The 144,179-nt window shown below is 39.1% G+C and overlaps 2 long non-coding RNA genes across 2 annotated transcripts; one reads left to right on the top strand and one right to left on the bottom strand.

Moving 5' to 3' along the window:
• The first annotated feature begins 34,223 nt into the window (after positions 1-34,223).
• On the top strand, positions 34,224-126,935 carry LOC108493477. The gene is made up of 5 exons (XR_001873482.1): positions 34,224-34,301; positions 71,384-71,549; positions 115,683-115,866; positions 124,924-125,009; positions 126,880-126,935. It is a non-coding gene; the product is annotated as an uncharacterized LOC108493477 (long non-coding RNA).
• LOC108493478 lies at positions 106,281-111,432 on the bottom strand. The gene is made up of 3 exons (XR_001873483.1): positions 111,335-111,432; positions 110,631-110,736; positions 106,281-106,407 (listed from the first exon to the last, which is right to left on the bottom strand). It is a non-coding gene; the product is annotated as an uncharacterized LOC108493478 (long non-coding RNA).
• Positions 126,936-144,179: the final 17,244 nt, after the last annotated feature.

The following is a 144,179-nucleotide window of genomic DNA, read 5'->3' as shown; positions in this document are numbered from 1 at the left end:
GATGCTTCTGGTAAGTGCATTTAGGAACTGCGTTTTGGGATTATCACCAATTTTCTCTCCTCCACCCAGACACCTATTGCTACATGTTGGGGAGGTGGGAAAGACCATTCTACTTATTTAATTTTTAATGAGTAATTTTTAACCTGTGTAACCCAAGATAGAGAGTTTTGCTGGTGTTGTGGGCACTAAGCTTGAACACAACTGTGAATATTTTTAAGGAGATACTTAATCCCAAAGACCCAAAAAGTGATGGAGAATTCTTTGCCTACTTTCATGATTGTCTGGGTAGTACTATGTGGTTCTAGAAAACTTAGACAAACTTGAAAATTAAATTAGGTGCCAGTAAGCTTCCTTAGCCTGCCTTTGTGTACATCATCATTAAAAATGAATAACTCGATCAATAAGGCAATGTTTTTTTCCTACATTGTCTTCTCATTATTTACATCCAGAATTCACAGCTGTATTTCAGTCAGTCACAGTAACTCCTCAGAAGCTGTAAAACTGTCACTTCTTTCCCTGCTTTGTTACAGGACAGGTGGTGAAGTTCACATTGGTTTTATTTTGCTTTTTTTTTTCCTAGTGGAGCAAAAATCAGCATAGCTCTGTTTATTTCCTTTTTAATATCTCCAAATGATTACTGAAACCTTTAGGAATACCAGGAATAATGATAAAACATTTGCATTCGTTCCTGTGGTCATAGAGAAGGCATTATAGTTGATGTTAATTTGCTTGAGGTGGTATAAAACTTAAAATAACATGGTAACACACTTGGTTTAAGAAATAACTACTTGGAAAAAATTTCCAGTAAGTTCAAGTTTGAGTGATCTATTCAGCCAGTTGAAGAACTGCTCTTTAGAAAAGCTAATCTGATATTATTTGAAACAATTTATCATTCAATATCAAAGCAATATCCTGTTGGAACACCAGGAGGACATCAGTATCCATCTGTGAACAGAAGGATTCAAACAGTAATTTCTGCCACTGCCAGTTAGAGAAGCTTTAAAATAACAGTCACCAGGAATAATCTGCAGGTGAAGAAATTGCAACACATGTGTATTCTGACTGTAATTTGACCTGTGTGCAAGCATGTAAATCTCCTATTATTCCCAAACTGAATAATCCTTGGATAAAACCAAAGCCATCAAGCGGAAATAATAGTCAGAAGTATGTAGCACTGACAGTACACAGAGCTCACTCTTCTTCTCTGGCTTTTGTTGCACAGCTTGCTGAGCGAGGGGTGAAATAAAACAGTTCCATGAGAGTGTGTGAATCTTCAAGTACAACAGAATGATCTGTCTGGACTAAAAATACAGGGAAAGATGAAACAGAAGGAAGATTAGGGTGGATGTACAGGGTCTGAGACAACGCAGTGACAACACTTTTCTCCTGCTGAAGAGAAGTGTATGGGTTTGATCAGATGGGTTAAGCTCTGAACTGAAGGATTCCTAGTTCCTCCTCATGTCTGCCTTTGGAGACCAGGATATTCACAAAGCTATTTTGTTACAAAAGTAAAGCAGTGCCCTGGCAAACTCATGCCATACGTGACATGAAACAGATCCTCCCGAGTGGAACACAGCATACATTTTCCTTTCATATTTACCCAAAAAGAATTTTCATTGTTCCTAATAATTTAGTCCAGGTTCCCTCCTCTCTCTGCATGTTATTTACAGAAGTAGTTCAATGTACAAACTCATTTGTCTACTTTCTTTTGCTGTTAGAAAGTTTCAGCGAAATTATTGGAGAAAGTTAAGCATAATTATTGTTCAGATTTTGATCTGCCTCTTGAGACTGCCCTCTTTGGGAAAATTCTCATGACGATTTTTCAGATACCTCTCTATGAGGAGAGAGTCTACTGCTGTGCTTTTGTTGCCTGGCCAATACAGGCTCCTCATACAGTCAGTGGAGAGAGAAAAATTTTTCCAGAGGGGAAGATCAAAGCATCTTTATGATTGTTTATGATACTCCTCCTTTATATTGCCCTCTCTAGAGACTGGTCTCTTTTATTTATTATAGGTGGCATGTAAAACTTGTGTTGAAAAACGCAATGCCATATCCCTGGGAAATTTTTGCATAGCCACTGCAGTTTTAGGTTTACTCTCTTATAAGCTGATCTAGCTGCATCTTGCCAGCTCTAGCTGAGGTTATTTCTGGAAATGAGTGTAAGTAGTACAAAGAAACCACAGGGAGTTATGTCAGGTGGGGTTCCCTTTTGGAAATCTCCCATTAGGTGGTAAGGTGATGAGCCTTTAAAAAGGTCCCTGTGGCCTAACACAGTGAGGAACCCCTGGAACAGCTGCATCTCACGAGAAGCCAGTGATCCAAAGTTAGAGGTGTTTGGTCTGTATTTCTGTGGGGCTGTTCCGTGTTTGTGGGTGAAAGGAGGCCTGCTGACTGAAGGAGGTTCTGTTTAAAAATTGTGCCTAGTAGTCCTGCTGAAGGTACTAGCTCACCAAAAGTAAAAGCTTCAGGATGTGTCCTAAGGTAAGAGGAGGGCATTATTAATTTTGGTATTTTTAACAAGAAGGGGGCTGCTAGTTCCATGTTAGCAGATTCTGATTAAATCACTCAGCTGATTTTTGAGGCAACTGCAGCAGATGTCCGACTGTCACTGCAGTCGTGCTATTTCCCAAACTGTGATTCCACAGTAGGCAGAACTGTGGGTTGTGGTTACCTCAGCAGACTCCTGGGCTTGCAGTTGGAGGGTGTTGGAGGCAACCTGTGGCTATGTGGACCCTTGCCTTCCTATGCAGCCTCCTACGGAAGTTGTGTTTCAGCTGCCTGGATGCTCTGCCTGCTGTATCCAGCTTGAAATAGAGCCCTTGTGCCTGTGAAACCTGTATAACGAGCATTGTTCTGACTGACTGGCTTCTCCCAGTTCATTTCAAGCTTTCTGGTAAAGTCATTTTCCTCTCATCACGCTGATGCTGTCAGACCTACACCCTAATTGGAGCACCTTCCCATCATCCACTATGTCACCCGTATTACCAAAGCAATCCTCCATCTAGACTCTCTAGGCTTTCCAGCCAGCCCATTCTCTCTTCCTCTCCCTCTAAATCTCCTGTCTGTATGCATAGCTTAAAAATTTCTCCTCTTCTGTCACCAAAATTGAAGCAACCTTGTGTACCATTTTAAGATATAGGCAACAAATTCTTATAGAGAAGGGGATAATTTGTATACTTTTTCATGAGAAAATTCATGAGTACTGGGTTAGTCTGGGAAGTTTTACTGACAATAATGAATGTGTCAGTGGAATCTCATTGAGCATCTCATCTCACTCGAAATTCAGATTTCTCCTATGTGTATACCTGCTATTTTTCTGCTGTTTACAACCACCAGGTATTGAAATCAATAATGTTTGGTTTTCTAGAGGACAATTTCTTTTCATATTTAAAGCAGCATTTTAAAATCCATTGATAGAAACTTTGTTCTCTGACAAAGAGAACATTACAATGATGTTTAAAGTACCTTTCCTCTTGAAAATCAACAGTCTTTTCTCTTGACAGATACTATTCTGAATTATTCCTATTTCCTGTATTTTTCTTTCAGAGTTTTAGTTCAGAATCACCCACCAATCCTTTTTCTACAGATCACACAACTAGAACATTTAAATTAACTGCGGAATGCTCTTCAGTAGAACACAGTGTGCTGAGGTGTCTCTGCATTATCATAAACCGAGACCTTTTTGCAAGACTTATTTAAATTGTTTTGAGGAATGTTTCCCACTATTTGATCTGGTTTTGGTCAGTATCTGAGTCATGGATAAGTTCATTTTATTTTCTTTACACAGATGTTTTATCTGTCACATATAATGCCAGTCACATTAGGTAATTCCAGGTGATCTTGGCAGTTTGTTCTATATAAGTCTTTACAGGACCGGCAACCTGTATGGATGTAGCACAGGAAATTCATTTGTCTTCTGTTCATTGTCATGCTCGGCTGTCGCAGAAAATCATTTCTCACAATACCATATGTGCTAGACCCATTATTCTGCTTTATGCTATATCCCATTTATTTTATGTTGACTGATGCTTGGTTTTCACATTTTAGATCATGAGGAGTGACTCCATAACATGTTCTGAAGGTGTTTATCAAATCCACTGCTTTTGTCAGACTATGTCCCAAAGAAATGAAAATAAACACTGTTGGTGTGCAGTCTGAGACTGGGCATTACCATTTGATACAAGTATTACAAAAGTAGTTTGTTCATTTTAGGAGGAAGAGTAGATCTGTAAAGTATGAAACAAGCTCATCCTCTCTAGGTATTACGTCGACTGAACCTAATTCTTTGGAAAGTATGTTAGGAAGAGATATATCGCCTGCAGTTTGCCTTGATTTGACCTCCACATAGACTACATGTTTAAGGGCAGGACTTGACATGCTGCCTGTAGAAATGACAGTAAGATTATCTTTAAGTGTTAGCTTTTGCAGTGCATCACAAACAATTTCTAAAGTCCTCGAAAATGGCATTCAGCCAGCTCAGGTTCCTGCACAGGCCTTAATCTCAGTGGGTGACTCTTCTGTGAATAGACTCTTACTGATCATGTGATTCAATGTTAGAGTTGCAGAACCAGGCCCTAAGAGAGAAATGTTTTCAACTGATGCTTCAAATGGTTGTCCCTATGCTGTGTCGCTTCATCATTCGGGCATTTGTCATCTTCAAATCACATTTTAAATAGCCCCACTTGGTTCCTGAGAGCTGCTCAGGGCACAGGTAGCCAGAGTTCCTACTTGAATTTTGCTATGGCAACAGCAATTAAGGATAATTAAGAAAGGGGCGCGGTGGAAATCTTGGCCTCAGTGTGGTTTCTGTTTGAGATTTTTAACATTTGCGCTGAATGAACTACATGCCTTTGAAAGACGAGCTCTTTTTGCTTTAGCACAGCAGGACAGCAACCTCCATACCACTCTGTCTAGTGCTATATCTGCTTTCCACAAGCTTTTGTGCCCACATTCTCCTTTCTGTCCCTCATGCCCCTTTGCACCATTTACAACTACCCATGTGCACCTCCTCAATGAGATACCTCAGGAGTAGCTGATTTCAACCTTTAGTAAGTGCTATCTTCAAGTTAACCTGCACTTCTCGATACCTCTTGTCATAATGCATATAAAGGAAACCTGCTTTTGTTTTTGAGCTGGTTAGACCATAACAGGTTGCTGGAGGGATTTTTTGTCTATCCCCACTCCTGCTTCTTCTTGCTAAGGAGACTGGGAGGGAGTTTCTTCCTGCTGTATACAGAGATCTGAGCTCCCTGCAGGAATGTAGCTCTTCAAATTCTAGCAGCAGTTGGGCAGTGATAGAGACAGATGGATTTGATGATTTCTCAGTCCTTGTTTAAGGTAACAGCTTGCCCTCCTTTCCTCCTCCCTTCTCATGGGTGCAGTTACACTGGAGGTCTCGCTGCTGCGGGATGTTGTGTCTCCCTCTGGACTGGTTGCCCCTACATGGCCAAAAGAGAGACTCATAGAACTGTCTGCAAGGCTGTGCAAGACAAAGCACCCCTCTGGCTCGTAAATCCTTTGAAACACAGTATGAGGGAGGCTGAGAAAATATGCTGTGGATTATAGTTTTTTTATATGCATGTGTGTACCTGTATTGGTGTTGTGATTATGCTCTTCCTAAAGCATGTGCTATTGTCTCTTGTCAAAGAACTGCCTAAGGAGCTAGGATGGGCCTTGGTCTGAACTCAGCACAGCCTTACTTCTGTCCCTATGCATTACAGCAATGGACTGTGGGCAGACCGTGCTTCAAATATTCCTGAGACAAGGAGCAAAGAAGAAAAGGGATCAAGTTGCATGACAAAACCCATCAAGACCTGGTGTTTTAACAGATATTTTGCTACATTTTTTTACTTGCTCAAGTGTCCTGTCAGCCTGCAAGCTTGCAGAGGTGATCTGGGTGTTCTTGAGTCTCTCAGGAAACCACGCTTTTCTGCTCTTTTCCCCAGACATGACCCATTTCTGTTTAGGATGATCACTCCATTCTGCACCAGAACATAAAATTTTGGCTGCTGAGGTATATGTCAAACAGGACTGGTTGCTTAAAGCCAAGAATAAATCCAAGAATTTATACATATGTAAGGAGCCTCTCTGCATGGTCTGCTCAGCCCTAGCATTTTGATTAAGTTTCCAAACCTTTCTTTGAAAGAAGGAAGATCAGATTTTTTTCATTCCCTCCTCCTTCAAAAACAGTGTTCATTACAGCATGAAAAGCTGTCATGTGTAATGAAGGGCCAGGTGCATGCCATCAATGCTGGGTGGACTTAGACCAAGGAGAAGAAGAAAAAATACTGAGACCTGTTGTGACAGAATACACTAACTTCTTTCTTTTCTTTTTTTTCTTTGTCTTTTAGAGGAAAGATTCTAACAATTTATTTTCCAAGACCTGAACTCGCCAGCCTTACTGGCAAATACAAGTTTTATTGCCCAGTGTGGGAATGTTGGTATCATGTTATCAAACTGACCATGGCACATCTCTAGTAAAATAGCAAATGGTATAGATTACAGGAGACCTTGTGACTGGATATTGCTTAGCAACTACACATGTTTAGGTCACAAACTCGGTGACATAATTCATGCTGGGGATGAATAGGTAGTATCTGGCCACATAACACACATGATGTTCAAAACAATTAACCCTTTCACTACCTTCTGGCAGCACCCTTATCTTTCTCCATTCCTATCTTTATAAAGCAATGTTAAGGATGAGAAATGTAACTTTTTCATAATTTGGAGAATATCAAAGTTCCTTCTTCTACAAAAATATGTTCAGATGGAATTTCTGTTCTCTGTTGTCTGGCTAAAAATATACAGGACATGTCACAGTCAAGAGTCAGTGTTGCTGTAGAAATTTTAACTTTTACCTTTTATAGCATTTTAAGTCCCTTTTCATATTAATGGTTCAGACCTACCCATGTTACCCATATGTTATAATGATTGTACCTTTGCAATAGAAAGGCATGTTTGTGGCAAGTGTTTTCACGTGATGCATTTTTTTCTGTTAGTTTTTCAACTTTAGATAAGAATGTATTATATTACTTTACATTATGTAGAAGTCCTAAAGGAGTTGGCAGAGAATTTTTTCAGTGCTTTGTTGAAGACTATTGTAAGGATATAATCATATCCCAAGAACTGAGCATTGTGTATGTCTGCAGTGACTTCTGGAAGAAAATATTTGCCTAAGCACTGCTTTGGTCCCAGGATGAAGACGTGTGTGGTTTGTTCTTAAGAGAACAAACAAATAATATGAAATACACTTTACATCAGCACCAATTTGTTAGTTCTTTCAAAGCCTTCAGGTATTCTCCTCGCTCTTAGCAGAGAAGTAAAAATACATTTTTTTAAAAAAATTGCAACATTTTTTCCCTAACTAAGAAAAGTGTGATGTTACAGGGTCCCTCATCTCTTTTAATATACTTGATCTAAATATTTAGGAAGTGTGATGGGCATCTTTGGTGTCCTCTCTTTTGGAGCATTCTGCCTGAGTACCTCAAAACCGAGGTACTTAAGTGTGATGTTTATGACTTTCTTATGCACTGATTTCACTTGCAACTCAGGAACAGTCCTAATTAATAGGTCTTTCAGGACAGACAACCAAATTGTGTGTGGTAGGGATTGGCTGGATTTTGAACACCCTTTTTTCCCCTCTCCCCTCGCCCTCTTTGCTAGGAAACTGTTGAAAAGATTTTAATTGCATAGAATTTTACTATTAAGCACAGTTTTCATAGCCCTCATCCACAAAAGTGCACAGATGTGGTGAGTTGGTAAACCAATCATTTATTTATCTCACATAAGTAAAAAATCAGCATCAAGAGAGGTTTCACTCAGGCCGTGCTTCATAAAGGGATTCATCGGAAGTAGAAAATTGTAAACCAAATATAACATCTAAGTATCTTGGAAAGTCATAAAAGTCACATTTTATACCTGAAATTTGTAGCTTCATTTGGAATTTGTAACTTTATCAGCTAAAATATTTCTGATTACATATAGTGTGTGAAGCATTAACTAAATTAGCAGCTCACATTGGCATATATGTGAGGAAGCTGCGACTATGAAAACTCTCAGACCTGCTCACTGGGTCCAGGAGACATGGCCAGACTCCAGCACATTTTAACTCAGACAAAATTTTCAATGTCTTCAGTAGGTTTAATTAACATTCCTGATCTATGATGATCATGTTTAAAATATCTCACTTAGGAAACGCAGTGTGTGTGTGAGTTTGTGTGTGAGAAGCATCTGGAGTTGGGCTCATCTGCAACTGTTGAAAAAGCAGTATCTTGCTCTTCATATGTTGTCCATCATTTCAGGACCTTAATGTCTTCCCAAATGATCCTTTCACAGCCATCCTATGACACAACTGGGGAAATAAAGACAGAAAGAAGGGAGGTAATTTTTTCAGTATCCTGTAGGAAATGTGTTGGAATTGGAGCCCATTTCCCCCAAGTCTTGCTCCTTTGTCTTGATCAAAACATCGCTCTATCTCTCCATAGGCATCCAGTGTATGTTTTAGCTGACCCTCTATTCTTTGGGGCACCCTTTGTTTCAGACCTAAATTTGACTTCACACACAGCTTGACTTTTCTTGCTGCTGTTATCATAAATTACAAATCTGAAAGGCTGATTCACTCAGCAGTAAAACCCGTTATTTTTACAGCCTGGGAACACAATACTGTTTTAGAAACTGAGACTTGGGGTTTTTTTAATTCAGGAGAGCCTTAAACCTTTTTCTCTGTGATAAATCCCAGCATGTGACGGTCTGAACGGCTTTGCATAACTGCTGAAACAAATGACTGCTACCAAGCTGGCTTGGTATCTAGAGCTTGTGGAGTTGAGGTCATCTGAAATATAAAATGCAGCTAGATCCCAAGGGTTTTGTCATATTAGCATGATTTAAAATTTTGTTTTATTGATATTTTATAATCAAAAAGGTGAATTATTTAGGGGAAGAAGAAAAGCTTGCTCAAATCAATCTGGTTTGATTGCCTAGATGCCACCTGAACAAGTAAAGAGTTGAACTTATTCTCTACTTGCCCGTAAAAGTCTCTGCATCCTCCAAAGGGATCTCCAAACTGTTGCCTTAAGACACTGCAGAAAACAGGACTCTGAGCCAACTTAGTGTATAAGATAAGATAAAGAGAGTAGGTCCTTTAATTCTAGGCCTGAGGCCCACAGGAATACATATTGACGTGTTTCACAGGCGGTTTAAGGTTTTAACCCATCCAATCCCAGATCTATCTGCCCTCCAGCACCTCCCCCAGCACACCCCTTTGAAAATTGGTGCAGGGGGCTGTGAGACCCTCTCTTCCTCATCCTCTTCCTCATCACAGCATGTTCAGTCCTTGGAGTTCCTCCAAAGTTCTGGGCTTGATGGTCGCCTTGCCTGCATGATATCTTGTTGTCCAGGCCAGGGTGTCTGTTCTTAAACAGAATGTAGGCCTACCTTGAGGGAAGTCTAAACATGCTAATGGAATTTTGAGGGAGTGATATGGAATGGGGTAATAGTGTTAAGTAAATGTGTAAATTACTGTGCTGAGGGTAAGGGATATAATACAGCTATTTCTAAAACCTACGGAAAGCTAAAAATCCATAGGCATCAGTCCCCCCTTTTAGAGATTTGACAAGACCTCAATCTTGTCTAGCCTCTACCACTTATACTTAACATCATACTAGTAAGAAGACTAATACTTACAACACTAACCATACAAGAAGCTATTATGCAGATGTGCTTTCACATCACAGCAGAAATCCCTTCCCCCCTGTAAGCCAGAAACCACTCATAGAGCTGATCTAGTGGAGCAGAGCACCCACTGCAATTTGCACCCACTGTGTGGGTGCAGGGGCTGTGCCAACTCTCCGCTGTGCTGTTCCTGATTCAGCCCCTCGCCTCTATTGGCATGTAAACTGCACCTAAATGTGAAGGGTGGGTTGTTCAATGGCCATTGGCCTTCAAATCTCATCCATGAGAGCTTGTTCTTAGGAGGAATAAATAAGATCGTAACATCTCCTCCTTTTCATCAAGGCAATCCCATAGCCCTTTGCAAGGAGCCTGTCAGAGTTCCACAGGAGGTTTGCTAGCACAGCCTTGTCCTTGTCAATAGGCATTTTCAGGAGGAGTTCGGAGGCAAAGATTTTTCCGTAATATGGATTTGTTTGTCTTGCTAATGGAAGAATATTAGTGCTGCTGTCTATCCAGGAGATCTGCATGGAAATGTTGGAACAAATGTCCTGAGTGCTCGGCATGAATTTAGCGTGAAGATGTGACTACAGTGCTGTTGGCTGCTTTACTGTTGCACTGAGTTGCTTGGTGAGTCTTTGTTTGTTTCTGTTTCCTAGTTTGTGTTGCTTCCTTTACTGGTCCTTAACTTTACTATCTTTTGTCACAGGAAACTGTGTGTGTGTGTACGCTTTTAAATATAACTAACATTAAATGTGTCTCTAAGAAATACATATTTTTATATGCTACATATAAATGATACATTGAGGATGCAGGTGTCATCCCAGCCTAGGTCTTTTTAAATAATTCAGTGTTTGTACTGGTGTGGAGTGGCTGGGAGAGTTGTCTGTTTTTAAGTAAAAACAAACTGTTAAATTGTGAATCTGACAGAAAGCATTGTGCTAGAGACTGGTACCTAGTCATATCAGCCTTTTGGCTGGTGGATATGTCCCTCATTTGGAGGCCTTCTCTCTAGATGTCTTTCATAAAATGATAGTAGCAACACACTTTAATTTAAATTACTCTAAAAGATTAACTAATCTTTTCCAGAACGCTTTCTTGAAAAATCAGTTGACCTGTGGAAAGGGAGCCAACCAGAGACAGCTCTGAAAATGAATTTGATATGAATACCTACCTAATGCAAAGGTCAGACACAGACTCCATCTGATGCCATCTTTTGAATGAACCATTCCAATCCTGTTCCATGTCTATATACACTCCTGCAGGGAAAATACAGAGTTAAGTTCAAACCTGAAATTATTATCTTCTTCGAATATGAGTCCTAGATCATGATTTACCAGGAAGCACACTCTGCTAACTGTACCTAATATGTAAAAAGTTTCAGAAAATAGAAGGAAGGGAGAGAATGATTCCTTCATTGTGGGGTTTTGTTAATTTGATAAAAGGCAACTTGTCCATGTGCTGTATTAACAATAATTTTCAATTTGATTAAATAATTGGGGAAGGAATACATTGCCCCATTCACACAAAGGCTATTAGCAGTAAGGGGCAGCTACGTGCTTCCCCATAAGACATGGAGGTGTTCCTCATAATGTGACTACTGTAAATGGTACAAATGAGGATGGGTTTTCAGGTAGTGAGTGGTGTGATGGAGCAGGCAAAACAATCTGAATTAGTCTGTGGGAGGATCCTCCCCTTTTTTTGACCAAGGAGCACATGAAGTGTCTACTTAGTAGTGGTGCCAATTGAGATCAAAGCTTCAAAATGGCACCTGCAGTGGAGGCCAACTGGTTAAAAGATAAGTGCACAGAAGTAACAGAGGCATGGAAAGGATGATATCTTCTGAGGCTCACTAGGGAAGATGAAATGACAGGAGAACAAAGCAATTCCACCAAGTGGTCTAAATGACAAACTGTTTAGATTCTCAAAAACCCATTTGGCTGTCACCCAGCACTGAAGTGACACATAAAATCCATTGATGGTAATGTTGTCAAATGACCAAAAAAGCTGCTTGATATTGAGATTGCTGACCCATTTGGGGCCTTGCTTTCATCATCAAACCCACACAACCTCACAGTGCCCATTCACTGGGCTAACATCCATAGGCTCTCTCAGAAGACAAGTCAATGTGCAGGACCTAAATCCTAGGCTAATGGATTAAAACAGAGCACATACTCCTCCAGAGTGTATTAGAAAAGATCACAGGTCTTCCTCATTAATGAAAAGTGGGATTGTAATTCCAAGCTTCATATTCAAGGCTGTAAGTTTTTTAAATGCAACCTATCAAGACATATTTGTAAATTGCAAAGAGGAATGAGAAGTTAGAAGAGTTCAGTCTCCTCTGAACTCCCCGTTGGCTCCCTGTTCAGGGTGCTGGCTTTAGGCACCCATTTTTGGTTGCCTTACTCTCTCCACATTTCACGAGGAGGCATTATAACAAATATTAGAATACAAGGCCAAATCTGTCCTGTTGAGTACTTCAGTACTCACTTCCCCTTCCAGGATAAGCAGAGGGAGCGTTACTCCTTTCAGCTGTGATTTTTGCTCTTAACATCACTACTACAGCAGAAAGCAAGTGACCTGGTTGTAAATTAAGGTCAGAATTGCTGTGTGTGTACACGTGGTTTTTACTATCAGATAAATATGCAGATAAACATGTGTTAGCTATTTTAATTAATCATACCCTTGGAGAATTACCCACTGTGTTCCCAAGAACAGTGCACAAGATGCAGCACTCTAAAGAAATTCCACACTTTGCAGCAAGTGACCCCTTACCAAAATCATGGGTGAGAAAAAACTGTAATTTTGTTATTAGGATCACATGTCAGCACCTTGCCAGCTACATTCTTAAAATGCTCTTCAGCTCTTTTTTTGCACTGGTTGCCCACAAACACTGCACATAAAACCATCTACAGTGTGACTCACAGCATCATTCTGTGTCAAACCTATTTCTCTGAAAAGGCTATGCTGGAGTCATTTGATGCCATGTTTGCAACTGTCCTGGAGGCCTCCAGGCAATCCCCAAGTCAACTGAGTTCACATTACCAGGGAGAAGTAGTTGGCACTCAGACTGCACTCCTGTACAACTGTGACTTCTTTTCAGTCATAAAGTAATTTTCCAATTTATGTGGAAATCACACATTGCTCACGAAATATAGGGAAAAGGTTACGTTGCAGTCAATATTTTCCAGGTGTTCTGTGGCCAATTCTGATTGTGACTCATTCAGAAGTTCCCTTTGGCTTTGGTTCTTCCTTGCTATTGCAGCAAGCAGTGTTTGTGTTTGGCAGATAACCTTGTTACAAATGTGAGTAAACACTAATTATTTGCATGATAGATAATTGCTCAGGGGAGCAATTAATTCCTCTTTTCCCCCTTTTCTTCCTCTATCCCCTCAAAGTCTGGATTCCTGCCTTGTGAAAGAAGGTTTCTCAAAGAGTTAAAAGGTGGGAAACACTAAGAGAGTCTGGGAAGAAACAGTTTCTGGACAGCACCTTCAGGGATGCTTGTTTTCAAAACTTTGAGGACTATATTAAAGCTGTAACTTCGCAGAATAAGGTTTTTCCTTTTTTACCCTGGATTCAAGTTTACACAGCTCCCTTCCCTGCTTTTGGGAAGCATTGCTTCAGAGGAGCTCTAAACTGGAGAAACTCCCTTTTAGATGAGGGTTTGGGGTTCTCCAAAGTGTAGATCTCCAGCATGACTGCTGAAAAGAGGTAGCAAACTATCTAAATAACAAGCCTGTCTATTTATGCAGATCCTCTAATCTCAGCTCACTCTCAAATGATTAGCAGGGTGTCTGTTGTCAGAGGAAGCTGTAGTGCTCCCATACATGTAGTTGGCCTTGCCTGCACTTTCAAGGCATGATCCAGCAGGTTTTCCCGTGGACCCCAGAGGGCTGTGTGCTAGGCCTCCGCATGAGGAAGCAGAACAAGATCCTCCAAGGGAACGTGCTTGTCGGTTCTCACCCTGATGGAGATAAACTCATGCTATCCAGATGAACTCGCTCCTGCTATTGGCAACTCAACATTCCTTAATATTTAGATGAAACTGAAGCTGCGAAGTCAGCATTTAAACCATGAGTCTTTATCTCTGATTTTTTTAACTGATAATATTAGAAGATTTACAATTTTAGAATTCACACTGTGTGCAGTGACACATTGAAATTTCATTGGGGGTTAGAGTGGTCATATAGAGAGGCACTTTTTAGGAGTATGTTTGAAAATAGAAGGTGAAGAGCATTTTTAGACCCAGAAATTAGAGCTCAGCAGGTGGAAGGCTATGATTCCAGAAAACTAAGAATCTTCCTTGCAAAAGAAAAAAAAGTTTTAACTTTTCTCTGTTTGTGTTTAGATTTGAGGAAGAGTAAAGGCTGAGCATTATGATCTAGTCATATCTATTCAGAGCCAGATATATGAAGTTGCATAACTGGTCTCTATTGTCTGGGGGCTTTGCCAGCACATACAGTGGTCACCATTGTATTTTTGTGCCATTTCATTTGTGCACTCCAGCTGTCTTGTATGGACATGAGGCTGCTTTAGCTAAAGAGCTTCAGCTCTTTAGGCTGACATTAGGTTCTTTTTTTCAGAAAAAAAAGAAAAATGTCCTAGGGATGGAATAGGAAATCACAGCAGGAACACACCTTCAAGCTTGGAACCCACTCAGTACTGGAGCAGTTCAGGACATGGGAACACTGGAAAAGGGTGTCCTTTTGTATATAAACAGCCATACTTTGTATCCTGCATTTTACTGATTAAAAAAACCAACCAAACAAACCCCCAAAGAAACAAACAACAACAAAAAAAACCCCAACAACCAACCAAGCCCCATCAATGGAGCACAAAGAAGCTCTGCTATGCCAGCTAACCAGCTGGTTTGGTGCAGCATAAGGTGAAGGAAAGAAATGAATGTGGCTTGTTGTGACTGATTAAGAGGGGCAAGGAAGGAGCATGGAGAACAATGAGTGCATGCTGTGTGGAGTGTGCATAGTCCTGGAAAGCAAGAGAGTGAAATGCTGCTGAAATATTGCTAGGGTGGATAGGATCTGGAATGATTGACGGCATGTGTGTGTGTCTTGGCAAGTTTAATTGGATTTGTTGAGGTAGGGAGTGGAAGATTGTGTTGCATTTCCTTTTATGGGTTTCTTTCACTCTCTTGTTTCCTATAGAATTGACATTTAATGCATATACTTTTCATTGTCTGCATAGAAAACCTGCTCTTTATTCCTCTAAATTTTAAGGTTGAGGGAGCTGCATAAAGGGGATGAAAAGAGATGTAAAACAGCTTTCATTGCATTTTATTTACTACTTCTCTTCACTCTTCAGTGACTACAGTGGTGACTTGGAGGGGAAAGAAGAAAAAAGAACATATAATTGAAAGGTGGCTAAATGAATTTCGGTATTATGATGCCCATCATAACAGGAATTCCACCTTGAGGACTTGTTGTGTATATGCTCTACTAAGTATTGCTGTGCTTTTCTTTTTGGCTTATCATCAGTAACCGGATTCCTCCCATCTTGCCACAAGAAGGGAAACTGGGATTTAGGCACAAAGGCCTTAGGTTACACCAAAGTGATGAAGTCCAGATCCCTCAGAACGCTGATCAGCCCAATGCCTGTTCGGCCTCCTACTGGAACAAGTAGGTGTCCGTGGGGAGCCACCTCCGTTGCTTTGATGGTCAAAGCCAACAAATTTCCAGCCACAGTGTGTATGTGGGCTTTCTTCTGCAAGGCTGTCTTTTAGCCTTCCCATCTCCCTCCTGTCTTTCTGCCACGCAAGTATCCTGTGCTTTTAAGCAGGACTGTTGAAGCATCTGTTCTCTCCCCAAGTGTGACTTCTCATTCTGATGTAAATCAGGAGTTCCTCTGATGTCAAAACTAGAAAGCAGAAAATGACCCTGGATTGCTGATTGTTGTAAGGCTAAGGAGTTTATGGGTTTTGGTTTGTTTTCTGTTGGTTGTTTTTGGTTATGGTTTTTGGTGTTTTGTTGTTGTTGTTCTTGTTGTTTTTAATTTAATAAAAGGAACTACTAATATCAATTGTTTCTTCAATACTCACTTTGAACTTATAGTTGGTGAAAAGTCCCAGCATGAGGACTGCATGTAAAAGTTTTACCTGCACTGCTGGTCCTGTGTGGTGGGGTCGTGACCTGGAGGGACACATCCATAGTAAGGAGGGAGAAGTATTTTGGCCTCCTAGTTCTTAGCCTTTCACTGTTATAAGTTAAAAAGCATTCTAGTTATTTCACACAGGAATGTGGATCTGTAATAGACATCACATCTGCTGTCATAGATCAACTTCTCCAGCTCCATCTTAAAATTAGTTAAGTTCGTTGCTGTGACTCCAGTTACAAAGTTCCTTCTCTAACCTTTGTCCAGTTTCTGTTCAGGTCTTGTAGGTCAGAGAGGTGATGCTGAGGATGACAGCTTCCAAGATGTTTGAAAGAGAGAACCCAATTGCTGCTCGTGGGCTTAATGGGAGAGAACTTGCTTTCTGTGGAGGTATGAGTGAAGGAGCAGAGAAGTGAGAAAGGCTTCCCTTGTGGAGGAAGATTGAGAACTATTGATAGAAGACACTGCATCAAAGGGTAAAAATTTTCATTTCCTCCTGTTCTGAGTTCAGTGTGAGTCACTAGTCAAAGACTTGGTCATCCCTTTTCAAACTTGTGATCTTTCCAAGCCCTTGGGCATATACTTCAGAGCTTTTGCTTCTTCCCTTCTTTTTGTTCACTCTGCCCCACAAGCAAGCTTAGCAGTCTGTGAAAACTGATGGCTAGGTAGCTATAGGGAGGGGGGACTTAATGACATGTTCAGTCATCACTGAAGAGATGAAGCCAAACATGTGTCTGGTAGCAGGATATTTTTGGAGCTGTTTGTCTATTTTCAAATAATGAGTTTAGTGTAATAATGTCATTACACAGCTCTAAATTCAAGGATGTGTTTTCACTGAAACACAATAGAAGCTAAGCTATCAGTCAGATACCTCATTTTCACTGAAGTAACAGCAAGTTTTACTGGCAGAAGTATTTCTGAATTTTCCACTTTTACTTACTTAAGGCTGTTTTTGGCATGAGATAAATGTATCTTCCTGAGATTGATTTAAGACTTCTGGGGGGAAAAAGAGGTACAGTATAGGAGAATGTTCACAGTCTGTTTGTTGGATCTGATTTGTTTTTATTAGTGTGTATGTTAAATTCAATTTCTGAGTAAAATTATTGATGCAAGAAGCCACACATAATTTTTCTGCGCTGGATGTTGTACCTCCTTTCTTGTTGAAAAACCTGAATTTCAGGAAAAAAAAAAACAGCAGAGGTATCATTCATGAAGAATCAACCTATGCCTTTATTGTTCCACTGATCAACAACCCTTCATCTCTGCTTGCTGCAAATCTGCTCCCATTGCCCCAGATGTTAAGTCTTTAATCTTAGCACCCTCTGCTGTGAACAGTTATAACAACATCATATTGAATTATTCTTAGTTTATAACTTATGTATGTCTTTTTGTACCAAAAGATCTACAAATGCAACACAACTCGTTTCAATGGAGCTGCATGTATATGAAATGATATACATGATATATATATATACATGATATACATATAAATTCTTTTTCTTGTGTTAATCTGGAAGATAACTTTCTTTTCAAATGTTTACTGAAGAAAAGATGTGTAGAATACAGACAAAAGGTTTTAAATTGTTCTGGATCAGAGAGGATCCCAAACCAAAATCTTAATCAAGCATGCAACCTTGCTTGAGGCTGGAGATCACTTCCAGGTTGCACAGGCTATAAGAAGAAGTTTATATTTGCCACAAGCACTGATCATACCACATCTACCTCTGGTGATACCACTTCAAAAATGTAAAATTAGACAAGAAGTGAAGAGCAAGCATACATATCTGGGGTGAATTCAGCATAGCATTGTCAGCCAGTCGATGGAGAGGATTGTCCCGTTCTACTCTGAGATGGTGTGGTCTCATCTCAAGTCCTGTGAGGAGTTTTGGGCACTGCAATATAAAAAATATACTAAGCTTTTAGCATCCAAAGGAGGGCCGTGTGAGGGGCGGCTGAGGGCACTTGGTCTGTTCAGCCTGGAGGAGACTGAGGGGAGACCTCATTGCAGTTACAGCTCCCTTGGGAGGAGAAGAGGAGGGGCAGGCACTGATCTCTTCACTCCTGTGACCAGTGACAGGACTCAAGGAAATGGCCTGAAGTTGTGTCAGGGGAGTTTGGACATCAGGAAAAGGTTTCTCACCCAGAGGGTGGTTGGGCACTGGAACAGGCTCCACAGGGAAGTATTCACAGCACCAAGCCTGCCTGAGTTCAAGAAGTGTTTGGACAATGCTCTCAGGCACATGATGGGATTCTCGGGGTATCCTGTGCAGGACGACGGGTTGGATTTGATGATCTTGATGGGTTCCTTCCAACTCAGCATATTCTGTGATTTTATGATATTTGCCTAATTTATAAAGAAAATTTTGCAGAGATTATACTTTAAAAATCAAACTTTGTTATTGTATCTTTCCAGTAACCAGTTCCATTTTTTTTTTTTTAATCTCTCAGTGATAGTGAAGGAGTAGATTTGATTTTAGCAGAAATACAGTCTGAAAACTAAAGGAATAAACTGTTTTGAGAAGGTAAGTTAAGAATGGCAAATTCTTCCACCTTTGTTTACAGGTAGAAAATATCTTTTTCCTCCTTAATGAAGTCTTCTTGACATAGATCTTCAGATGGAAACACTGTTTCTAGTGACCTTTTCTTCTTCATCTCACATTTAGAACCTTTCTCCAGCTCTGATCAGGCTTCAAGGACAACCTGATGGCTTTCCCAAAAGGGTGCTTCTGAAAAATGTGGTAGTTTCAGACAACACATAAGTAGTTGTCTGTACTTTCAGTGTCTTCCTTTAAATGATTAAGTATTTGTTAGCAACACTCCCTTCATATTTTCTGCTTTCTAGAAAGCAGCCTGTGTAACAGCAATAAGAATATGAATCAGTCATTTCCCTTCTCACTCCTCCAACTCCATCTGCTGATCACTCATATGAGAGCTCTAACAGCAGAGCTGCTTCTGAGGATTGTTGAAGATGTGGAATAGTGAAAGCCTTCTTGTCAAGCCCCCAAGAGCAAATAGAAGCAGAGATGAGATTTTTGAATACATTGTTTAATAATACTGTGTTGATCTCAATACACTTTACAAACATTAATTAATGTTCACAACAACGAAGCAAGTTTGCATTAATGAAACCCATTTAGCAGATGAAGTGGAGGTAAACAAAGGGTAAGTGAAGTGACAGGGTCAAATGATGAGTGAAAGTCAGAGGAAGGTCTCCCGTTTTCTATTTATTCTGCCTTTTATGTGATCTCATTGAGAATTTTTGCAGTGAAGCTTGTAGCCATTTCAACTGGAAATGTTTGGGATGTGTCATCACAAGGTTGAGCATTTCTTACTAAAACCAAGCTGATATAAAAGCTCATAAAAGTAATAAACCTTTTTAGCCTCTCAGGTCCAGCTTTGATTGTCAAGAGGCCATTTCTTATAGCAGAGTGGGGCCAGCAGTGGCTATGGGGTTTTCTGTTCTGTGAGCCTTTCTTTTCTCATTTGTGTTGTTCTGGACATTCTAGCTGGATAGAAAAGTGCCTTAACCTGCAAAATGGGAGTTCACGTGAGCTTGACACTGATGTCATGCATCTGCCCCACCCTTCCTGTGGGAGGAGTAAAGCCTTCTCAAGGGATTGCTCTGCTCTGGTGCTTCCAGCCATTCTATGTGCAGCCTTGGGGTCTATTACAGAGTGGAATGACTTAGAGTCAGTGAAGCAACCCTGGATTAAAACCAATGTAACACAGTGGAGGATCAGGCACACAGTAAGTGAATCATGCAGAGCAGTGCTGACCCAAACAGAAGATGACAGCTTAGAACAAGTTCCTTGGAGACATTATCCTTGGAAAGGCAGGTCTCAAAGCCAAGACTTATACTTTCTTAATGGGTTTCATTAGGAAGAAAGGAAAGGAACTGGAAAAAAAGACGTAGCTTAAAAGGGAACAGCTTCGGCACAGCCTAAAACTTGTTCCATTTTTCAATAAAAGAAGCCAATGCTGCCTTGAAATTCATGTCCCTTCAAAGTTCAAGGAGGCCTGTATTGTTGGCCTGCTCAGTCAGAACACTCCAGCCACTTATTGTATGTGGAAGGCACTCCAGGGACTGACTGAAAAAATATGATTTAGTGAAAGCTTGTACCCAAAACACATCATTGGCCTCTGATCTCTGAACATTTAAATATTTCAAGCTTACAAGCGGACGCTGTCACGAGGACAGACCCTGATCCCTAGCTGATTCTAGAACATCTGTTGAGGCATTTACCAAGTTAATAGATTAGCTATGAGAATCAGGCAGGTGTTTTTCACCAAAGCCAGAAAACATCAAAATCAGATTGCCCTCCAAGTCTTTCAGCGCAGGCAATCGAGTTAGAATGACTCATAGAGTCTAACAGATAATAAAACACACATAACATTTGCTTTAAGGTACAGGTGGGGATATTTTGTACTGCACTTAGGAGAAAGAAAAACTAACTCTATTTGGGAATAGAGTAATTGAATACAGATGGGAGGAGGCAAATGAAAGAATTTAGCAAATATCTCAGTGGAATAGCTAATGGGAACGAGACAGAATAGGAAATTAAAAATTATTCGAAGCAGATGGACCATTCTTTGAGTTTTTTAAAATTTATTAGGGCTGTGAAAAAAATGTGTCTGTTTATTTTCCACGGCCATGAAATTAATGACTTGGTGAGTTGTGCTTGTGCAATTTTATGACTGCCATGTCATTTGTCATAATTTGGGTGCTGTTTGATATGGATTTATGAATATTTCCTCCCCCCCAACATGATTTATGGGTGTTGGTCATATGTGAATTAGACTGTCACCTTTAGTATGAAAAAGTACAAATGACAGATTATAAAAAAAAAAGTGCTCAAGTCCTTAGTGCTGGAAAGCAGAGTTCACAATTCCCTCCTCTGCTTCTTCATTGGAAGTTTTTGTTTGGAGATGACGATAAAATGTTTGGACTTCAGTCAAGCATATGGAAACTTTGAGAGGGATTGAATAGATCTGAACTCATCTGAACTTCACCTGTGAAACTCAGCTTGAGTCATCCTTTCCTTGCACTATGCATTTAAAAAAACCCACCTATATGCTACTTGCCATAAGAACAACTGATTTACTCTACCAGAACAGCATGTTGGCCTTGCAAATTTGCTGTCCTGCTTCCAGTAGTGGCTAGCTCTGGATGAAGCTTCCATGAAAAGTGGAAATAATCTTACACAGTATGTTCAGTTACGCAGCACTGCATAGCTGAAGAAGTAGAGTTAAAGGACATATGAAACAGGCTGGACTCCTGTAATAATAATAGTAACCTATGTTTAGATTCAAAGCACTAACTTTTATACTAGCTGTTATCACTTCCATGAAAACTACTAGTATTTGCAATTTGTTTTGCAATGTGTAGCAACAGCATGCGTCAGTTTTGGACAGGCGAAGAAGCACAATTGCTCCTGGGTTTGAGCCACCTGACTTCAAACATATTACTGTGGCACCTAAGTTAGTACCTAATCACCTAAGGCTGGATGCTGGAAAATGATATGCACCTCCAGAGGGTAATTCAGCCCATGTGTCTTCATCCATTGACTATGCAGGCAGAGAAAAACAGTACCCCTTCCTAATTTAGCTCCCTAGTTTGGTTTAGAAAGTCATGTGTACAGAATTAGAGCCCAGCATGGGATATAGCTTTAAAAAGAAGAAACAATACACCTCGCATGTCAGCAAAGCATTGCCAAGCATCTTGCATTCTGAGCTAGCAAATGTTTCCTTTACGGGCGATACAACTGGTTCATTCTACTGTTCTTAGACACCCGTATGCTGAAGCCCATTTCCTGAGGCCCAGACAGTATTGCTTTTCACAGAATCACAGCATATGCTGAATTGGAAGGGACCCACAAGGATCATTGAGTCCAGCTCTTAGCCCTACACAAGTTACATGCCTGGGAGTATCATCCAAATGCTTCTTGAACTCTGTCAGGCTTGGTGCTGTGACCACTTCCCTGGGGAGCCTGTTCCAGTGCCCAACAACCCCCTGGGTGAAGAACCTTTTTCTAATATCCAACCTAAATCTCCCCTGACACAATTTCAGGTCATTCCCTTGGTCCTGTCACTGGTCACCACAGAGAAGAGATCAGTGCCTGCCCCTCCTCTTCCTCTCATGAAGAAGTTGTAACTGCAATGAGGTCTCCCCTCAGTCTCCTCTTCTCCAGGCTGAACAGACCAAGTGACCTCAGCTGCTCCTCATACAGCTTCCCCTCAAGGCCCTGCACCATCTTTGTTGCACTCCTTTGGATGCTCTCTAAGATCATAATATTTTTCTTACATTTTGGTGCCCAAGACTGCCCCAGTATTCCAGGAGAGGCCGCACCAGTGCAGAGCAGAGCAGGACAATCCCCTCCCTCGACCGGCTGACGATGCTTTGCCTGATGCCCCCCAGGACAGGGTTGGCCCTCCTACCTGCCAGGGCACTGCTGACTCATTCAACTTGAGGTTGATAATTCTCAGTGGTAAACATCTCTGCACTTGTGCGGAAAGAATGGATCTTCCAGGGAGCCACTAGGGCAGTCTTTGCAAGTCTTGATAGCACCTATTACCCTCTAATGATAATTGATCTCCTTTTTTTGTTTGGTTTTTTTGTGGGTAGTCAAGCAAGAATCAGCAGCATGTCTGCTGTTGTGATGGTATCTGAGATGCTTTACAGTGGTGATATGCAGCTTCATAGAACTGGACTACCTTGCAAAATAAACCAGGATCGCCTGTACTGAATTAAAGAATGAAGTCCACTGAGCTTAGACTCATAGAATCATTTAGGTTGGAAAAGACCTTTAATATCATTAAGTTCAACCATTAGCTTACTTTACTGACTCATCAGGAAACCTTCACAGCTTTTAAAGAAAGCTTGACTCATCAGTTGCAGAATGTTGATATGTATCAGAAATATCCTATTGCTTTGACCAATGAAAGTTGTTTCCATCTAGCACGTTTAATCAATCTATTCCTAGGCTCCAGCTTCTTTTATTGTGTAAAATTTTTCAGAATTGAGAAAACTAAAAAAAATTCAATTTCAGTCAAGTAAAATACTTTGCTTAAATGAAAATTAAATGCTTTGCTTGGGATTTACCTATGTTTAATAAGTTTTTTCCTTACTTGAAAAATGTTTCTGAAGAAGCTCCTTTTGAATTTTTTCAGAAATAGTTTTTTAAAATTACCGAAAGTGTATAATATCAGTCCTTTTCAAATATTTTGAGGGTTTTTTCCCTTTATGGAAATGAGTGAAAATGAAGCAAGTTTGCAGAACTTTTTGTTTCACCAAGCCTACATTCATTCCCCAAAATGTTTTTGTTAAAGCATTGAGCCTAGATTAATTCTGTGAGTTACTTTTCTATTTTTTCATTTACTGGATGGATCGCCATGTAAATTTTGCATTATGTTTTGCCATATTTTGAAATCAGTTTTCTATAAAAACACTTATACTAGGTTTGGGGTGGAGAGAGAGGAGAATATGAGCTGTTGGATAAGAATAGTGTTCTCACTGAGCTTCGATTGAAGCTGTTTTGACTGTATCTGGCATTTAAAAGGCCAACCTGCTCATACCCTGTTACCATAAAGAAATTTGCCAGGAAGGCAGGTGTCTAACTATACAGGCAATCAGATTACAGAGCAAAGTAATCATGATTTCCGATTTTCAGCATAGGTTGCCACATTAGCACATGTATTTTGGAAGAGAGGGAAAAGTAATCAGAGAAAGATAAGGACAAGGATAGAGATCATTTGAACCAGTATGGTTCTAATAGGGTAGTAAATTTTATATAGTGTTTATTAAACTATTTTGTTTCTTTTATATTAAAAATAGGTCAAATCTATCTCAAAATGAGAAAATCCCTGAGTTTGCTTTCATTTGTTTTTAAGAGTTACTGAAATGTAGCATTGTGTTTCTTGCAAGACACCGTTTGCACATGTCTGCAACTCTGAGTGAGTCACAGCTGCAGAGTTTCTTTAAGGCATGCATGCTTGGCTTTGACATGCTGAGATTTATGGTGAGATTTAAGTTCTTGTACCAATGGTGACGTTTCCTGAATAGTTTTCATCCAGATGGTCTCTGAGAGGATAAGGTTTAACAAGATTTATTCACTGAGAGGGGGCAATGTGAATTAAAATTACAAGGGGTACAATATATATACTAATTTTTTGCCATTCACTGCCTCATGAAATGTAGAAAATTCTTGCTCTCCATTTCCCCCCCAAACAAAGTTAAATGGAGTTGCTTCTTTCAAAATATCGTTCCACTCTGAGCAGATTAGGGCTCTGGCAAACAAATGCTATCAATTTTGTTGGGGTGGAGGAAGGGGTTACTGCCCTTAGTGTCTACCCTGCCACTTTACCCCAGTCTTCCACCCTACTAGTGGAGGCAGCAGATGTAAGCAAGTGCCAGTTTATCAACTATTACAGTTTTCAGACCACTGGCAGTAAAAATTAACGTGCTGGCTCAGAGCTCTGTGGATGAGGGCTGGACCATGTCGCTTTCTGATGGCTCTGTTTCAGCTACTGGTGGGAGACTGCTGCAGACAGCTGGGAGAGGTAACCTCTTAAGCCATTATCACTAAATCCAGCACAACCTCTCTGACTGAGTTCCAAGTCTTGAGCCTTTGAGAGCCATTTGGACTAACAGCACTATTTGGGGTCCTCAGGCTGCATCTTCAATGGGTTGTAGGCTCAGTTAAAGTCAGTGGAGCACCAGCAGTTTGTGTAGGCTGAGGATCTAGGCATGGTAATTCAGATTGTGATTGCTGAACCTAGATTTTCTGGAAAATGCATGTGTTTTGCAAACAGAAGAACTGATGTTATTTCATATAAAGACCTTGTCGGTTTTTATAAGGTTATTGGCTCACAGTGAAACGATTAAGCATGTGCTTAACTGCTGCGAGATAAGTATCTTCACCAAAGAAAACTAAATGGTATTGTTCCAATGCTTAAACACTTTGTAAGCATTTTGTTGGACAGAGTGAGAAGATTCATTGTTTTCCAGGTTTGTCTACTTAAAATACCAATAAGTCACTATGGAAGCTCTAGATCTAGTGACTTATTCAAGTTCTACTTAAAAAAAAAATGTTGAGAGGTTTTATCCATTTATTGCTTTCCTCACTTGCAGGAAGTATTGAAAGTATCTTAACTGTTAACAGTTTGGCTTATTTAGCAGGATCAACACATTTCAGTTTGAATATCTTAAAATTGAGCCAAAACTCCAGTGACAGATGGCAACAAGTTCATCCTAGAGGAGTATTTATAGAAAAATACAGTGTCCTGCTTGATAACAAGAAAAACCCAATTTTGACATTTAGCACATTGAGCATGTTCAGGGTTGGTATTTGTTATTGTTTTGCTTTTCTATCTCATATTATTTGGGGAAGTACATTTCATTCATTGCCTGCTACCAGTTCAGCTCTAACATCAGATCTTCACAATCACTGATTGTTCTGGAGTCCTTCAGTTTCTGAGTTGTCAACTTGGGATTCTTTTATTTTTGAAAGGTAGCTACTCGACATTTCATAAAATGGTCTGCACTTTGTATTGTCTCAATTTCATCAGTCTCAAGTACAGTTACTGAAAATCACCAATTACTTTTATAATGTTGGGCTGGGTGAACAACATCTCTTTAAAATAATGGAGAATAAGAAGTGAGATGACTTCATGATTGTTCTTTATGGCTAAGAATGGCCAGTCTGAGTAAAATGTAAAAAGGTTAGTAATTGTAATGAAATAGGCCTCACTGTATTGTTGCAAGTTAAAAATATGCCTCTTGCCTCAGGGTTTGCATTAATATTGTTTGAGAGAAGTAGCATCAATGCACTGTAATAGACTTTTATTAATAGGCCAGCACAGTCATCAGTCTCTGTGCTGGTGTGACGGCTGAATACAGTGAACATGAGCATCTTGATAAGAAAGTAGCAAAATCTATCAATCACTTTCAGCATGAAGATGCTATGATAATTATGTTTACAGTGGTAATAAAATATGGATAAATAAAGTGTTCGAGCCCATGGAAATTGTAGGATCCATAGTGAATATCCTATGAAATACAAAAGATGGCATCACCATAAATTCATCTAGCTGTGTAGAGTGAGATCATTATTCTCTTGACCCATCTTGCTATTTTTAGAATAAAATTCATGCATTTTTCATTCAGCACTGTTCAATGGAAAAATCACTCCAAGGCTTAAGGCCTCAGTTGCATTCTTTTCTTGCTGTGCTCACGTGCAGGGATGTTCGGTGCCCTTCCTATTGAGGGTGCTGATGCCCTTAGCACAGCAGTGTGGTGGCATTTTTTAGCTTGTTTTAGTCACTTTTTCTTTCCAGTATTGACCAGATAAAGAATGGAGTGTGCTCTGCTTCCTTTTAGGCTGTTCTGTGTGGATAGTTGACTCCATTTATTTAAGTGGAATTACTCTAAGTTTATCATTTAAGGGAAAACAAACTTCCTGGTCTAGTGGCTTCTGGTGTCAACGAGCCAAAGTCTTCTAGACTGAGAAATTATCTCTCATGTGACTGCTGGTCCTGACTTTTTTTTTTCTTATGTCCTAGGGCACTGCCCCTGACAGGGAAGCCTTATGTAGTGCCAACCCATTGCATTTACATAATTTCAATCTCTTTATAATGGCAGGGTAATCTATAGTTTAGCATAGGGAAAAACATGGCCTAGTCTGACTCACTAACCTGCCCCACAGTAGATAGCACCTGATTTTTTTTAAATTTATTTAAAGAAAATTAGTAAATTCAGTTCCTGAAAAAGGTACTAGTTTGACAGTCCACAATACTCATATCTTTGTGTTTGACTGTGGCACAGTCCTGCTCAGGCAGCAGCAGAGGCTTCTCTTGCCAGTGTGCCTCCACCCTGGCCCCAGTAGTGGGGGAGAGGTAACTGTGCTTCCCAAGCTTCATTTAATTCTTGGCACTGTCTACTGAGAATGGCAACAGAGTTGCCAGTTGTGGCATGCACATTTATTGCTAGGAATTGAGCCAGAACCACCAATCCATTTTGCACAGACAGTGAACAGCAAAGGTAAATACTTCTTGTTCATTACTAACCTAAGCCGGATTTGAACTGATGACTTGGAGGTGAAAGACTGTCTCCCATTCCTTAATCCCCTTAACATTTCAGTCTGCCTCATAAAATTTTCTAAAAACAAATGTAAACCTTGTGTATAAAATGAAATCCAGAGGAGAGAAGAAAATCCAGAGTGAAGAGTGTTTTCTTCTTCAGCAAGCTTCTTTGCTAGTAATGACCCTGGAAAATTGTTCTCTGATTATTCTCTTGAGAGATTACTCTAATTTCTTGCTGCTGTAGATGGCCATATGATCAATTGTCATCAGTCACTGCCTGATGATGGGTCATTACTTACCAGTGCATACTTGGGGGGAAAAACACATGCAACTTCCATTAGGAGGCAGAGTGCACCTACATCAAATATGAAGTATACACTCAGTTCTCATTAATAACATTTCAAGACTGTCCTCCTAAAGTTCCTAGCACAGAAGCTGCCTTCACAGTGGAAGAACTGAAACTATGAAAGATTTGCAGCTCACAGTCAGGCAAATGAGTATTCCCATAAGTAAAAAATCTGATTTTCAGTTGAGCATTTCAATAACAGATCGGTTTTATTGAGAAAGAAAAGTAAAGCTCATTCTTTTCTTTTCTTTGCTTAATGACCTCCTAGACTGAGAGAGCTTTTATATTTTAATTAATTCATTAATTAAATTAAGTTACAGCCAGTATAAATATTTTCTTCTTGTTCCATTTCAAAGCTAAGAATGCATGTATGGCACCATGGAAAATGCTGCATCTCATGGGTACCATATTGGTCAGGAAGTCTGGATGTCTTCAAGAACATGGAGAATAATTTTAAAATATATTTCTTTCATATTTTCTAAACATCCTAGCAGCAATTCAAATCAGACAGACTTTCAGCTGAGTAAACTACTGAGAATTAAACAACCTAAAGCAAGCACTGCCCTGCTATGCAGAGTAGCCTTTTGAATGGGTTCCGTAAGGGCGACATCTTTCCTATAAACATAAAGATAGTTTCTGTGTAAATCTCAAGGATTTTCATTTAGGATTTCAGAGCGAAATTTGGCAGCTGAAGAGGAAGAAAGTAAGAAAAAGATGGAACTGGAAGAAGCAGTTGATTTTTTGGTCCCAGTAAATGGAGAGCATTGAAATATGGAGAGAAAGGTTTGGGTGAGATGTAGTCACGTTGCTGTGTGTTCCCATCTGGCACTGAATGACACTGGGTCTGGTGCATGCTGTTGTAAATTAACAGATATGCACATAGGTGTTCTGTGTATAGGATTAGTTTTCATGCTTCCCCCCACTTCCCTGGAGTCCCTTTCTGTGTGGAAGACCTTTTAAGAAGAAGTCTGAAGAGAAGCAAAGAGAAAAAGAAGGCTTAGCCTCTGACTAGTGCTTCTTGGTATATTTTGTGCAAACTGCCAGTTAAGGGCATTAGTGAGTAGTCATGGGTATAGATTCTTATCCATTAATGGATCCATCCATGAGGGCTGGATTTTTTATTTTTTTTTTTTGTGTGTATGTGATGCTCTATGTAAAAATGAAATAACTGTATTTGAAATTACTAGCAGACCACTTATTTTTAACTACCTCAAAGTCAATTTTGAAATTCTGTAGGCACGGAAAGGAGTGGTTGACTCAGCCTTTACATCCTCATGGTTGCAGATAAGATCCTGCACCTCAGTGCAGAGAGAAAGCTGCAGTTCAGAATCTTTAAAATGGATAGCTTGGTTGACTTGAGTTGCTGAGCTGTGACAGTCTGAGTCCTTGCCCAAGACCCTGCTAAAACCTGCACTGCTCTCAGGATTAGGTCTAGCTAGTTTAAGCTACTAGGAGTACGTCCCCACCTCTGATTATAAGTGAGTTATTGCAATGAATCTCAGCAGCAGGTATTTTGCTTGAAGCACCTATCAGCTCTGGCCTGCTTTCTGATCGTAAATTGGCCCTGGATGGTTATTTGTAATATGCTGTTCAACACTGGAATGTACATTTTGGGAAAGGATCTCTTTGGGAAATACCATAGTCTCTATACTTTCAAGCTGAATGCCTCATGCTCACTCATCTAAATTTATTATGCTGCATGGGTTTCGATGGGGAATTTTATAGAGGAAGTTTGAGCCACAATCCCATTGAAATGTAGGGAGAGCCCAGGATCTCCTTCACTTATGTTATAAAATTTTAGGTAAAAACCCTTTGCAGAATGTTCAATTTGAAGTAATTTAGGGCTGTGTAGATGCCAGGTGGAGTTACCAAGTGTTCCCGAGGTGGTCAGAGGCCTGACGTCCACTGCAAGTCAACACGATTTAGGCTTTTCTCTGTATCCTTCAGTCACTACCTTATTTCTTCAGACACTGAGATGTGTTTTTAAGTCTCATCCCTAGTATTCCTGAAAATCCTGCCCTTTAGCTTGTGCACTTTGCTGTTGTTTGACTTAACCACCCCATCGCCCAGCTGTAGCTGAAGCAGGACTGCAGTTACCATTGTGTATTCCTCTCTGGCACCATCTAGTGACTCCAGAACTAGGCTTCCAACCACTACTCTTTTCCCATTTCTAAGCAAGATGTGCTTTCCTTTGGCAATAGCTTAAAATTCAGATCAGTGCAGATGTCGCTCTCATGAAATAAACTCACCTTCAAGCAATGGCTGCAAAGTCTTTTGGGAGAAAGCTTTGTAGTATGGCTCTTGTACTAACAGTTTAGATTCGTAATTCAAGGTGCAAAACTGCCAAAGCACATAAAAAATAATGTGAAGATCTTGGTTATAGATATTTTGTTACAGTAAGAGTCGGGAATGGGTATGTGTGTGTGTCTGTTTTAAGACTGTCATACTCTTGAGCATCTTTTCTAGTCCTAATAAAATAGCTGAGAATGAAATGAGCATACTTAAATTATAGAATGATTCAGGGCATCATGTTGTTAATAATGTAGAGAAATGAGATATAAAAGCTTTTACTCAAGCATACCCTAAAGCGAATTTAAGTAGAGCACACAGCTATGATGCTGATTGTTTTTACAGGTGTTGGCACCATATGAATTAAATGAAGAAAAAAATGGTGAAACATTTATGACTCATTAGAATTATGTGGTTTTCTGTCCTGTCCTAACAACTGAAAAAAGGTGTAATTTACATTTGCAGCCAAATGGCGTGAAGTAACATTATACTTTACCGACATGAAAGGAGGAGACTTCCAGATGACTACTATTCTGAACTTCTCTAGTTCTCAAATGCTGGATTTTCAGTTTCTCATGTGGAGTTTTGAGAGCTAACATTATTTCCCCATTAAAAAAAAGGTCAAAAAGGAATATGGTAACTTTAGAACCTATAGAACATGTGGTTTCAAGGAACCAAGGGCCATTCACTAGGTGCAACACCTTTACAATCAGAATGTTTTTCCTTTTCATCAAAGAATACACTTGATAGATCCAAAGAGAGCCACATCCATGTATTTTTTTTAAATAAACTCTGCACCCTCGTTTTCCTCTTTCCTTTAATTTTTTCTATTAGAATTGTTCTGTTGTAGATCCTAAATATTTACATGAAGGAGGTATTTTGACAGGCTGATCTATAACAGGAAAGCAACAAATAAACAAATTCATGTCTACAGTATTTTAGATCCTGGTTTCCTGAGCTGCTAAGTGTTTATTTTTCCTATTGTAAAAACCTTCGTTGAAATACATTCAAAATGGAGTTCACATGGCAGCTTTCAGGCAATATCTAATGTTCTAACATAGCCATAATACAAACTTCAGCTTCCCATACACTGTGTAGTTGGCTGAAAAAGAAAGCAGCTGATTTATCAGAACCTCCGTGCTGTAGATGAGTCTTCAGAAAAAGAACATGTTGTACTTTGCAATTGAGACTTTTTTGCAAACACCTAATAAACCAGAAAAGGAAAGTTTTACTGGGCTTTGTGAGCACATTTTTCTCTTCTCACTGGAGCACCAAACCCAGTTTGTAATCCTACTTTCATTTATTTCATTCTCCCCTGAAATTTCTCATAGCACAAACTCGCTCAATTCTGGCTGGCTAATTTGCATCTCATGGCCTGCAGTATCTCTTTAGGAGGTGAACTATTAAAAATACATTAGCCTGGTGTGGATAGTAATGGGCCAAATGCTGCTGGTTTTGAAGGCAATCTGGGAAGCCTCATGCTCTTTCTGATTCTTGATAGCTATGCAAGGAAGTTGTTTGCTTTTTCTGTCCTTGGACTTTAAAAGTTCTAGCAGCAGATGTAGGTGAGATTATTGTTCTTCTGAAAGTCTGGGAAGTTCTTTTCCAAGCTTGCTCTAATCTTTAATGTTACCCTTATTTCTGTTCTGCCAGAACTGTGTCCTATCAGCATCCAAAAATGTTACACATAACTTTGGCTTGCTTACAGAAGATGATCCCACCACTAACATTTGCCTTCTGTAGCTGAGTGCTGAAAGAAAAAAATAATCCACATTTGAAATGTGAGACTTTGCTGCTGTCAGTTTCTGGAGTTGATTATTAGGACCGTGATTTTTATCTACTCACTTGTACAGTAATTAAAAGCAATTCCCTCATCAGTTATCATCCTGTGAAGCCAGCTTTTAGGCAGTGCTTGATGTACGGTTTATTAACCTAAGCCTACGTTGAAGGAAAGGTGACATAGTTTAAAAAGTAAGAATGAACACATCTGCTCTGAAACAAAGAGGTGAATGTAAAATAGATACTTACTGTTAAACCAGCAAAAATGGCAATGTGATTTTAATTGGCAAAGTAGGAGTAATTACTTGGCTTGGGCCAGGTGTACACCTCCATTCTGTCCACTCCCATCTGTGTCCTTTTTTACGTGGATTATTTTCTATGTGGATATATCCTGTCATGATGGAGTAGGTGGTTAAATAATTAAGAAGGAAATCAGGGAATCAATAACAGTTGCATGCTGAAGAGGAAGAGCTATTCAGCTGCCTGACAACCTTTGCCACGCCTTCTAGCAGGTATTGATGAGTACAAATGCGTATCTGTGTCAGCTTCAAATCCAAGATATTTGATGTTAACTGGATACTATGCCTCTAGCTGCCAACATTGTAACTGAGGACATCTTTATTGCAGGAAAGAAATGTAAAATAATAGGCAAGAATAAGCATGATATTTACCTGTGATAACTTTTCTGAATGGGTGCTGGAGACAAAATATGAGGCTGAATGAAGGCAAACTGAGTGAACTCAACTGTGGATCTATGACATTGGACTTCTCTTAACTGCTGAAAGTGCTATGGAATCTTGTGATAATACTCAAATATTAGAAAGAAAAGCCATTGAGAGAAGAAAATTGAAAGTGGAACACAAGTCCCTAAAACATTATATGCACCTAAAGCACCAGCATGGGGGTGCCTGAGAAAGGGATGTAGAAACAGCTCTGATGTAATGATGCAGACTGCACTGTTTACTGATGAAGTTGTGGTTTATCCAGGGAGGGGAAACAAAGAGGTGAAAATCTACTACTGATTCTGCTTCTTTAAATGCATTCATTCAAGGCAGTCTGACAACAACATGGTGCGTGACAGACAGGAAAGCAATGTGCAACCCATGGTCAGCCAGAGAGAAAGCAGTAAGTGCCACAGAATGTTGTGCCCACCCCCAGGAAATGAATGAAGAACTGCATGGATTTTGTTTTAAATGGAGCTGAACAGTAATCCCAGGAGATTTAAGAGCTGAGATCATGCAGTGGATACATATTTCACACCTGGAGATAGAGACATGCCTGAGATGAGCCAGGAAATGTATCTACAGGCCAGGCATGAATACCCAGTTGAAAGCATATATGGAACAGTGCAAGCTGTACAAAGAATATAGTGATTGACAAGAAACGCCTCATGGAATTCCAGCCCAGCCCTAGGAAAAGGTCAGAACAGACTTGTCAATTTCTAATGAAAGAAACTTAATGGCACAGTAGATAAATATCCCAGTTTTTGGAAGATGCACAGGCAAGAACAATGATCAGAAAACTGAAGGTACGGGTTTTGAAATGTGTGGGACCGAGTGAGAGGCTCCTGATACTCTTCATTTAAGCATTTGTAAAATTTGCTAACTTTAAAAACCTCTGCATAAGATTTATGTTTCTGAAAATACACAACACAATAGGAAGATGGCATCAGCCTTGACAGCAGCCAGGAAACTGATGGCAGTGTTAGATGGATAGGAAGGGTGTTTGGCCTGGTTATTTTGAACCTTTTAAATGCTAAATGTTCCCATGGTTTAAATAGATACTTCTAAGGAAACTAAGCAAGTGCAAAGGACCGAAACCCCAGAGGTTACTCTCTGCAGGAAGGCATGTATGAAATTAGTCATTATTATGAAAAGTAACAACAAAAAAATTATTACTGGGTGCAGGATGTGAAATGAGAAGAATAAGCAGGAAAAATGAAACCCAAGACACCTTACTGTGACTTGAATCAAAGATAGCACCGGGGGATCATAGTCTGTTAGGCTAATGTAAGCAAGACAAAAAGTATGTGAAGCGTGTGAACAACACAGAGGATCAATATGGCCGATTCTTTTGAGTGCCCTCAATAGTAATAGAAAACAGGGAAAGTGAACGGTACAGAGAGAACTTGGTGGCTTCATCATTGTCATTTGGTGGTGTTTTAGCTACTGCAGATTAGCCTGCCTGGCATCTGTTTGCTACCCTGGTGGAGTGTCAGTCGACTTTAGGTCCTGCGTCATCTCTGCTATTCCTGTGCAGATGTCCTGGATGCCTGACGAGCTCTCAAATGGCACCAGGCACCTGTGTGTCGGGCAGGAATCCTGGCCTTTGCTTTATGAAGCAACACGTTCTTGAAGGGCTACAACAGTGTGGTAATGGCCACAGCCAAGTATAGCAGCAATGAGCAAGCTGGACAAATCTTTAAACAGGTAAGCCTGTGCAATAATTATGTTCTGCTTGGGTCTTCTAAGGCTGGCTGTGGGCTGAGCTCTACAGCTTCCTGCCTTGGCCGAGAACGGATCACCTGTGGGGAGCTGTGTTTCCCAGAGCAGATGGGAGCTGTCGGTTCATAGTCGGAAATGATGAAAAGGGATACAACATGTAACAGCTCCCTTTGGGCGGGAGAGATCGGGGAGGGGGATAGGTGGATCTCTCCAGCCAAAGAGAGGATATCACAGATAAAGATGCTTAAGGAAGATGCTTTAACAGGCAGTCAGGTGTCTATGTAAAACACCCAGAGGAGAAAGCAATTAAAAGACCTCTAGTTGATTAAAAAAAAAAAAGTTGAAGAAAATGCAGTTAGTCTGAGAATAAACTTAATCACCAAGGTGCCCTTGAAGTTTATCAGACCACCAAGAGGTGCAATATCCTAGACAGGCAATGAGTTCTCAGAAATACCCTTCATCTAATCTTTTTTTTATTATTTTTCCCTACCCTAGGACGATTGACGTGTTTTGGTTTGGTTTGGTTGAAAGACTGAACTAGCTTGCCAGAGGGAATTCAGAGGAAACCAGAACATTTTCCCAAAGAGAAGGTAAAGCCCAGCCACACCTTACAACATCAAATCTTTAATCGTGTACCTGCCTGTATAGCACCAGCAATATTCAGTGTTTCTGTAACATCATTCATACAAGAATTTCAAAGCACTTCATAAGCACTAATTAATCAAACCTCACAAACACTCAGCAAGCAGCAACTTTGCCCACCAATGAAGTGTAATCACTTCTAAAATGGAACGTGATGGAAGTTTGATATCTCATAACATGATGCAACAGGTCAAGGCAAGTAGAACAGGAGCAACTGAGGGCACTTGGGAAGTACCCATCCTTAAACAGCTTTGCAGATACAGTGCTTCACTGGATATGCTTTGTGGAAATATTTGGTAAAAATATTTTTGTGAAAAAGCAGTTTTTGTATTGCACACAAAAGAACATCCATCTCTCTAGCTGGTGGCACCTGCAGTCCTAGAGATCATGAAATAAACCACTCTGATGTGGTTCTTGACCCCCAGGTGCTGCCACCTGAGATTCCCCAGGGAGAGAAGGAAGCGGTGTCAGAGCCTGCAGGGTTCTTCACCCAGACGGCGGTTGGGTGCTGGAACAGGCTCCCCAGGGAAGTGGTCACAGCACCAAACCTGCCAGAGATGGATGGTACTTTCAGGCACATGGTGTGACTCTTGGGGAGTTCTGTGCAGGACTAAGGGTTGAACTTGATGATCCTTATGTGTCCATTCCAACTCAGCATATTCTGTGATTCCTCTGCATTTTAAGGGACCACCTGGCACCTTTAGTACCTTACCACTCCTTGATGGGTCTCTCAAAGCTGTGATCCCCACCTATAAAACCTGCTCCAGTACAGAAGCCACAGGGCCTAAATTAGTGCCTTCTCTTGGCCCAGTCAAAGCTGTCAACATTCCAGTTGACTACGATGAGAGAAAGATTGGGCTGGCTCAGTTTCTTTATATCTCTTTATATTTCTGCCAATCCGATCTTGAAGGGCGGACTAATTCAGATGTGTATATGCTGCTAATACTCTGAACATGTGTCTTCCCAATTAAGCATATGTTGAACAACCTTCATCTTTTCCTGTCTGTAGGCAAAACATCTCTGTGCTTTAGGTCTCCTGTCCCATCACTTCTCATCTCTTTTGGAAGCAAATGGGACAGGGACTTTTCTTTTTTTTTGACATCATGCAGTAACATTATATTGTACTTGTGTAAAACAATGTGCAAACCATTAAGTACAATAATGAAATGCTGGAAGTTAAAACAATAAGCTTGGATGATTTAAACCTTGCTACATTTTAAATGTGCAATATGTTTGCAAGAATGAAATTGGTCTTTGGGGCTGAATAAATAGTACAGATATCCAACCCATTTTGGAAAGAACAAGTAATACCTAGGAACATAATTTAAACCAGTCTTGTAATTAGCTGGTCATTTCACATTACGAGAGTTCTGGTCTTGTAGTTTGGCTTTATAAATGACTCATATAGTCATCTTGTAATTATACATGATCCATTTAAAAAAACCCAACAAAACCCACCAAACTGTTTGGATGAGAATTTTTCCTTTGGTGGAAGAGTGAAGAGTAAATTATTTAGATGGATTATGTAGTACACTCCCCATTAATATGCCTTTTCAAACTTATTTAAAAACCCAAGATCTGGAGGCTGCTTTAACCATACCTTCAGTTTATCATAATTCTTCCTGACTTCACTTCCTGATCATGAAGTAACAAAGTATTTTTAGTCAAAACTCATCTCTCTGTACTTCCACTGTACTTCTGCTAAATAATGAATATTACTGTGAATGCAAAAGTATGGCTTTGTTCCTGATTATGGTATAAACTGTAGAAGCAGAAGGTCTATTACAGAAGTTCAGTCAAACTTTTGCAGGACTGAATTGAGAACCTAGCAGGACTTTACATTTCCTTGGAAATTGTCTTCTGTCTGCAGCACGCAGTATGAAAAGTTTCTGTCTTTCGCACAGGGTCAGCCATGTACCTTGCCAGTACTGAGATGGAAATCAGAACTGTCTTAAGGCTGTTACCAGTTACCATCATCTTCTTATAACCCTTTAGAAATCATTTTGGTCCCCTGGAATCAGGGAGAGTTTTTCCTAGTCACGTTTCCCTTATAACTTCACTTGTGGTAGGTTAGTAAGTGATAAGCTGCAGAGGAAGGCATTGTAAAGATGCCATGTGGGGTTTTTTATTTTTGTTTTTCAAATCAAGCATTCTGCCAACAGAGCATGATGGTACAGGTACTTCATTAAACTGACTTTTTGTACACTTCAGTCTTGCTGATTGCTGGAAAGCAGCTACAGCAGAAAGTTGGGAGCTGGCCCCAAATTTAACTTCTATACAATTAAGTAAGGATTCTTTAGTAGGCTGAATTATATCCTCAATATCAGCATGTCTGCAAATAAAACACCTCAGTGAAATAATTTCTAGGGAGATTCTAGATTGTGAATCATGATGCTGTGTTGTGAAATTTTGGCTGCAGTAGCTGTCATTTAAAAGACTTTCTGAATGCATACATTTCAGTCCTCTAAATAGATCCTTTTTACCAACCTAAAAATTAAGAAATTATTCTTTCTTTTATTTATGTTTTTTATTCTCTTGACTTTACAGCTTCATTGAATGTACACTATTTATAGATTTCATGCAATAAAAAATACACTGTGTGTATCCACATACATATGCTAGAAACTAAAAGTCGGAGGGGTGAGAAATGAAAAATTCATAGCCTTGGATGTTGAGAAAGTCAGACCTGCTGTATCCCCTTGAAGTCACCTAGGTGAGGCTTTTTGACATAATGGAAGCATCAATGAACTGCTCTTGATTAAAAGTTTGACAGGTTGACACTATCCCCCTGAACTGGAAGACTGGGGTTGAAAGAAAATTTTAATACAAACAGAATTTCATTAATACCACAGTTTGCTATAATGGGGGTCTTTTTTTCCCCCCACTGTTATTTCTGCTTAGATGGTGTCATTACCTTTTAAAGGGGAAAGACACTATGGTTAAGCTTTGTCTCAGAAACAATGTCATACTAATGGAATGGGAGCTTTCAAGTGAAATATGAAACAAACTGTCTGGAATTGTTCTGATTCTCCAGGCACAAACAAAACCAGTTTTAATAGGATGGTTCCTTTAAATGCAGGCTCTATTCATAGAGCCAACCCTTTTTTGTAGAGAGAGTGCGGGAATTCATTAAACAATATAAAATAATCAATATAAACAGAATATCAGAATGGCCTTACATCTCCCAAGATCCAAAAATGTAGCATCACCTCACTTTATTACCTTTTGAGAGCTTTTTTTTCTAATGTGGTAACTGTTAGACTCTATCTGCTCTGCTCAGTGTTAGGGCTGTCATGATGAAAGTGCATAAACAATATAAATAATAGTTTTTGGCACATGAAAGGAGCTCTGAGTAGATTGTTCTTTTGGAATCTAACTGTCAGGATTTTTGTTTGACTTTCAGGGATTTTTTTATTATTATTTTTTATGTTTAATCCAAAAATTCTTATAATCTTAAATTGATTATTTGAAAAAGCACCATTCTTTTAACATTTACATTGCAATTTAATATTTATAGCTTGATGCCAGGCAATTCTTATACAATTTAGTAAATATTTATTAAATCAGACATGTTCTTAAAGACTTATAGTTTTGTAACCACTCTCTAGTGCTAATACTCTTTGAAGCGGAATGTCAGCCTGCAAAAGTCAGTTTCTATATTGCCTCTCCAGTCCTTGTCTGCAGTGATCCTCCTTGACTTCTTTTCACTGCTGAATAGTTAAATAGTTTAAGTTCTTTCAGATCCTTGATATTATCAGGTTATATAACCTCCCACTCCATTCCCATTCATCATCTCTGCAATGTAATATTTGCACATGGATTTTTGACTTTGTATTTGAGATCTGCACAGGTCTTTAAAGCTTTAATTGAACTCACAGCATCTCTCCTCGTGATGCATTTTTAATTTCTCATTTACAGGCAAGTAAATTGAGTTACTGTGAGTTTACAGTCAATATTTTACTGATACCATTTAATTGTAAGTGTTGAGTTTTTAGATGCAGAGCTTGAGGCATATTTACCACGTTGATTGCAGACTCATTCTAACTCTTTTTTGAAGATAAGTTTTGAAGTACTGACTCACAGTGGAAAGCAGACAGTGTACATCTTCTCAGTTTGGAAACCTAAAACTAAGCCATCTAGATCAATGAATTTGATGCAATGCTATAAACAGCTTATCCAGTCACCAACAGTCAGTAATAGAACTTGGGCATCTGCTTCACATTTTCTTGTTCTCCAACCATGCCATTCCTCTCTCCTTAAAGCATCAGTGACAGATTAAGTAAAGATGGACATGTGAGGAGTATGGGGAAGAGAATGTTGAAAACAAAGCAATTCAGAGCATTTTATCCTTTGTAGCCAAGTCAATGGCAGGTGTTCTATGTCCTATTACAGCCTTGATAGTGTGTTATGTTGCATCATTTCAGCATACTTTCTCTCAGACTGGATGACTAAATGTCAGTTTAGATAGCAGTTGTCCTATCCAAATGATCCACAGTTGGATGGCAGCAGGTGAACAGAAGACTGTCCAGTTCAGGAGCCTACCTTATCACTCCATACATGGAAGGCTACAGATAGTCCAGATTTTTTAGTGGAAGGAAGCAGATATAAACTAGGAAATATTTTCCTGTGATTTTACAGTTCTTTTGTGATTGAATATGGGTCTACATGTGATGGAGAAAAGAGCTCTTCAGAATAAATATGAATAGTTCTGATCATCTGTCTTCCCGTTTATTGACACAAAATGGGCAATAGACAAGGTTTTATAAGCAAAAAATGTTTCACTACATTAGGAACCATTTCTTTGCTAAAACACCCATGAAATCAGCCTCTTGACATATTCCCCAGCAAGTTAATCTGATCGTGATTGGGTCTGAGTGAAATGGAAATGAGAAAATTCCAGGAGCATGTGAGCATACAAGCAGATTTTCAACCCATTCTAAACACAGGTTGGCTGAAGACATTACTTGTATAGGCCAGTAAATGAAAAGCTGAAGTGCATCTGAATGTAAAAGCCAAAATCAATTTGATTTTAAATGATTTTCAGCTGATTTTAAAAAGCAATGGTGTGGAACTTATGTGTAAGGTTAAAAGGCATCAATTGTATTCCTTACAGACTAAAGCAAGCTTATTTTTTCTCCTTTATTCGATTTGTTATTTTGTTTTATCCCACTACTCTTTTCAAGGACCTGTATATCACTTTACCAGTTTTAGTTGGAATTATTGGACCAACAATGCAAAGTATTTTTATACACAAAACTGAACACCAGATGGGACTCCATGAATATTATATTATTCATGGCCAATGAATTAGAGATGCCTTAAAAAAGAAGTCTGCCGTGGCACCTCTTCAGCTTTATTCTAGCTGCAGGGTTCTTTTGCCTATATTCCTTGAGTAAACCAATGAACTCTGATCAAAATCCCCTTTGGAAATAGCAAGAGCTCTTCCCGTTGAATTCAGTAGGCTGCTGGTCAGGCTGTGATTACCATTCATTTACTGAGCAAAATGGTCCTGTGATACAGGATCCATAATGAGTCTGAAGAAATCTGGATTCAATTTTTGTCCTTGCTTTCGCTAATCTTGGCAGTCTTGGGAAAAACATTTGTTGTCTCTCAGCTTTTGTTTCCTAAACTATAAAGTGAGAAAAAAAAAGGCCTTTATTTTTCATCTTTTGTTATCTGTCAATCTAAACTTTACTGGTTTTGTCTAGGGAATTTATTTTTATTGTATGTAGAGCAGCAGCAACCCCTGCTTATCCCATTTGAAAATCAGGATTTAGCTTCTTACAGTACTTGGAATATTGCACTGCTAATTAAATTAGAATTTCAGAAGTACTTTGGTCAGTGACAAGAAACATAAGGTACTACAGCTCCTCAGATTGGATGGACGGACACTAGCCAGGGAATTCAAATTCTTCTAAGTGATTGCTATTCGTACTTTCAAAAATGCTTCTCAATACAGATATGGTAAGGACCCAGAATTGTGGTCAAACACAGGTTTAAATTGTGTGGAGAGTTATTCCACAATGGAGGTAGCAAGAATTTAAATGAGTTTAAATTGGAGCAGAATAGAGCTGGCTGAAATTTTTGCACAGATATCCATGGTTAAGAATGGTGACAAATATGTCTATGCTATTAATGATAAAATCCCGTATGATAAGGGATCCAAAAAACCCCTAATCTATTTGTCTGTCAGTATTTTAAATGAGGAGGAAACAAGCTGATTTCTGGGCCTTCTTTACATCTCTGTAAATTGAAGTAGAATTTTCTCCAGAAATTAGAGTGTGTGTCACAAGATCATTTGTATCCACTCTTTCTATCCTCTCTGCATTCCACTCCTTATGGCTTCCTACCCTATGATTTAGTTTTCTGTTTGTATTTATAAGGGGATTTTATCACTAATATTTTTGCACAGTGTAATTAAAAAGCAGCTCCTTATTGAATGCAAGGACTCTGAATGCAGTTCCCCATATTTGATAGACTACTTGTAAAGCAAAATGCTAAATCCTATGTATGAAAAGAGATTAAGACCTTCACAAAAGATAAATTTAAGTTAGACTATTATTTATGCATTTATTTTTCAGTGAAATTGTTTAAGTTCTCAAAATCTGGAACCAACTTAAGTAACGGAGGGTCTGAAATCTCAGTCAATTCCCTTATCCCTTCGCTTCCATTTAAAGATGCTTCACAGTACAAGATGTCAGATTTCCAATCTAGGTATTTACTGTCTGTGCACTTTTTACTACAATTTTTAAGTATTCCTTGTTTTTAAAGCTTCTGTCTCTGCAATAGTAAAAACTTAGTGATATAAATAGGCTACTAAAATGGGTATTAGCTAATCCAGCTTACTTACAGTAATACAATTGCATGAGCACTTTCTTAATTTCCTTTCTGAAAACATTCAAACTATTCTGAAAAGAATATTTGTCAAGCTGAATTTATTCAAGAACTTGGTGCATAATCTTTAGTTGGTGTAAATATTATAAAGATTTTGTGCACTTGTATTTTTGTGTGCCAAAATACTGCTATTAAGTTGATGAGCAGTTATAGGTGTACCTACGCAACTGCAAAAAGTTCTGGGACAATACTGAATACAAAGTGAATGATATGAATCTATAACAGGTTAACATCTTAAAAGGTATACCTTGCCCTCAACTCAAAAAGACCCTATATACAAGATTTAGAAAAGGTACAAGCAGTGAGCAAGTTTCTGGAAAGATTTCCATATGAGAAGAGGTGAAGCAAAATGGGCTTAGAAATACAGGTGTGAAGGCTGCAAATTTCCTCTTGATACCATCTTAAATTGTATGAAAAATTAATAGGGAATACTTAATCTCTGTTTCTTCAAATTGTTAATAGTGCTTAAACAAATGGAAGTGCTTTTTCACATAAAAATTATTAATAAACTGTGGACCTCTTTGCCGGAGTATATTATAAAAGATTAAGAAAGCAATTAGCTAGACTTGTGAAAGGTATTCTTGCCCATACAATTAAAACCCAAAATCCTTGCTATCGAAAATAAAGGTCTTAATACAGTCTCAGTTCAGGAAGTCTGGAAGAGCTGAATTACAGGATACATCCCATAGAAAGGAGCTCTCTGTGTTATATAATGCTGAAGCATTGCTTTTCCAGAAGTTTTTGGGTTTGTGCTTTCATATTCCACAATGGAATTTGATGGAATGTAGGAAAATCTTACAGCAATGTTATGCCCTGACAGTTGTTTCACTAATTTAAACCTGTCACATAGACACACTGTATCAACATCAAATACAGTTTCTTTCATTTCCAAGTGTGCTGGTAATGTACTCTCTCACTCTAGTACACAGCAACTTTTTTTCATGTCCACATTTCATACCCCAGGTATTAACTTGTGTATTCTATAGCATAAATGTAGAGCGTATAGCAAGTACTTAAAGAAATGGTTCAGTTCACATGGGCAAGGTTTTGAGCTTGACTCCCAGTAGCATATGCATGCACCTAGATGCAAATGTGAAATAAAGCAAGAATGCCTAACCAGAGGCCTACAGGCTCACTCTAAAATTATCAGAGTTTAGCCCTGGACTGTGTTCATCTCAATAAGGGATTGAAATCCATAGTAAGACCTAACATCCCAGAATTCAAGTCATCCATCTTATGTTGTGAAGCATGTTGGACCAGTGATGATTTTTTTTTTTTTCCCTAGAGCTAATCTGGCACATAAAGGATGAGAACATTAGACATTTGCTTCTTTTTATTGCAAAGTAGTAGCTGTTTTTTGACAGGACAAAAGTTGAGTCACTCTCAGGAGGATTGCACTACCAACCTACTCATTGCTATATGGTATTGTCTCAGCAATGCAGGGCCTGCTGTTATCCATTACTTTTGCTCCTCATAGAGCTGCTCTGGATTAGCCAGGCAGATCACTGGCTGCTTAGCATTTTGCACACTAGCAGCAGAAATAGTCAATCCCTACAAGCTACTCACCTTGACAGAGACAGCTGCACGATTTTTCCAAGTAGTATTTTTATTAGAGTTTGACTGTTACTGGAAGTGCTGACTTAGCCCATGGCTAGAACTCCCTATGGATTCACAGTGTGTTGTACATTTCAAGAATGGAGAGGAACCTCAGGTTTTTCTTATCATCTATGCATGAACTAGCATTGTCAGAGTCTAGGCATGCTTCGTGAACCAACAGACTTCCATTATGCCAGGTCTCTGTGAATGGAGTTACTGCATGGCAGAGAATGGTGAAGGAAGCCAGTAAACTTTATTTTTTCTTGTTGGGTCTTCTAAAAGTAAGAAACTCAGCTTTTTCAGGCTGACTTCCCCTTCCCCAGTCCACACACAGCCATTCCGATTAGCCCAGCCGCTTTATCGAAACATTTCTTTCTACCAGCTACAGCAGCAAGAATATGTGAAAAGTTGTTGAGCTTACGTGTCAACGAGGGGAAGAGAGGAGAGCTCACCCACCAAAAGGTGACCAGTAGCCAGCTTGTTTGCTTCACCTTCAAGTCTCCCTTTACTGGATGGAAGCACCTGTAGAGGCAAAAATCATTTGAAAGTGATAGCCTGGATAACCAACACTCCTGAGCTTGGGGCTTTGAAAGATGGGTGAGGGGGAAAGTTTGGGTGCATAAATAAGCTGAAAAAATCCTCACTGTCAAATGAAATGTTCCTCTGCTTTATCACCATTATTTTTAGTGAGATTTTGCATTATGGTACCTTGAGTTTTAAATTAAATGTCAAATATAATTTGGCACTACAAAGAATGAATTATGTGACTGCCCTTAGAGAAAATCAGAAGGCTTAGCTCTGTGAGTTAAATTGGTATCTGCCTTATACTGAGCTGATGTGGGCTAATTGATTACGATCTGACAGGATACCATATTGCAAATTCAGCACAATCTCTTCCATTTAAAAAAAAATAGACCTAAGGTACCTTTAGGGAAAAGCAAAATATCTTCTGTAAAACAGAACTGGGAGAGGAAAAAGTATCTTCAAGGGCTCCGTTTTGCACTCATGGTTTAGATTCCCCAGAAGCCCACACTTCTTAAGGGTACAATATGGGTGTTAATATGCCCCAGGTCACTTTGGAAGCAGGTTTGCGATCAAATTTCAGGTTCTTCTGGCATAATTTTAAAGAGCAGCAAAACATTTTCTCAGTTAGCTGACTAAATCTATCTCCATAAGAACTGAGATGACAAAGTGCCACTTTAGGTCATTAAAGGAGGGTAATACATTTTAATCAACAATTACATGAGGAAGGACAAACCAAATGCTATAGCAGTGGGTCATTTTATAAATTCAGTACTTGTGGCCCTCTACCCTTTCAAAATGGATGATGTTATTTCCTGGAAACATCAGTCTTAAAAAACTATTGTCAAGTAAACAAGCCTTGTGTTTCTCACAGCCTTCATGTCTGTGTAGTCTGGGTTTAATTTTCTGTTAAGTACGGGTAGTGTTGGGGGGGGAGGACTAAGTCTGAAGTTCTAATGTAGTCAGGCTGGAATCTGTCACTCAGCTTATTGCATGTTGATGACTCAGTGCAGTTTCAGCTGTAAGCAGACCATGATTTATGGACACCAAGTGAACTCCTGCGGCAAAAACCAGCCATGAGATCAGAGCAGCAATAGGGCCCTTTTTTGGCAGGAGACAGCGCCTGCATTTTTCTCATTCATGCCAAACTGCTTTGCACGGCAATTAGCTCTGTCCTCATTTAGTCTCAAGTCCCAAAGGGTAATGAAAGTCATATATCATCTTCAAGGCTGCTAATTATCCAGCTCAGTTACAGGTAGGCTTTGTAACTGTGAGAAGGGTCTGTCTGCTTGATATTTATTGCTCTTCCAATAAGCAAGCAAAGGAGAAGGGGGGAAAAACTTTCTTGAAAGCTTGCCCATACCCCTTGCCTCAGATCCTTGACATACCTTCTGCAAATGTGCTAGTCAAAGGGGAAATGTCTTCATTCCACATATCCATTTTTCATGCTGTAACTAAACATTCAGCAAGAACAGAGCAAGTGCTTGAAACATGAGAGAACATACATTTGGAGTGAGCTTGTCTCTAGTTGTTTGCTTGTGGAAAGACAATCCTCTGAATAAACAGACATGAAAATAGGAAGAAGGGCAATAGGGAAGAATGAAGAATTTCTTTCTCCTTCTCTGCTCCTTTCTCCTTCCAGCCCTACAGCACACACCACAACACCATCTTGGGAAAATGATGGGGTTATAGAACTGTGTTTGTTTTACTGAAGATATACCAGAGAAGCCTAGAACACCATATTTGAACCCTCTCATCATCAACCCTGAAATACAGTAAAATTCAAATCTCTATCCAGAGTTTGGGCCCTGTTGGCCTTTCTGTAGCAGGCTGGACCAGATGCTTGACAATTTCAGTTATTTTGGAAGATGGTATTAATAGAACCAGGTCTTGCAGTTAGGAGCCATCATTTGCTCTTGTCAAAATATTGGCTAAATCAACAGTAGCTGAGTCCTTACTCTGCTAAGGAGTGAACTTCAACTTGGATGAAACACTTTAAAGTTTTGAAAAGGTTTGATTTGCTTTCGACTTATTTGTTTGATTTGTATTTTACCTCTTTATTTCACACTCATTTTGATCAGTAGGCCTGCAGACTGCGAGGTCCAAAACTGAGCAATCTGTTGCAGTGTGAACACGGAGACATCTCCAAATCCCATCAGCTAATGAAGGAGTTGCCAAATGTCCCAACTGCCCTCTAAAGTCTTATGCTCCACACAAAAAGCTTACAGAAAAGCTTTCTCCACTATTTCACATCAGCTGGGTGCTTTTTTGTCACAGGTGGTAGTGGCTGCTAGGAAAAAAGCTACTGTGCCTATACAGGAAAGCAGTTTTGCTATCTTCAGCACAGGGCACAGCAGTGCATACATTGTGCAGCTGACCTGTGTGTGTACAGCATGCATGGACTGACATCGCATCTCAAGGCACGATGTCTGATCTCTCTGATATTGCGAAGGCTCCCATTTACTACAGGCTCCATTGTCTAAAAAATCCTTATGACAACCTTTTTGTGTAGAAAGGCAGCTGTCAAAGCAAGCAAATGGAAAGGGAGCTGGGGCAGAAGTAGTCTGTAGAGCTCAGCAAATAAAGAGCTTTGGCTGGCACTGACCTATGGCTGGAGGTTCAATAAGCAGGAGGAGCAGAGGTGCTGCTCATCGTTTGTGCACCATGAGGGCAGTAGGTGACTATACTGGTAGAAGGCAGAGAAGAAAAGAACCTACTGCCCTAGTGGAGACAACACTGAGAAGAGACTACACTGCTAGGTATATGGCTCTTTGGGTGGGGAGCTGAACTGCAGCACGGTGGGAGTTCCACAGCCTTTCAAGGCTTTGAACTACCGTGTGGCATTGGGAGGGGCCCAGCACTGCCCTGGTGCCTCTGGGTATCTCTGCTGGATTCATCCAGGCCTGACTTTCATTTCTGTCAGCAGCAGGAAAGCACTTAGAGGGTGGGGATTTGAAAGAAGGAGAGGAAGTTCCTTATTTTTTTTTTTTACATCTCCTCTTCCTATCTTTGCTAATGTGCAAAAATGGAGGATCAGCTTCCATGATCAAACGTGATTTTATTTTTCACCGTGTTAAGAATGGCAGAATGTTTTGCATGGTTTTTTTTTTTGGTCTAGAGGAAACACTAGAAAGCTGGATGAGATCCAAGCAGTTCAGATACCAGGATTCAGAGGCGCATTGCAAAGGAGTGGGTGCTCATCTGTCGTCATTGGCAGGTTCTCTTGAACTCAGCAGGACTCATCTGATTTATACTAGTCATGGAGGTGCCCTGCAAACCTTGAGTTATTTGTCTGCGTTGTCTTTGCCAAGTTTCCAAACCTGTTGACTTGAACTTTCAGTAGTTGCATTCCAAGTGCTCTCACCCCACCCTTCCTGGCAATAGGTATCCACGCAGCTCCTCGTGATGGCCGTGGGAACTGCTGTTGTATATCCTGCTGCAGAACAGAGCTCTGGTGTCTGTAACCTGATGTCTTGCAGAATCAAAGCCTGTGGCACTGTGCCACTGATGATGAGGTGAAGGGCAGTGAGCTGGATAGAAGTTGTCGCTCAGGATCAGAGTGGTGATCTATCTAATCTGGTATCATGGAACTGATAATGGCCAGTGCTAACTGCAGTAGAGGAAACTGTCACTTTTTCTCATAGTATTTAATTCTTCTGGTATGGTTTTAGATTACTCTCTTTCCTCAATAGTGAGAATGTCTGTTTCTGAAAAAAAAAAGTTGACTTTGCACTACTCATTCTGTAGTCTCCTAGACTTGTCTTTTTACACCTCTTAACGTTTTTCTGCTCTCTTCCTTGTGTATTTAGCAGACATTGGGGGATGGATAACAGAAGAATAAAACGTTAAAGGCTTCATCCAAATTCTGCTGAAGCCACTAGCATATTGCCTTTTCCATTCTACCATTTGGTTTAGATCTGCCTCCTAAGCCAGCTTTTCATGTAATGCTAATTAGCATGACACCAATATTAAATATAGTTTTGGAAGTAGTAGTCTCTGAGATGAAGATGAAAGTAATTAAAAATGAATGTTCAAGCCTCACAGTTCCTTGTCCATAGAACTTCTATTACAATTTCATTCAATTTGGTTTAATTTTTCCATTTATTGTCTGACCTCTTGAAACAAACATTTCTCTGACATATCTCTTTCCCTTTGTATTACCAATGACTATGATATCATAAATGCAGGTATCCCAAATGCTAATTATTTATCAGTAATTGGATTTGTTGTTGTGTGGCAAATAACATGGGAATCTGTTGTTTCCTTTCTTCACCAAAAAGTGGCGATGCTTGGGTATAGTTTTGTATCAGCCATGGCTAATCTCTTTCTAAACTTCAAAAAGGTAGTGAAAGGGTGTGTGTCCCCTGTCCTTGTGTTGTGTCAGCAGCAGCACACATCCAGCTGTGCAGCTGCACTGGGGACCAGATCTGGCTGACTGCCTGCAGCTACATGTGGTGACACAAAGTGTGGAGGACAGACAGGTGAGGTCGTGGAAAGGAAGGTTTGTCCCTTTCAGTAGTACTTCAGAGTTCAAATAGATGAAGCTGACCGTGAAGTCACATCCTTACTGTAGCTGCATCTATACTCTTTCCATTTTGGCCCCAGTTTGTTAGATGGTTTCTTCAACAAGTGAGAAGAAAAAAGAAATATTTAGACATCCTTAATGTATATAGAAACATGCAAAATAAAAAAGCCCAATCCACTGAAACGATTAAAGTCTTCCCTGTAAATACGTCTGTTGTTTTACATTCCCAGTATGCCAGAATGGTGCTGCTGCAAGTGGAAACTAAAAGACTATTCTTGGCAGTTGTGTGCTTTGGATTTGTCACATAGAAGGATTTTCTGAAAAGATAAGCTGAAGGAGTGTTTCTAAGCAGGATTTTAAGCTGAAAATAGGCTATGGAAGGGGAGCCTGAGAAACATGTAACAGTTAAAGTCTTTGATCAAGTTCTACCTCAAACCTCTTGTTGCTGCATGGAGACCCTTCACAAGATTCGACTGCTCTCCAAGTATCTAACCACAGTCTAAAAAGAAATCTGCTGTAAAATAATTTTAATGTTCCCTTTCAGATGAAGCACAAAAAAAAAAGATTGGAGGAAACTCTGTTTATGGCAGTTGAACTGTGGCTTTTAAAAGTTGTTCTCGAGTGTGAGTTAACTGCTATGGGAATCTTGCTCTGCTTATTCCTTGTGGCAAACTGTTGTAATAAGCCTACATGTTGAACAGTGTGGACTGCAAGAGAACTCCAGACATCTCTTGGCGAATTTTTTTGTAGTGGGGGGACCCTGACTGACTCCCCTCCCAGTTGTTGTTGTACAGGGTTGTTTTCCCCCTTCTTAACTACGCTGTCCCAGAAGCATTACCATGTTTGCTAGTGGGCAGCAGTGGGTCCATCCTGGAGCCAGCTGGTATTGGCTCTGTCAGACACAGAGGAAGCTTCTAGCAGCTTCTCGCAGAAGCCACACCTGTAGCCTCCCCCACTGCCAAAACCTTGCCATGCAAAACTAATACATCCTTAACCATAATTGTGTAAAAATTCAAACAGAGAATTCAGGTGTTCAAATTATTTTTGACTAAAATTTCTCTGTGTATAAAATTGTCAGGAAGGAATAGGCATGTTGTGTATTTTGTCATCCTTTAAATCTTATTTTTATGGAGAAATGACTAAAGAATGGGCTATACAAAGTACCAATCAATACATGTGATAAGGGAAACATGCAAAAGAGAGGTCTGAAGTGTGAGATATGGACATGAGATTATTACTTCTTATGATGAAGAGATTTAGCTTTTTAACTGTGCTCAACAGTTAATGTATTGCTTCTCATCGTTTTGTAACAGGCAATCATTAAAAATTTGACCAGTTCCAACAGGGAACACACCAATCAGGTCTCATCTGATAGATATTAAGCTCATTGTCAGGACTACCAAACCTTCAGCATGTGTATGTGAGGAAGGAATGTTTTATGCAATCTCTTCTTGTGTGTTCTGCTCTGTATATGTTCTTGTATTATGGTCATCTCTCTAATATCATATACATGTCATTCCACTTTACAATAGAGCAAAGAAAGATGCACTATGAGCATAGAACAAAAGATTCTAAGGTTTTCAGTGTAACTTAGTGTTACTGTTTTCAGTGTTACTTCTTACTTCATAAAGAAGTCTTGAAAAGCCCACAAGTAATCCCATCTCTTGTGCAGATGAACTCTGGCCTTTCTATGGAGTGTCCTTTTGGGGCAGAGGGCTGTAATTAATGATTATGGTCTTCATCTTGGATATATACATAAGTATGCTGGAAAAATAAAAAAAAACTATTTTTATATTGCATTGAAATTTTATGAAAAATCATTGTAGACAGCACAAAACAAAGGTAGCTTGGTCACAGTACTACTGATGAAACATAGAGATACACCCTTTTATGGGAAGTTACCTCTTGTGAACTCCCTGGAGAATCTAATAAGCAATACGCAGTAGCTGGCTAGAATCAGTAAAACAATGTGTTTATTCTATGCTAATTTTTTAATACTGAGTTTTTAAGGGAATAATGGAAGGCTCTTTTTCAAATTAAATATTGTGTGTCTTGGTCAGATAGGCTACCTGTTGCTCATGGTTCTCTTTCTTATTCCAAGAGAATCACCATCCCTGGGCTCCTCCACTGCAACTCAGAGAGAGTCCTGGCACCCCTGAGCCTTTTTTGCTCTGAGAACACTGGCAGGATAAAGGTGGTGAGTAAAGACCAAATGTGTTCTTGCTGTTTGAGAAAACTTCCCAAATATGCAAGACTTTTTTCTAGTAAGTAAGGAGTTATTTCGTAATTGCTGTTTTGTTTTGCTCAGACTGTTTGAGGTTATTCCTATCAAGACTCATAGTGACTCTCTACCTGGCAATACCACAAAAGTAAGTGTGGCCATGCATAATTCTTACCTAATTGTGTTTCTAGGATATATCTCTTTATGATTAATTAACATGCTTATTAGGCAAGAAAGAAAGTTTTTTATTTACTAACACAGTAAACAAACTCCCAACATACCAATGTTTAGTGAACTGTCAGTGATAGTGGTTGTTTTCAGATTCAAAAATCATCACATTGAGTAATTATATTCAGAAGCGATCCTTTTTTTCCTGTCTTGCTTCATATAGCTGGACTCATGTTATATGGATTTCAGTCTTCAAGCCAAGGCAACCATTCAGTTGTCCTCGTTCAAACTGAAGCAGATTTTCTTTTAAGTCCATTGCAGTATTTGCTCATTCTAGGCTATTTCAATATCACTCTTAAACAAGCAAGGGAACAACTCTTCCTCTAGTTGATTTTGGAAGCTGTACCATAATATCATAGGTTTGGCCTGGCTGCTAGGAGCAGAGATTGGAGTATCCATGAGTTCCAGTATCTCTGCAGTATAGTAACTAGCACCTGATTTGGGGCAGGGCTCAGTTATGGCTTGTGGTAGATATCTGTCCAAGAAGAGAGCAAGAATTGTAGGAGCTCTTCCAGCTTTCATGGCTTCCTGAGTACACTCCTACCACCCTGACTTCTGCTTCCCCACTTCTCAACACCTCATATATCTGTGTCCCAGCTGAGATTCACTGGCAGAGGAAAGAAATCAGAGCTTGCCTTTCAGCTTTCCACATAGTTCCCAGGGGCCTATGTGCCTTACAGGCAAAAACATTTTGTGCTTATTGCCAATACAGATATTTTCCTCCTATTTATGGGTACGTCAACACTGAAAGTGCTGAGACACACAAGCTGGTGCAGCATGAGGAAGTCTGGAACCAAGAATGGTGGGAAGGACAGTGGATGTATCCATGCCTGCTTTCTAGAACACTGCTTGGTCTAAGAAACATCGTGGTTGTGCAAACACAGTCAAACCACCTCTAAATCTGAGCTCTTATCTCTGCACATCATCACGTGGACTAACCATTCAATCTGCATCCTGGAGTCAGATCCTGAAGTCCTCAGTGAGGGAAAATTCTCATTGGAGTCTGGCAGAAGGAACATATCATTCTGTTCAAAAACACTGAATATGCAATAGCAGCTGTGAGTTGTCAAATCCAGCATAGGATTATACCCCACATCATATGCTTCAGCACTTTATACAGACTATGTTTAAATTAATTTTTAATTAGCTCATTATACAGATAGAAGATCTGCTCATCTCAAGTTTTATAACCACAACTTTGCCTGCAGGTCTCTCTATCAGACAGTTGGATGATGCCAGCACCCAACTTCAGCTGGAAGTGCTCAAACCCTGCAGCAATGAGACTAATATTAAAAGCCCTGATAGTATCAGGCACCACACTTCATTATATCACGACTCAATTCCATCTTCATGCCCAGCCTTCTTATGTACTATAAAGAGCTTGTGGAGGGTGGAGGTTTGTGACAGCTGGAAAACCTACATCATGGAAAGCCAAAGATATCTGACTGTGCATAATGGTGCTACCCAGAACTTCAGTACAGGTTTGGATGATTAAGTGCAAATTAAGCCCACCCAAAGTGATTCATATGAATTGTTGGTCCAGAGATCTCAAACCATAGATCTCCCTCTTCTGGTTGGAGAAGATTTTGTAGACATGTGATGAAATGTGATGGTGCCACTTGCCTGTAATAGTATTACCTGCTTTGGAGACACCAACTTTCCTCTATTTCAAATCTGTCCCCTATTGTGAAATACACTGTAGATGTACATAGCTTGAACCATGAATAGAAGTGGCTGAGAAAATACTAACTTTATGGACCTGGAATGAAGGTACTTCTAAAGCCATTTGGGTTTGCATAGGAAATACATTGCACAGTGAGGAACAGGCCACAGATCACTTAAGGTCTAAGTATCATCCTTACCTCTCTGGTACCTGCATGTTAACAGTTTCTTCATTAAATGTTTTTAGTTGCATTAACGTATTCTTCTTGGACTTTTTAAACTACTCCAGTGTAAAAAGCTGACCACAGTTATAATGAAATTATTCATAAAATTTGTTTTGTCTTTTCTTTTTTTTTTCCTTCCATTTGCTATCAGAGATGCCCTCAAAAACTAATTTCCATGAGATCAGGAGCTGGACATTTTATGTGTTTCAGTATGACTTTTTAAGGATAGCTGCACTGCAGGAGGATAGTTTCACACTGATCAGACAGAAGCAAAGGCTGTCAACTTAGCTCGACACAAACTGTAAACTTGAGTCAAAAATTCTTGTGAAAAGGTGTATGATTTGTTCTTTATGCTACAGCAAATCTTTCTAGAAGGATATTCAATCTCAATTTAGTTTCTGTGAAATCCTGTTCTTGGCCCATGTGGAACCATAATACACTTCAGTAACGAGAGGTTATCCCGCTGCAAAGACTCCTTAAACTATTGTCCAGCCATTCACACCTCTGGAATTTCATAATAAATTGAATCAACTGAACACATGGGGGGCTTAGACAATGAACAGATCTGAATGAGTGGTGAAACCAATGACTCATCTCAGCCTCTAATTTCATTCCTGTTCAGATTGTTTATCTACGAAGAACAGGGCAGGGAATGTGTGAGGATATATGTGCTGTTTATTTAGAGCTGTAGTAGAAAGTTAATTCCTAAGGAGAAGCTCTGTTCCAAAGCAGAGACAAACTGATTTGCTATAAGGCTGTAATGAATTTATTTATTTTAATGACATTCCTTGTCTTTTATGTGTAACAAAAGAAGATACTGACTTTCTTCAAAGTCCATCTGTTTGAGATCCTTCATTGTTATTGATTTCCATTCAACTCCTTCCAGCTTCTCTATGAGTTAATGGCATTCAAGGGCCAAAGCTTTGTGATATATTTGCTGTGGTTTTATCAATGCTGTACAAAGCCTCATCTCTTTTCTAGTTCCTGATTGTGGTGAGCCTGAGGATGGAAAACTAAGCAGCACTGAAGAATTTCAATATCCTATTTCACTCCAAACGCACATTAAATTTGCTATTCACTTTGAAGTCAGCAGAAAAGCCCTGACTGACATCAGCTGAGTATCTGAATCTGTGTTTCTGACAATATTACTGCTTGTCTGGTGTAGCAGTCCCTGTGGCCTCTGAGAGTGAAAAGTAGCTGAGGCACTTTCTCAGAGGTTGGAAATACTAAGAGCCCAGATAATTCACCCTGTAACTAGCCTGGCATCCCTTTGCCCTGTTCTTTTCAACTTGTTCTGTTAGTACCACTGCCACTGTGTCATAGGTCTGTGCTGAAATGTCAGTAAGCATATAAATGGGGGGATGGAGGTAACTGTTGGGCATGAAAGGGGAAGTAAGTAGATATTTTGTTTGCCCAAGAGTGGGAATGTGTTCTCAATGAACCTGGCTATTTCTCTGAATATAGATGTTGCAGAGAATTTTCTGTAAGAGTCAAGCATCCTGCCTCCAAAAATAACTTTTGCCTGATCTTTCAAAACCCTTTGCAAGGTACCTTGCCAGTTATATGTTGCTGAGCAGGAAGGTTGAGAGGATTATTTCAGCTGTGGCAATCAGTTTACACCTTCAACCACAAGATCGGATTACTTTTGGTATTTAATTTTGAAATATTTCCCCCAGATGTACTGTACCTTTGCATGTTTCCCGGATGAATTTCATTCTGTTAGTTCCTGCTCTTATTTCTAAGCTTCCTCAGGTCCTCTCTGTTATTTCTTTGTCTTTGCTTATGTTTGCAACCCTTCCTAAGTTAGCATCTTCTGCAAATTTTTGCTATATCAACTTTTTATATGACCTGATAAATGGTTTTAAAATATTACTGAAATATTAAAAACTTGGGTTTAACACAGTCTTTGCAAATTTCCTGAGGGGCACTTCCCTCAAATCATTTGTTCTTGATGGGGTTTGTGCGTGGTTAGTGTACATCACACTGTGGATGTACATAAGGCTACTCAATAGAAATTGCTTATGTCAATTAATGCTTTCTTTGCTCTGAAAGAATTAGTCTACAGATGTCTCAAAAGTGTGAAACAGCAGAAACAGGACATGGGGATATGGTCGTGCAATGGAACACGTAAGTTTTCTATGCGAAAACTATAAGAAAAATGAATTTAAAGCTGTCATAAACATGCTTTGTGTCATAGATGAAAAAATAAAGACTACAGTAGGGAAAGAAGACTGAGATAGTCCAGACAAACCTGATAGTTCTTTTAAGGAGCAGGAATAGTGAAAGAAGTAGTAAAAAGAAAGAGGTTCAGGGGCAGTGTTTTGTAGTGCTCTAAAATAGTGTTTTGAATTTGATTTATAAGTGGAAACCAAGTAGCTGAGAACGAAAAGCATGCAAAGAGAAAAAATACTTGAAATGGCCATTTCAAAAAAATGGAGTAAGAAAGCCATGAAACCAAGAAAAAAAGAGTTGTGTTGATGTAGCTGAGACAGCAGATGACTAATGTATGAACTCTGAGCAGTAGAACAAAGAAAAGCCTGAATTTTTAAAGTTTTTAGACCCAGTTTTATAATAGCATCTAAACAAACATAGTTGAGTATTTCAGGTGACTTTCCATTAAATGATTTACTAATGTCTAATGTATCATACGTAGATGATTTTTTTTAAAATTTAGCTGTTTGGCAGTTTAGTAAGAGCATAGCAAGTTCCTTATTCGATCTCTTTTTTACTGCTTCATGCAGCCTTGTGATTCTTGCAGATTATTTTTTCCTGTGCTTGTTTGACTTCAGTGGAGATTCCTTACTGGGCTTGCACATCTCTGTGTTGCTTGTTCTTCTCTACCTTTTGTGATTGCCTGCATTCTTACTACAGAAGAAAGAACATAATGAGATATACTTTGTTTACTGTTTTTCTTTTTATACAAGTTGTCTCTTACATTTAAAGAGGAATTTTTTATTTAGTGATTTTTACAGTATTATTTAATAGCTGTATCTCCACTATGTCTGTCACGTATTGGCCTCATAAGCCACCAACGTGCCTGTAGCAAATGTGGATAGAGCCTTCCCAAATCTTCGTTTGCGAAGCCTCGCCATGATGATGATGATGATGATCTCCACTACAGTGGAGTGTATTTTTCAATTACTGCCACTTCTGTTTTAGATACTTTATTAGGCCTAATTGTGAACCAGGTGCTAGGTGCTGAGCAAAAGCAAAGAGAAAAAGTATGAGTTTTGCCCCAGTGACTTTGCAGCTGATGGACTGTTGTGCTGTTCTGGTGTTTGGAACTGATAACATTATATTTTAAGCAGTGTTAGTGTTTTAAAATGCAGTCTTCACCAAACTGGAGATTTTAATGAATATGCTTTGGCAGAATGAACCTGGAGAGGTTAGCTGAGTTTCCTGATTGTGTTTTTTAGCCAAAATCTAGTTTCCAAGACCAGAGGAAAGTGATGGTTAGATAGTATTTAAACAAAAAATGGTGCTGTTTGTACAAGAGCTTGTCATAAGGCCCGAGACTTTTTGTATGGGATATTCAGCATTCACATTATCAAACTTTAGGAACCTAGCCTGTGTGTGTGTGAGCTAGGTGTTCAGGCTCTTCATATACTAAACTTTCATCATGCGCTGGAAGTTCCTCTTTCACATAAATCCTCATAGCCTAGGGATCTTCAGGAAGACAGTATCACTCTCCCATTGTAGCCACACTGCAGAGATCTGCACAGGCAGAGTCTCAGTAGTGAACAATTATGGGGTTTTTTGAGTTATGTCACTCAATCTAGGACAATTGTCTACATCTGAAGTCACAGTTATGCTTAGGAATCAGTGACGGGGCAGTGGGCAAAGGAGATCACCTTGTCTTTTACACAGAATAGAGTCTGCATTGAAGAGGATCAGATCAGGAGCTCATCTGTAAATGAAAGACCTGCCTTCACTAGGCTACAGTACAGTGGAAAAAAAAAAAAGGCTCAGTGCAATTTTCTGGTAACCTCACTCATTAGGCAATTTTAATATAGCTGTAATAAGCTCCCTTCAAGCCAGACCTTGGGTAAGGCCTTAGAAATGCTCAGCTGCCATGTGGCTTGTAACAAATATCACGAAGTATTGATTTATTCCATAACTACTCCCTGCCATGTGTTATGTAAATAACGACGTTTGATAGAGTGTGTGGTTCTCTGTGCTGTAATGCATAGGTCCTGGGGAGGTCTCGAGTCAAAAGATGAAAGGCCAACTGTCTCCAGTTGTCCTCGGGATGTGTGCATGACACTGCAGCTGCACACACACACACCAAACCCTTCCCTTCTGAGTGCATTTAATAATTATAATTTTAATATTTTATCTGATTCTGATCTGGGCAGGTATAATCTTTTAATTACATAATTTTGAATTTTCTCATGCTGTCTCCATCTTTAACAGTTAGTAATTCTGCACTGGAAAAACTAAATTCACGGTGCTTTCACTGCATATGCTTACAGATTTAAGCTAGAAAAAAACATACAGTCTGAAAACACCACTAATTGTACTTCAGCTTGTAGGTTGCAGAGCAGCCTCATTCTGTTTTCCCACAGCCAAGTGAAGGCCTCAAGGCCAAAATGTCACCTCAGATTTCTTTTGATCTCAACTTATATTTTATTAACCCTTTTAACTTCACTGAGGGTGTGCAAGGAAACATGTATATTCCCTTTCATATAAACCCAGCATTGTCCTTACATCTTGCGTGCAAATGTATGGACAGTTTTTCATACAAAGGATTATTTAGATGTAATCTATATGCCTTGTGAGTTACAGATAAGAAGGGGTGGGCAGCATTTATGCTGCAATGTTTATGATTTATTTCCCTTTTATTTTCTCTCTTTAACTCCATCCAAAATATTTCTGAGAGTCTAAGTGAAATATAATACTAGAAGCCTTTAATGGCACCTTTTCATCTCACAATTGCAGAGTGCTTTTCATGGCTTAATTAAATTTTACAGAATGCCTTTCAGGTGAGTGTAATTTGAATGCATTCATTTCTGTTTGTGAGGAAACTGAGGCAGGGAATGGTGATTAACTCATGGCTGTGAGCCAAATACAGTGTCAGAGTAAGAATGATGGCCCAAGAGATTTGATTAGGAGATCTGATAATTCCAGCACAGTTTGGCTTTTAAAAATTTCATCAAATAGACAATACAAATGATGGCTACCTGAACTGGCAGAGGAGCCAAATAGCTTCTCCAGACTCTTCCTTTCCTTAGCCTTTATGATGACTAGTGGTTTATGCCTCAGTTCACTTTTGGAGCCTCTCAAATCTTTGGGCACACCAGGTGCTTGCTCAGCCCTACACCGTAATTAAGAGAAAATGTGTGGATAGTCACATTCTGCCTCTGCCATCTTCTCAGCAAATGGTGCAGGCCTTTCACCCCTTTCCACTGACAGACCTGTTGGGGTAAAATCTGAATGCATCCATCAACTCCTATAGCCATGATCTTCTACAAAATAAACTCTGTAATGTTAGTTGTGAAAGACACGAAGCTCTTTGCCTGGTCCTTGGCAGTGGTCAAGGATGCAACCTGTCCTCTTCTGCAGGTAGGCAGGTGGAAAGGAAGAAAGTTGTTGGGAGAAAAGTGTTCACTTACGCTGCACATTCATCTTACAAAGATCCTTTATAGATTCAGTCATCAGCGGTTACCACCCAAACAGAGTTACTGATGATACTGTAGGATAGGCCATAAAGCATCATGCAGGAATGGGTAAGGACAGAGGGAAGATATACTTTTTGAACCCTCGGTGACCATGTGTTGAAAATCATACCTGCTTTGGCCAGAGGCTGACTGTGAGGAGAATGGAACTCTGTGTCTCCAGAATATCTGGCTCCCACACACTGTGTTCCTAATCTGCAGAGCGGAGGCGTTATCTAGCCTGTCTGGCAGGCCTAGAACTGATGTACGCTGCAATTTAAAAAATGGCGTGTGGCCATTTCTGTGAAGGTGTGTGAAACAAGACTGAAATCAAGCACATGAGAGATCCCACAGATACAGTTTGCAGGCTGTGTGTGCCCTTTCCTTTGTACCAGCTATCATGATGAGAAAAGGTCTTCTGGCAGTAAGGCTCAAAAGAAGCAGGTCAGTATTTTTAAAGAGCTAAGGAATCAATCTTTGGAAAATCAGTTGTATGAATTAACTTTTCCTTCTCTCATTAGAGAAGCCAAAGATTGAATGATGTCCCTCTGTCAACCAGAAACCAGTCTTAGACCTAGAGGGAAGAGAGGACACTCGTAGTGCTTCTCTGCCTGGCTCTGCTGGAGCCTCAGCCCACAATGGGCAAGCACCACCACATCTGGGCTTTCCAAAGTCTGAGCAGGACATAGCAACCACAAGTCTGACTCCAGACCCTCCAGGTAGGGTATGCAATGTGGTACACAGTATGTTTTCAGTGTGCTGTAAGACAGTTGATCAATAGCCACTAGGCAGATGTAATGGAGGCAATGAGAAGTTTTCTATTTCCTTTGTTGTCAGCCTGGTCTGTTAAAAGTACTCACCTCAGAGTGAAATGGCTCCTCACAGTTCTGCAGAGGACAATCTTCCATTGCTGTGTTATGAAACAGGCACGGCATGGTTTGTCTTTTTATCAGAATAACATGATCAGAGTACAAATGAGGTCAGGCAATTGCTGAACAGGTTTTGCCACTTACTGTTGATCATCTTTCTAAAACCTTCCTTTTTTCCTTCACGATGACCTCTTCTAATAGTAAAGTCAACAGCTGTTGCCACGTGCACAGAACATACTTTGACAGCAGCAAGACTCAGCTGACAGACTCTGGAATATATTATTTCAGTAGTGTCATCTGGGTCTATAGCTGCCTCTTCTATAACTGTATTGAAGGTTGAAGGCCTTGGGTGTTGTACTTCTTTTCATCTTCTTTTCACTACACCGGCATTGCACAGCAACCTTAAAGTATACATAGGAAAATGGGCCTTGTGGACAGACTTTACTTCAGGGTTAGAAATACAGCTTTTTTAAATTTATAAGTGCTTGGTTTTTTCACTACCCAAACTTCACATCAAAGTATTTGAGCTGTGCTGTACTCAATGAGAGCAAGAGCGCATGTTTGTCATTGCTTAAGCAAAACAGAAATTCCTTTGGGAACAGAGAGCCAGAGACCTGAGCACTGTACACCTTAGAGGATTTGCTGCTAATTTCAATGACAGAAGGTTTTGGGGTTTTTGCATTATTGATATTCCTCCAGATTAAAACCTCTGCAACAAACGCCATTTTGAACCTCAGTTATGATTGAGGCTATTTCACAAGGGTTCTTAGGCTCCTTTGAAACCTCTGTGTGGGGTTGAATTAGTGACTTAGGACTCCAGGCCACCAGGATGGAGTGCAGAAAGTGGCCAGAAGCCTAATTCACCTCTCACAGAGTGCAGGCCACTCCCGTTGACCCCACTGCTTGAGTGCCTCCGCCATCAGGAGAGTCATGGCAAGATGTCAGTCATGTGTATCAGGAGGAATTTCTGCTGATCCCACACTGGGAAAAGCAAGAGAAATTCACTGTGAGCAGAGAGTGTGTCCTCACAATCAGGATGCATCTGTGTTCTTCAGTGAGAATGATTCCAGGGGGGTACTAAAAGTGTTTAGTTTTCAGGAAGATTAGCTGCACCTTTCATTTGTCCTCTGAAGATTATTTTTGCTCTATAAAAGGATTTAAAAAATGGCAAACCAGTGCACAGGCACATAAAAAAAAAAGAAAACACAAGGTTATGGGAAGAAGCTGAGATACTATCTGTTTTATTGAATGATCCTGGAATACAGTAACAAGGGGACAGTCGTATGCTTAATCATCTCACTCTTACAAGTGGAAATGATGCTTGACAACAGAGTCTACTGATATGAATATAAGAGTTGGGGAAAGGAAAAAAACCTAAGGAATAAAATAAACATAAAATGTAAACAAAATTCTGCTAGGAGTATTTGTAGTGACAGATGCTTTGGTAGATAGGGCAAAAATATATTCCTTTCTCCTAAAGGGAAATAGGTGGAAGTCCATCAAATAAACTTTGTCCTGGCATATTTTATTTTTGCATGGAGGAAAAGGAAAAGATCTTTTTTAATGTCGGCTTTTTTTTTCTGCTGTTTTTTCCCTCTTTGCCATACAGAAAAAAAAGATCATGGAAGATAAGCCAGGCAAAAGAAAAAAAAAAAAAGGAGGGGGGGAAGGGGGAAAAAAAAAAAAGGTTACTCTGAGTATCAGAGAGGGGGCTAATTGTCAAGGTTATATCTCCACAGATGATTGATGTGAGGCTGGGTTTTTCTGTCAGCCTGTCACAAAGCAGGAATGTTTAATGTTCTCATTATTGGTTACGCTGTTGTGTATATTTCTCTGTCAGCACTGCGGACCCATCTGAACTGCCAAGGCACTTCAAAGCCCTGCAGGTCATTTATCATCCTCCTGACGCTGCGAATGTTCAGCCTCAGCTGAGTGCCAGGGATTTGTTATGACTTGAGAGCCAGCTGACAGACAGGTCTGCTGCAAAAAGGATTCCTTTTTGTCACACTGCGAAAACATCAATGTTCCTATAATGGCCTACAACTGTCAAAGGGGACTGCCACCTGACAGTTGTGTGGTCTCACTAATTTGCAGCCCGGTGACTTGTTTCCTTGAGTTTAGATTCAGTTACGGTGTCACATGCAAACAGGTCACCATCTGTCGTCCTGTGCCAGGGGGCACATGGTAGGGGGTGGAGAGGGAGAGAGAGAGAGGGAGAGGAGGAGGAAAAGATGAAGTGGCAAACTGGGAGTGGGAGAGAGGCGAGGGGAAAATAAAAACAACCATGCAAATCTAAGCCACGTTTTTATTTCAGATTCCTGTTTCCTGAATGTTTCTAGCCCACCACAGTGTGAACCTCTGAAAGTTGTGAGGAAAACTGAGGCAGGGAAAGAAAGGACCTTGCAAAGACCCAGAGCTGGGAGGGGCTGGGGGGGGGGCGGGGGTGAAGAGAGGGAGGGAGAGAGAGAGAGAGAGAGAAAGAGAGAGAGAAATATCAGGGCTTTGTTTCCTTTCCCAGGCCATGACATGATTAATCGTTTTCTTCTGATCTAATTTTGGAACATGAAAAACAGCACATTTGTCTTGAAGAAAAATGATGTGCCGTACTGCGCAGATGGAAATTTCGAGCAATGAAAAAGATTAAAGTGAAATTCCACTCCTTAGACCTAATCATGAGTTGTAGATTATTCTGTCGTTCTAACCAGATGGTAGGCTTGATTCCACAACCCCCTTCTTATATTAATGAATACTAGACTGTTATATTTGACTTAGGTAAGTGAAATGTCTATCAAGCCTAATGGACTGCCAGCCAGCATAACACATGTTGTACCACTGAGGGTCCTTGCTGCATTTTTCATGTTTTATACTAATGTAGAACATTTTGTTTCCTACTGTTTTCCATCATTGTCACTGTTTGCTAAATATTTTCACATGTAGGGGGAAAAAAAGTAAAAAACTTGTGTCCAGAGCTAATTTCCTCACGTTGGTCACAGCTATAATTCTACAAGTAAAACAGTCACCCGAAGCAATGCATACAAGAACTCAATAGTAACTTGATTAAGTTCCCAGTCAACAAGACTCACTAGGCTGTATGTTAACAAACCTAATTATAGGCAGCATGGTGATAAATTGTGCAGGGTGCATGTAGCACATCTCTGAGGTCATGTCTAGAAAAGAAGTTTTGCCCCAGGGGACAGGGATGGGGTGTCATTTCTAAATAAAGTAAATGCAGGTTCACTGATGTTTCCCATTGGGTTGCCTTCCGCTTTCTGACAAACGTTTTTCTAGCAGGAATGTCCCGAGAGATCCATGCGAGAACGGAAGAGTGAAAGAGGAGAGGAATGAGAGACTGGGGGATTCTCTTTAACCTTTCCAACTGTGCAGTCCTGTGACCGCCACATAATTTTTACCATGCCCGGACTTGTCAGAGCCATGGGTACTGCTAGTCATACGTTAGGATGGATGCCACCACTTGTGCTCAGCAACCATGTTATCATTTTTAGCATTTAGCTGAACAAAATGGTACTTGTCACATATACTGAATGTGAGAGCAGGGTGGGATCTCTTCCTTGTATGTGAAGTTAAAGATAAAAATCTCTGGTTTCTCCTGTGAAAAAAGCAACAGTCGGGCCTTTGTGTCTGAGTGCCTGCCCCCAGTTCTGTTGGGGAGCATGCCACCAGGTAGAGGAAGCGTGTGTTCACAGTGCTAATTTTAGACATTGAAAGAATCAACAGGATGCATAGATCGAGTTACTCTCTGCCTAGGAGAGAACAAATCCAGAAACTTCAGTAAACAGGCAAGAGTTGTCCAAATCTGGACTTACTAAAGTGTGATAGATACAGTAGAGTTATAAACTTTCATTTAGACTGAACAAATACTGGTAAAAAAAAGCAAAGCACCAAAGTATGCCTCCTAATTGAAAAACTAGGAAATCTACACTTGAAGAGGAAAATCTTTTTGATAATGGAATGAATTTAAAGCTTACATCATTGCTTTGGTGATTTTATTCTCAGTATTTTAAAATGGTTTCTTCAGCTTAGAATCCTGAACTGTGACAGACATACCTTTCTCGATGAAGCTACCATTGATGATAACTGCTGAATAAGGACTCTTAGACTGTGCCATAGAATACACTCCAGATGGTCCTTCAGTGTGAGCACCCTGCACTTGGGACCCCGTTTGTTGATGATTTTCCCTATTTCTCACACACATAACATTTTTGAAAAGGATGAGGTGAGGAAAGCCTGAGTAGAATGCCTGTGCTTTGCTCATTGTATCTTACCCACACTAAAAGCAAACAAATTGGAAGTCTGAAAGTAGTATGTCTCAAAACATTTTTCTTTGTAACTAATTTTAATTTAAAAATACTCTTTTTTTGTACAGATCAACTCCATCCAAGAATATAAGCTAAAATACCAATATGCTTTCACCACATTTCTTTTATTGTTTAGATTTTGTCTTAGCCCTCCCTAAAGCTTGCTCTTAGGGGATTAAAAATCTTCATTGATGAGAATTCTTATGCAAAATGTTGCATGGCAAATTTCTCTCAATTCATTTAGAACAAAGCTCCCACTTACTCCTTTATACTGCTCTCAGTAAATCCAGGGTAAGTTACCCCTTTAAAATGATCTGTACAGATTACCAGCCTGTGTAGTTCATAACCTCTGGGGAAAACTGCCTTTTTGCAGTGCTGCTTCTCTTCTGTGCAGGGCACGTGGAGCTGAGTTGGCAGTGAAGGGAAAGTAATTTGTTCCTGACAAGGGCCAGTAGCAGACTATTTCTTCACTGGAGGAAAGTGACAATCAAGCAGGAAATTGTGACTGCAGTTCCTTATTTGAACTGATCCTTCTTAGGAGCTGGTAGACATATCTTAACTTAGCCTTTAGCTTGTTTTCCTCAGTCTCACGGCTTTGCTTTCAGTGAAATGTCAAGGACCTCAAATTTCTGCAGTGTTTACAGTTTGGCCTGTGGAATTCGTGGCCTGCTCAGAGTGTTGCAGATTTACAATTATATTGGGAAAGTATCACAGGAGAGGCAGGCATTGCTCTTCCCTGGTAGCATTTCCTAAGAATGACTGCAGCTTAGGGAGAGGACTTTGACCTACTGAGGAAAAGAGTAGCACATCTGAAAGGGAGAGCAAACTGCATTTTGCTGTTGGATCCTTACTAAGCCAACCTGTTTCTAAGTGCAGGGACGGATGGATGAATGGCTATGTTACAGCTATGACTATATGTAAGCCTCAGAAAGCATTTGTCTTTCTGGAAGAATGTATTACAGCCTTTCTGTTCTGCAGTGGGTCATCACCCTGCTATAGCTTTGATCGATGGCAAGTGATGGCAGCAGGAAATAAAGGTTCACTCTTTGTGCTCAGTAACACTGTCCAGAAGAGATGGACCTTGACTGGATGGAACATCTATATAGGTTTGGAAGTAGATTACCCACAGTAGGGTCAGCAAGATGTTTGCCAGTGTCTGTGTGTCCAAACTCTGCATGAGTACTCAGAGCTGGCGTACTTGTACCCACGGATCAATCAGTTTGCCCACACAGGTCTCACAGCTCTGAAACAACTTGATGTCAGCTTTCTGTAAACAGGGATCCATGGCTCCTAGCATTTCTTATGAGGCATCACTGCTTCAAGTGGTGGATACTCCTCTAATATCCTAGGCTAATAAAGATGGCTTTCACATACTACCTCCACACACCCTACCCTTCAACACTGCATGTTTTACTTCTGAGAAAATATTCATCTTTCTGACATGAGGCTCAGATTATCAGATGCCAAAGCCATTCCTCCTGGGCACATGTCTCCCTCTGGTGGGACTGGGGATGAGGGAGGAAGGAATAAGCTCTTTCTCATCTTAACTGCAAAGCCATCACTTAAAATAGTTCTCATGAGAGGGGTGACAGGTCTTTTTTTCTCCCCCCAACAGTTTATTTCCATTTTACACATATTCCCAACTTCCCATTCTCCAGGCACTCTTCTTGCTTTGGTACCCTATAACTTTCATCAGTTTGGGGTTTTTTCTTTCAGATGTGCTCAAGGCACAACAGAAGTTGATACAATCTAATACAAACTTCCCTGTTTGTTCTATCATAAAATGTAGTGCCTGGTGTGTTCATTCCTCTGCTGTCATCAAGTGCCAGCTTCAGCAGGACTTAGTACCTCAGGTTCTTCCTGCTGTCATTTTCACTTCCCCCTGAGGACTAAACACTTTAAACCCAAGAAATGCTAACTGAGATCCTAAGTAACACTTGAACCACGCTGATCTTGGGTAAACAGTTCCCAGAGAGTTACCATTCCTGATGTTGAAAGAACAGATCAGTGAAAGAAAAGAATGTGCATACAAATTCTCGGTAATCAGACAGCCAGCTAATTTCTAAATATTGAAAGATTCCCTTAGAAGTCATTAATTTTGTTTATGTTTAAACTGACACACAGACTAATAAGGCTACCATTTACTCATTTAAGATTTTTACCCAATTTTAAATAGGAGTTAATGACTTAAGCTCAATCTAGAGAGAGGAATAAAAAAAATTTAAACCTGGGCACTTTTTGGGGGGGTCTATTTCTTATGTAAGTATTATATATTTAAACTTGTCTTCATTAAACTACTTTTTGCAGACAAGTAAGAGGTAAGGCTGCCCATCACTCTCTGGGCAGAACTTTTTTTGCCCCAACACATGCCTATATGGGAGGTTATATCAGGTGCTGAAGAAACACCTGATCTTTTGTTGGGCAAAGCCAGCCTTTCAGTGTAAGTGCAGGTGTATATTTTTATTGAAAGGTAAAGCAGTTGCATTTCTTGCTTAAACAGGGCTTTAGACTCTCATCTCCTTCCAAAGTATAGTTTGGGCTATATGAGCACCCTGATTGGCCTAAATAACTCTGGTAAGTCTCACCTGAGACCTCCACTCACAACCCTTGCCTGTGGGTCCAGGCCAGCTCAGCCTTGGGCACCTAGCTGTCCCCTAAGCCAAGTTATAAGTGTTCCAGTGCCATTCATCCAGTGCTCTGGCTTGTGACTGGCTTTCTTGGGTGGACTCCAGACCTGCCCTGCAAGGTAACTTTGTCTCCTGTTCTGCATCCTGGTTGTACCTTAGACCTGCGTCACAAACCCATTTTCAGTCTTTTCTCTTGATTGGGCTCCCTGGAAGTATCCTGCCCTTGACTATCTCACTTTGTCTGGAACTGTCAATGGACCTCATCACAACCACCAGCCCAGTCCTGTTCAGGCAATGTGGGGCTTCACTCAGGTTACCCTCATTTCCCAGCTTGTTCTCTCCTTGGAGAAGCCCCGCTCTTTCTGTTAGAAGTGGCCCCTTTTAGGATTCATGTGCAGCAGGAGAGTTCCCAGCCAGCCTGCCTTTAGTCAAGGTCTGACCTCTCCATGGCCCTGTACGTGTTCCCTGCTCAAGAAGAACAGGGTCTGCTTGAACATCTCACTGCTACACATGGTACCATGAGCAGTGGGTTTTCAAGGGGCTGGGGAAGAAGTACATTACTGCTTCTACTTGGTTTTGCAACTGTATGAGCAGTTCCTGCTTCGACATGTAATCTTTTTGTTTTCTGAAGGCACAGAAGTCTCTAACTTGCTGCCTGATTTTGTGCAGATTCAAAATGATCTCCTGTCCCCATTTCTTAGTGGAAGGAATAGAGTTTCCTTGATGCGGGGCCAAATTTATATAGAATTTCAAATGTTCTTCTAGATGACATGTTGTGTTCTGTAATGCTCAAGGAGACCATAATTTCTTTGGGGATATATATAAATACACTGGTATATGAAAAAAAATCCCACAGTATTTCTAAATGAAACAGTTGAACATCTAGCCTGTATCCCAGTTTCTGTTGTTTTTTTTTTTTTTAGAAGAATTCACTCACAGTAAATTCATACCAAATTTCTCAGAAAATCTGGTGGGAGACTACTTGAAGAAATGCTTCAGCATTATTGCTGACTAGCTAACATAAGCTGACAATAGTAGATGACTGTGGTGAAATACTGATATTTCCTTAGACCTGCCTCTTCCTCTTTCTGGGATGTTGGTTCTGTGAGCTCACTTATTAGCCAATGGTTTTAGCACATTGCTAAAATTAATCTCCAGATTGATGTAAAATTAATTGCAGAATTCTACTTTCGTGGAGGATAGGAGGCCCTAGAAATAAGGAAATCATCCTTACCTCTATCCTGTGACATGAACTTTTATAAACTCTAACCTAGGTTCATGTCATGGCAAGGAAATACAGGTCAAAACTGTGATTTATATGATCAACTATTAAATTTAAACACTTAAGTTCTTGTTAATCTCAATGACAATTATTTAGCTAAATCCCATATCCTTTCAAAAATATGCCTGTGTTCTACTACTTATTTTTTCTAAAACTACTGTCATAAATGAACAGAACCCCAAAGCGCCATACTGATGTATACCAGTAAAAACTTAGAAGACAACCTGATTAGATTTCCTGTGGTAGAATTACATTATCAAACAAAATACAGGGTTTGAAATGCAACACTCCAAAAGAAATACAGTAGGCTGAAAATTTCCTTAATGAGAAATCCATGAACCTAAATATTTGGTGTTTCTGATTTGCTCACTTCCTCAGGTTAATGTTTCTTCAACATGTTTCCAATTCCTTTTTTTTTTTCCAGCTGAATTGGTTGTTGTACTTTCAAAGGTGATGATTTGCAAATGATGATTTCCAGCCTACTGTATTCTATGTATGGCAGAATGTCCATCAAGTTTCCTGTAGGTGACATTAGTAGCGCAATCATTCAAAATGCAGCCTGACAGCATTTCAATCAACTCACTTTTCAACACTAGACATCAAATATACATTGCAAACCCAGTACCTGCTCTGCTTGTAGAGTGACATCAAATAGGTTAGCCTTGGGTCCTAAGACAGAGCCTGTCTCTCGAACTACTACATTAAGAAGTGACTTTGGCAATGATTCTCTTGGAGATTAAAACTCCACCAATACTGGCTCTCAACCTACAATACAATCTAATCCCTTTATTCCTTGTGTTTCTGTCTCAGCAAAGCCCAGAGGAGCTGTGTATCTGCTAGATGAGTCAGCCACATAGCCCAGATCTTAACCACATCCTGTAGAGCTTCACATTTACAGCAAAGGTGCGAGCAGACTAGCATCCATACATTTATAAAAAAAGTGCCCTGGGTCTGAGCTCCTTGGGGTTTGCTTCCTCCCTTTTGCAATAACTGCATTGCAGCACCTCCAGAGACACCTTGAGGTGGCAAATTTTGCAACTCTTCATGATGTCTGGATGATTATATCAAGACCTGCCTTTTTAAAACAGCAGCAGAAGCACTGGGATAATATCCAACTCTTGTGACACTTCATGAAATGAAGAGGCCTAGCTACTGCCATCCTGGGGCTTTTTTGTCTTTTATTGGGAATTAAGAACAGGTCAGTTCTCATTTTACTTTTGTGCCTTGGGCTGAAGTAAGGTCTACTCCTTGACCCACAACAACCTATACTCTATCTGCTGAATCTTCTGAGTCAGATCCATAATTCCCTTTAAATTAGAGGACAACTAGCTACTACCAAACACCATGGAGGAGCCTGACAAAGAGGAAGGCAGTGGATGTGCTCAGGATTTCAAGTTCAGAGGAATAAAAAAGGCATGCCAGCACTCATAAACCTTAGAAGGACAGCGTGAATCCCTCTCCTTCTGTTCTGTTTGCTAATCAGGCTTTGGTGCTGATGGCATAAATCAGGAGGATGAACAGCTGGGAGATGAATCAGATAAAACACTACTGTAAAGGCATTGTCAGCCCATCATAACAGTGGCACAGGCAAGGACATGCAGACCACTGTGCAGCACAGGTGCAGTCTGGGCCTTCTGAGGTGACTCTGGAGACAGCAGTGGTGATCCAGGTGTGACAGCTTTATAAAGAGAGAGTTTTGATGTGGCCAATTTACCACATGCCTCACCACCACTCCTACTAGTGTGCAAAAGATGTGATCTTTTATCCCCAGAGGGACAACACTGGTCTAGTCCTGATTCAGTTCTAGGCACTAGGCAGGATGGTGCTGATCACATTGTCACATTGATCCTACAGCCAGGAATTGCAGATTCAGATTTCCTATACGGGACAACATCTTTCCTGCAGCATGTGCAGTGGAATGGATAACAGCTGCCCTCACCATTAGCTTTGAGCCTGCAGCAGGCAGGAGATTTGTGTCCCTTGGTCCTGCAGGAACTGCCTACAGTCACATTCCTGGAGCTCCACAGAGGGCACTGCCCTGGTTATTGCTGCCACTCTTGCTGAGAGACGCTCCACATCAGGAATGCAAGTGCAGCAGGAGATATACATCCGTGTGGCCCAAAAGAGGTTAATGTAGGGCCCAATAACCTTCACAGATGAATCAAACAGCTGAGTAGAAAAAGCTGTCATGAATATTTGCAGTCCTAGCAAAGGTAATGGATGAAGAGGAATTCTGTCCTAGAAGATGAAGCAGTAGAAGCAGTATATGAACAGACTTCAAGGTAGGAAATTATATAGAGGTGGGAGAGATTATTCAGAGCTACTAACTCAGTGTCTGGTCTGGAGGGATGATTTTCTCTCTGAGGAGTGACTGAATCTCTTCCCAGTGGAAGTGTTTGGCCCTGGAGATACACAGACTGGACGCTGGTAAATCCCAGGCTAGGGCAAGGTCCTCCCTGCAGGTCTGCTCGTTCTGCTCTCTGGGACATTCAGCTGGCTGATGCAGTTTCATCATGCAGGTTCACAGATGGTAAAAGGACTCACAAGCCAGCCTGAGTGCTTGCTGGGGACACAGATGTGCTCTGAAGATTGCTTTGGTATTTATGTGAAACAACTGCTGTTTATTAAGAGGTGTTGAAAGTAATAATAAATAATTATAAATTATTTTAATGTATTAAATTGTTGACATAACACCAACACAAATATCTCTTAGGAAAGAGAATAAACATATAAAGCTACATTACTTTAGAAATTAATTCATTAGTATTTATTACAGGAAATTACAATCAATTATTAAGCATTATGATGTCTTGCTTGGAGAATGGATTTTTTTTTGCTATTATTAATAATCTTAATTACCAACTTTAAGTACTGTTTCTTTCCCACACACATCCCAGGACACTAATTTTTATACAGCATCTAAAATACACAGTGGTTTTGGTTTGGGTTTCTTTGTAGTACACAATAATTTGTTGAAAATAAAGTTAATTTCCTAGTTGCTAAGTGGAAATAGAAGCTGTAGGTGTCCCTCAATCAGTTATGACCTAGCCTGGGAGAGCTAGTTGATATTGTGCAATAAGAAATTTATTTCTCCAAAGTTTTATGCATCATAATCAAAATACCAAGAGGCCAAGCTTGCCCATGTTACTGATTTTTATATCCCTTATGCCATCAAACAAGAATTGTATGCTCAAAAACTTGCTGCCCTTACACCTGATTGGTCTAACAAAACATAGTATCTTAAACAGGTTGCCCAGAGAAGTTATGAATGCCTCTTCCTTGGAAGTGTTCAAGGTTGGATGGGGCCCTGAGATACCTGGTCTAGTGGAAGGTGTCCCTGTCCACAGCAGGAGATTTAGAATTAGAAGACCTTTAAAGTCACTTCCAACCCAAACCATTCTGTCATTATTGCCTCAAAAGTGTCTGTAAATTATGATGATCTCACTGTTGGACCTATAATTATCCTGATACTAATCTGGTTGACCCCACTACAATCTTATAGATTGTCAGTAATTAGGCTTATTTCACAGTATTCAGACAATCTATTTTCAGATATCTTCATTTGTTAAACAGATGCATAACCTGAATGTAATTTTTTGGCTTGTCATCACAGGTCTTCACATCCTCAAGTCTGTTCTCTAGTTCTCTTCTTTCATGCCTCCTCTGGTACCTCTATGCTCTGATCTCTTAGGTTGCTACTTCTGACTTCTGGGGTGATGTACTGTGCTTGGGACACACAGACTCTCATGTAGATATAAACATTTTCACTTCTTAATTACCACAATTAACTTTACACCCAGTATCTTGGTAGAAATGGGAGTGCTTGGCCAGCTGTACCTCTGACTACCCTACCCTCTCCTATGGTACTGCAGCATTCCCTGGACTCCAGTTGTCCTTACAGCCTTCCACAGGTCCTCTGCTGATGGGAGCAATGGCAGCTAGGTGTTATTGCCATCCCTTCAGTGCCCAGGCAATCAGCAAACACGCCATAGCCACAGTGAACAAAGGTGTTAATGAGGACACCTGAATTGATTTGGTGGTGATACTCAGCTGTTAAACCAATCATGAGACTGTAAAAGTAGTGAGGTAGATTAACAAAGTGTTTTGCTTAATACTGAGGAGCAAAGGCATTGTCTGTGCATGGTAAGGTTGCTTTATGGTACCTTGTAAAATGCTTTATGCCAGAGCAAAGCATAGTTATTCTGTCTTTACTAAAAGTGGGTTTTTAAAATACACATAATTAAATTTTTACACATTCTTCTGTGAGTTGCTAAATAACTTCAGTGCTACTAAATGAATAGATTGTGGATGTTGTGAAAGGTTTGTCTGTCTGGAGGGGGTGAGGGGAGGGATGTCATAGTTGAGCTCTTTTTAGCTTCTTCATTTTTTTTCTTTGTATTTTCAACACAGAGAAATAAACTAATTCCTTATGAAAGTTGCTGGATGGACAAGTCCTGGAGGAACTGTAGTGGATTCCTCTGCCTTTCTTCACCCCTAGGCTGGTCCTCTGCGCGTGTCTCACACATAAGGAACTCTGGTTGATCGCTATCCATCTTTTCTGTTGAGGACATCTAAGGTGAGTGTTTGCTTCATAGGGTTTTTTCCTCTCTTTGTTTTTCATTCATTCAGAGTGGTCAGCCATTGAGTAGATATGACCAGGTCAGCTGATACAGATCTAAGAAAGTTGATCCGATGTTCGTGGCTTGTATCATCAGTAAGAATGCAATTTTACTAATGTTACCTAAACAACCATTTTACGTTGAAGTATTTTCTAAGCAGCAATATAAAAAAATTGCCTGAAATTTGCTATATAAATGATGAATATGCATTGATTCAGCACAACTGTGATTTTATAAAATCAGTTATTGTTGTGCTTTTTGTTCTGATGCATTTACAGTAGTATTTCCCCTCTAGCAGGGCATGGCCGAGATGGGATCCTTTGCCTTCCATTATAACAAGTTGTTGTTTTTTTTTTCACATTTTAACCAGTAATTTGTTGCAAAGCACTTTGATATGCTCTGCTCAGATGGAAGACATTATAGAAGAATTCGATTGCTCTCAAAATTGATTGAATGCTAAAAAAACATAAATAATAATTCAAATTTAGAAATAACTTGGCTTAAGCTGGCTTTATGCTGTTGTTGCTCAATGGAGCACTGTTTGAAAGACTTGGTCAAAAACTGGAACCCTGCTGTGTTAAAAGCTGTATTGACACTGGACAAAAAGGTAGCACTGCTCTGAAGTGCTTTCAGTTTTCCCACAAAAGCTTAAGCAATTAAGTTGGAGACTCTATTTGTTTGCTTGTTTTGGTGCTTTCTCTGGCTTTTTTGTTTTCTTCTTTCATGAATGATAATGAAAATTCATATTGACTGCACATGTTGTTTTAAATGCCTAGAATACATCTGGGTGTTATCTGAGGGCTTTTTCCAGTGAAGTTAAGGAAAACCCTTCCATTTGCTTCTCTTTTCTGCAGTGAGTTCTTTGACCATCTTATTTTATGTTCTTAGCATATGTACAAAACCCATGGTAAAGCTAAATGAGGGTGAGTACCACTGACAGGTGACTAGAATTATATCTCAAAAGCAACATAGTCATTCTCAACCCGTTCTAAGCAACCCTTAAATGACCTTCAAAACCAGAACTACAGAATGCACCATTTTCAAACAAGGAAAAAAGATGTGGCTAACGCTTGTGTTATGTGGATAATTGTTCTGTAGCACTGGTAGCAAAATTAGGAAACCAAAGTCATGGGTGGTAAGAAAGCATCAGAAGGCACAAACCTGTCCCTGAGGAAACTTATAGCAACTGACACAGAAGAGTGTAGCATATTCATGATGTTAGGGTCAATCTCATTCACTTTTTCTTGGCCCAAGCTATGTTTCCACCTGTTGCTTTCTATGCCTGTGAATTCCCCAAAACTGCCATAAGCATGAAAGAAATCCATTTTGGTCAGGAAGCAGTATTTCAGTCTTTTAGGCTTTGGGATACTTGTTCTGCCTAATATTTTTGTGCTTTGGGTGAATTCATACAGATGGTGAGATAGGGCAAGAAGATTTATGTTGAGATTTATTGAGGGAACCTATTTTTCCCCTCCTGGCTGACATCAATAGGGTTGCATAGTCTATTCACTTTGTCACAAAGTGCACCCTGAGAAAGTATGGAGAGGGCCCTGATTGCAATTCTGCCTTCGAACAGGTCACAACTCCATTGTTCTGAAACAATAGAGGTTTTATAAACAAAGTCTGACTAGAAAGATTGTGAGTTATGACACTACAAAGAGCCTTGCTGAAAGCAAAACAAGGCAAAAAAGAAACAGGGTAAGGCATAGAAAAATGCTTATAAACAATAAGTTAAATCCCAGGTCTTGAGTGAGACACTGATGCTGGAGGTACTGTTGTACCTTACAGGAATACTGAGATTGGTCTGTTAGTGTTTACAGCACATAGTGCATATGCTTTATAATTACAGTGAAAATAAATGCATAGACACAAAAGTACTTAAAAATCTGGTTATTTCTGGCTTCCAAGGGATTGCTCGCCTGTTTCAAGATAGGCATATACTTAGGCTTCTTGCTGGGGACCTGAAAGAGGCTGTGGATGATGTCCTTCTCCTTGCGTTGCCTATCGCAGTCATCTCATGTTACCTTAAGTTACTATTTCCAGTGACCATCTGTTGCCTTTCATCATAAATTTAGCACTGCCCCATGAACTCTCCCATTGGTAGGGCCTGCTACAGTTACTCTTAGGGATGTATTTTTGCAATACGGAACTTACTCTTTTGCATCATGACTGTATTTTCACTTCCCAACATGCAGTACCTGGTGCAACAGGTGCCTTGTGGGTGTAGAGCAATGCAAGCGAGTAATGAGTGGCACAACTGAAGGATGCTCTGGAAAATCCAGAGCATGAAAGGAAGCCCCTTGAATTCAAGCAGCTGATGTGTTGAAGGCGTTCAGACTTTATATGTTTGAAATAAATTAACCAGATTGTCACAGTGGAATTATTTTTTTTATCATTTGTGCACAGATATTTATCTAGGTTTTATTCAGTAGAGAGGAAATTATCAGCACTTCAATCTGTCCCAACAAAACTGAGAAACTTTCCCTCTCTGGAACTGGCCTGGAAACAAATTTTTTTTCCTTCTCTCTTGAAACTGAAGGTATCTCAAAAAATAAGCTCATATTACTTTGTTATATGAGCTGCTAAATTTTTTAATTTTAGTTGCGGATGCCCAGAGGACGAGTAATCAGTTATTATGCTAATCGGCCTTATGTTGCAGTGCATCAGTTTGATGAGGTTAGTGTTAAAAATCTGGCATAAGTATTCGCAGCCTTCCTGTGTTAGTGGAATGTAATGCTTTACCATGTGAAGATCAATTTAACAAGCAGATTTAATCTGAGATTGGGAGGAGGGAAGGAGGGGAGTCAGGAAAGAACAGAGTGAAGTTCCCTCTGTACTAGACTTCCATCTCTATACCTATGGCAAACAATTATTACCAAATTAAAGGTTCAGCATGTATTCCACTAAAGCAGGTGATCAGAATGTTAGGCAATAACAATTTAGAAATTGCCACTTTTCTTCTCTCTTTTTAAATGCATCTGTAAAGAGCATCTAAGAAGGCTATGTGCAACTTTTTAGAGGCATAATTAACTAGCTCTCATTTGTTAATAAGTGGATACTGGAGGATTAAAAGTATCCACCTGCTATTTTGTTTTGCTTTTTAACTACATTTTAAATGAACTTGAATAAGATTTGTTAATATGTGATGTCTGTTTACTCAAAGTAAACAGACTCAAAGTGTCAAGCAAGCTTTTATATAAAAACAGGGAACTAAGACAGGACTGAAAAATCATTATACAGAAAAGCACTGCAATTCAAGTTTCTAGCTAGGTGAAGCCCAGAGTCGCTTGGGATTACATCAGTTCCATGAGAATGTTTTTACCATGAAACTAGATGCCAGAGTTTCTGCACCAGGGTTGTTTGGGGTGGGGAATGGAGACTGTCCAGGTTTATCAAGCTGAATTTTGCATTCTGCAGCCTTAATCAGTCTGAAGCTAATTAGCAGCCTCTACACAATAGGGCCACAAGTCATTAATCATAGGAGATGAGAGCAGTCAGCCCCCCATCCTCGACATTTCAAGAAAAGTTTTCTCTTGCACTCTTTTTCTTTTTTTGTGATGGGGCTTCAAAAGTCGCAAGATTGCTTTTCATGGTCAATAGTGTGTGAAGTATAAGCCATGTCTTGATGTGACAGACAAGGGACCACTGTTCAAGGACCTATTGGACTCTTTTTCTCTCTTTTTTTTCATTCTTCTCTCTAAATGCTGTCCTCTAATAGAATGGAGTCAACTGATGACTTTATTTGCTTTGAGTTGAAGCATAGTTCAGCTGGGAATAAAAAAAAGTTTTAACAAGTATGATTTTTGTTAGAGGGAAATTCGAGTTTTTTACAAAGCTGCTTAGTTCTTTTTAAAAGTTACAATCCTTTCTTATGCACAGCTAATGAGGAATGAAAGTCCTTTCACATGCCTAATACAGTTTAGTACAGTGTGTCTTGAAATCCAATGCTAACAGCTGCAGGCTAAGCACTAGGAAACCCTTGCAGGAAAAAGAAGTAAATTTTTTGAGGCTGTTGATCAAACTTCTTGCAAACAATTTGAAGAAGAAAGTTGAAAGAATAAGTTTGTTGTCTTTAACAACGGTGAGAATTAGATTATGCGCTGTATTTTATTCTGTGGGTAGAAGATGTAATTCTATCTATATTACTCCCACAATAAGGGATGGGTGATATCTGTATGTCTGACACCTGTCTAGCAGGTCTTACTCCTTAGTTGTCCATAGCATGTCCTTACAGCTGTTGGCACCATCACTGTTTCAGGCTCAGATGTTTATTACAATAATATTACAATATTATTCCCAGCTTCTGGCTGGGAATGCTGGGGAGAGAAGGTGTTTTTATGAGTAACAAATATATTCATATAGTCTTGTGTTGTTAATCACTGAATTTTCAGTATAAGCAAAACTATTTTGTTGAAGGACAGGTTTTAGAAATCTTTCCTGAAGACCTAAAGGTATTTCTCAAGGCCTCTTGCTTATCCTACTGGACTTTGCTAGTTTACTTGAGGAATTGCAGTAACACTGAGAGTAGCTAATGGGCTTTTGTTTATACAACTGTGCAGGAGTTCCTTGTTCTAGCAGATACTATACCAAGCTTTACATCCACCCCTGTGCCTGGAGTTGTCCACTGCAGACTGGAGGTGGCTTTTAGCAGCAAAGCTATACGGTGACAAAGCACTGCACAGCACTGCCAGCAGCCTGACCACATTGATATCCAGTGCTCCACATGAACAGTTCCAGTTTTGCTTTGATTTGCTTATTTCTCTTCTTTGGAGACTTAAAATAATGTTGAAAGCCTGTTTGGTTTGGGGTAATGTTGTTGTTTTGTTAGTTTCTCTTTCTGTTACCAGTCTTTGAGATAATTGAAAGTGAGGAAAGAAAAATTGTAATTAGGAGGTTCAAACAAATTAAATCAGAGCTCTGTCTCTTACAGACAAGCAGCTATCCATAGCTTTAATATGGCTGTATGTTGTTGTATTTACTTCTCTGGATCACTAGTGGATTTGGTCCTTGGACTGCTGTCCAATTTCAGTAAGAACCATTTCTTCAAGGTGTTTCACATCTTGTGCATATTTTATGCATCTGTGGAGATCATTAGATGATCACTTTGGGTTACAGCAGGGAGAAGATTAACTCAGTCATAAGTCTGTGGTTGAAAAGTTAGCTTTAGACAAGACTTCAGAGTGAGGAGGCCTATGTTTTGGTGCCTGAGTGGTGTACCTTTATTTTGATGTGTTGTTTTCTTCTGGGACCAGGATTGTGAAGTGCTGTTAAGTGCCACCTTTTCATTGTATTTTTAGTTCCTACACCCTCCCCTACACTTGTATATTCCCATGCTCACTCCTTGCTTTCCAGTTCTGTTTCTGAAATGTGAACCCGGTGACACTCTGGTTCACACCAAGCTTTCTGTGCTGGCCTGAGTGGGCCTGGCAATTAGGCATCTCTAACAGAAAAGGCACCACACAGAAACTTGAGCAGAAAACCCCTAGGAGTACTGAAAGAGCCATTACAGTCCTCCTGTCACATCAGTGAAACAATACACATTTTGAAAAGTTTCCCTCATATATCTTTAAACGAGTCCATAGCATCGGTTATGGTCTACTGTATCAACTCCTACATTTCAACAAGGGGACATGTTCTTCCTTTTTCTGTTTCTTATACTACAGATGTAAAATATGACATGCATCTACACAAAAAGAAATTTTTTAATGAAATCACATTAAGGATTTGACTAAGCCCACACAAGCAGAGTTAAGACTGATACTCTGTCATTACCTCAGCTCATTACATCTTGGGATTTTGTTACTCATGTAGCCTGTAAGATCACCCGGTGTCTGGAGAATCCTGTACTACCTGAAAACAAAGGGAAGTGTTATGTTGTAGCTTTACCTCTGAAATTTCCTTGCTTTGCCAACTTTCCTCAGTGTTACCATAAAACAGCTCTTGGTGACTTATATGTATTAATGGCATTAATTAAACTATCAGCACAACTGAATGGGAGAAAATGTGTCTTCTGAACTTGTTTCTTGAATAGGAGTAAATGCCTCATTAATCTTAAGCATCAACCCAAGAACACTGTGTTTGTTAGATAGAATAATAAATGACTTTACAGGAAGTACACAATAGCAGATGCTGGAATGCATCCATTCATTAGTCACTGTGCATAAATATCCCCTTATTTCCATGAAGAGACATTTAATGGAGGGCCAGTCTGACAAACACGCACAAGCTTTCACTCACTCACTGAGAAAACAGAAGGGAGAAAATGTCATACAAATTTGCCTTGCTGAACACAAAGCATCACATACCTTATGTGTGCTTTTTATGCTCCTTGCCTATCTTTCATCAAATTGAAAGGCAAAACTGTTGGACGGGTTTGGGAAGCCCATAAGGCATTATAGTTATTTCTACTTCTTGGTAGCAAAACCTGGTTCACTGGTGTGTCACTTGGAGACCATCACCAGCTTTACTCAAAGCCCATTTTGGTGTCAGGTAAAGTCAAAGGAAGACTATTATGAGAAAATGTTGTTGGGTTTGTTTTTAATCACTGCTCCCAAGATACTAAGAAACAAGCAAATAAGCCTATTGCAGTGAATAATAATATATAAAAAAAAAGAATTGCTCCCCACTCCCAACCCCTGCTGTCTGTCAGCTTTTGAAAGCTTGTATGTGTTTTCTAGTCTTATAATATAACTGAGCCAATGAAGCACCTCTGCAAACAAGTACATATACGGTTGTTAAAAAAAAAGTAAAGTTTTTAAAGTAATTGTTTTGTTTTCCTTTCCACATTATTGGTCAGAATTCCTGTTTTTCTCAGATTTTTGATTCAATTCCCATGTCTTAGATGTGTTACAGGAATGCCTAAATAATTTTCTTGGTATGTGTCCTTGTTCCTGAATGCATGCCTTAATGGAATTTAACCAAAGGGTTACATTTTAGCATAATTTTTCTTAGAAAATATTAACAGAGTTTGGATGTCCTTATGTGATTGAGATCTGTCTGGTTTCTAAGGCTAAACTGACCAGAAAGACCAGAATACCTTGATTTATGAAACAAGTTCTTAAGATGGAAATTGCATTGTGTACCAAAGGTATCAGTGTCCTGTAACAGCACCCATGTCTGTTGAGAAATCTTCCATCTAAGCATGCAGGCGCCTCGTGTCAATGTATTCTTCACTGGCATTGGAGTGTTTCTCACTAGAACACTAATCAGGGTGTTTGGTTTTTGGCCTGCACAGGCTCAGCCACGTAACATAAGGGAGGACAAAGTTTAATTTCTTATCCTGGAAGTCTCTGAATAAGTACGGATTTGAAAAACTGCTATGCATGATTTGGTGAATCTTCTCCTCTGAACTGAGAGCTTGGCAACACTTTATGGTATTGTTAAATCAAATGCTTTGGACCAAAATTCCAAGCTGGGTATTGTGGTAACTTGGGTGGTAGTGCTTATTTTTCTACTGGCCTAAATTTGCAGTCTTTGCTCAGAAGTCCTACTTGCATGAACAAACATCAGTTTGATGACAAAATTGGAGCCATAGATCAGCAGTGAATTACTAACAAATTCAAGGGATGGAGAGTTTTGTTTCAAAGTAATACGTAATGATGATAGCAGCCTAAATTTTCAGAAGTGACCAGTGATTTTTGAAATTGAAAATACCAGAGCTTGCTGTTTCTTCATATCTGACTTCTGACAACTAGGCCCACTTCAGTTGGTCACAAAAATTACTGCTGGGCTAATAGGTCACTAATAATGACTGAAAATATTGGTACTTTATGAAATGATATGCAAATATAAGTTTCTAACCAATTTTTTATTATCAGTTATCTCAGGAGAACTAAAGAATTTTCCCTTTTGTGATTGTCAGATTTCATTTTAGGGTAGCTTACATTTTGCCTGCATTACACTCCTGGTATGGTTTTACGTGGGTAGGTACACCAGTACTGGGATTTATGTGTTCACATCTTTCAAAATCTGTCCCACTGGTGTACTGTAATTGTATTTCTATCCTAGGAGCAGCTAGATTACTGTGACCAGCAGAAACCCTTTCAATATATGCAACATTAAACTGAATTACACCAAATATAACCACCTTAACATTGATTAGACAGGTATGCAGCTAATAAAATGTGGCATTACCCTTTTCTCCCGAGGGGTCATCCTGTACAATGGTAGTGGATTATTTCTGCTGTTGGTCCAACAGGTCAACTGTACCTGGAGCCAGAAAACTCCTTTTGGAAGAGAGGGGCAGAGTCATTCTTTATAAATGGAATGCCGTGTGGGAATCCTTCGGCCTCCATCTGGAACAGCTTTGACCAAACAAAAGCCCTAAATCTGCTTGCAGTGCAGTCGGTGGGAATACTGCCACAGCATTCCTTGGGAGCAACATTAGGCTTCGATTATGGTCACAGCAAGAGAGTAGTATATGCACAGCTGCCAAAAAATATTAACAAATAATTCTACAAAACTTTGTCTCTGCTTTCCTTTCTTTTTGCTTTTCTTTAAGGCAACTAAGAGAAAACGTTTTCAGCTGTCAGGAATGAGAACTAAAATAGAGGTTTATGGCCCAAGCTCCATCTGCTTCCCAAGAGAGACAGGTCAGGAAAGTCATGGCTTTCAAAGTGCTCTGATCCACTGTCCCCTCTTGTGAATGCAGGGTTGTGCAAGGGCCTTGACAGCTGCCAATGTTGCCCCCCAACCCTCCTGTTGAAGCACAGCTTTTCTGAGTGCAGCCTGCCTTGCTCTTTCCCCTCCCAGACATGGGAGTCTACACTGGGACTGCTTGAGTTTTTCTTTTACAGCCAGATCTACTGTTGAACTGAACTCAGCAAAACAGTGGTCCATGGCATGGAAAGCAAGGGCCAGATTGTGCACCTGAGTCTCTAAAGGGCCTAAGAGCATCATCACCTCTTGGATAGCCCTTTCCCACCATGGACATTCTCCTTATGCACTTGATGCATCTGCTCCATGTCCTGTGCATTAGCTGTGCCAGTGCCTTTTGTTATTAGTATTTTACAGCATATGTGCTCAGAACAACTTTCTGATGTTTTAATCTTAGAACTAGCTTTGCAAATCAGAATAACCTTAACCAGGAGGAGAGGATAAAGCAGACTTTGTGGATGCTGAATTCTTTATTGACTGAAATAAATAAATGTTTGGGCAGACCTTAGACCCTTTTGGCTGTTGAGAGGAGTAGAAATTAAACAAAATATAAAAAATAATAAATACTTTTTGGGAATAAAATAATAAATAATTCTTGGGAAGAACCAAGTGCTGAAGAGTTTTCCTTAAAACACAGTGTGGACAGATTTAATTCCATTAGATTAAGGGTAAAATGGCATAAATCATGTTGTATAGCTTCCTACAGTTATGTTTTATTTACAGGCATTGAAGTCATGTTCCTGAGGTCAACAGGTTTTTGCATCATTAATTTCAATGGAAGTACAGTAAGTCTTTTAAAATGCTTTTTCTAGAGGTCTCTATGATTATTTCTTTCCTGTGAGGCCTTTTAGAAAGGACTTATAACGTAGATTTTCCTTCTTCATAAAAATTAATTCAAGACAGTCTGAGATGTCTCTTTGTTTGTAAATTTTCTAGCTGTAAAATCCAGTGTTTAATGCTGACCACAGCATGAAAGCTGAAGCCTCAAGTTTGGAGTGTTTTGTATTTTGTCATATGATGTTTATTCCATAAGCTACAAAGAAGGGCCTTTTCCAAATGAAAAATTGTGAGAGTATGGTCCTGCTAGTCTAAAGGCAGGATAATCAGTGACGTGTGAGAAGTAGAAAACCAAAGGTCAAAATGAATGCTGCCTCTTCTTATGATTGAAAATGTTTTGTGTAGATAGTGGCAAAAACATAAGCATATAAATAGCTGCTGACAACAAAGAACTCATTGTAACTAGAATAAATTTCTTTGGTTTCTAATTCTATAAAAACTATTCAGAAGCATGTAAAAATTAGTGAGTAATTCTAGACTGCTAGGTATCTTTGCATCATATCAACCTAGCAAAGCAAATGTAAAACTAAATCGTTCTGACTTGCAGGGTTTTATATCCACTTTGTTTTCACTTTGCAGTTGCAAAACGTGGCACAAACTTCAGAGCAATTCAGAACATAGTTACAGCTTCCTTACAGCTTAGATGATTCACTCCAGCTACTTAGAGCTTGTGTTGGATGTAGAAATTAGTGAATTTCATTTCATGTTTTGGAAATACCTTTCCAACCCCACAAAGTCGGGAAGAGTATATGTTTGCTCACTTCCTCCTTCTCTGAGCTTACAGAGATGAGTATGCACTATCTCTTAACTGATCTGTCAATTTTCTTTGACAAAAATATTGGGGTACTATGAAACATGGTACCACAAAAACAAAGCTTGTGGAGTAATGAAGAGAGAGAGAAGATCGTCAGCAGAGCTATTTGGTCTAGGCTAGTTTTCTAGGATGCTGTAGGATATAAGGACCATCTGTGGTGTCTGAAGACGTGAAAGTGAACATGGATGTGCAATCCCTATTGGTTCAGCTTCATATCAAGTAGATGAGAGAGATTGTGGTAGGGGTGTATCTAGATGCATTTGAAGAACTCCTACCCTCTACTTGTGGTTCTTCAGTGACTCATTACAGGGCTCAGAAAAAAATTATATGACACCATATTTTTGATCTGACAGACATGCAAATATGCATTTCACTTTGCGTGTTTGTTTTGCGTAGGCAGTTGGCAGGCTGGGTTAGCTGTCGTGTACTCTTGCAAAGAAACACCCAGGGAATTGCAGCTGTGCATGGCATGGTATCAGTTGCAGGCACTGTGTATTTGCATGCAGAGTGCTGACACTGATCTCAGTGTGCAATGCTTTACATCTTGATCCCACCTCTGCTTTTAAGTGCACGTTTGTTGGCCCAGCTCTGCTGTCTGTCCAGCAGTGGGTGAGCCATGCTCTTGCTGTGTATGTCTGCCTTCTAGAGCTCAATCGTCCCATTTCTGCCCTAGGAGTTCAAGGACTGACACAATTCACACCCCTAATCTGGAATTATGGAAGATGAGGCACTCTGGTTCCACATCTCCCCACTCTGCCCCCCACTCAGCACAGAAGCACAAACTAAGACTAAGTCACAGTTTGACTTGAATTCAGCAAAGTACTCACTTGGGCTTCATCTTAAGCATGTGGTTAATCCACTACTATTGAGCAACTTAAACACACCATATTTAGAGGGGACTATGCATGCTTTAGGATACTGAAATGAGGTCTTGAGATTTTTTTAAATAAATTCATGCCAAGCTATAAGTACAAACAAATGCTAACGTACATGGTTTATGATGCTCTAACCAGAATTGCTCATCCTTGCAGCTGTACATCAGAGTGTAGTTTTAATTAGAGTTTAATTATCTTTTCATTTACTTTCTTCAGCAAGTAAATTTATACCTTTTTCTAGGTTTTCTTGGGAGTATAAATTAAAATAACATTAATAACATTATATTATTCCTAATTTGTGTATCTACACTTATTTATCTGCGTTTTTATTAGTCATAATGAAGCATGTTTGGAGAAATTGGGCAACTAATCTATGTATAAAAGAAAATAATGCTAAACAATATAATTATAATAATGAGAGTCTGTTTCTGATTTACTGAATAGAAATAATAATATGAATTTGTGATTAGGGTTTCTAATATATTTAAAAAATTAATTTCATGGAAGGTTGTCTGCATAATAAGGGTTTAAGTCAAAAAAAAGGTCTGAATCTAACCCTGGAAATTTAATAGTTCAAAAATGAACTTGGGAATTTTTTGTTCTAAATTCTCATGTTAATGGGACCTAATGTCAACCTAACTTATGATTATTTAATAATTCATTATGGAAATTAATCTCTTCTGGAAGATATTTGTGGGAAAAGGTTTGGTTTGAGTATTTTTACCATCTTAAGGAAGTTGATTGTCCATATTTTTCTATTGCAGTGAGTTATTCCTTAGACATAATGTCACATATTAAATAACTTTGGCGTTTGTATTTCTGCTGACTCATCATGAGTGCAAGTAAATGCTTTAAAGTAATTAATCAGTATATGGGAAAAGTGGAAAACTAGTATCAGCCTCACTGTGTACAGCAGAAGGCCCAGGGAAACAAGGTACAATGAGTTTAGATGAAGTGACCAATAATTTGAATTATTGGACTTTTGTATGCTTTACTTAAAATGTCTTAAGAAGTCAATTTACCTGTACTGGACATGTATAAACTTTTTTCTGCTTCTTCTTTTGTGTTTCTGTGCTCTGCGGATTATTTCAAAGCATTGCTTAGCCAGCATCCAGATCACAAGGGGAGGCTCTTTTTTGTTACTTCTGTTTTGTAGTTGTGAGTTACTTCACTGTGCATGCCTGAGTCAGCTGGCCTCACTACTCTGAAATATCTAAAAGCTCACAAGACATTTTCTCCTTTTGTTCTTGAAATTTCATAGATTTTTGGATAGCTGCTAATGTCATTGGACTGGGAGTCTTCTCAGATGCATATCACTTAGACAATGATAGATAAACTATCTGTTCCACCCTCTTTTAGTTCCCATATTATAAAAAATATTATCTGAGATTTTATTTTTTCCCCCTTTCCCTTCTAATTCTTTCTAGCCTCTCCAAGGTATGACTTGCTGTGGAGCTAGCAAGTGATTTTCCACTTTACTACCCACACGGCAAAGTGCCTTGCACTGGGACATGATATCTAGTCACAGATTAGCTCTGCAGAAGGCACAGGATTCTTGTTGTGGATGTCTAATGGTGCACAAGGTACTGAAGGACTGGAGGGGCTGTGAGGTGCCAGGGACTAAAGGTAATTGTTACAATTGCTTTTCTGCAGACTGTTCTTAGACCAGAGGATGTCACTGAGTTGAGTAGTGTGGCTTGGAATAATGAAAACCTTATTAGGAAGGTTAGAACCAAGCAAGAAAGGTGCATAGTTGGTATTTACTAGGATTGTGTTTTCTGTTCTGCATTACCAGAAAGCAATGGTAACATGGGTGATGAATCTCTGCCTTGTAATTTTAGAGCTCTGTTAGAGTCATTCTTTGACTAAATTCTGTGTTATATTACTCCAGGCAGTCACAAAGTTGACTATGAAATAAATGTATTGCAATGATAACCTTAGACTTAGCAAGAGCCTGTGTCTCCTGTAAGTGGCAGAGTATTCTTTTTATTTCCCAACTTGATGGAGCCATTAAGCTTTAAGTCTGTTCAGAATAGTGTAACACAGAGCAGAAACTGGCTAAACCAGGTTTACAGAACTTTAGCAAATGTTTCAAACATTTTCCCTTTCTAAGCCACACAAGTCTTGCCTGAGGCATCATTCCTAAAATAAAGTTAGGCTTCTGAAAGATTTATTGACTGCTTTTGGAATTCAGTGTAGTTGTCTTCTGCTCATTCACATAATGAGACAGTTGTGAAACCCTGACTCAGGGTGAACTGAGCCCTCTTCAAAATGGGGACAAATGAGAAGGTGTGGTCACACACATGTAACTTCATCATAGAACTGAGTCTCTGTATGCAGAATTGAGTGGACTAGAGAAGGGCTTTGTACAGCATAGCCAGCTCTATGCTACATCCACTCCTCCTGTGTTCACTGTGAGGACTGCTATAGTCTACAGGTACTCAGGAAAAAACTGGTGTGACACATGAAGTAAAGAGTCACAAAGGCAGGTGGAAGCAGATCTGTGTGGTCCCTGGGATGGCTGCCCTGTCCCCTGACACAGCTTGTTCTTGCCTGTAGTGACATTCTGATCTTTCTTACTTAATTACCCCTGTGTTGGCTCTGGTTCATAGTAGGGGGTGATTAGAGAACCATGTCTCCCTGCTGTGTTAAACAGTCTTGTCTTAAGTGAAGTGTACCAAGTGCATTACATTTAGTGTTGTATACGTCACATAGGAAAAGACTACAGCAGCATTTGAAGCTGTTTCAGTTGATTGGAGCTAAAAGACCAGAACATCCTGCTGCTACTGCCACTCCCAACCCCGTGCAATTTCAATGGCCTGTTTTGCTGAAATCAGCCGGCCTCCAGGTTGTTTATTTATCAAAACTGGTTTTGCGATACAGAGGACATCAAATGCATTTCAAAACATGGAATAAGCTTCAAACTAGATCCAGGAAAGGGCGTGTATTTGTGCACATAGTCTTAGATGCTTTTTCAGAGAAGTCTTTCAATAAACACTCTGAAAAGCGTTGTTTTTTCCTGAGCGGAGCTTGCCATAAGATTGATTAGATTCAGGTGGCTTAAAGGAAGTAAAAATGTTTCTACGCTGTGCCTAATTCTTTCCCTTTGTCTTCCTGTGCAAACACAAATAACTAATGCAGGCAAACAGTAAATTGCAGTGAGCAGTGGAAGTGCTAAATGGTAGCAACACTTAAAACATTGCTGAAATTCAAAAGAGCAGCTGTTAGACATTTAAACCTATCATTCTCTTCTGAACATACATCAAATTTACTTCGTAGCACTGTCATAAAAATGTATGAGAATATAAATGCTTGAGTGACCCATTAATCTTTTGAGTAGTAAACATAAAATCTTCTTAACCCCAGTGATGATATAACCATACTTTATTTTGAATGAAGGCTTTATCATAGAAGTGAAGATGTTCTGTGTCTTTCTGTGATGTATAAATAACAGCAAATTAATATTAAAGTCTGATGTCTATGAAAAGTGTGCCACTATATTGATTGCAATATGAAGATATATGTAGTGAACAAAGCTACACTCAATTTCTGATGAGCACAGAAAATCTAATATTAAATACACAAAGAGCATAAGCTCGTTACTCATTGATGGTCGTCACCTGTCTGATGCTGTTATCATTATTATTTACTATCTCAATAATGAGTGTTTGTTCTTACAGAACTGTCCATAAAACCTTCCTTTTTATGTGTGTCAAATAATAATCTGCTTTCTAAGCTGTCTTTGTGGTGAAAAGACATCCTTAAACATTGAAACTGTTGATCGTTCATTTCCACACATAGGCCAGTCAGCTTGTCTCTAACCAAGCAAACCTGCCATCTATATCATAGTGAATTTTGCTTCAATGAGGACTAGAAAAAATATATCTTTGGCTCCAATTTTGGAACAGTAGTATTCTTCGATTTATTCCAATTCTTTCATATACCTTCCATTGCCTCTTGAAGCCATGTTTGAAAAACACCTTGACTAGGCTTTAAAGGCAAAAGGCATTGCTCATGAACAATAAACTGCTTTCTTGTTGTAGAGCTACATTTAGCCTTGATATAAGTAGGAGAAATTTCATTAAAGTTCTGAAGTTGTCCAGTTCAAAGCATTGTGCCCACAGGGTAAAAAACTGGGAGAGTTGGAAAACTACTATTAAATAATCAGTTTCATCTTCCCATCCAGCCAGGATTGTTTCCAGCAGTACACTGAGATTTCTTAAGCAATGGGACTTCGTGTGTGGGGAGCTTAATTTATTCGTAAGTCATTTGAAACATGTCCAAGTGAGCATGGGAAAACTTAGGTCTGTCAATTTTTAATGATATTTGGAAATGGAGGTGATTCCAATGGAGAGAGGGGGGAAGAAAAAAAAAGAGAAGCATAAAAATGATAAACCAGTGTTTTAACAGACTGAGATGAGCTGTATGGGTTTAACTACAGATGCAAACTAGCTACCATGCTACATACTCCATGACAGGAAATTATCTCCAATAAAATAAATTTCTACTATGTTCAGTATCTTTATCTCTTCTCATTGTTCCTTGAAACTTTATTTGAAAGACATCATATTATATTAATTCTCACTTTGAGACAAAGTGTGTCTTGATGTACAACAAACTACAAGGTTTAGGGGTCTTGATGCTGAGTCAAAAAGATTCTGAATAGCTTACCTTAACTTGAAAGGCACGTTACAAAAATCAAGCCATGGGACAGAAGCAGTACATCAGAAGGTAGTCAGCCCAGACTTCCATGTGTTTTGGGAGCCCCCTTCAAAAAATGTTGTTAAAGTCGAACTGAAATATCATTGACATGACTAATGTATGTGTGGTCTGTCTTGTCATCTTTCTTCATGTTTGTATAAAAATATCCTATTATTGCTGCATAGCTTTGGAAGAATGGGCTGGATGAAGGAAAATCATTGAGGAGAGCTGGGATTATGGGCAGTGGGTTGAGTAGCAGACCACATACACTTCACCAGGCATTAGAGCCTAGGCTGGCACTGTCTGCACTTGTACTGTAACACGAAGCCCTACAAAATCAGGTCCCAGAAAATCGGAATGAGCTGGTATGAGGAAAAGGCTGTTTAGGGAAGTGGTGAAAAGGTAAATGAGAAAACAAGTTTTCCTGCTAGGTCCCCCAAATCTTCCCACACCCTAGATTTCCACTTCTATTTCACAGTCTGAGAGAAAAGGGAAAAACATCTTCCCATGCACACACTCTTCCCTTGCCACAGCATGGAATGCTGTTGCTCCCAGCAACAAGTTCAAAACAAATAATACTGTTCTTTATCTGTGGGCAGCAGAATCAGTTTTGTCTACAGAACTCTAACAAAGCAAAATTTCATTCTTCACTATCACACTTACTACTTTCATAAAATCTGAGTTAAGATAGTCCTGAGTTGTCTCACATTTTTCTGAATGACCTTCCTCTTACTCTACTGTTTTGGCACCATATGGTTAGTTTGGGTAAGAAAATAAGGAAAACACAGTTACATGTTATACTGAACATACATATAAAAGTCCATGAAGTGTTGAACAGATAGCATTGTTGTAAGACAACTTTTATAGAATAGCTACTCGTTGTGACTTTTAGTCTTCCCAAAACTGTTCAAGTGTATTTAATAGTATTACAGTGTTCGTGGTGGATGTAACTACATTCCTGGGGAAATTCCCACAAATTGTTCACTTTTTGAATAAGCTTGTATGACTCATAGCACCTGCAGGATGCAGCTGAGAGTCATTAGAACACCTAATGGTTAGGGACAACTTGAACATACTTGATGAGGTACTGCGAGGTCTAAACCAGAATTATAAGTAAGATGTCTCAGAGATTAAGACCACAGTACATGAAGGAAATGCAAAAGACTGGGCCTTAGGACAAGCTCTAGAGGTAGTAGTGCTGATACAGGCATTTAAGAGTAGCAGTTCTGCCCTATTTATCAGTGTTTTACTTCCAGTTAAAAGCAAAAAGATTTCTCACTGTTTTTCATGGTGCTATTGCAGTCCTTGAAAGCTCAAGTAAAACTATTGCTCTTGCTGGAAAGACACCCAGAAGTTCAACAGCATATTCATTAACCAAAGCAAAGAGCTGCAGATAAAAAAATAGATCTGAGCCAACAAGCCCTTACTAAGATCATATTAATAAATGACAAAGCTGTCTGAATTTTGATACTAATCTTTCACACACACCGTAATTGAGACTGAGGTTTGATAGCCAATGTATTCATGAGCCTCCACCTGGGCATGTCAGAGCTTGCATGATCCTCTGTGTAGACTTCTTGTGATATGTGTTTATTGAAGGCATGCACATTCTTCTGTTGCCTATCAAAAGGAGAACGCAAATTTAACATGAGCAACAGTACTTAAAAGTATACAACTCTTAAGATAAATGATTTCAGTAGACTGCTGTGTCATTCTGGAAAGAGTTCCCTCTCAGCGGCAGCACAAGTAAGTGAGTGTAGAGATGTTTGCCTGATGCTTTCTGCTGGAGCCAGGCTACTGTCACTACACATTACTTCCTCAAGCAGTGCCTGAGCTCTGCTGAAAGATGGCTCTGTGGTTCTTCCCCTCAGCCCACTTCACAAAGACAGAGCTCCCTTCAAGAGCTAAAAATTGCCTCTCTTCATTGTGAAATCAAACAATCTCCCACACTAATGTGTATGTGAATGCAGCATCAATTAAACAGTTTGGAGTCTGAAAACACACACACACATAGCTGTCAAAATGTCATTGCAACTGTGCATAAAGTTATCATTCTCCTCTTGGATGCCTTCCCCAAAGTGCCACAGACCAAAGGCTCAGCCATGGTATCTTGTCCCTTACAGAAGCTACAGAGTCAGCATTGCCAGTAGGTGTCCAAGGCAGTGCACACATCTGAAGTGGTCACTTTAGGCATCCTGCCTTGTAATTCTGTGAGTGAACAAGGCAGGTGAACAGGACAGAGCTTTTGATTTCTTTTAACTGGAGTTTGTATTAGTTCAGAAAAGGCTGGACATTGTTCACATAAAGTTGCCATCTAAGATACCTTCTTTGACATTCAAGTCTCCATAGAAATCCAGATGTTTCTCTTAGCTATGCATTTCCAGTATAGTTCTGATTTTCTGTTTATTTTTTGATTGCCCCAAGCAAGCCACATCAGTGCAGAAAAAAACCTTAATGGTCCATAATACTAGAGAGAGGAACACAAAAGCAAATCTTTTTTTCACTGTGCATATGTGTTTTTCACTCACACATTGCCAGAAGCATCAGTCTTTTCTCCCCCATCTCTTCTACTGGGTAATGTAGAAAGTTATTGAATGCATTGACTGTCTTGAAGCTCTTGATAAATGCTATTTCATTATGTACTTAAAAACTTCTGTAACTCTCTGTTGACTATCAATTCCTTTTTTTTTCCAGACACTTTCATTTCACTTGTGGTTTTTTTGCTTCTTTTCTGGGCACCTTCTAGAGTTACTCAAGACAATGAACTTTCTAGCAAAATAGTTTAATTAGATATGGGGAATTTTTCTTGAAAGTAAAGAAGCTTGTAAAGATGAAAATTTTGATCAGAAAACTGAATCTTAAGAGTTATACCTCTCTAGTCAGGAGACAAAAGAATTATCTAAAGTTTGAAATCAAAATTGCTCTAAACCCAGTTCTTATAATATTTTTTACTATGGAATTCTTTGAAATAAACTATTGAAGACCAGTAACTCTACAGAAAGTACATAGTTGGAAAATGTGAATTACGACTAAATTAGAGAAAATCGCTATCTGCTGGTGCACTACTTGCTAGAACACAAAAAGGAGATGAAATATATTGAATATGTTACTCGTTAGGAATTATTTGCCCATTACAAATTGATATCCTTCTCTTCTCTTGGATCTGAGCCATATAGTATTTACAATATTCTCTTCTGGTGCAGTTTATTAATATTGGTTTTTTTCAGTTTCTCCTTATTTGCAAATCTTTCTTTTTCAAATTATACAGCACCTGCAGCTAGCTATAAATATTTATCGCTTGAGAACAGTCATGACATAAAGACATCTGAAGAGTGAAGTTGGAGAACAATTGGTGATTATGGGTCACTGATGCTGCAAAATTTAGAAATGCTGAATCTGAAATATAAATTTACAAGAACCTGTGTTATAAGACATACAATAGCTTACTGAAATAATAAAGCTTCTCGTATCTACCAACCACCTGAAGAAATAAGTTCCTATTTATGATTACGTACACATTTTTCAATTATCCTTTACACTTGTTTGCAAGCAATGTAATAAGCTATGGTGGCATGTAAAGATAACTATATCCTTTTTTATAATTCATGTTTTCTCTATAGAGGAAAAATGCTTTTGCATGGGCTAGAGAACTTAGACTATTCTTAGAAAGAAATCAATTCTACAGGTTTGTTCTGATAAAAACAACCAACCAACCAACCAAAAACCTATAAAGCGGACAGTGACTCTTGCCTGAATATATCTTTCAAGTTTTAAGGGTTAAAGTTGAGCCTTTCAAAAGCCCTTTCTAAAATGAAAGGATACCATAGCTAATTTGGCCAGTCACTGAAATGTACTTATAGCTTGAAGCCAAAAGATGCTTTTTGCTACCTGCAAACTAAGAAAACAACAAGCACACACTTGAAAAAAAATGAGAGAGATTAGCGGTATTCAGATTTTTCTAACCACATGGCCTCCTCTTGCAGAGCCATTATTGCATCAGAATTATGGCTGAGTAAGTTGTTTCCAGCTTCTTCTGATCAGCCTCTTCCAAGGAAACTGGATCCTCTCTAGTGAGAACTTAAAATATTCTGCTCAAATGAAGGCTACTCCACTTAGTGAACTTAGTCGCCCTTTATAAAATGGATTTAATCCCTGTCTGGAAGAGCAGTACAAAGTCTATATGCTGCTAGTCCTGAACTCATAAGTGAATCTAATACCATATATGAAAGTGGGTTTTTCCAGAAAGTCAGGAATAAGTTTAAAAGTGAAGTTATGGATAGAGTTCTTGGGACCATGGCATGAGAAGGATCAGGAATACAAATTGTCAATTCAGATAGAGCAATGCGTAAAGTCTGCAGGTCTGAAAGCTTCTAGAGGTTGAGGAGACACCAATTTCCATGACAGTTGCATGCTAGGATTAAACTGTTGTTATGCTAGTAAAAAAACCCGTGCCATTTTTGCTTCCTCTTGTTTTCTGTGTGTGGGTATTAATGGAAAGCAGGCGTTGGAATCAGCCTGCAAAACAGAGATGTTTGAAACTGTTGTTCCACTGGCAACAGTTTCAAACCATGTGAACACTTCTCATTGCTGTTGCCCTCTCAGTGCTTAGTCACTCTGTTCCTCTACAGTGACTGAACAATCTTGCTGTGTTCAGGAATGATTAAAGTGCTAATTGCCTATTTAATTTCTTGTATACCCAGTATAATCTAGAAATTCTGGAAAATCATTTGCAAGGTAGGAGCTGAGCCATCAGCTGACTCCACTGGGATATGACTCCTTAACTTTTTGATGTATGTACAGATAAAAGTCCTTCCATGAGCAATTGTTTCCAGGTGTAAGGGTGTATGAGTAAATCATTTCTCATAGTAATGACAAAACGCAGTCCCTTGTGAGCTAGCTAACCCTTATATGCTCACTATATAAAATACCATTTTTTTCAGCTAAAACTTAATGGGGAATCTGGGGTACATGCAATGTAATTCCTCAGACTGGAATTTGCTCAGAACTTTTTGCAGGAGCACAATGGAATTGGCAGTCATCACATTTGTCAGGATGTCAGCTGTGCAAGACGGCATCTTTTTAACAGGAACTAGTTTTATTACTGGGCATATTTATTAGGGTTTATTTGTGATTCAGAAAGGGAAAATGCTGCTAAATTAATAGCTTTAATCACTGGTTCCTACAGCCCACATTTTCCTTAGAATGCCCCCAATAAACACATAGACCCAATTCTCTCTAGGTGTAACTTCTCCAGACACAGGGAAGCGGCTCAAAGAGAGCTATCGGTTGTGATTTGACTTGTATTTGTCAGTGCAGTGTCTCAGTGCACTAGGACTAGAAAGGAAAGGAATGAATACTAATATTCCAGTACCATGGAGAAGCTTGCCTATCCTGCTCCTTCTTTTGAGATACGTATATTATGAAAAAAGTGGTGATGGGCAGCAGAATCGCGCTCTCTCCTGTGGTTGAGCCACAGTCACAGTCTTACAATTCTTACGTTGATGACTTGTAAATCTATGAGCTGAAAGCAAGCACCTCTTCTGGAGGGAATGTCAACAAATGTGAGGGGTTTTTTTATTTGACTTCTATAGAGAAATATGCACCAAAATTTATATTTTTTTAGAGCACATGAAATTTTAAGGCAATGAAACTCTTGGAAGTAATGTTGAATCTCTACCAAAAGTAAATTTGGACTAGCTTGTTCTTTGGGAGTTTTTATCAGCTTCTGCTAAACAGTCATCCTAAACAGACATCTAGTCTTTATAGTTATGAAAAAGTCTGTAATAGGTCTACTTGTGTGGAGCTTGTAATAAAAAATGCATAATAGAGGGACTCTTACATTTCAACATGAACTGTGAGAATGTTAACTTCAATATCGTCAGCTGCATTTATGGTCACTGTATCCAGCTACTCTAGGGCTGTGCGTAAAGGCATCTTAAAAATTATGACTTTGGCCTGGGAATAGTTCATCACAATTTTCCATCAGTTAGTTCTCTTCTGCCTCAAGCCAGATGGATTAAAATCAGTTTCAACAGAATGTTGGGTGCAAATCATTTGAGTGTGGAATAATTTAGAAGTCCACTCTGAAGACTCATACTCATCTCTAGTAGGAAAACTTTTGCCCCCTCCCCTTCAAGCTGTAATATGACTCTGGAACTTTCCTCCACCCTCATCCTTACCCACCTGTATTGCACAGAACTAAAAGAGGCTTTTGGAGATCGAAGTGTTTAGGAGTGTAAATGTGGAATAAATTGAACAATATTGCACAATTGTCAAATTAATGGGATTCACACCTTGTGATCTGAGGAATCTGATGCTTTCAGCTAAATTGGTGAATGACTACAGGATTACTGGTTAGTGGAACATCTCAGTTAGCATTTGTAACCACACATTGACTTACCTATCTCAAAATTGTTTCTTCTTTTTGTCAACCCTCACTTTACCGGACGATTGATGATTTATTGTAATCATAGACCTGTATCATAAATCCGGAAATGGAAGTTATCAATAACAGCTAACACAATTTATCTGTGTTGTCCTACAGTCCTGTTTCCCTCGTCTCTTTATTTGTTTCTCTGTTGTAGACCTAATTCTAATCCTTCAGTTATTGCTTAGAGATACAAGGGTAGCTCTTCTCTGGGATGGTACAGAGAAATTAATTGTCTTGAAAAATAGATCTTCACTTTATTACTTGAAGTCACAGAAGTAGCGGGTGCATCACTACCATCCACATCACTCTGTTCTGCCAGATAAATGTTAAACTGTAACTGTAATTTCTATTTAGCCTTTTTCAGAAAAGGTGAATATGATGATAAAATTTCAGGAAAATATCCCAAAGCTGTGAGTGAGACCAAAAAAAAAACAACAACCTGTTCCTAATTTGCCAAGAGAAAGGCAGAGAGGGATCTTCTGGCAAAATAAAAGCATTTAAAATGTCTGGAGTCACTTGAACTTCTCTATTTTATATAGGGAATGAAGCAACATATAGGAAATGTGCTGAATTATTTGCTGTTCCTTAATATACCACTATTTAAAAGGTCTTAGCCCAGACTCAGTGGTGTCTTCATTTTACAGGCAAGCAATTAGCTTAAAGGAAAACTGTAAAGCATGTCCTTCCCATTCCATATTTTTACATTACTATATATTCAGGCTGATAGAAAGAACCTGACTTGAAATAATTCATTTGCATTTAGGGGTTATATAGCATATTCATGCTGATGACAATTGAGCAAATCAATGCAAGGAGAAATTATAAACAGTATTGTCTTTTTTTTTTTTATGGCAATTTCCTAGGAAGTTCTAGTACATGGTTTTTAAGATCCCAGTTCCAATAAACCCCACCATGTTACACTATTGCATTGTAAATACAAGTTAAATTTTTCTTCAATAAACCCATAGAAATAACCACACCCCACTGATCTGCCATTAGCAATAGTGTCGTTTCACCTTTCTGCCTTCACGTTACCTCTCAGCAACTTGCTGGCTCCTGCGTTTTGCTGGGAGGAGTGCAAGGGAAATGAAGTGAAGCAGTGCACAGAACACCTTTCAGCAGCAGCACTCATAGGAGTAAATGCTATGCACCTAATTGCAAATTGTGGTGGTACATGAAGGAAGCTGCAATACAGCTAACCTGGAATCTACATTTCTAAATTAATTTTTGGGAGGTGGTGTGAGAAGTACGAGGGAATCTTATTCCAAATTGCAACAGTAAGATGATCTTCACAATTCATTTTATTGGGAAAAGGTTTGTAGTTACACCAAGTAGGTATGAGTATTAGCAATTTATTAATGAATCTAGACAGCTAACTGGAGTCATCTTAAAGCAGAAACTGTCAAGTTGCTCTTCCTTCAGAGAGGAACACCCAAATTCACAGCTGATTTTTCAAACCTTAACCTAGTTCTTGCAGTAACAGTTTGAGATTAACCTGTATGCACACATTTGTGTGACTTTTAGGCAATTGTGTTCTAGACTGTTCATAACTATCCTGCCTTTTTTTCTAAAATCCACACTAGCAGTAAAAGAAAATAATCTAGACTCAAACTGGAATTGTTTGCCCTAATGACATAGAGAAGTTAATAAACCTCTATAGCTTTCAAGCATAAGATGAAATAAGCCTCTTGCCATCTTGAGAAATGCATAAACTTCTGTGTATTTTCCTTTTAAGCTCTTTAATATCTGCTTAATAATTAAGCATTAATTTGAACAAGTTCACCTTAATCATTCATAAGGAAATAGAAAATGAAAGAGCTCTCATTCCCAGAATAAAGGGGCGGGATGGGAGCACACAGACAAGTGAACTTCATTTTAGTTTCGGCACTTAGAAAACTGCAAGTTTAACCTATCACTTAGCAGAGGTTAATGCTGACTGTCATTGGAATGAGCAGATGAAGTAATGATTAATATAGTCAGTGTTTGCACACAAAATTCCCTGGTAAAATACAGATAAACTGAGGGACTTCTTGAGTTGGTCACATTTGAATTTCTCATTGGGAAAAAAAACCCAACAGGGTAAGCTGGAAGTGGGCTTCTTGCTTTTTTCCAATATTGTCCAAGCTTCCCCCCACCTTTTTTCTTGCAAGTCCAAACAATTAGTGCAATGCAATTTATCTCAATCTGCTTCATATTTTTTAAGCAAAACAGTATGTTCGAAAGAGTAAATAACCCAAACATTTTCCATTGATATACCAATGAGATCCCACCTCTTAGTTAATTTATATGGTTGACAGGTTTATAACTGCTCAGTTAGCATCATGTTTTACAGCAATTATTTCAAAAAATCTTGCAAAAGTGAGCAGTAAATTTAAGTGCTTTCTAACAGCTGCCTTCAAAGGTTCTCACTCCTTATCAGATATTCAATAAATCCTATGTTGCAGTAGTGAGTGCTTACATCATGGCAAAGACTTTTTTAATTGTTCAATTTGGATATTAAATGCCAGGTGAATATTGATTTTTATTTTTTAGGGGTTTATTCATTACAGCTTTTAGCTTTTTTGTTACTGAAGTTATTTAATTTACTAGCCAAACCTAGATTACTAATACTGATAAATGTGTCTAAGCCTGAAGATTCTGATCCTGTTCTCAGGGAAAATAAAGCCAAAGAAGTTGCTCAGTTACATAAACTACAGCATCTATATCAATATTTTTAAGCTTAGAATATTAGGTTGTTAGTCTGCATAATTTTATAATTCTTATGAGTAAAGTATAAGGAGGAGTTAGGCATGCCAAGTCATAGAGGACACCACAGATAAAAATTGTCTGTAGCCCCGATGCTCGATGAAAGTTCCACGGTGCAGTGCTGTAAGACCCATCATACTTTAATCCTAGCCTGCAAGAGGGTCCCTGAATCCTGAGAGCACAGTAAGCAAGGACCTCAGTCAGGTATTCTAGGTAATCTCATAGCCTGAGGTTTTTCCCTAGGAGATAGCGCACAGACATAATCTGATTGGGCTTTAACATTTATTAACATTTTAAAGAAACATCAAATTAATACTGGGCTATTTCAGAGGTTGTTATCATAGCTGGCAACTAGTGGGTCTGGTATATTAAATCTCTGTGCAAAGAAATCTTTCTTTCTTGCACTTCCCAAAGTTAAGAACAACTGCATGTCTTCTTCTGGGGGCATATTTGTCTCTATGAGTTAAGAGATATGTACCACAGCTTATGCCTTTTCTTCCTCATTTTGGCTTCCTTCTCTGCTGCAGAGTAAAGGTCTAACTGCCTAGTGTGCTAAAGGAATCGTATTTCAGCAACACCCCAGACTGTGCGTGTGAACAGCAGGTTTTTCTTTTGTTGTTCTATTGAAATCAAGTGCAGTGGTCTGTTTTGTTCAGAATATTTTCTGTATGGTTTTGCCTGCCTTTGTTTTCATCACTCCCTAATAGAACTTCTGGGCCTAACTAAGGGGCACTGCCACCTCAGTGAGATTCTGCCAACAGCAGCAGGAACTGATTGTGCTTTCTCAGTCCCTACCAGTGTTACTCAAGGATCTGTTTAAACTGATGTTCTCTTTCTCTTTGGCAGAAAGTTTCCTCTCACCTGGAAATCCTCAGTCACCACAGAAGTAGTGCTTGCATGCCCTAGCTATCAGGAGCACTGACACATTAAGGGAGTGCTTCCATATACAGAGTGAGGCTCCAAGGTGCAGCTATGGGTAACTCCGGTGATGGTGGGGATGAACTTGTCCCTTTGAGTTATTCTCTTTATAAACTTTCACTCAAAGATAGAAAACACAAGTAGGGATGTATTAAATATTGTATTTCTATAAAAGGCCTGATCCAAGGACCAGTGGAGTCAGTGGGAATCTTTCCAATAGTTCCTGTATGTTTTGAATCAGACTCTAAATGCTTTCAGCCAGGAATGTGACTCGGAACCAAATCCTGCAGATGATGCAGGGTCATTGAGACAACTTGCTTCAGTGAAAAATTTTGTGAGGAGGGCCTAGAACACTTTGATGTCCTTGTCATTAACTTTTACTCCACAAAGACAAACCTTTTGCCTTATGAATGACATGAGGAAGATATTACCCTGGAGAATAAGGATTTTAAGAACAGAATTCAAACAGATTTGTTTCCTGTCATACATTCTGTCTGTGCAAGATCCAGACTTTAGTGTGCAGCTGTCACGGAGAACCTCTCCCTGTCCATTCTCCTTAGTTAGTTATGAGGCTTTTTATAGTCTTAGAACTTACTTATCAGTCCTGAGTGTGTACTTGGGCTACACTCTGTAATACAATTTACTCTTTCAATTACTGTATTTCTATCTGAGAAACACAGCAATGAATGAACATGAAGCTTTCTATTAGGTGGGATCAAAACCACTGTGCATCATCAGGAAATAAGGTAAGAATGAAATGAAAACATTTCTTAGGGGCAGATAAAATGGCTTACAGAGGCTTCACACACTAATCCAGTCAACCCGCACTGTGGCTCCTGGAACCTTGGCAGTGTAGTTTGACAGGTTGAAGTAGCAAGAACACTGACATATATTTATATTTTTATTTAGGTTACTTAAAGTGTTGTACCTCAGGAAGAATTCTTAATCCCTCAGATTCTCGATACAATATAATAAAGCATAACTTAAGTTGTGCTGGGAAAATGGCTGCCCTGATACCTTTAAAATCTCATGCATTAATGTTCCCATATATTTCTAAGGCAAACGTAAGCAAAATAATCCATTAGTATTCAAAGAGGGGAATGTAATTAGAAATAAAAATGTAAGATAACCACATCTACCTTCCCAGAAAGAGATTTACCTTAAAGAACAAGATGAAAATGTTTGCTCCTAAAGCTTTTTTACTAGGTAATTTCTTACAGGGCAGACTTCTCTTCCCTCTTGTCTCATAGAAATAGCTGTCCCAAACCAAGTAAGGGCTATATTTATCTTCAGTTCTGAATTTCTGAACTTGTGCTGTCATTCAGGAGCTCTTCTTAGATGAAATACGTCATCCTTTACTCTATTAGAAAATAAATGTATGGATGTATTATGGAATTTGCATTCCATTACCTTGGTTTGCATGCCATAAAACATTTATTACACCCTTGGGCTACAGTCTTAATAATGACTGGGTGAAATGCACTAATGTGGTCTTGGCCTTGCTATAGAACAAAAGATTAATGCTCTTTGATGTCACCCAGCTAATAGTTGTGCTCACCAATTTGTCCCTTCAAAAGGCATTACAGTCCCACAGACAATCCCTGTAAGACTAAAGCAAGCAAAAAATGTTTAAACTAAACCACAAGCTGAAGCCCAGTTAACCAAATAAGCATTACATTAGATTTCAGCTCTAAAAATAAAGGTATGCAGGTTCCCTTCAGCAAGGAAGAAAGATCTTCTGTGTTTTATTTCATCCTCTCCTTTTCTGATTATACCCTGCTGACATGAAGTTTAAAAAAAGCCATCAATATTTTCTTATGTTTTATGGCAGATACAAAATAACATTTTAGTTAAGCTCCTGGAAGGCATATATCAATACCATCTACAATTCCAAGCCTCTCAGGGTCTTCTCGTATAATAAATTTTGCTTGCCTCTGATAAAACTATTGAATTTTTTGCCTACCTCCTCCTCTTTAGAAAGAAGAGGAAGAAGTTGTACCTTTAACCTTAAGTGACAATTATGAGATTTTAAACTTTTTCTAGACAATGTACCACTACTCTTTGTGTAGTTTATTAAAAAATAAAACAAACCAAACCAACAAACAAACAAAACCCAACAAAAAACCCAAACGCTTGATGCAATTAAACCACTCTGTCATATCAGCAAAATTTACAGTCTTGTCAGACTTCATGAATTGAGCAGTGAATCGATATTTGGATGACAGACATCAGGAAGAAAACTGAAGGAGGAGCCTTGTGCCTCTCCCTGAGCCTGTGCCCCAGTAGTAGAGGGGGCTGTCGGTGCTGCTGGAGGTATCAACCTTCTAATTATCCTAAGCTGAGAAAGAGCTGGCCGATTCACCATCTGATGTGAATCAACATTGCTATTTTGAAAGCAGTGGAGTGACAGTGACTTACACCAGCTGAGTATTTTGACAAGACTGTGTGTGTTCCAGTCTGGAGATGTAGCACTGTGCCCACTTGGATTTTCCAAATGGTTTCAACAGAGGATTTTTCTCCTGCTGCAATTTCATATTTTGACTGAAATGGTTTTGTAATGTCCTTTCCAATTGAAAACTATCTGCTGGTATTTCCAACTGGAGTTGGCTGTGCTTCTGGGGTGAAGGAAGCCTGTATCCATTTGAAGCAAAGCTGTTTGTAATTATATAATGTAAAGCTCTAGATATATAATCAGTATGTACTATATTAAAACCCTTTCAAAGCTCTAGAATATTGACTGACAGGCTATCCAAAAGCATGCTTATATAGCATAAAAATTTTATAAAGCTTTCAAAACCACTAAAGTAGTGGTCATAAAGCAATCCTTTGCAAGTAGTTGTGATTGACATAGCAGATGAGCCAAAGTGAATATCTTTTTCTTTTTGTATCTCATATTGCAAGAGAAAGCACAGTCTGTTTTAAAAATCCCAGTGCATAGGGAATATAGCAATACAGAGAGGAAAATAAGACTCTACAGTATCTTTTGATAAATAGATTATAAAAAAAGAGTGAGAAATTGATGTTTGTTGAATGGCAGATGGAAAATGTCTCTATAAGTAAAGTACAGCCCTGCAAATTGTAGCAAATACAGTGTGCCTAACACTCGTCCTGCAAATGAGATGACAAGGAAATAATCCAGATTGTCATTTTTTCCCACACTTATTTTGAAGCAAAAAGTTTTGATACTTCTCTAACTACATGGCAGGCCTTATGTTGCTGTTTGTGTACATCATATGTATTGGATATATGATTATGAAACATTAAGCATTAGCAGTAGGTATAGATATCAGTGAATTTATTTAGATTAGCAGTTTTAAAGGAATGTCTTTACAGATCACCTGTAATAATCACAAGGGAGTTGGACAGCAGTCTTAGAAAAACCTCTACCAGCGCTGGTGTGTGGGTCTGTGCAGTACCATAAGACATTTATTTCAAAGCCAATTTTAGGCAAATTGCAAGTGCTGCTACTTCTGCCTGGTTGAATTTGTGATTTACATCTCTCATTTAAGTTCTAGTTAAACCTGCATTTCCTCAGCTTGAGTTCTGAACTCAGGGTCTGGTGTCTTTGTGCTTGGAAGCTGCTGAACTGTCTCTGCCTGCCAGAGAACTATTGTAGGGAAGTATAAAGGTATACCACTTCCAGGTACAAAGTAGGCTGATCTCATATTTCTCCTCCCGTCTCTCTTGGCAAGTCTATTTACACCAGCTTCTGCCTGTGTTTCTGTTTCCCCTTTGGCTGACAGGCAGGTCAGAAATTCTGCTGGTGTGCAGTTAGATTAGCAATGCCTAACTGTAGAGCCCAAAACACAGAGGCCAAGCCTGTTCTGCTCCTCTCTGCAAACCTTTCCCATCTTGGCAGCCAGATGTAGCTGCTGTTTGTGTGAGCTTGCCATATCTCATTGGGATGCTGCAGCTCAGAATCACCAAACATCTGCCCCATGAGAAGCTTGCTGGGTAACACACATTATCACTGTCAACCTTGATTCCACTCTCACCTTGCACAGATACCTTCAACAAACAGTGGAATATCTTTGCAAGACCAAGTTTAATCATTAAGTGACTACTACTAAACCAGCTTAAGATCTTGAATCAACAAGTGCCAGAACAGAATACAGAAGGTTCCTTGGTAGCTCCTACCTCCTTAGGACTTCTGTATACTTCTCTAGATGTGATCTTGCAAGGAGATGTTTTTCTAAACCAGGAAACAGAGCATCTAAAATGACCTTCTCCCTCAACAACCATAAATGTTGTGGTTAGTCTTTACTGTTATTTCCTTTGGATTCTTGTTGAATCCAAAGATATAATAAAAAAGATATTTGTTTACCTCTTACAATTTTACATTTACTGTAAAATTCACTGTAGGGCCCCAGACTACTTCAAAACTGTCACTGAGTTATCTTTTTCACCTTTCTAATTTTTTTAATTTTTTTTTTTTTAGGATTTTCCAAGATGCCCATCTTGAGACATCTACAGCTTTGATTTCCCTCAGTCTTTAGCTTTTTACAAAAAGGATCTAAAGTTCAAAGTGAAACCAGTCAATACCAAATACAGTCTGAACTGGCCAGTGTTTCATGTTGATCACTCTAAAGTCTTAAAGTGGCTTGTTAAGCATCATAAAAAAATTCTTTGACTGAAGAAAGATAAGTTCCAAATCTTAGCAGTGGCATTCAGTGGTGTTAGCCATAACTGCTTTTTTTCACATTTAACTAGTGGAAGAGATGAAGTAAGAATCTTGTCACACACCAGGTTCATTGACTGCACTGACCTGGACACAGCATCCAATCTGTGCTGTGAGTGGTTCAGTAATTTTATAGAATAAATAGGATGCTTCATGGTGTACAGGAGAAAGGAACCAAAATAAGGCTGTGTGGCTAGTTTGGTTCTTGTTACCTAAATCTTGATTGACACACAGAACTATTAAAATATTACTTTATTGTTCCAGATTTAAAACAAGCAATACTTAGAGCATAACTGCTTGCTTATCTGCAAAGGATTTTAGATTATTAGATCCATGTACAGACTCCTAGCATTTAAATTACCAAGTGGTTGCCAAAGAAGAACTACTGACCTCTCTCTGTTAGTCATTAGAAAGGAATTAGACACAAACTTCATCTAAGAGTTTCACAGACAGCTGCTGACAGAGGAAGAGATGAGACCCAGTATTAGCCTTAGTTAATTGTAGGAATAAATTCCTCTGCCCCTATGATGCTAACCTCTTGGTTATACCTTTATACCCTTGCTCCTTCCACAATTCAATCTCCTTGGTCTTCCATCTGCCATTCCAAGCCCACAGCAGCTGCACAAAAATCATTCTTATTGTTTGTGCTCTGGTTAGAAGGATACATCAGTGCTGCATAGCCTCTGTGGCTCTTCAGGCACAAAAGGTATGAAGGGGATGTGGGATGCAGGTTATACATTGCACAGTGAGCAGAAACCAAACTGAGTGGCTGCTCTTAAAGCCTGCACTTCATGATCCTGTTACACCCATATCCCAAGGCTGAAAAACAGTATGTCCATTATAATTTTAGGGTCTAATATGATTTGCAAGGATGGCATAGTAAAGCCTTCAAATTAAATTCTTACATCTCCTATATTGAGCCTACTGCTATTTCTTAGTCAGTTTTGAAGTGCCTGGTCTTAAAATCCACTTGCTTCCACTTTCCCACCCATGTGGTGCCACATGGATTTAAGATCTCTTCCTTCAGCTATATCAACTGCAATGACTTTGGTAAGTATGGTTTTAAAAAATCTTTTGTTTCATGAAAAATCATTTTATTTCATTTACATACTGCCATTTTTGGCATCTGAAGTGTCATATATTCATTGTGCTGTTGATGAGTTAGTCCGCTTTTCTGTCATGTAGTATAATACCTTCTATGTCACCAACATCAATCAGTTAATTAAATTTTTTAAAAATCACATTCATATTACAGGATTCATTGTATCCTAGAATGAGGACTTGTTTTGCATGAGAAAACATCTGTCCAACATTCATTTGGAGCTTGAAAACAGGAAATTCTAACAGAAATATGACTTACTAAACTTCTTCTGCTTCGGCTTTCTCAAGGAAAGTACTACAGTTCTTATGGCATCACTCAGTCTAAAAATAGTAACCTGTTATCTGTTCATAGCCAGTAGTGATCATCTGTGATCACTAACCTTGCTTTTCAGTGCAAGTGCTGACTTGGCCACGGACCAGTATGTTCATAGTAGCATCACTGTTTAAACTGGGGGGAAAAAAATCTGTTTGTCGAGTGCCCATGTTTGACATAGCCTTTAGTTTAGTAGCTATTTTAAGTTCAAGGAGCTCCTACATGTTGAAAAATTTGGAAGGGGATAAATAAAACCATTTGCTATATGACTGCCTTCTACCAATAAATTTCTGGATACTGGAATCACTGCTGGCAGGTCAGCGTGCATCTTGCTTACAGACGTGCAGTTAGCTCACTTTTCCATGTGGTAGGTAACTTTCTGTGTGCTTTGCAGATCATAATATTAAAATTTAATGGGCTGATTCTGAGAAGGTGGGAGTGTTTTTATGAGATATATATATATATCAAAGTTGTTGGGTGTTTTTTTTAATTCTTACATACATAATTTGGAGATACCTATCAGTTACCTTTTTCTTAAGAGAGAAAGATAGTAGTTACCTATTGTGGATGTAAAAAAGGCAGTGGTTTATTAACCAAGTTTTCAGCACTTTTCTATAGAAGGATAAGGCATGGGTTACCTTTAGCAGGTCATCAGAATATACAGTCAAAAATTCATCTTCTGCAGTGGTACAGCTGGTACAGCTGCCTCATATCAATCTTGTGGTAAATCTGACAGAAATCAAACTCAGAAATTGAAGAAGGGATTTTGCTGCAAGGCACAAGTGCATGCAGTTAATTTAATTATTTCAGGAAGCCATGTATACTTTGTTCATTTCAAACCAAAATGCATAATAGTTGTATCTTTCAACTGCTTTTTGTACAATTAATTACAAGATGTTCTTGGCTTGCCTAGGTATCTGATTGGAATAATATGGTTGATCTTTGCTGAGTCAATTCTTTTCCTTCCAATAAATCTTAAAGACTGTTATGGGAGGATTTTTTTTAGTAGGCGCTTTGTTATAGGAAACTCTACAGAGTGGCGTTCTGTGCAGCTCGTTTATTTGATATGTATGTGAGAACATTTGAGACCATAAGTGCACTTATTAATGTGCAGATGGCACTCAGCTGTCTTTCCAATCACACCGGAAGGTTTAATCTCTTTCTTTCTTGTAGAACCAGATCACTTGGTAGGCTAAAAGGCAAGTTGGACCAACCTCAATGGAGATAAAATGGAATTTGTGTGGATGGGGGGATGTTCCTGATGATGACTGCCGACAGGGCAAATGTTCTCTCTGTTCTAAAGAAGTATGATATTTTCATCTGGCAAACCCAGTATGTTCTCCTGACTTTCTGTACCTCTTTCAGTATTATCAACTTTCCTGCACAGGCCATTGAAATTTCTCATTCTATTCTAAAATCTGTGCAGAAGAGAGCAATCAGGGAAACCTAAAAGTTGTCAGAGTGGCCATGATTTTCTAAAACATCTAGATGAAAAGTGAAACCTAAATTAAAAGTGAAATATCTTGAACATATAAGACCTTTTTAAGGCCCTCCATATTGCCATGAGGAAGACTGAGAACTGCTGGAAGCACAGCAAATCATTGTTCAATGTATCTCAGTTCTTGAACTGACTCTTGTTTTGGATATCTAGTCAATTTTGAGCTAGAGCCATAAGTAATGTGTTTATATATATATTGCAAATCAAGAAAGGAATTACTGGAGTTCAAGGAAAAGCATGACAGAACAGGAAGCCCTTTTCCTACCTGGCCCACTCCTCCATTGCAAATAATCAGTTGATGATATGTGCAGTGAACAAAGAATCCACTGCATGAAAAACTGCAGCCTCCCGCGGTTATTGCTTTCCTCGCGCTTCCTGCCAGAACAAGGGAATAGAAAGCTTTCAATTTGATGTTGATGTTATTTCCTTGAGTGGTTTTGTTAAAGTGCTGAACGTACAGTTTGTTTGCTAGCAACCTTTGGATTTACGAGTTGCCAGTCCTGGAGATGTTACTGTTTGTCATGCATTTTCCTCCCGATTTCCCTTCTTTATCCTCCTGCCTTCAAACCTTTTTAAAGTCTTTGCATTGCTGATACTGGCTCTGATGCTAACTGGTAGTAATAGAGTGCTGTGCAGCTGTGGCACCGTAGCTTCCCTCTGGATAATGCTGACCGCAGACTTAGCAGCTTGTGCCAGCTCAGCACATCTTGATAACTCATAATCCCTACCATAGGTTTTTATAGTTTGTCTGGTCTACTGTAAATCTCTAACTCACTGTCATCGACAGAGCTCCTGACCTGATTCATAGACACCAGGAATTAAGCTCCTGTCACACTCTGTTAGAAGATGACACCATTTATGCTGTGATATTATACAAACAAAAATAGATGCTCTTGAATATAGTAAATCATGGAACAGTGTCAAAGGTCATGCTATTATTTTGAATCTTGTTAATTAAGCCAAGTAAATAAAAAGATGGAGAAAAAAAAAGAAAATACAGAAAAATAAACCCGTGCACTAGCCAGCATGCTGAAGTACAGGCAGGTTAACTTATCTTTTCTACCAACATCGGTAATTTGGGGCAATTTAGTGTGTACTAAGAAAAACATGTACATTACTAAAAAGAAATAATTCTGTGGGGGGGTTTCCCCTCTGTCTTGCTGTGAATGTATAAGATGGTCCTCAGTCCTATGGCAGTTTGCACTGGTTCTCAGCCACGGGAAGATTCTGTCCCTCTAAGGAAAAAGGACCTTGAAATAATTAAAAAAAAGAAAGAAAGAAAGAAATTAAATCACTTCTGACGCTTTGACACAGCAGAAATTATATAGGTTGTGCTGTAAAAAGGAGCCCAGTCCAATTCTGTCTACTTCCTCATTAAAGATCAATTTGTCTGGTAATGAGGACTCCTAGACAGGATACCAAAATACCAGAATTTTATTCTAGATCAAACCCTGGCTTTTTATGGGACTTTTGTACTGAGGCTTCATTTGTGCTTTTGATTTTTACTGCATCATTTTTAAGTCTGGTCCATTCCTAGTGTAAGGTCCCAGGAGAATGCTCACTGCAGCTGGCCTAGTGGATCTCTGATTGCAGGTGGAGAATCAGGATGCTGCAATAAAATGAACTTGATCTTTGGTGGCTCTAAATAAGACTGAATGATCAAGTTGCTTTGAAAAAAAAATGTAAAAGTGCACGACCTAACTTTTATTCAATCATTCAAAACTTTTTGGCCTTGTGACACAAACAAATATAGACATTTTCAGTGGAGAAAGTAAAGTGTTTTGGATAGATGCGGGATATAATAAGACCTTGATCTTCATGGAAATATTTTTGTATTTTTAGCTATCATATTTGCCAACATGAAACAATGTGATAATTAGTAGGTTTCTTGATGTGGTGGTTTGGGCTTAGCTCTGGGGGAAACTAACCATCTTCAGCTCCGGGAGAAAAGAACGAGTAAACCCATGACACTTGATTTCGTAAGACTAACTAAACAATTTCTTGGTATACAAACGTGATTCAATAAAAGAGACCTTGTTTGAGGGAATACAAGTTTCTTTCTGAGAATTATACAGATTCCTAGTTGGCATTTTTTGGTAAATGGTGATGAAACTGTAACTGCTCCTCCAGCTGTATTTTCCTGAAAAAATATGTCTGATTGACCCAGTTATCACAAGATGCTCAGAAATGTATTATTATTTCAGACAGCTCCCAATACCCCTAACTCAATTGTCTTCATGATCAAATTTCCAAATTGTGAAAATCTGATGAGTAAAAATATGTGAAATTGCAAAATGATCACAGAGAGATGGAATAATATTGTATTTGTAAGAGAGGAAACTGCACAAAGACCAAGTTACACTACATCTGTTGCATGTAATTCTTTTGACTATATAACTAGCTGTCATCTGGAAACTGGTTTGTGAAGCAAGTTAGACATTTTAGTTCATGTGCAGAGGAGCTGGCAGAGAAGGGAACAAATACCTCACGGTACTACCTATTCTCCTTCAGGCAAGTTCAGTGTAATTAGTAAGGACTGAACGGGCCCACACAAGCTCCTTGGAAGACTTTTCCCCTTTTGGCTGTGATAGAAGGGCACTGGCACACAGAACAGTGAGCACTGTGTCTTCCCCTGTCTATTGTGTTGTCAGTCTAGGATTTCAGTTCCTACGGATGATGATTTAGCTTCTTTCGTTCTTATTAAGTTCACTTGAGAAGGTTTAGTTTGCACTTGGAATTGTAGAGGTATATCTTGTCATTAAAGTAACTTTACTGAAAATTTGGCCCCATTTGACCTCTTAGACATATTTTTCTTCTAATAGTGTCGAGATTAGATGATGTAGCATTATAATTTGTCATAGATATGGCCTGACAATATCTACAAAATCAAAACACTTAACAGCATAATTCAGTATTCTAATTCAGTGGCTTATCTGTGCTGTGATACGTATGATCTATAGCACTTCTATCTATATCTCTAAGGCAAATTGGTGCCAACTGACGGTGCTAAGGGGACATGGAAGGAAAGACAGCCACTTCTCTGGTATACATTTCTTCTAGCCTTAGGATACAGCAGACCTCTGTGTGAACTCTCTAGTGCTCTGACTGCACTGATCAGAAAGAAGATCCAGCAGTTCCTCACCCCGAAGCCGTGCTGAATTTGCTACAGGTTGCTTATTCCAGGGCAGTCAGGGATAACCTGACTGCTGCAAGGGTACCATTGCCTGGATTCTTGGGTAGCCATGTTTCATGTCTTGATAGCACAATCCCTCGGATTGGATTCCTCTAGCACTGACAAATGCGGGATTTCTAACATATCTCCACAGAAGGGTAAATCTCAGTTTCTCTAGAAATCTACTGATAAGGATTGTGCCTCAGCTTGGGTCTTTTGAGTTCCCTGCAGGATTGGGACAGGATGGGACAAAAATGTAGATAATTTGTACCCTGTTGTATCCACAATCCTAAACCATTTTAGCCATAGCACAGGCAACTGTTAGAATTGATAGATACTGATTTCTTCAATAGAAAATGCCTATGGACTACTTGTTAGCCTGATGCATGTCAGCTGGCTAAATGCTAAAGCTGTGTCACTACTTTAGCAACATCATTTCATGTCTTATCTTTATTGTAGAAACAAATTAATGAAAATTATATAGATTAAGGAAGGCAATAATCAGATCCAGTTCTCTTCTGTAATAGAGAAGCTATCCAACAATGATAATTTCCAAATTCCAGTGTGTTTTTCTGTGCTTTCTAATTTGATATTTCAGTGTGCTGTCAAGTGAAATTAATTGCAACTAATTAAAAATGATCTAGTTAGGACAATTGGACAATAGTGCCCTGGAGATTGTTTCATTCCCAGAGGTTTTAGTGACTTGCTGCTGCACTGGTTCAAGTCTTCAGAAGGGTGCTATACATCATAATGTCATTTTACATTGTTATTTCTCTGAAAGCAGCAATTTAAAAGAGTCTCCAGTGAACCTTGAGCAACTTTGCACTAAAAAGAAAAATGTTACTGTTCAAGATCTGTAAAATATAAAATATAGATTCAAAGAAATCACTTGACATGAATAGTAACTTTAAATTTGTGCCATTATTTGCATGTAATATGTAATGTTGTAGTAAAAGGCTAACAAAGCATTTAGGCTGCTCTGAGGCTCATTGATTTTTCTGCACCTTTGTTCAAACTAGGTCAAAACCAATGTTGGTCTTATTTTATCACACACGTTTTTCTCACATTTGAGACCTATGTCCTAAAGTGATATAACACAGTTCAAACCCACAACATATTGTGGCCTGCAACATCTATTTAGAGAAAAGCAATGCTCTTGTTTTGGTTTAAATTACCCTAACCAAGCAGCTGACTAATAGGAACTAAACTTCATAATATACTGAGGTCCCATTTTTGAGTAACTTGGGTGAACTGAGGGCTTAATGGAATAAGGCTTGCTTTCATGTTAGGGTGAAAGCCGGTTATTTAAAGAAATATGAAAATGAACATTGTAACCAGTGCAAACGTGTTAATGTGGTTAAACAGCTCATTTGATATTCTGCCTCACCACTATAAGCAGAAACACAGAGCCTACTAAAATTAGATTTTGTCCCAAGTCCCAAAGCTACAAATCTTCCTGTCTCTGCAACCCATACTTAGCAAACTTTATTCTGTGAAGAAATAGAGATGCAGAATTGGGGATCAGTATAGTTCTCGAAGAGGGAAAACATAAGTGAGAGGCTATTTTTAGACAGTGATGAGGTTTTTAAACAAACCATATATCGTCCTGACATTTCACATCATTTCTCCACTGTGAAATGTGTTCTATCATAGAAACCACCTTTTTTTGTAGTGTGTGATCCTTTCTCCCACTACAGCATATCTGGAACATCATCTCCTCTCAACACATTTTGCTTTTCTTAATTTATCTGATTTCTGAACAGGACCATCAATCAGTCTTTGAATAGGTTTGATTCAACACTGTGTTATTTCATTTTTACACAGCCATAATAGCACAAAAATCAATGGAGTTGTACTGACATACAAATGGAGTAATGTATTGGCAGATCAGACCTATCGAATCTGTTTTGCTCACAAGACCATTAAAATTGGTTTTAAAAAACTTCAGCAGTGAGATAAGTAGTTGGTTTTTATACATATAATTCATCCTGTGTTCTGATATTTGTGCTCGTACTAATGGGAAAGTGAGGGGATTCTTGACTTTCTTGTCAAGAAACTTTTGAAGAAAGTGTGTTTTTCTTTGTGTGTATTTCTTCGTACAGCAGTAATCTCTGTCTCTTCCACAGACTGGGAACTGATCACATACACATATATTAATGGATAAACTACAGAACCAAAAAAGCAGAGGCAAAATGCTGGTCCCACTACAGTCAGTTGGAGTTTTACCTCCAACTTTGCTGGAATTATGAATTTATCCTAGGGATCTTCTTTCTTTATTTGTCCTAACTCGGCCACACTTACCAGCATACAGAAGTACATGATTCCATGTAAGCATGGCATTATTATCTTCTTCATTAGATCAACGCAAATCTCAGCATTTCTCTGGGACTATCCGAATATCTTCTTGCTAAATGCAAAGTGAGATTAAGCAGACTTTACTTGCAGTATGTTCTGTGCATGCTGAAACTCAAGCTTTGGCAGGCTTCAAGAGAGAGGGTTCCAGAGAGAGTCAGTAGGAATGTTTTGTCCATCAGGATGTTTGAATCGGACAATAAAAGCACTCCAGGCAGTTGTAAGTTATAACCACTAAAAGATACAGAAAAAAGGCAGTCTCAGAGATAACTGAATCTGAAACAATATACTTTTGTTGGAAGATAACTCATGTCACTGCTGCTGCAGTTGGTTTTTAAAAAGTAATCTTTTTCTATTCAAGGTGGGGAAGAAAATCTCTAAAACAAATAAATGACTGGGTGAGACTTAAAGAAGCCTCACACGCATTAGCCTTTATTTTGTTGATAGATATGTTTTGCTCAGAGTGCTGGTAAGAGATCATAGAGTTAAAGGGGGAATGAGTACTCTCTCTCTCTGCTTCTCTCTCCTCCTCTCCTCCTTGTCCTCTTCCTCCCTTCCCCCTTTTTTCTTCCCCCCATCTCTCTCTCTCTGTTCAAATTTTGAACTTGATTCAGGCTGTGGTCTGATGTTCACTGCAGAAACTGCTTTCCTACCTTAAGACAAAACTGCTTCTGGTTTAACCTCTTCCCTTGCCAAAGGTTATTGGCCCCACAGCACTGCAAAATCGAGTGGATTACTTCTAACAGTCTTCTATGGTACGTTGAACTGCCTTGGCTGACTTTCCAATGAAGTGGGTGAGGATCACTCATGTGCCCACTCTGCTTGCTTTGTGGGATGCTGTGGAGAGCAGCACAAAGCTAGAGGCTCAGCCACCTCTGCTGTGAATACCTGAATGCATCCTTAGTATGGTCCTAAGGAAAATGAACAATTTTTAAGTATAGTTTATTACTAAGGTCTCTTTGTGACACTACTTCCATGCCCATCCTGAAAGAACAGCTCAGGATCTCCTTGATTTTAACCCACTCTATCTGGCTGTCTCTGATGGAACAGGCAGTGGGGGGAAAAACTCTAAAAAATTAAATCTCTCAGACCTAGCTCCCATTTACTGAACTTAAGGGGAGTTTAGCTGAATAAAGATAGCACAGCTTGATTTGTATTATGATGTTTCAGAATGTCTTATGGTATTTCAGAGTCATTAAGATAAGTCATTAGAATAATTTTACATAATTTTGTATACTACATATTCTAATGTAGAGACAGACACAGAGATTGGATAGTCACTATATATGAGACATTTCTATAACTTTAATTAATAAAAATAATAGCAAAATGGTAGCACAGAGTCCTGTTCTTTAAACTTCTCAGTGTAAACCTTCTGGTTTTGTATTCTGGCAAACCAGTAAACAGAAATCTGGTTTTTGCAAACATTTTAAGGGCTCTGTTCCATGAACTACAACACCTGGTGTATCTCAGCTCTGAGTGTAATTTAAACAAACAGGCCATGTAACACATCTCTCTCTCAGTCAAATAAAGCAGACTTGGTGTGCTGCCAATTCTACTCTCATTTATTTGCTAACCCTGGGTTTTATTTATTCCCTGAATCATCAAACACGTTGCAGAGAGTGACGGGAGCAGACAATATCACATCAAATAGCTATATAATAATGTAAATAAAATATGGTAAATCATCAGGTACATTATTTGCCTGTTTTTAATTGCCCCAGTTCATTTTGTGCACTTGAACCAAAAGTATAGTAAATGAAAAAGCTTTTTATGCTGAGCAAAGTTAGAAAGAATATACCCATTGGATACTGATGTCCTGTTATTTAGATTAAGTGAAAAATACCTTTAACAAAAAAATACACCTGGATGTAATACAAAATATCCCACAAAATTTGTTTATTATTGTCTGTGACAGAATCTCTGACTTCAATGACTCAGGGATCAGCCCAGTACTGCCTGGCTGTGGGATACTGTCCTGTAAACAGCAACGGATGTGAGGATCTGTGAAATGCTGAAATGTTTTCCAGTGTTGAGTTACAGTTACTGAGAGGATTTCTGTGATCAGAGGAAGAGAGGAATGAAGGGGGAAAGAGGGGACGAAAGCAATATTTTGAAGTTAAGAAGTGTGAAGGAGATCACTCTTGGTTCCCACAGGGGCAAAGAGTTTATGGTCAACAAACCATTGTGTGGATTATATATGCAGAACAAGTGTGTAGGTGACAAAGCCTTGCGTTTGTTTAAGGTTTCTGTTTTAATAAGATTTGTTTAGCAAAGGTCTAGCTCAACTTTACATCAGATTGTTTTCCACTAGAGAGTTGATTTAAACCCTTACCAGATGAAGGGTAGGAGCTGACAGGTCAGTTGCTTCTAAAGCTAACTATCAAAAAAGAGGAATTACAATATTTATATCTGTAGTATGCTGTTGAAATACATTTCTGAAAACTGATTCCAAGAAGAGTCTTCAAGAGCAACACACAAATAATGAAGAGAAATTGATGGCCTGAAGACTTTTGTGTACAGTTTCTGACTATAAAGTTCACCAAACACTCACTTTCTTCTGTTTATTAGTTGGCTGGTCCTGATAGGTTAACATGGGAAGAGAAAACTCTACAGTACTTACAGTTGTGCCTTGACCACGTAATTGGAAAAGTAAATGGTTTCCCTATGATCAGAGTTGCAATCTGTGCCAAAATGACTGAACTCCATTCAAAAACCCCTTCTCATGAGTCATTTTGTGGCAATGCTTGTTAAGAGATGGCAAAATACCAGGAATAAAATGATCAGCACACCTCAGGCTGCTAATAGTAACAAAAAAAGCTTTTCCTACTATGAAGCCAGCTCCTCTCTAGAGTCTTCACACTTACATGAGCTTCCTATGCAAGAGTAAGTCAGATTCAGGCCATTTTTTTTTTCTTTAAAAATGTACAAGACCCCGATCAAATTATCTCCTGTCCTAAAATGTAAAGGAGTGCTTAAGTTTCCAGTTTGTTAGCTAGTCCCAGTTTCCTTTAGCATATTTCCCTTAGAGAAAGAATGTCTGCAATATTTTGCATCTGAAAAAGAATGAATGGCAAGGCATGGTTGCAAAGGCTGGAATTCAAGAATCATTGGCCTCACTACTGAAAGCCATGAATCACTAGCTTGACTGTTCCAGGTCCAGCTCTGGACACCCCTCTGCCTCCTAAACCCATCACAATATATTAATTTGTACTGCAGCTACTCATGCATTGTGCAATACATTCTTTATTGCTCTCTTCTATTCATGCATTGTGCTCAAAAGACACAGCAGATTTTTTCCTGATTTTCTAAAAAAGCAGCAGAGGGCTGTGATTCCTCTCAAATTTGAATCGAGTGCATGTTAGAGAAAACAATTATTTCTCGTCTTCAGTGTAACAGTTAGTTCTCCAGGATTTCAATAGCCATACTGAGTAGGAGAGTATATCCCTTTATTTCTGAGGATTTAGTTCCTTCCTCTATTATGTGGGCTGGGCGAAGAGCATGGCCCTAAGTAGTCTTCATGTGATTTATTCTACATTGACAACCACTTAAGTGGAGGCAAAGCTAGACCCAAAAGGCACAAAGTGATGAAAGCTGGAACTGAAAAATAGCATGACAGTCAAAATTACTGAGTTTCACACAGCCCTTGCTCTGACCATGTTAGAAAACTCTTGGTCTAAAAGGATCCCAAAAAGCCCTCTGGAAACCCAATCCCATGACTTATATGCTCTCCTTAAAGGCTTTTTTCTTTCCCTCTACAAAATGACATTGAAAAAAGCCTTGTGGACTTCACTACTTGCTGTAATTTGACAGCTTTTAGTCAAAATATTTTCCATTTACAAGAGAAGGACTTATATCCCAACCAAAGTTGAATACCCTAACATCTGCAAGTCAGACTGAGCTGGTTGTGGTTGAGTCATAGGCTAGATGGCCCCACAGAAGTGGAACATCTCTATGACAGGGGATGGGAAGGGGTATGGAGGAGATGTACTACTCCAGGAACTTCACGATGAATTAACACTGGTGGCTTGGACACTGTTTCCCAGGGACTCCCAAGAGTTGAGATGTCTCTTAATGAACCAAGGCTTTTGTGTTTGCCTAGTTCACTAGACTGGGTCAAAGACTGAAAAGTGCATTACCTGCTGCAGGGGAGGACAGGAGGAACTGATTCTGGTCACTAGGTATGCTATGATTGTTCAAAAGCAAACGGGAACAAAGCACTACCCTTTCCTTCCCAGCAGCAACCCTATGTTGATTCATAAAGGCCAGATGCTATCTGATCTTCCCGCTGGGATTCAGTTAAGAATGCAGAGCCCGAACGCTCAAGTTCCCTCTGAGTATTATATAAAACCAAAAGTTAACTGAGCTGCTAAGAGGAGCATGCATCACACACATAAATAAAACTTGTTTGATGACAAAGGCGTGGCTTTGATGGTTGTTTTTCAGAGTAGAATTTCACGTTAAAATGAAGAGCTAGGGAATGTCCATATAAGCTCAAAAGTGTTTTTAAGATAGCTATTGCTAATCCATTGAAGCCAATCAGTTTTTGTATTCAAGACCCTTTCAAAATCCAAGCGGTACTAAAAAAGTGTTTCCAGAGTTTGCCAGCTCCACTGTCAACAGCTCAGAAATGGGTCACCATGCATGTGCTTTCATAATCTTCTTTGTGTATGAAGATTCAATAATAAACTGGTTTTTTTTCCTCTGGCATTCAGAATGAAGGGGAAAAAAAAAGGAAAAAACCAAGGAGCACAGGTAGGCCTTTTCTAAAATAAAAAATCAAAAGTAATTCACCTTATTGCAAAAGTTGGCTAACACTACAAAAACCTGAGTTTTTTCTATCCTGTGTTATCTTTACTGAGCCTTAAATTAACTGAAAGGATCCCTGTGCTTGCATGATTTATCTCTGACTATATTGTAGGAGAAAGAAAACTTTGAAAGGAGACTTTAAAGTCAAGAGTGCAATAAACTTTTTTATTGTTTTATGTTTTTATAATACAGGTTTAACAAAGGATGTATTTTCTTTACTCTTCAGTCTGGATTTCTCTCAGTGTGAGAAGATTAAACCTGAAAGACTGTATGTTGAAGTCCATGCTTATATCACTGTTAAGCTTGCAAATGGGAAAATGAGAGAGGCTACTTTCGGTCGCTCGTGAGCTACATGTATTTTGTGTGTTTATATACAGTGAGTATAAAAAAAATGTTTTCTCAGTTCCTTAGATTTAAGTTCTGATCTGGTACCGCTCCTCTTGTTACTATGCATAACATACTTCTGTCTCTCTAAATTAGAAGCTCTACCGTCAGTTGGGATGAAAATGAAGGTGTCAGCTACAAAGTTAGGGGTTTCATCTATGTGACCCAACAGCGGCAATGTAGATTACTTATGAAAAGGTGATTTGAAGAAATTATGTGGATCATAAAGAAAGAACCAATTTTTCATCGCATAGGTGCATAAACTTACTATACTTTACATACCAAATGGCCAAAAGGAAAATCAGCTGTCAGGAGTTTTTTGCTATGATGTTCATAAGGTCTCTCTTACCTTGATATCTTTGTTGAACTAATGCTGCCATGCCACTAATTACATATTTGAGGCATATTCCACTGGGGGGAGGGTGTGTGTTTCAATGTATTAATGGCATTATAGATTGAGCTCTGCATATCTAGCTTATGTTACTCCCAGGGCTTCTTAGTGGTTTTTTTTATAATAATACAAATTCTTCATATATTCTAACTAATGCTTCAACCTGCATCCTTTACATTGACTATTAAAAGTGTTCTAGATTTCAAACAATGCAATAACCAATAACTTATTCTATGCTGGTTAATGAGCAAGTAATGATTATTTTTTTCACTACCTATTACAAACCTGAGCCAAGTTCAAATACTGGAGAGAAATTGGGGCCTACATATCCAGCGCTGCGTATTCTGCCAACATTGTCACCAGTGCATCATGGTAGTAAAATGCTAACTCCATTGTATGTCACTTTGAATGTCCTTCAGCATACATTTACACGCAGGAGAATCCATCCTTCTTTGCCAGTCACTGGTGGATACCCCACATCTTCTAGCTGGCTTTTATTCTCAACTATTTCCCTGGTAATAAGTTGTGCATATCTTCAGGTAATAGTATTAGCTTGTAACTGGCAATGTTTCTAGCATGAAAACTTTGTTGTTGCTCAAGTAGATTGACTTAAATTGCACTGGACTTAAACCAGGAAACAACATATACATAAAAATGAAGATGTTTTCTGTTCCTAACCTTTTTTAATGGGTTTTAAAAACAGGTTTTTAGCTTGTTTGCTTTCTAGTCAATTCCTAAATAGTGTAGTTTATTTTTGATGACTGATTATAGGAATCTTGCTCATGCAACCAAAGCACAATATTTTAAGTCATGATTTCTTTTCAAGGAATGAAATGATCTTTATATCCTGACATGTTTTATCATTTTTAGACTAAACCAGTTGTCTGTGTAAGTTCGATGGGTAGCCCTTTAAACTGATAGAATATTATCAGGACTTATTAAAAACCAAGCACATCTTGCTATTACAGCTGTGTTTCAGAGATGAAACAAATGGATGAAAAAGTTCTCTCTAATTGTATCATTAGCTAATGGTATTTTTAATGAAGTCTGTTAAAAAAACTTAAGATGATGCGGTATTGTAGTACTACACATGGTACTATGTGAGTCCCACTGCTAAATATTATACAAAATTCTCAAAGAAGGTTTTTTCATACAGTTACTAAACTGGGAGGACAAAATATTAGGAATAAAAATAATAGATTTTACTCTTAGCTATCTATTAGCCCCGTGGGACTGTCCTTATCCTTTTAATGGTTGTCCCAGTCCATACTCTTAACATGCACATAAATGAGCTATTGCAGACATTCCTACTGTCTTTTGCCCACTGTATGGTCTTGTTCCTCCGTTTCTTGCAGATAAAAGTGAGGCAATCCACCCTTTTTCTTTTTAGATGCTAATTATTTTTGTTCAAGTGATGTTTCTTCCTAGGACTTGGTCTACACAGGAAAATTTTTGTCTGATAGATATATCAGGGACTATTTTTATTCTTCATTTATTGCACCATAGCTGTGCTGGCAAAACTTTACTTTATATACCACTTACACTACCAGGAAGTTCTGTTGCCAGTTTTGTTTGTATTGCTTGAGAAGCTGGTTTGTTTCTTTTGTTCACCTAAACCATACCCCTTAAAAGACAGTTTGCTTTCATCTTGGCTTTACCTAGTAAACCTTTGTAGGAGTAGACATGTCTAGGAGGTACTAGGACATGGTTTTGGAGGGGTAGTAGCTCAACAACACTGTCCTCTCACTAAGATGTTATGCACAAAAATCCTATGAGGAAGGTGGAGTTTTTTGTTCTTCCTCATCAGTGATTCTTTTAGTCCTCTAACCATCATCACTGATGAGCACCACAGATGTCTGCAGCCTGTCAAAGATTAAGTAACTTGTTATGTTGAGCTTGAAGTGTGGGAGCACTGAGAGTAAAAAGGACAGTGACAGAAAAGAGAAAGTCTTCACAATCTCAACATTAAAAACCTTAGATAGGAAAAACAGTTTCTTAAGTATTCTTGGTAAGTAATGTGACAATCTAAGTCATAAAATCTTTAAAAGCTCCTTAAAGGTCAGTGGATTCCAGTAAATTTGACATTAGTACTTTGAGGTTTTGAAATTAATGCACTTATTGAAAAATTTTATTACCCTTCTTTTTTCCCTAGTCAATAGATGTGATTTTACAAAAAGTAGAATTTTGTGGTCTACTTCTTCAAGCTGCCATTATGTCAATCAAAAATAAGTCTGGCTAATAAATTATTTTGGCAAGTAAATTAAATGCTTTTGTGGTTAGTTTAGTGTTTTCCTAAAGCTCCAGCACAGGCCAGGAAGCATTCTGCTTTCTCTCTTAACGAGACTTACTGATTACTGTGTGTCAGCCACAGGCCATCTTTAGTATTGGTTTTGTCTTGCCTGTATAATCTTACTAAGATGCATCTTAACCAACACTGGCTTAAAAACAAATGCAGGAGGCAGTGGTTGCTTTTAAAATTATTACCCCAACCATTTCCCTGGTGAAACATAAACACATATTAAATAACATAACATTAATAATTGCATAAAAGGAATGTTTTAAAAAATAGTTTCAGGAGAGAGAATAAACCATTAATGAATTACTGCATTAGTGAAGTAGTTTGGGTAATAGTTGAGATGTTTGTACTAAGTTGATAAATGCTCTGCAAGTAAATCACTTGCATATATCTTCTTTTCTAGCCTTAGTTCAGAGTCCTTTAGATCTCCAAAGGTTGTAGATAATTTTTGCACCCACTCAGTCAATGACTGGCAATGCGGCATGTAGCCACAGTCATTCATTCTGTCAGTCACAGCCCTTGATAATGTGCCTGTCAATATAATTCAGTGCCTGTTCAGGGAAAGTGACACTTTGAATAGTGGACACTTTTCAAAAGCATTCATACAGGGTCAGTTCCATGATAAATAAATATATTTTGCGTTTGGAACAAATAGGCAATACGCAGAAGCGAGAGTCAGAGCAGAAATATACAACCAGTCTGCAGGACATGATAAGCTGCAGTGAAGAGTGAATATCATAAATGCATCTTTGAGGTTTTTTGCTGCTGCATTAATGATGAGATAATGGATAATATAGTCTTCAGGATCCTACCTGGCTCAATTGAGCCCTGATCCATGACCAGGGGCACTATGCTCTGCTACACTACAAATGAGATATTAGAATAATAGTATCAATAGTTCTTTAAACCCTATTAAAAAGAAGGAATATTTTTGTAGCTGAGTGAAAAACATAGGCAGAAATCTTTAATTACCACTAACGGTGTGTTAAAGAAAGTATTTATATGGCATACAATGTTTAGTTTCTAGTTTCTATTAATACAGGCTGAGAATGTGAGGAAGAAATATGTGATAGTGACAGGATTTTTAATGGTACCTCACCTTAAATGCATTTTAAAATATGTAAATCAATAAAAAAATTATTTGTAATAGCAGACTAAGAGTGCTGGTTAGCCTTACTGCTGAATGAAATGTATGCTACAAGCCCTATTACCATACATCGTGGGAGCTGTAGTTAGGATTAATCTGTCAAAAGGGATGGTTTAGTGTTGATGAATATGACATGTGACCATTAATGATGTTGATTTTATCTCCTGAGATTAGCATGATTTACTTCGGATGGATAATAATGTCATTTGCTTGATGCAGTAGATCTGTTTACGAGCTGATTAAATTGTAAGGCCTTGCTTCATTTCATGCTATTTGGTTTACAGCTTCATTACTGCAATCACAAAAGCTGTGGAAATGTCCCACATCCCATGTCACAATAAATCATTGTTTAAGATTGCAGCTATGTATTTTAGCATTTCAGTTTTGCATGGACCATGCATTCCTTAACAAATATGTGATTGGGAATACATTAACAAGATATTCTGGAACATACTGCTGCAGAAATGTAGAAAATCAGCCTGAATCTTTTAATTGAGATTAAGGAAGCACTTGAGTAATTAGCTGTAACAAATTACCTTATTATTTAGACAGTGAAGTAAACGTTTTTGTTGCAAGAATGATTATCATAAATCTGCAGAAAAGTGACAGTCAAACAACCATAAAGGAAACTTGTAAGCAAACTACATTTTCTGCCTATTACCTTTTACATTGAAATAAAATTTATCAGAGACATACTCTAAAAAGAATGTATTTGTTGTTTAGGGATAGTATATGTTACAAGCTATACCATCTGTGATTACTGCACTGGGAAGAAAATATGTATGTAAATCACAAAGAAAAAAGAAGAATCTGTTAATTATAATGGCAAATGCTAATGTTGCCATAGTTAAGGCTGTGTCAACGTTTTTATTATAAACCCAGTTATAAAGGATGAAGGAGAGAGGGAGGGTGGCAATCAGCCATCAGAGATTGCTATGTGCTAAAATTTTGTGTACAAAAAGGCACACTTACACCATGTAAATCAGATGTATCAGTGAGACCATGCTCATAGTTTCAGTGAGAGGAGGACCAGGGCCAAACTCTCAGCTCGGGAGTGAGGGTGACTATGTTGTAATAATTTTTTCACATTTTGCATTAAATGATACTGCTATTTTTATTGTACAAATTAAAAAAAATATTGCATTTATCAGTCAATTGGGACCCTTCAGAGCTTGTGGCTTACCACTAGCTGAATTTGATAACTACAGTTGATTAAGTCTTGGTTCATATGCTCAACTTTAATGAGTTCTTCTAACTTTGAAGAGCATACATAAATAATTAGCTAAGTTGGGTGTCTTATTGCAATAGAATGCAATTTTTTTAGTTCTTTCTACTTTTTTTTTTTTCCTAAATTCCCCCAAGTTGGTTCTCACTGGATTTCATGGAAACATCTCATGTTAGTTTACATGTGAATTCTGCTGTGTTATAATATGGTCAAATGTGAATGTGAACTTCACAGTAGATTTGTGAACCTCTTCCCCTTGGCAAAACTCCCCTCTCACCTCAAAATATTTCAGCTGGCAGATGAAGAAGTGGGAACCACAAGAAGAACTATACTCATGTACATGTATACATATATACAGGCCTAGAATATCCAAAGATTTCCAAAAGTGTTGCAGCAATGACGATGGTCAAAATTTTTTACAAATGATTCATGACCTAGCTTTTCTGGTCAGCCAACATGAGACATTTTGAAAAGCCAGGCCTTTTTTCTCATTTGTTTGTTTGTTTTTAATGGTTGATGCACAAAGCATTCTGCAAAGGAGATTCTTTCAGGAAAGCTCATACTTTGGATTTGAAAAGGAGACAACTCTAATGCTTGCAACTTAATTCTGTCTGGTAGTTTGGGGACAGATTTACCAAGTCAATTTAATTTTCCAATACATTGTGGCTGCTGGGCATAGATCTTCTATCCCTGCCTTTTTTGCCGAACCAGTCCCTGTTGACGTTCATAAAATTAATGAAAAGGTTTTACATGTTGAAATGTTGATTTTGCCAGCAACATTTCAACTAATCAAATGAAAACAGTGATAAATATTTTCTCCTGTTTTCTAAATAGCTCTAGACCTGAGTTAATGAAAACATATCCTTGAAAATAAATGGATGCCTAAGTTTATTTTTCACAAAGAATAATTTAATTGCTGTGACAAAAAGAAAATGCAAAAAGAGGAAGCCACACTTTGAATCTTCATTGCTTCAGAAAACATTTGGTAATATATTGCATCCCTGCTTAAGTTGGCTGAAATTTTATTACCACAGTTTCACAGTTTTATGTTTTATAACTTTGAAATTAAACAAAACAAAGGCTCCCTCTCTTGATGAGCTGCACCTTTTGACAGCAATTTGGTTTCCAGCCAAGAAGAAAACACTAAGACAGAATTTTTCAGGTGCACATTCTTTCACTGATATTCCTGTTGAAACGAAAAGAAGAATGCCCTTGAAAATCCCAACTGCTGGCTTCAGTAAAAATATATAATTTTACCACCCACCTGCCAGTGATGGTTAATTTAGTGTAATTTATGCACAGTAGAAAATCCCTTGCTAGCACTGTGAGGTGCAGAGGCTATCAGCCAGGCTGATAGTAGGTTTGTGGAAAAAGACACCTTTAACCTGAACAGCTGAAGTCATCTCCATGAACTTTAGTAACCACCGTTCATATTAACAATGACAAAAGTACTAAGGACATGTAATTTCTTAGTTCCCGTACAAATTGTCCCCAGTCTGCTCTCTACCATTCCTTTGACTCTGTCATGTTTGAGGAATCTGTTTAAATAGAACTAATGAATCCTGGTTGATGCTTTGAGGTTGTTTTTCTGAAAATGGTGGCACTGTGTAATGCATATGTGTCTGCCTTACTGATAAAGCTGCCACCATGGTATGAGTGAAGAAACTATTTGATCTTTGTGACTGAGCCCTGAATAAACAATTTATATGTTCAGAAAGTTGATGGCTGCTGCAAGATGGTTCATCAGTCTTCTCTGCAGGTGCCTTCAAGTATGACAATTATTGAAATTGGACAGAAAAAAAGATGAGTTTAAAATTTTTCAAATGGATGCAATTAAGGGACAGAAGTTGATTCTCTGACTGGAAGAGAGGAAAACCTGTGCAATATTTTGCCACTGGAGAATTGCTTTATCTGCAGGTCTGTTCACTGTTAAAGGAAGCAAACTAACCTGAAAATAATAATTAAAAGAAAAAAATTGGTCTACAGTAGAAGGATCCTGGGCAGCTTTAGGCCAAAGAATTCTCAAGACTGATGTTGAAACTCACACAAGAGAATATATTATTTCTCTGACTTTTCTTTTTTTATCCCATATTTCTACATAGAATATTCTTAAAGCTAAGGCAAGTCTGCAGATGTAGTCAGTGCATTTGAATATCTAAATTGTTTATTCCAGGTCATCAAAATAGCTGGAACTGTTGGGTACCAAGAAAACTGGTATTTTGGAAGCAAGAACTCCTTAAGAGAACTTCATTGGATTGCAGGATTTCAGTGGAAACTGAGTCCAGTGATGTGTTAGCATTTTTCTGTTTGAACACTAATCCTAATAAGGATAATTTCCCAAATTTAGGCCACTAAAAAAAAGCACTGAGTTTTCCTCCAGCAAACGATTTACGTTCATGAAAGAACTTGCTCATGTCAGCAGCGTTGGGGAGACATGTACTGGGAAGACATTTGCTTTAAGAGATTCCCAGGAATTGCCACATCCTAAGTCCTTGACTGTTCTAGAAGGCATCCAAATGGCTGCTAAGGAGGGTCAAAGTTGCAAGCAAAGAAAATCTACAAGGCAGTGTACATGCATGTACTTGCATTATGTCCATTATGTCCTCACTATAATATTTAGAGTGTGCTCAATGGCACTTAGAGCAGTGAGTTCTGAGTAGTTTTAGGAATCAGAACCATGTGTTTTCTGAAGAAATATAGATTCCTAAAAGATATCTTAGATTTCATGATGAATGAAATCTCTGTAATGATGCAGATTTTCTGTATTACCAGGGCACAGAATTTCACTGAGGAGCTCCTGCAATAAGTGCAGCTAGCTAAAGAATATGAAAAGAAATAGGGGCAGACAATTTGTTATTTTCTCCCTTCATAGAGTTCAAAAATAGGTTTTGGAAAAAGCAATTGTGCCTCCTTCAATTATTGCATTACCTCTAACACTGAGACTGCTGTAGTCAAGCCTTTTAATGAACAAATTTTACAGAATTTAGGGTCTCTGAAGTGCAAAGCCACAACAGAGTTTGGCTCTTAATGTGCCATATGAGCATTATACTGCTTGCTTTCTCTGTCAAAGCTGGCATGAATCAGAATGCAATAAAAGAAAAACTATTTCATTCAAAATTAAATGGCCACATCCAATTAAAGACTGAAGTCTGAAACTGTAAAATCTATTGAAAGTTTCTTTCTGTTTTAGAGGAAATGTACCAACTGCTAATGGAAGAGTTACTCTAAACGGTTGGCTACTAGTTAACTATTATGCATTCTAGCAGGATTTGTGGCTGGATTTTTTTTTTTTGGTCATTCCTCCTCCTCAGAAGATCTGGAGAAAAGAACAGAAAACTATAGAAAAGATTTGCGTGGTCTTTTATCTTTTGAATCAGTGTCATACTAACAAAAAGATGTTTTGAAGTCTTTAACCATTAATTGACTAACTGGTTTTCTTTAGACATAAAACTTGTCAAGGTCTTGATTGTTGTGAATCCATGGTGATAGATTCTGGCTGACTGCCTAAGTACAAGGTCTCTGAACACCAGAATAACATTTTTTGAAACAATTTGGGCTTATCCTCTGTAATGCCATTTAAACAAACTTAATTGACTAAAACTTTCATTTTTGTGCATTCTGTATGAGGTACTATTTGCAAGGAGAGGCCTTTTAGGAACAGATACTAAATGACAAAATCTGACCTCTACCTAGCCTTAGATTTCTCAGTTCTTGTTTGTTTACACAAAATAAGCCAATATGAACTGCATTAAAAATTCACTTTAAGCAGAAAAGCTCTTGTATACTCTTATTTTCCTTTGGTGAATAACCTTAAAAGGGGTCCAAAATGAGACTTTATGAATAGCATAAAATTTACACACTTCTGCAGTAAGACTAAGCATTATCTTCAGATAAGTGCCCATATATGTCAGTCAGGAAGCTTGTTCTACATGAAATGAATAAAAAGTTTCAGACAAAATTAAGACTGTATTTTTTTTATTTTTTTTTTAGTGAAACTGCTAAGAAGATACCTCTGGGATGATTTTCTTCAATTTTGAGTTCTGGGCATATGCAGAATTATACATCCATCTCTACAGGTTAGCAATTTGCATTTTCCACTCTTTCACTGGCAAAATAATTGGGTTTGAATAGAAGTAGTATGTTAGATTTAAATAATATACAGGAGTGATGAAATTGTACTTTAAGACTTTTTTTAGGGAACATGACAACTCTGAGATGACAGTTTTATCTCTAGGAAGTTCTTTGAACATCACAAGGTAAAATTCTTGGCATCTCTAATGAGTTTTGAATGGCCCACATGGCGTGAGTTGGTGGGCCAATAGACAATACTCTACGCTGTAGTTGTCAGGGCCCTCATGGCTTTAATAGACCCTGAAGGCCCTCAACAGCTTCACTGAGGGTCTCCCCCAACCCCTGCCCACAGTCTCTGGAGATTCCTCGGTCCATGCCTGAGTGAGATCATAGGCAATGTCAGTCTCCAGCCTGGCCATGGGCCCCATTGCTCCTAAGCTCCACCCATGGGCTGATGGCCTTGGCCTCACTTTGTCACCATGGACATCCTCAGAGATCATGACCCCAGTTACACCTACTAGGTCTGATCTGACCTGCAGGTAGACTGACAGCTTGACCTGCCTCACCACCACAAACTTCTCTAATGGTCTGAATGTCTAATATCAGCTGATATCTCTAATATCAGCTGTTAGCTCTGGTCCTGCCCTGCTTCCTCACTGGGACAGCCAGGACCCTGCCCTGCTGGCTGTGGCATTGCCCTTGGCTCCCTATTCCCTGTCAGAGCATCTGCCCTTCCTGCTTTCTGACAGTAGTGCAAAAGCTTTTATCTTACCAAAACAATATTGCAGCTGGGAACCAGACACCAGTCTTTACCCCGCTGTAGTCAAGGGGTGACTTCCAGTGTTGTTGATGATCCTTTCTTTAGGGAGGGGGGGAGTCACTAAGAAGCCCATCCACTGTTAACAGTGTACTTGTTTCATGAGCAGAGGATTTCTGTCTCAATTTCATTCCCATAATAGCCACAGAGCTTTAACATAAACATCCCATTTTCTTTTTCTTTGCAAGAATAGTCCAAGAAAAGAGAATTTTAGCCTGAGCGGTTCTGTATTGAGCTAAAAATGACTTAGCTGAGTTGGGACTTGGTCTTAACAGGCATATTTCACTACAAAATCTAGCTACAACCTGGAATAGAGTGGAATAGTCATTTCTGTCTCTTGGATGCATAGAAATATTGCAAACCAAAGTGTTAAGCAGCCACTATACAATCAATTTGCCAGTTATTCCTCCTAAGAGAATGCAACTATTATTAGAGTTTATAGGTAGTATGGAAATCTTTCAGATTTAAGGGATTTTTATTATATTTGTTTTTTAATTGACTTCAGTTTTACTAACCAAAACAGAAAAACAAAAAAAAAGAACAAATCTCAATCTTATTTGAACACAATTTTAAATGGAAAAATATTGTTCCAGTTTTCAATTCATGGAACACATATTCAAAAGTAAATTTTACCTTTAAATGTTTTGTAGATACTTATATACATATATAAAGTCATATTTTTGCTATGCAGAATTTGGTTTTCTTGACTTCTGCATTTAAGTAACCACTTTGCTGTTAAAAGCCAAAATGAATGATGTGGCAGTGAAGTTTGTGAATCAGCTAATAACGTGATATATTCACAAACAGAGAATGTTTTTAACATATCTGAAATAGTAACTCTGAGGCTGTACCAACTTTGTTAAGTCCATTATCTCAATCAATAGTGCTTGTATATGATACTTAAAATGTATTATTTAATTATTGTTCAGGTCTTGCTTGACTGCAAAGGCACTGAGCACCATTCAACATGAAGGTGCAGTGTCCTTAGGCCAACTTTTTAATTTATCTGAACAAGATGAGACTTTCTGAATAATAGTGTGTCTTGCTGCTGTTTACAGAAGCAAATCTACTGAGCACAAAGCTTAACTACAGAGTTGCAGAACAGTAGAAGAAGGTATGTTTGAAGGAAAAACGGTGTTGCCAGTGATGCTAAGATGCTGAAGTATATAGGGATTTTTATTTTGACATGCTGCATCTGTACAGCTGAAAATTAGATGCCAAGTCAAAATTACTACTAAGAAAATGTTCAAGACCCAGTACCAACAAGAAGAAGGCATCTGCCACCACTGAAAAAAACGACGTGTAATCCTTTTAGGGCTGTGTGCCCCATCTGCACAATGAATGGTAACCTGTATGAAGGAATAATGCAGGAATGTATTGTGCTGTTGTAGCATACTGTTTATTTACTGTTGTTTTTTTCCTAACAATTTATAAGATTTCTATGGTATAACTTCATGACCCTCCTTTTTTCTCCGAGAACTTACACCATAACATATTTTACCATCAAACCAATTTATTAAAAATAATTCTTGAAATACTAAATACTGTAATGAAAAACATTACAAGAATCTCCTCTGCCAGAAGTAAATGACAAAGTTGAAAAAATATGTGTTAAAGGAACGTTAATAACCAGCAACACAGTCTCACCGGTAGTGACAGTGGAGAGCTGGGTGGTTGCATGGGAATTAGTGCAAGTGGGAATAGCTGTTTGCTGCAAAGTTCATGGACTTGTTCCTCATGTGTCAGTCACTGCACAGCTGTTAGTATGAAGGACGACCCACAGGTACCCATGGATGTTAAAGCAGGGTTCAGCCATTTAAATTATTGGGTCAGTAGGGTAATATACCAACTCCCATCAGTTCTGTTCCTTCATCTCTGTTTCAGTATCAGAGAACAAAGAGGCTGCATTTTCATCCCTGTTGTCTCACTTCTCTTTTTCTCTTCCACACTTTTCAGTTCTTCACTGAATGAGAGGTGCTGGTTCAATCTGCATTACAAATCTTTAGGCATTTTTCCCATAGTTCATCCAAGAAAAATTTCCCTGTTGGTTTCCCATCTGCTCTACAGTAATCTGGGTGTTTGACTCAGGCCTGTTTAAGGTAGAAAGTTCTACCAAAGCAAGGAAAGAACAAGGGGGGTTTTTATCATTTGAAAGACAGAAAAAGTCTTTCCTTCTACACTAAGCAGCTTGCAAGGCCAAAAGTTGATAATTTTACATAATTAATATTTCTTTATTTCATCTCTGATCATTCACTTGTCCACAAGCTGTTTCAGGCCAGTTTAACTCACAGACAGACTAGTAATTATTGTACATTTAAGACACCTAAACCCAAAGTAATGTCAGATGTGACTATTGCACAAGGGGATCAGACTAAAAGGCTGACACATTGCTACTATTTCAGATTAGCAAAGCCTTGGATGCAGGCTTCCCTCCATCATTCCTAAAATAATGCTAATCCCTAGACCTAAGGTTTTGCAGTTCTATAGCTGGACAGCACCTATACTGAAAGGATTTTCCTTTGCTGCCGTCTGCTTAACAGATTAGTTATAGGAGGGAACTCTATAGAAAGGCCATGCTTGATCTGCACAGAATCTTCAGATGTCTTACCTTTTTCCTGTGTGAAAAATTCTCAAGTATTAACAATTAGCAGTGGAGAAACATTTAAATTATGTCTATATTTTACTAGTCTCCATTTTTCCCTTCTGAAAAGGGAAAGACCAGTGGCACAAGCCACTAAGGAACTTCTTAATTTAATCTTTAATTTAACTTACTGTGACACAGCATAGATTATGCCATAAAGCTAGCACTAGTGAAACTGCATTTAGCACTATAGCAGTAAGACAAAGCTATAGAGTGAAAGTGTATGAAGAAGTATGTACACATTTCTCCTATAATTACAGTTTTGATTTTTTCTTTTATTTAGTTTTTTTAGAAATAATTAGAAATAATTAGCTGGCTTTTAAAAACATTTACCTTGATTTGAAGCCATCTTGGCCCACTTTAACTTTGCAGGCTAGGTTATGATGTAAGAAGAGTGGTGCTGAGGAAGTAGCATGCCTTCTTCCCTCATGAGGTTAAGGTATTTCATAGTGTGATACACCATAAACAATGACTGTGAATCACATTCCAGAAAATCCTCCAAAGTATAGGTCAGTTAGTCTAGATTCCCTAATTCTGCCTTGGACCATTCCTTTTATGTCTTAAAACTCACATTGTGCTGTTAGAGAGTTTTCACTGGAATCTTCATGCTGATTGAGGGGTGAGGAAGGAGATGGTAGTACCTTCATAGTCCTTTCAACAGAGACAGGAAACAAATTTTAGAACTGCTTTGGTCACTTTATTATGCAGAATTTGATGCTGAGATTTTTAGTTCTTTCAAGCTAAAGATGAACCAGTTATTTTATCACATCTTGTGCTGTTTCTTGCTCAAGCTTTCATGCAGAGCACAATTGTGGAGGTCCCTCCTGAAATGACACTTTCTGCTCTATTCACACCAAAAGGCAACTGGAACTCATGTGTGATTCTCCATCCTCCCAGCATTTCATGGAGACATCTGACCAGAGACTGCTGATGTATAGGCAGCTGGAAGATGTGAAGTCTTATACAGAGAAGCAGTGTGGGAATAAGTAAGCAAAAGGGCCAGAAATCCTCACCCTAGGGAACTGTGGAACCGACACTGGAAGACTGTCAAGTCAGAATATCCCTAGAATGATAGAACATAAATTCAAGCCACACATAAATCCAGATTTCAGAGGCTTGAGCTCAGGTAAGACTCTGGATTACATGAAATTTGTAAGTAAAGTACAGGAAATCTACAGTGATTTCATGTATTTAAAACCTGTTCTCAATCAAACTGAGACAAATTAGTTTCAACTGAAAAAAAAAAGTCCTGGAAGGGATTCCTAGTTTAACTGAAGAGGTTTTTAAAAAATCAATTTTAAGATACTACTGTAGTTGAAAATTGTTTCAGGCTGAGGCAAGATGTGAATCTAATTGTCACAGCCCTATGAAAATATTCTGCATATAGAAGCTTATCACATAACATAATTATCTTATTCTAGTTTGTATTCTAGACCAAGCACATCTGCACGAGACGTTACTCAGTCAGAATGCTGCTTTTATTCTTGAATAATTCCATGTGCAGTCAAGCCTTTAGTCAAATCAGCACAACTCTGAATGTACATGAATTGTTGGTCTATCTCTGCTTGCATTTACAGGAAATCTGTATCTCTGTTCCCAAAAGCAGCTGACAGATCTGAAAACGTCACATTTGTTTGCAGATAAGCATGAATCTTACTAGCTCCCACCCTTACTAACCTATTATTTCTATGTCTTTTAGGTTTTATTAATCGCATATCCTTCAAATTTTGTGTTCGATGTCATTAGCAAACTAATAAGTGCTATGGAGAGAAAGAAAACCTTTTTCTTCCCTTGTTTGCCAAAAAGCCAAATGGAAAAGTTTTGAATATGACAGTGCTCCATCAACTCTATGTAAGAGTCCAGAAGAAGAAAATCAAGTTGCTTTTCTTTTTCTGGAGAAAAAAAAAAATAAATCTTTGTTCTAGTTCAGTAAAAAAACCCCACACGTTAGACCTTTTAACCATAAAGGCTTGCTTTTCTTCACACTATTTGTGTTTGTCACCTGTGTTTGCCTAGTTCTGTCATGAGTACTACCTCAAAACCTTAATAAAACATTAATGTCCAAGCCCCAGAACTTCCACCGTCACATTTCTGTCATTTATCTCTGTTACTGATTTTAGCTGTGGTTACCTTTTAGAACAGTAAAATAGCAAGCTATACATTTCAAGGAAGAGACAAGATTTATGAATGTATACAACTGGGACCTCCTACTCATGATATAAAATATCAGTTGGCACTCTTAATATGTGGTCAAAGTTGTTTATCTTCTACTTTGTGTAGTTTTTGTACCTCTGCTTTAATATTCTTCTCTAATATAGGTTTTAACAATCTGAGTACAGACTGAATGGTCTTATTAGCATCTTTTTAGTTAATACCTAAGTATATCTTTTAATTCAATTGTGCCTGAAAGTTGTCACTAAATGGCTACTTTCTAGTCCATAAGAAATTATGTGGTGCTGGCTGTTCAGGCATGTTTAACATGAGTTTATCCCAGCTGTGTTCTCAACAGAGCAACTCCTTAAGAGCCCATGAAGATGCATCAGCTTTTTTTTAACCTAGTCTTTCCCCCAGCAGACTGGAACGAAGAGGTCAGTTCTGTTATCACATTTACAGTTTACGTGCTGTGAGCGGGAGTCTGCATCCTTGTTTAATGTCACAGCAGACTACAGATATCAGGCATTCAGGGATAACATTTTTCAGAATCACAAGCCCAAGACCAATTAGTTTTCTTACTGGGGAGGTCATTGTAGATTTCTGAAATAGGACCAGTGAACTGGAGAATTCCTCATTTTTCAGATATGTTTTTGTTCTTTAAATATGTATTATCAGCATTAACAGTTATCGGCTATTCTGATCTATGTCACAATAAAATAAAGACATATTGAGAAATGATGCAACCTCTACTTGTGTCACACTGCTTGCACAAGCTCAGTATTAATTTCAGAGAGCAGTAGCTCCACAGTATTCAAGGTAAAAACTGCCTGGGAAAAGAGGAATTACCAAGGCCTGGCTATCTCATTTTTATATGTGGGATACTCAGCACATGTGCAATCCAAAGCACCCTTCCTTCATCCTAATAAAGGCAGGATTCCTCAGCTGGCTAGAAAGAGGGGAATAACCAGCATGAAGGTTGTTTAGACCTTGGGTTTTCCTCAGGGCTGGCATGTCAGCAGTGTGTAATTCTCCACATAAAATGCCCACTTCCCCTTGCATTGGCTGTAAAAGTGGCTCATGCAGCCTCACGGGCCACTGGGTTGATGGGCACCACTGACAGGCTCTTGAGCTTTGTCCACCAGGTCTGCAGCCCCAAGTCCCTGTCACCCCCAGGAGCTTTGAGAAGGTTCCCCAGCACCTCCCCTCAGTAGTGAGGGCCCAAAGGCACATGTGTACCACAGCCACGGCATCTGGAGAGATGAAGGATATGTGTGTCCCCCTCCCCAGTTACTGATGAGAGGAAACCCAGCCTGAGGTATAAAACATCTGGGCACAGCCACTGCAGGCATCTCCCAGAATTTACAGCTCATGGAAATCTGCCAGATCACCAGCATCCATCCCCAGCGTGGGGCACTGAGTAACACTAATTGGGCAAATTGAGAGGAACTGTGCATTTTGACTTGCTCACCTGGGAAAGATCAACACTCATCACAGCAGGCTCCTCCTCAGAAGTGCAGGAATGGCTACTGGAAGGCTGTGGTGCATGCAACTCAGCAGTTGGATGCCTGGGAACATGGAAGCAGTATCCACTTTCTACTTGGAGAAAGAAGGGCTGTGAGGGGTTGGCCCTCGGCTCTCCCTGACACCTTGGTCCCGTGGGAAAGGCCCTACATGGGAGCACCTATCAGGACTGCGAGCAGGTCAGTGACTCAGAAGGAATTAGTTTGCCTTTTTTTCCCTCTGAGGAATATTTGTTGTCACATTATCTGCTTTCAGACCTTTTTAGATATATCAAGAAAAATCCCTTCACAAATTAACATCTACTTAAGTCTTCTTTGGTTCAAATGTTATTTGCTTTGCTATTGAATGTAAACTTTATAAGAATCTGTTTTCCTTTAAAACAAAGGATTTTAACTTTTATATCAGAGTAGTCTTTAGGTTGTTTGTTATTTATGTATTTTATTTCATTTTAAGGAAGAATTCTTTGTGGCAGGTTTATTTTGTTCAAAAATATAAAAGTTGCTGTGTTCAACTTAAGATTTTATGGGTTTTGCTAATAACTCGTTTTCCATGGGAAAAAGCAATACCTTTGTCAGGATAGGTTTCCTCTTCATAAGGGAGTTCTGTAGCTCTTTCCTGTGTAATGTGGTTGTCTCTCACTGGTTGTTTTGTGACTTTTTTGTGTTGCTAAAAAAAAAAGCTAGGGCTTCTGAAGTGTTAGAAGAAAAAATAGACAGTTTTTACGCTGTTGTTTACCTAGCCATTAGTATTGTGCAGTTCTTCCCATCACAAAAATGTTATTTAGTTGTAGAAGATATAATCCTGTGTGTCAACATCTCCGTCGTGCAAGGCTTTGGAACAGGACAGAATTTGCTGGGCTTCTGCGTCCTCCCTTCCCTATTGCAACCGTCACATTGGATAATTTTGTTTTGAAGTGTGCTGTACTCCATCTTAACAACAATTGTGTGGTTTGTTCCTATTATTCCCAGAAGACGGCTATAACAGAATGTGATTTTTTTACAATATTGCTGGTGAGCCATTTGCCATTGGAAATGACTTGGGATGGCATCAGAAACAATGAGCTACCACCATATACTTAAAAAAAAAAATCGTGGTCAGCTAAAGTCCATTTGGTATCATGCCAAAATTCTCTTTTAAATTAAATACTCCTTTTTTTTTTGTGTTGCCTCTCAGCTTTTTAACTAACAGTTAAACAGCAATCCCATCCTCTCTCAGCTTTTGTTGTAGTAGACTAAACAAATCAATCTTGTTTAATCTCATTTCATAAAATAAGCTTTGCATTGCCTTTATCTTTCTAGCAGTCCTCCTCTCCCTGCTCTAATTCCGGTTAATGTCTTGAATGAAGGTGACTACACTGTATGCAGTATTTCAAGTGAGCTTCTCTCAGACCTTTACACAATGCTATTGCTTTTCCTTGTCTCTCTTGGAAGTTGCACCAGCTGCTATATGATGGTGATTCACAGTCATCCTAATAATGTTGAGAAATTACACTACTTGTGCTTTTTTAGCACATAATGCTGAGATGAGGTTAACTTTTAAGTCAGAGGAACTTTAGTGCGTTGTCAGCTGCTTTGAGTAATCCCAAGCTACAGCTTCTAAATATTTTTATTTATTTTCTGTGTGTTGTTGCTTTCAACTTGTCATTGCAAAATTTTGTCTGTTACTGGAATCTGAATTATAAAAATATCAATCTCAAACATCATATTTCCCTTCTTATAATACTCTTTATTTGTTTTGTGTTAATTCTGTTTTGTTTAAGTTTGGTAGAAAGTCCTTGGTACTGTTGTAGTCTCCTATTCTTGAGTTCTGAGTTGGAGTGGAGATTAACTAGACTCTTAGAGTTTGGAGCTACACAAGATTTGATTTTTTTTTCTACCTCAGGTGATTTTTATTGTCTAATGTCATTACTATCAGCTGTTTCCCTTTCACTCCATGCTCACTATTGCCCTTCTTATTTAAGTAAATGCAACATATGAATTTGAGGTTGGGAACTTGCCTTTATTACCCTTCATGTCTTTCTTTCAATTATGTAACTGAAAAAATATCTTTGTCCATCTTAATATCCTTTGCAAAGCCCAACACAGCTCCTCTCTTGGCAGTTCTTTCTTCACCCCATGCTTCTCAGTGAAGTACTGATGAGCACACAGAAGTGGTTTTTCCTATGTGTTCCCTCTGGGGTTTTTTTTTTTTTTTTTTTTTTTTGTTTGGTTTTTTTTCACATGTATTTCTTGAGGTGGTATTGCATCCAGTTAGGCCTGGAGTACCTTCTTCTGGCTTTCTTTTTTCTTTTTGCTGTGTTTGGAATGTAGATTCTTGACTATTTAAACATTCTTTGCGTGAAGTATTTGTAAGATTTTGCTCCCTACTCACTCTCTTAGCTCCTCAGTCCAGCTGACGTAACTACATCAGAGTTTGCCCTTCTGAAATTTAAACTTTTAGGGACCCACTTACTTAATTTGTTCTCCTGTCTAACTTAAATGGGTTTTGTCTGAGTTGGTCCAGAGCTGACTTCTACAACTGGCTAACTTCTAATATTCTCACTACTTACCAGTGATATAGATATATCTTGTCACCTCTTGTTGTTCTGATGAGGATTTGATTAAGTGCATTGCATCCAAAAATAACTGAATGTCACTGCTATGGATAACATTTGTAGTCCGTTTGGTCCCTAGTTTTGTGGTTATAAACAAATACCCTTAGCCACCACTCCAGGAAAAGAATAACTGTGTCATGCTGCACACAATGGACCCTGACTTAGGGAATACCAGAGGCTAAGGTAATGTTTCCCATGCTTTCCTATGCTGCAGTGAACCCTGCTAATAGTACCACCAGAGTTAAGCTGACTTTTTTTTTTTTTAACGGACTGGAGCACCTGTAGTTCAGCTTCTCTGAAAATCAATTTCTTAGCCTATAAAATGGATTAGTCTCTAGCCAATCTTTAACTTGCTTTTGAGTAGGTGTGCATGTGCAGCCCACTGTTCACTGTGCTGTGCCTCCCACTCTGTGGCTGCATCTGGCCAACAGCGGATATGAATATGCTACAGCTGCTTGCTAGGATATTTAACTCGAGGTGTAAAGGTTTGTGATTCAGCCCTGGAGGTCCCAGGTAATGAGCAAGATGGTGATTATTACACTTCCAGAGTTGTATGTACTTGCATTCCTAAGGACAGTTTGTGATGTGGGTGTGGAGAGCATAGTTTCCTTTTATCTCTTCTAAAGCTCACAACACATTTTTTTTTTCCAGAATTAAACTATTACAAAATACATCAAAAGAGGCTTCATAGAAATATGCCTGTCCTCATTTTAATGTCTGCAGCAAAAAGACTGGAGTAATGTTGCACAAATAAGTGTAACATTTAATAGATGATGGAATAACATGGTTATGTAATAATTGTTTTCAAGATGGGGATGCAAAACTCAAAACCTTATTCTTCTGGTACTCAAGTTAGTGTGTAATTAGTCTGTGTATCTATGCATACAAAAACGGAGCTAAATTACTTATGCAATAATTTAGTTTTCCTTGCTTTGATTCATCCAAGATTATTAGCTATTGAAACAAATATAGGTATTTTCAGAAGTGCTCTGCATAAAAACCAAACAAAACCTCTAGAACATGACATTTTCTTTCATTATATTATTAATTTAAAGGAATTGTAAGGGGGTTTTTTTAGTTAAGTTTAAAATATTATTCCATTATGTCCTTGGGAAAAGACCTGGACAAGACTTTTCTGTATAAATAACATATACAAATTAAAAATGCATACATCTTGCGCATCGCTGAAATGCAGCAATTTCTTGAGGTAAAACATGAGAAATGACTGCTCAGACAAACGTGCTGATTAAACTCCTCATGCTCTTATTACAGGCATCAGTTTCAAGTTGACTGTCTGTACTACTATGGCCAAAACCTTCTCGGCTCGGTATAGGTGTTCAATATTTTCTTTTTGCCTATTTACTACTAATGTACCTTGCATAGTCACTTCAGATTTTTCCATCTGAACCTTCTCATCACAGACAGAAAACCAAAATTCCTGTTTGCTCCAAGGTACTCCCAAGCCCCTTCTCAAATTGTCATGAATTGTACAACTGCGTTGTATGTGCTTAGTTTTTATCTATAGAATTAGAATTTGTAAGATTTAGGGCTTCTTTTGTCCCAGGAGGAATCTTGCCTTTCTTAGGATTGCTAGAAAACTTCTACTGATTTCAGGCTGACTAGGATTTCACATTATATTGTGGACTTAGGGTGTGTGCAAGTTTTAATAGCTTAAAAGTATAAATGTAAATTGATACAATCCCATTAACCAGCAAACACAATTAACTATGTGGAACACTATGTTTATACAAGTTTAAGTGTTTTAGTTAGAATAAATATTTTTTTCCCTTACAGAGTTAGCTTTTTTCGTAACCTGTGACCTGGTATATACGCAGCTATAATGATTCACAAGTACCTTCTCTAACAGGAATTAAACTGTACTGGTATGATGATCAGTAGGGGTAGAGTTAAGCAATATTTTTATTTACTTTGATAGTATCTACATGTAGGAAATTGTACCATTCTTATTTAGTTTCTTTAGAAATAGGTATGTTAAAATAGTATTAAAAGTGTTGACTGTTCATTGAGGAGGTAAGACCTGCTATAGCAGTTTCCTAATTTATGTAACTCTAGAGCAAGATTGTGGCACTTTGAATAGCCAGTTTTCTCAGAGAATTTGTCAGTACCTGATTTGTAGATACATCAACAACCATTTGTTTCTCAACCAAATGATACAGTTAAACTAGAAGAATTAGCTGCTCCATCTGGTCTAAATTCCTTTTTCAATCTTTGTATAAACCTATTGTATGTAGGATATCTGCTTTTGATCAAGCATAACATTTTACCCTAACTCCATAAAGTCAGCTTGAAGACGATAATTATAAATGTGATTGGCTCTTTTTGTAATGTGTTTGACACCTCTACTGAAATGTATTTAGCAGCTGATCCTTCTTAAATAAATAAATAAATAAATAAAACACCCCCCCCACACACATTCATCTGTTTCATCTGAAACACCTTCCTTGGGCCTGCTGGAGCAATATATATTTAAGGAAATTGTAATCTTGCAAAGGGAGGGGAATCAGAAGGTGAAGTAGGACAAAACAAAAATCTTATGAATGCTCTCACGCTCATGAGCTCAAATATTTCATGATGGAAACTGGCTACACAGTAATTATGCTTCTCTTTAGAAGCTGACAAAGCTAACTTAGTCTTGTTGTAAAAATATGTAGGGACAGGTAAGATTTTGACTGGCTTTGTTTTGGTCTCCATCAGTGGATTTCTGTGGTAGCCTGATCTAAACAGTGGTGAGCAGGTTGGAGAGGTTGGTCACCAGTGGCTCCCTACAGGGTGGCACAAACTAACAAAGATACAGGTCAAAGGGGAGAAATATTTTTATTTCCACAGCCAGGAACTCTACTAGAAGAACCAGTTTTTCTTTGCTCTATAATCAATACATGCAGTGGAAAACCTTGCTTTTTACTGAAGCCTTGTCAGGCAAAGCTTTCTGTCGACTAACATGCCATGGTGGTTTCTTTTCTTTGAAAAAATGGTGACTCAAAGATCCCAAATTAGTTAGGTCTTTATCTAATAACTTAGTTGGTACAGATTTGGATTTTTCCCTATTCCGCCTCAGAAGAGCAGGAAACTCATCTCCTCTAATTACCAGCTAGGGTGGAAAGGTCATGTTGTGTTACCTTTTCTGCATAGAATGTTTAAAGCTTTTTCTTGGGCAAAGAGAGACTAGGTGGGAACGTGATTAGATCTGAGCACTGACTGGAATACCCAAGCTTCAAGCTTTGGCAAGCACCATAACCAGTAAACTAAACAGTCTTGTTCCCTCCTTCTCTTTCCCTCTGGCTTGGTGCATTTTTATGCAAAGTGAAATGCCTTCAAAGGAGAGAATGGAGATTTTTCCCACATTAGAATAGCCAGGTGACTGGGAATCCTAATAAGAAGTGAGGATTGTGGGTTTGAAACCTTTCAGATCAGGGAATTGATATATATTCCTCTGCCTCAAGACAAGTACTTCAAGCATGGAGAAAGAATACAGCAGATGATGGTAGCAGTTGATCTTTCCTGGTAGGAAAAAAAATACATCTCCACAAAGAGAAGATTAAGGGCTGTAAATTGTACAAGAAAGATTTTCCTGCAACTGTAAGATAGATTGGTGTGTTTAAGAATCTGGGCCGATGCCTACTAACTTCAGTGAAAATAAACCATTACATTGCAGCTGCAGTTTTAGGTCTTATGATGGCTGAAAGGGTGTTAGCAGTGGGATCACTTCCCTTGCACAGAGTGTGTGTCCTCACACCAGGGCTGCCTGTACCAGTCCCAGCTGAACCGACCCCTCTAAAGCTATGGCAGTGGATGAACTGCAGAGTTGCCCTTTTCCAAACGGGACGCTTTGCCGTGAGAAAGCCGAGTGGCTGAAAAAGCCGAGGCTTCTCCTGGCCTGGTCCTGCCGGCAGGGCCCCGAGGTGGCTGCTCGGGCCGGGGGGCCGAGCTGCAGCACTGCCCCATCCTGTCCCACGCAGAAGGAAGGCAGGGAGCAAGGACATGCCCCAGCCTTTCTCCTGCAGCCCGCTTCGGGCGTGGGGGCCCCGCGGAGGCGCCGCAGCAGGTCCCAGGGCTGGCCCCAGCCCAGCCCTGCCCTGGCCGGGTGGCCCCCCTGCCACCCCCCGCGGGGGCCGGGAGCAGGTAGGGAGAACCTCTCCGGCTTTCCTTCCCTTCCTGCTCCGAGCGTAAGTAATGACCCCATCACTACAACTGATGCGTTTACCTTTGCAAAACGTCTTCGTGCGTAGCAGCTTATGAGACTAAAAAGGCTGGGCGAGTCAAGGATAGGGTACAAACGCTGAACTTGTAATACCAAGGATGCGTTCGGAATTACCGACATTCTTCTGTCCTACCTGAAGCAGATAGTTCTGCGTGTTTTCTGTAATCTACAGTAACTACCCCTCTGTATTTTACAAGACTGTCGTGTCACTGAAGTACCTCGAGGTGACTCCGCTGCCTGTTTAGGTCCGATGGTCACGGCTTGCAAAGGGCTGTGCGAAGGCGCCCCAGCCCCGGGAGCGCCGGGCCCCGCCAGGCAGGGGGCTCGCTGCCGAGGGCTGGAGCTGCGCAGCCCCGGTGCGGCGTGGAACGGAGAGAGAGAGCTCTAAACATAAGCGTCAGCTTTTAACGCTTTTAAATAATGGTCGTGGGGCTAGCGTGACAGGTAAAGGAGCTGGAAATCAGCTGATATTAAATGAGAAATTATTAGTCAGTTTAAGGCTGGTTGGGTCCAATTTTCTTAAGATGATTGAGGAAAAAAGGAGAAGGATTTAAGAAACATGGAGACTGTGCTCATTTCTAAATTGCATTGAACTTCTGGTTACACATCCAAAATCCTTTCCTAAAAATAACTTGTCCATCCAGTAACGTTAAAGAACTTCCAAAGCGTTCCTGAGTGTGTTTGATTTCCATCGCCCAGTAGCATCTCATGCCTCCCCCCGTTTAAAAACAAGGGGGGAAAGTGGTGTTTGGATTTAGACTAATTTTTCACCAGCGATAAAGGGGTTGTTTTCTGTAACAGCGTAGATTATTACAAACTTGTAATTTGCGGTTCGCATTTGCCATCAAGATCACAGCAGGGGAAAAAAGAGACTAGAGCCTCCAGTAGCCTCAGTAATTCCTGTTCACGGGTTTGATATGTCGATGGAAAAAACCCAACGCTTTCAGGGCGAACTTGCTTGAGTTTAATAAACAGTGACTTCAGAAAGTGCAGTAAAATCAATTTATGTTGCAAAAGCATTGGCCAAAAAGAAAGCGGCGAAAGGATTTATGGAAATGTAATGGACTTACAAGCATTTATCCTGCCATTTGATAAACAGCAATGGGAAGCCGAGATGGTGAAAATAATTAGTCCCGCAGCCTCAGTGAATATGGACAATTTATTATTATAATTTTATCCTTTCAGTGGTTATTCAAATTTATTTTTTAATTTTGTGAGCTGAAGCACAGGGGGATTAATCTAAAGTTTGGTTCCTGCTTCCTCAGGGGCTCGGTTTCTTCTTTTGACATGTTCTCTCTTCGCAAAGTGTGATCTGTCATTTGCCAGGGCTTCTCCACACAGAAAGCTCATTCTTAGTTTTTCCGTATGTATTTTAAGGACTATTATCATCGGCCTTAGTAAATAATGTTACTCATCTGTGGAAGGATCAGATGTTCGCCTTCCTATGCGTCAGGGTTTTCTCTCCCTTTTGATTTTCAGACGCGTTTTCACAGAAACTGTGAAAGAGACGCAGTTGTGAAGAGGCTGCAGGAGCATGCCCTGGCTCTTGAGTAACCCTAGCACTGAAAACTCTTCTACTTGCTCTTAGGAGTTTGTAGCCCTATTATTACAGTAGAAAAGAGACATCCACCATGGAGTAAAGATTACAATTTCCAGAAGTCAGAATTTATTACAGTTAAACTGTGATAAGATCCCATCTGTTATGAACACATGTAGCACCAATTGTTTTTCGTACAACTGCAATTTATTTACCCTTCAGAGCGAATGAGATTACAAGCGTGATTAAAAAAAAAAAAAAAAAAAAAAAGAAGAAGAAGAAGAAAAAACCCAACAACAAAACACCAACAAACCCAACCAACTCCACCACGTGTTTTTTCGGTCCGGCCTATCTGTTTTTATCTGGATAGATCCATTTGTACTGCAATGCTTCTCTCGGGATTAGACGGGAGATTCCCTGTGCCCCGGCCCAGCGATGCCTGGCGGGTCCCGGGCCGGGCCGGGCGCGCTCCCGCCGCGCGGCCGCTCCCGCGCGCTCCCGCTGCCCCGCGCTCCGCCGGGGGCGGCAGCGCCGCCTGGCGGCCGTGAGCGCGCCCCGACCTCCCCAGCCCGGAGACAAAGGGGAGCAGCCCCGCTCCCTTCTCCCTCCTCCCGGGAGCGGCTCCTCTTCCTCCGGGGGGCTGCGCAGCGCGCCCGCCTGGGCCTCCGTGCAAAGCGTGCCCGCTCTGGCCCGCGCCTCGGGAGAGCAGTAACGTTTGTTATTAACTGGAACGTGAACCTGAAACGGTGGAGGGGGAGGGGAGGTATTTTTTGTGCTTCCACTGGTCGTGGTAGTTTGGGAGCGAGGAATGTGCCTGCTCGTCGTCTTGTCCCATCCCACAGAAGTGGTTTGGATCGAGTAGCACGCGCTTCACAAAATAAGGCAGGAAAGATGAAGCACTTACACACATAGCAAAAAAAAAAAAAATCCCACACGTTCTTACTGCGATAGCCTTAGAGCGGTAATCTAATTTTGTTCTCTTTCAAACTGTTTCAAGGCATATATGTGTGTGTATATATATGTGTATATATATCCTCCAGGTTTCAGTGGGCGTCTTTCTGCTTCTCTGTTATCATTATTTCTTGCCTTGATGTGACGTTGAAGACAGATGACAGCATTGTCAGGTTGTCTTTAATTCATTTGAAGATTAAAAAAAAAAATACACACAAGGCTCTGACAATATTCAAAGCTGAACGGATTCACTTTTTTTTTTTTCACGTAGGGGACGGGGGGGCTTGAGAGTGGGGAGCAGTTGATGAATTTCAGACATGAAGAGAGAACAAAGTCTGTGCATCGCTGTGCGCGCACACACGCACAGAGCAAGTGGCCGGAGGTGGGATTTTTGCAGCAGCAGCAGCACCTGGTTCATGTTGATGGAGAAATATCCAGCATTAGGACAGTCTTTTCGCATTTATGCACAAGCTCAAATGTATAATCTGCTCAAATTTCAACCGCATCTCTGCTGCCAAAGCATTCCACCTCCAGAGAGGTGAGAGCATACAGACTCAGGGTCCGTCTTTTTTCTTCCGACACCTCTGCTCTTCATCGCAACAAAATTTTACCTTAAAAAAAAAAAAGTAGTCTGCCCCGAATTTTCTAGGAGTGAGCTGAGAAAGAGATTTAGCAGGGATTAGACACCTCTGATCAGACTGCTTGCTTGCCTGCCTCAGGTCTGTTCGTGAAGCAATGCGGGCTATGCTTCATGGTGCAAAAAGAATCGGGGGTGGTGGGGTGTCTCAGCATGGGGTTAGGAAAGTCCGAAATTATACTCAAAAATCTTTATGGAAAGGAGATTTGATGCTGATAACTCCAGCAATTTTCCACTTTAGATTTATTACTTAAAAAACCCCCAAACCCAACAAAATAAAAAACCAAACATACAAACTAAACTAAACATAAAAAAACCCTAAACTGTGCTCTACTGCAAGACTAGTGTGGGAGCCAACAGTGTTAAAACAAGGCAGCATTGCTCTCTGTCTTTTCTAAGTATGGAAGAATGAAGTTTGATCAATGAATACAGAATAGGAATGCACATTTACTTTTGTTTCAGAAAGTTTGGGCCTTCCAGGATTCCCGCTGGCTGAGTGATTTCAGCTGTAGGTGTGGGCAGATCATTACAAACCTCGGATTAGAGAGAAGAGGGTCAGCTGCAGTCACCACATTGCGCGTACCTTTCTGGCTGCGCTGAGGATGGCTTCAAAGGAAGTGGATGGGCAGTGGGTGCCTTTCTGGTCTTAGAAAATGGAGTCTCTTATCGCTGAGGAAAATCTTCGCGTAATAAAGGCATCCCTGTAATTTAGCACTAGCATATATTTTGCACTCTAAAATCAGGCGAGCAAACGTATATGCACATTTTTGGTGTGGGCTCGTGCGCATAAGCCAAGATACATATGCCCATATAGGCTCAGATATATTACAGAGACTCCTTTGCTGTCTGTGGAGTCTGGTGTTTTATTGTTTCATAAAACTACCTTAATTACATTTTCCCATAGATAAGATAAACAGGACACTTCTTTTCTAAGCGTTGGTTATCAGAAGTATTTTGTCGAAGTGGCATCCAGAGTAAGCTTTTGAGAGGGGATGGAACTGCATTAATTTTTATTTTGGTTCTTCAGTTGCACTTAGCATCTGACAAGAGTTGATTTAAATATTACATGAGTTTATCTTTAATGTTCAAAAAAGATTTGTGAGAAAGACGAAACTGTTTAATTTAAACTAATGTATGCCTGACTCTGGTCAGATTGATCACAGTTTCGGGTTTTGATGGGTTTTGCCCTTCTGTTGCTTGTCCTCTCGAGCTGGTTTTTCACTGTGAAATTATTTTAGTTCGGTGGCATGGACCAGCGGCTGCTGTCAAATCCACAACCCATCCAGTTAGTAAGAACGGGGAGGGGGGGGGAGGAATAACAAATGCAGTCCTTTTACCTAAAAACATTAATGTCCATAAGTCAATCTCTATTAGAAAAAAAGGCGAATTTCCTATACTAATATCAAAATTCTAGGTGGCACTTGCCAAGTCAAATACTTAACAAGCCTGTAAGAGAGACCTCCTTACCACCACTCTACATATAAAATAAGATATTTTAATTTTTCTTTAATCTCCGGGACAGTATCTGAGCAAAACAGTAATAACAACATTAAGCGTTCATTTCATCACTTGCATCAGCAATCTTAGTGTATAACTTTTAAGAGCTGAAATCCACAAAACTGCAGTTAGGTTCCAGGACACAGAAATGCCTCTCTCACTCTTTTCAAAATCGTCCCTGCAGCACCTGATAGCCGATGGGGTTTGGCTAGCGAAGTCTGAGCTGCAGCTGTTAGAGATCTGTAATTGTAAAATACATGAATAGGAGAGGAGCATGGCGATAGTGGTGTGTTTTAATCGCGGCAAATCTGTAATTGTTGCTCGCACACCCAGATGGAGCCTGAAATGTAATTTTCTTCGAATTAAGAGTAGTTAAAATAGCGAAGCGGGGAGGGCAGTCTGGCCGGGCTGCAGGAGAGAGCGGGGGGCGTGCGGCGTAGGGAGAGGACTGCGAGCTTGTTCTGCCTTTCTTGGTCTCGCTGGATGAATCCTCTACAACCATCACCCCCGACCCGAGAAGCCTTTCTTTCGATTACTTGCTGTATTTGTATCCACTTTCTATTATATTACTGAAGTTTACTTGGTGCAGTTAACAGCATTGCCCTCTC

This window comes from Lepidothrix coronata, unplaced genomic scaffold, assembly GCF_001604755.1.
Source record: "Lepidothrix coronata isolate B3197 unplaced genomic scaffold, Lepidothrix_coronata-1.0 Scaffold17, whole genome shotgun sequence".
NCBI classification, from domain to species: domain Eukaryota; kingdom Metazoa; phylum Chordata; class Aves; order Passeriformes; family Pipridae; genus Lepidothrix; species Lepidothrix coronata.
The sequence above is the reverse complement of the archived record's forward strand: the minus strand, read 5'-3'. Positions and strand labels throughout refer to the sequence as shown.